General features: G+C 36.2%; 3 protein-coding genes across 6 annotated transcripts; 1 reads left to right on the forward strand and 2 right to left on the reverse strand.

Moving 5' to 3' along the window:
- Positions 1 to 12524: 12524 nt before the first annotated feature.
- Positions 12525 to 39824, reverse strand: LOC141562707 (von Willebrand factor A domain-containing protein 5A-like). Its single transcript, XM_074302735.1, is given in 18 exon segments — positions 12525 to 12887; positions 12889 to 12907; positions 13898 to 14024; positions 14382 to 14516; positions 27688 to 27689; positions 30216 to 30353; positions 30878 to 31128; positions 31829 to 31864; positions 31866 to 31909; positions 32359 to 32523; positions 33212 to 33326; positions 33614 to 33693; positions 34759 to 34847; positions 34850 to 34933; positions 35107 to 35329; positions 35707 to 35909; positions 36036 to 36084; positions 39724 to 39824. Coding segments are annotated over 18 exon segments (1878 nt in total). The 5' UTR covers positions 39778 to 39824; the 3' UTR covers positions 12525 to 12823.
- Positions 39825 to 53446: 13622 nt separating this feature from the next.
- On the reverse strand, positions 53447 to 73905 carry LOC141562708 (von Willebrand factor A domain-containing protein 5A-like). 4 transcript variants are annotated; one of them, XM_074302736.1, is made up of 19 exons: positions 73810 to 73905; positions 70122 to 70170; positions 69793 to 69995; positions 69192 to 69414; positions 68843 to 69018; positions 68427 to 68541; positions 67535 to 67701; positions 67168 to 67256; positions 66799 to 66943; positions 65500 to 65579; positions 65098 to 65212; positions 64244 to 64408; positions 63697 to 63797; positions 62740 to 62990; positions 62149 to 62205; positions 61857 to 61988; positions 56102 to 56238; positions 55617 to 55743; positions 53447 to 54643 (listed from the first exon to the last, which is right to left on the reverse strand). In XM_074302736.1, the coding sequence occupies exons 1-19, from the start codon at positions 73861 to 73863 to the stop codon at positions 54564 to 54566; spliced, it is 2466 nt and encodes an 821-aa protein (XP_074158837.1). In that variant the 5' UTR covers positions 73864 to 73905; the 3' UTR covers positions 53447 to 54563. The 4 variants fall into 4 exon arrangements, with proteins under 4 accessions (XP_074158837.1, XP_074158839.1, XP_074158838.1 ...); XM_074302738.1 differs by having other exon boundaries at positions 73740 to 73892; XM_074302737.1 differs by having other exon boundaries at positions 73746 to 73877.
- Positions 73906 to 79760: 5855 nt separating this feature from the next.
- Positions 79761 to 83016, forward strand: LOC141559607 (olfactory receptor 10N1-like). The gene is made up of 2 exons (XM_074297396.1): positions 79761 to 80659; positions 82992 to 83016. The coding sequence occupies exons 1-2, from the start codon at positions 79761 to 79763 to the stop codon at positions 83014 to 83016; spliced, it is 924 nt and encodes a 307-aa protein (XP_074153497.1).
- The last annotated feature ends 40073 nt before the right edge of the window (positions 83017 to 123089 follow it).

Here is a 123089-nt window from a genome sequence, read left to right on the forward strand (position 1 = left end):
TCATACAAACCCAAAGCCTCAGTACATCTCATGTTTCCTGGCTAGTCTTTCTTCAGTTGCAAGCAGATGCCTGACTTAGCACCATTTGCCCACTTGTGACCAGCTGCCTCAGGGGTCATGAGATGCTTTCTCTGAGGTGATCAAGGTTTCTCTGAAAAACGGTCCCCCTTAGCCTCCGCCTGTTGGTGGCATCCAAGCACGGCATGCATTTTAACCCATGATGGGCACCTACAGGTTAACCCTTTTCTGAATCCATTATTTATCTGAGGCAACTCCTGGAACTTAGTGAACCACTCAAAGATATATTTAAAGAACTCTGCTTCCCTTGGGAATGGGGCAGAAGGGCAGAACAGTCAAAAAACCCCAGAAGGCCGAGTCCACTCAACAAGCATTTTTATATTCCATGGATGTACTTAGCACTCCCTTTTTTTGAAGGAAAAGGCAATGTGGATTAATGGCTAGTGTGTTAAATTTGCAGTCACAAACATCTGGGTTCAAATCTCACCTGCTACTTATCTGTTTGACCTCAGACAAGTCCCTGAAACCTCTCAAAAGTTGAGTTCGCTTGTTTTATAAATGATGTGACTGGATTCTTGGGCCCATTCCTTTTCTGAATCTGGGTGAGCATAAGTACTTGCATTCAAATTCTGCCCTATTTACTCAATTATCACTAGTATTTATAGCAGTTTAAGGTTTCCAAAGTACTTTAAAATATTCTCTTATTTTATCCTGACAGCAGCTACAGGAGGTAGGTATTCTTATAATACCCATGTTCCAGAAATTGAGACAGACAATTGTTAAGTGACTTGTCCAGGATACACAAAAACCAAGTGTTTGAGGTTCAATTTGAAGTTGTCTTCTTGACTCTAAACTCAGCACTTTACTGTGCCCTCTAGCTGCCTCTCAATCCCTATATTACATTAGACAAGTGGTTTAAACACTTTGAGCCTCAGTTTCCTTCTCTTTAAAAGAAGTGATTGTTCTCTATATTATCTCAAGTTGGGCTCAGCTCTAAAGCTGGTGAACATCTTACAAGGTAGATGAAAAGTTATATAACACATGGCCCCTCTATTCATGAAAGCTTACAGTATAGTCAGGGATAAGCTAGACACAGATAATTATAATCTGACATGATAAGTATATGAAAAAAGGAGCATATGTTATGCATAATCTGACATGAAAAGTGTATTAAAAAGAAGCATAATAAAGTCCTCTGGAAGGTTGAAGGAGAAAGTCACTCTAAGTAGCTTGGAGTCTAGGTGAAGAGACAGAAATCAACATTTATTAAGCTCCTATTGTGTGCCAGATATTGATTGGAGTGTTGGAGATACATAAAGAAGCTAAAGAAACTCCTTTCCTCTGGAAGCTTACAATTTATTGGAAATATTCTTCATGAATTAAAATGTTTCCCTCTTATTTGTCTTGGCATCCTTTTCAACTTTTAGTTGCCAGTATACTGCTCACCAGGAACATTCTTTTCTTTTTTTTCTAAATTGTTTATATATTATTTTTCTAAGTTCCCCATCATTGGGGTCATTCCAGCAGCATCTGGACAAAATATATAGAGAACTGACCCTAATTTATAAGAAATGAAGCCATTCTCCAATTGATAAATGGTAAAAAGATATGAACAGACAATTCTCAGAAGATGAAATTGAAACTATATCCACTCATATGAAAGAGTGTTCCAAATCACTACTGATCAGAGAAATGCAAATTAAGACAACTCTGAGATACCACTACACACCTGTCAGATTGGCTAAGATGACAGGAACAAATAATGATGAATGTTGGAGGGGATGTGGGAAAACTGGGACACTAATACATTGTTGGTGGAGTTGTGAAAGAATCCAGCCATTCTGGAGAGCAATTTGGAACTATGCCCAAAAAGTTATCAAACTGTGCATACCCTGTGACCCAGAATTGCTGCTATTGGGCTTATATCCCAAAGAAATACTAAAGAGCAGAAAGGGACCAGTATGTGCCAAAATGTTTGTAGCAGCCCTTTTTGTGGTGGCTAGAAACTGGAAGATGAATGGATGTCCATCAATTGGAGAATGGTTGGGTAAATTGTGGTATATGAAGGTTATGGAATATTATTGTTCTGTAAGAAATGACCAGCAGGAGGAATACAGAGAGGCTTGGAGAGACTTGCATCAACTGATGCTGAGAGAATTGAATAGAACCAGAAGATCGCTGTACACTTCAATGCTGTGTGAGGATATATTCTGATGGAAGTGGAAATCTTCAACATAAAGAAGATCCAACTCACTTCCAGTTGATCAATGATGGACAGAAATAACTACACCCAGAGAAGGAACACTGGGAAGTGAATGTAAATTGTTAGCACTACTGTCTATCTGCCCAGGTTACTTATACCTTCGGAATCTAATACTTAATGTGCAACAAGAAAATGGTATTCACACACATATATTGTATCTAGGCTATATTGTAACACATGTAAAATGTATGGGATTGCCGGTCATCGGGGGGAGGGGGTGAAGGGAGGGAGGATAATTTGGAAAAATGAATACAAGGGATAATATTTTTAAAAATTACTCATGCATATATACTGTGGAGAAAAAATTCTAAATAAAAAAAGAGAAACCCCTTTCCTCTGGAAGCTTACAATTTATTGGGAATATCCTCCACCAGCAAATAATACTAATGCAAACAAGATTAGAAGGGAAGTAACAAATTGGGAAAATATTTTTACAGTTAAAGGTTCTGATAAAGGTCTCATTTCCAAAATATATAGAGAACTGACCCTAATTCATAAGAAATCAAACCATTCTCCAATTGATAAATGGTCAAAGGTTATGAACAGGCAATTTTCAGATGATGAAATTGAAACTATATCCACTCATATGAAAGAGTGTTCCAAATCACTACTGATCAGAGAAATGCAAATTAAGACAACTCTGAGATACCACTACACACCTGTCAGATTGGCTAAGATGACAGGAACAAATAATGATGAATGTTGGAGGGGATGTGGGAAAACTGGGACACTAATACATTGTTGGTGGAGTTGTGAAAGAATCCAACCATTCTGGAGAGCAATTTGGAACTATGCCCAAAAAGTTATCAAACTGTACATACCCTTTGACCCAGCATTGCTGCTATTGGGCTTATATCCCAAAGAAATACCGAGGAGGGGAAAGGGACCAGTATGTGCCAAAATGTTTGTGGCAACTCTTTTAGTAGTGGCTAGAAACTGGAAGATGAATGGATGTCCATCAATTGGAGAATGGTTGGGTAAATTATGGTATATGAAGGTTATGGAATATTATTGTTCTGTAAGAAAGGACCAGCAGGATGAATTCAGAGAGGCTTGGAGAGACTTACATCAACTGATGCTGAGTGAAATGAATAGAACCAGAAGATCGCTGTACACTTCAATGTTGTATGAAGATGTATTCTGATGGAAGTGGATATCTTCAACATAAAGAAGATCCAACTCACTTCCACTTGACCTGCCAAAATTTACCCTCCTTTTGAACCATTTTGATAAAACCATGGTAATTTCCACACTGGGCAGCCAGGTGACAAAATGGTTAGAGCATCAAGCCTGGAGTCAAGAAACGAGTTTAAATCTGCCTCAGACACTTACTAGCTGCATGACCCTGGGCAAGTCACTTAAACCTGTTTGCCTCAGTTTTCTCATCTGTAAAATGAGCCGCAGAAGGAAATGGCCAATCACTCCAGTACCTTTGCCAAGAAAATTCTAAATGAGGTCACAGAGAGTTGGATGTGACAGAAAATTACTGAAAAGTAACAAATTTTACTACCATTAGGGCACAAGAATATGGGGTCATTATTATATATATTAATAAAAAATTGTTATTCTTACTTATAAAACTATTTTAATCTGGGTTAATACACATTTATATCCCCAAATTTGATTGGTAAATTGATCAAATAAAGTAAGCATAAAAGTATGGGGAGCAAATGCTGGAATTCCAGTGATTTCTCCATATACTAAACTGGACTTGTAGCTGCCAATTGTTTTCACTCTTGGCAACCAATTTAATTGCAATAGAAAATAATTGATCCTTAGGATTCTGCCATACTCATCTTATCAACCTGCCTGACTTTCAGATCCACCTGACTGAAAATTAGGCTGGCATAAATTATTTCATAGTAACTCATTGCCTTAAAAATGTGTAAATGTTTATTATATAGGCTTTTTCTTTCTTTGGCTTAGTCTCACTATGCATTAAGGATGGCATTTCTATTCAATCAATAGTCAATGATAGCAAAGATTTAGAGCAAACAAAGTTAATAATAAAGACACATTTTCTACAGTTCATTAAGACTTAATAATTTCATGAGGTAAGTAGTACATATATTACAAATGAAAAAATTAAGACTTAGGAAAGTTAAAGGTCTTGTTCAAGATTTTACAAATGGCAAGAATAAGAGTAGAGCTTGGAATAGAAGTTTGTCCTGAAATCAGAGTTAGTACTTTTCTCACTCTGCCACATTACTGAAATCTAACTGTGTGGGCTCTGAAGGTAGATCCACCCTCCTCCCACAAGGTATATAATCAAAACCTTCTCTGAATTGTGGATGACTGTTTGGATAAGGGGGAACAAATTGATAACACTCAGCTCTAAGGCTAATATCCATTCACTGATTGCAAATACACTCCTGGGTGTTCAACCCCAGAGAGTTTCAAGAAAAATTGAGAGATTTTGCTTTTTATCAATCATACCTCCTAATTTCTCTCGTTTTCTGCCCATTAAACCATTGATCAAGATTATTTCTATGTCTGTTGCAGCATTGATTTCCTGGTATAATGGGCTCCAATTCTAACTCAAAATATCTGTTACATAGCTCCATATAAGACGTTCTCAAACACCTACCATATGCCATAAAAACATACACAGTCTTGAAATACTATACAGATATGTTCTTTCTGTTGTCAGTATTACTTCAAGCCATTTTAAGCAGAGATGTATTACAAAACAGTATAGTTCATTGTATTCCCATATTTTGTAGTCCTACTACCCTCAGCACACTTAGAGGTCACAGCTTCTTGAAATTCCAGAAATACATTAAAGGGTGGCTTAAAAGCTACCTTCTTTAAGAAATCTTCCTGATTAATCTGTCCCAATTCCCTCCTATCTTTGTGTCCTTTCCAAATAGACATAAAACATGAAAGTTGAGTTGTCATTAATCTTATAACTGTAGCATAATATAATATTGTCTTGAGTTTGGAGGTAGGAAGTCAACAATTCAAATATTCCAGAAAAATGCCTATTGACATAGGCAAGTCGATTAACTGCTATGGACTTAGGAAATTCTGGGATTTATGTCCTCTCAAGGAAGCATGACAAAGTGAATTGTGTTGGTTTTGGAAACTTAATTTTGAATCTTGTCTCAAATCTTTATTAGTTTTATCAATCTGGGCAAATCATAGAATAGCTCTGTACTTTCCTCAGCTATAAAATGAAGATAACATATAAGAAGCAAATGTGTGAATTAAAAGATTCCAATGCTGAAATGTTGTAAAAATGCTTGATTTTATAATAATTAAGTTAAAAATTAGCTTGAGCTATATTAGAGTGGAGTAATTCCCATGTTATGAATTCAATTCCTTGAAAAAAATCACATTTTTGATCATATTTGTCATTATTCATGTGATAGAATCAATGTGGAGTAATAGAAAGGTCTTTGCAGTAGGAAATGAATTTGACTTGACTCCTAGCTCTGATATTTATTAAGTTTCAAGTTCCTTTCATTCTTTAAAATCAGTTTAGTGTTTGTAAAATGGCAATAATTAACTTAAAAATTGTTTAACTTGACACAGTTGTGAGGAAAGTATTTATAAACTTTACAATGCTGAACAAATGATAGATGTCATCATTAATTTTAAAGCTAAAAGGAACTTAACTCCTATAATGTTAAGATTCTATGTAAGGGTTTATATAGAATATATTCCTCATTATATTCAGTCAAGGGAACAGAGGAAATGAGATTCCATAGACCAGGATGTCTAAGATAAAATCCTTCTAAGAGGTAGGACAAGTAAGGACTAGATTTATTTCTCTTGCAATATTAAGTGACTTTTATAACGATTAAAGATTCAGTTGTAAGGAAGTCAATATTCTACTCCCTGCACTTAAGAACCAATCTAGTGCCCATTTTAATAGATCTGTGGCTTTGCTATATTGCAGTGGACTTCCCAGTAGGATGGAGTCCCTCCATAACCTTCAAATGATCATATGGTCCTGTTCATCTCTTTTTTTCAATAAGTTTGAAAGCAGGGAAGACAGATGGACAATTAGTCTAGGTACTTACACTGTTCATCTGTGATTGTGGCAGGTCTTGGTGGAAGATTGTTTCCCCCACCAAATGATATAATACTATCATCCATACCCTAACATTCATTTATTCCTGGCTACTGAAAGCAGGGAAGGTTGTGCTCTCACTAGAAGAGCCCCAATATTATTATTTATCAGTCAGGGAGTCTCTGAGGGATTGTATAACCAAGACATACCCTATGAATTGCTTCCTCAGGGGTTCCAGAAGCCAGGAAGCTCTTTGGATTCCCTGAAACAGCTCTTGAGACATGATGTATTCAATAAATTCTCTGAGGAAACAATTAGTTCAGAATTTCCCTCTTCTTATCAGTCACCCATCTCTTGGGCAACAGTAATAGTGAAATAGATAAAAAGGAACTTCAAAATAGAGCAGAGGGTCTAAAGAAATGGTTCAAGTAATTAGCAATAGGTATGAAAGCAAAAGAATATAGAAGGAGCTGAGCAAGAAACATGATTGAGAGTTTGTATTACTTCACTTAGACTTTCTAGCTATGTAACTATAGTCATTAAAAATTCCACTTCAAATTAACTACAAACTACCCACACTTAACACCACATACAAAGATAAGATCAAAATGGGTCCATGATTTAGGCATAAAGAACGAGATCATAAATAAATTAGAGGAACATAGCATAGTTTACCTCTCAGACTTGTGAAGGAAGAAGGAATTTGTAACCAAAAGAGAACTAGGGATCATTACTGATCACAAAATAGAAAAATTTTATTACATCAAATCAAAAAGCTTTTGTACAACAAAACTAATGCAAACAAGATTAGAAGGGAAGTAATAAACTGGGAAAACATTCTTACAGTTAAAAGTTCTGATAAAGGCCTCATTTCCAAAATATATAAAGAACTGACTCTAATTTATAAGAAATCAAACCATTCTCCAATTGATAAATTGTCAAAGGATATGAACAGACAATTTTCAGGTGATGAAATTGAAACTATTTCCACTCATATGAAAGAGTCTTCTAAAGCACTATTGATCAGAGAAATGCAAATTAAGACAACTCTGAGATACCACTACACACCTATCAGATTGGCTAAGATGACAGGAACAAATAATGATGAATGTTGGAGGGGATGTGGGAAAACTGGGACATTGATGCATTGTTAGTGGAGTTGTGAAAGAATCCAACCATTCTGGAGAGCAATCTGGAATTATGCCCAAAAAGTTATCAAATTGTGCATACCCTTTGATCCAGCAGTGTTACTACTGGCTTATATCCCAAAGAAATACTAAAGAGTGGAAAGGGACCTGTATGTGCCAAAATGTTTGTGGCAGCTCTTTTTGTTGTAGCTAGAAACTGGAAGTTGAATGGATGTCCATCAATTGGAGAATGGTTGGGTAAATTATGGAATATTATTGTTCTATAAGAAATGACCAGCAGGATGATTTCAGAAAGGCCCCAGAGAGACTTACAGGAACTGATGGCTGAGTGAAATGAGTAGAACCAGATCATTATACACTTTAACAACAATACTGTATGAGGATGTATTCTGATGGAAATGGATGTCTAAGAAAGAGAAGATCTAATTCAGATCCAATTGATCAATGATGGACAGAATCAGCTACACCCAGAGAAGGAACAAAGGGAAATGGCTGAGAGAACTGAAAAGCAATTTGATAGAAACTAGGTATGTAGACCACCAATTCAAACATCAGAATAATTAAATAAGTGTAAAATGAAAGACCCAGAACCTGTAAAGGAACATAACCTTGCTTTCTCAAAAATATATATAAGACTTTTTTTTTAACTTTTAAAAGTAAAAGGAAATTAGACACAAACAATAATTTAACCAAAAATGTTTAACTCCTAAAATCTATAAACAAGAGTAGAACCTTCATAAATCCTTGGGCAAACAAGTCTTAATTTTTTAGAAAATAAGGTCATTCAAGTTGTTTTCCCCATGCAAAAAAAGGACTGTTTTAAACTGGGAGTAAGTGTAATGTGATGATCAAGTCTTTCAAAGGACAGAGATAACAAGTGGTACATTATTCTAATAGCAGTCCATATCCAAGGAGCTTCTTCACTCACTTCAGAATCTACTAACAGCCTCCTTTTTTTCCTTTTTCTATGTATTTTACTTCTTGTCCCTTCATTTATCTGACAAGAAAACTGACTTTGGTTCAGATATATTCCTAAGGAGAAATAGAAAAAATAGAAAACTCTAAATATGAAAACTCTACAGATTAAGGAAAATCATAGCCCCTTTGTTAGCCTGATTCCACAAAAGGAGAGCATGAGCTTCACCTCGCCCTAGATGACGTAGCCCTACCATCCAACAAAGACACTTCAGGAACCAGGGTAGATCATGATGATTTCTTTCCCCAAGAAAAAATAGAGTCCATAATATCAATTTTTGCTGGATTGAATTAATTTGCACCTCAAATGTAGCTAGGACAATTCTCAAATACCAGTTTCAAGGCTAGAAATTTACAGAGAGAAATGTTTATTGAAAAAGCTGGGCTGACTCCACTGATATAGTGTTAGTTCCTCTCTTGATGCTTTGTCCTTCATATCATTTAACTCTAATCACTTCCCCTTTCAGCTCTTTCTGTGACTTCATTTGAGTCCTTCTCATCCAAACATAGTCGTCCAAGTGTTTAACAGTGTCCGACACATAGTAGGTATTTAATAAATACTAATTAGCACTTTTTATCTCCCTTTTCTCTTAATAGATATGCATATATAGAATGGAAATATACTTCTATAATGGTATTCAGTATACCTTAATATTTTTCTCCCATATAAAGTATCTTCTCAAAATCACAGAGACAGGGTAGGGTGAAAAACCTGTTTCCTTATTCTCAAGTTCAGAGTTGCTCCTCCTATTCTTGAATAGAATCTTATTTCCCAAATAATTTCTCAAAGTACCTCAGAAGCTGTTTTACACTTGCTCATTTCCTTAATGTCCTTTATATTAGGATTTGCTTGTAGCTTCTATATTAATATTACTTGATAGTTAGCTGGTCTCCATCTCTTAAGATTATTGTAGAAACTACTCTCTTAAAATTTTTAGACTATTTCATATTACTTAGTCTTAGGAAAGTTCTTAAAGTCAAGATCATTTTGAATCTTTGTTTAATTTAATCAGTACTCAGTTCATTGTGATTTAATGGGTATCAGTGATTGTTAGGGAAGAAAAATGGGATGAAGTGTTAGTTATGTTAGTTAATGCTATAAAATGAGATGATTAATCATATCTTGACTATATTAATTGTATTTGATTTATAAGATAGTTCTACTATTAGCTAGTACTGTTATAAGAATATATATTATTATGTATTTGAATCTGCAAAACCCACCAATCCCTAGGAATCACTACTGCCACTCCCTTAAGTGACCTTGCTTAAAAAATATAACCTGTTTGGTTCACTAAAGTGTGATGGCTTGTGGAAAGTCCTTGCTGTAATGAACTGTAGTTAATAACCTGTAAAAGACCTGTTGACAAAACTGGTTCTGGTTGACTTGGACATTGTCCTTAACAAGTTATAAGAAATCCCATCCTCCCTCTCCTCTCAACCTGTCAACCTTACCCCTTCATCCCCAACACATACTTATTAAGATTATTCTATTATTATATTAGGAGTCTCCACACTTCTGAAGAAACCTCACAGGGACTACTCTAGAATTTATAAGATCCTTCATCCTATGAGCATCAAGATCCTTCAATTAGTAAGACCTTAGTAAGAGACTAACACTTAACCAAGAAGATCTAATTCCTTAGGACCCCCAGTCACCCTAAAAATTTTTGAAAAGTAAAAAAAGGTTAGTACAGCTGAACTCAGGATTGTATATTTTCAAATAAATAGACAGAGAATGTTCTTCTAATATAAGATAACTAGAAAAATATTTTTAAGAATGTTAGGTCATTCCATTGCTCTTTCTCCTCTAGCAATGCCATGAATTGCAGGTTCATCTTGATATTCCTGGAAGTTCCTGCCAACCAAAGGTATCCCCAAACCAAGGGAACTGGGGCTGCAGGCTGCATTAGAGAGCGCTACCTAAAAGATTAGACAATTTAACATTCAGAGAGAAACAAGAGTGGAAGGAATGAGGTTTCTCCAGTGGGAAGATCAGGCAATCAGGACAGCAGATTACATGTGTAAGGACCAAAATACTGTTAACAGGTAAAAAAAAAAAAATACCAGATATTGCCAAGAGCAATAATAGGCAAATAATTTTATTCTTGTTACTAGAATATTTGCAGAAAATAACATGTACTAAAAACTCAAGTACTTATACAAGGCAAGTAGGGATATAAGGGCCAACATGCCCTTATGATATGCCTCTATGGAAGGAAAGGATTTTCCTTCATATCATAGAGGAAGCTGTTTATTTCTATCCCAGATTTACCTATATTGTTGTTCAGCAGAGAATAAGTCGAGGAAACAAAGGGGCAACAGTCTATAGTAGAGAAATCTCTGTGTCTCCAATAGCTTATATAGGTGACAAGGGGTGCTCATCAATGCTTGTTGATGCAGAGGATTTAAAGGCTACACAGAAAGAATCAGGCTGGTCCAGTGCAGTTTGGGTATTTCTTCCCAACCCCATCCCCAGGCACTGAGTTAGGAGAAACCTAATGCCTGTCTTCACCCTCAAGATGCCTATGTTTGGGGTCTTTACCTGCTCAACAGGACTTACCCAGGTAATGTGGAAGATAAAGTATTAGAAGAATTTTTAAAGTCATCTAATACAAATAATTGTAGTTCTGCTATATAATAACATATGTCATTGTAGACGCATGTCCTATCTTCACCTAAATTTTCACTCTCTCTTCAAAATTAAAATCTCTACCCACATATAGATTAAAATGGGGGGGAAACCCTCTTTATTTAATATGCTTTGGTGGACCCACATTTAACACCACATACTAAGATACGATCAAAATGGGTCCAAGATTTAGGCATAAAGAACGAAATCATAAATAAATTGGAGGAACATGGGATGGTTTACCTCTCAGACTTGTGGAGGAGGAAGGAGTTTGTGTCCAAGGGAGAACTAGAGACCATTATTGATCACAAAATAGAACATTTTGATTACACCAAATTAAAAAGTTTCTGCACAAACAAAACTAATGCAAACAAGATTAGAAGGGAAGTAACAAATTGGGAAAAAATTTTTACAGTTAAAGGTTCTGATAAAGGCTTCATCTCCAAAATATACAGAGAATTGACTTTATAAGAAATCAAGCCATTCTCCAATTGATAAATGGTCAAAGGATATGAACAGACAATTTTCAGATGATGAAATTAAAACTATTTCCACTCATATGAAAGAGTGTTCCAAATCACTATTGATCAGAGAAATGCAAATTAAGACAACTCTGAGGTATCATTACACACCTGTCAGATTGGCTAAGATGACAGGAACAAATAACGATGAATGTTGGAGGGGCTGTGGGAAAACTGGGACACTGATGCATTGTTGGTGGAGTTGTGAAAGAATCCAACCATTCTGGAGAGCAATCTGGAATTATGCCCAAAAAGTTATCAAAATGTGCATACCCTTTGACCCAGCCATACTACTACTGGGCTTATACCCCAAGGAACTACTAGAGAAGGGAAAGGGTCCTGTATGTGCCAAAATGTTTGTGGCAGCCCTTTTCATAGTGGCTAGAAGCTGGAAGATGAATGGATGTCCATCAATTGGAGAATGGTTGGGTAAACTATGGTATATGAATGTTATGGAATATTATTGTTCTATAAGATATGACCAACAGGAGAAATATAGAGAGGCTTGGAGAGACTTACATCAACTGATGCTGAGTGAAACGAGCAGAACCAGAAGATCATTATACACTTCAACAATGATACTGTACGAGGATGTATGCTGATGGAAGTGGATTTCTTCAACATAGAGAAGAGCTAATCCAATTCCAATTGATTAATGATGGAAAGAACCAGCTACATCCAGAAAAGGAACAATGGGAAATGAATGTAAACTGTTATTTTTACCTTCTGAATCCAATTCTTCCTGTGCAACAAAAATTCGGTTCTACACACATATATTGTATCTAAATTATACTGTAATATATTTAATATATATAAGACTGCTTGCCATCTGGGGGAGGGGGTTGGGGGAGGAAGGGAAAAAATCTGAATAGAAGTAAGTGCAAGGGATAATGTTGTAAAAAATTACCCATGCATATGTACTGTCAAAAAATGTTATAATTATAAAATAAAATTAAAAATTAAAAAAAATTTTATTTATTTCAAATATACTTTTGAATGTACTAATTTGTATACCTGCTGCTTTCCTCAGTAGAATGCACGCTGCTTGAATGAGAAGGTTATAATTTGTGACTTCACAGCATTAGCTCCTAGCACATGCCCAACTGACAACAGGGCCTTTAATAAATACTTGAATTGAACCAAATAGAATCTGATCTATGGGGAATGGGTCAGAACAGGGAAGAAAAGCACATACAGTGAAAGATTTAAGCAGCATAGAGGACAAGGATCAGCAGCCAAAGACAAACATTTTCATTTCTGCTTTCTTAGACCAAAGACAGCAGGATCCACAGATGATTTCAGAAGAGTATTGGCTGTATTCAGCCAGGGAAGAATCTATAAACACAAGAAGTTGGATAAGAAATTAGGAAAAACAGGAAAGTAGATTAATTCCACAAGTGTATCTCCTATTCCCTTTCATATCCCTTCATTTAATTCATTCTTTCTTTTCCTTCTAGTAAGTCAATATTAATCTATTATTCAATACTATTTAAAATTATAATTCAATAGTTTCAGTAATGTGTGACTGTCAACAAAAGCCCGTTGAAATCATAAAGACAGTCGAATAATTTGCCATTCCTTTCTCTAGCTCATTTTAAATAGGTAAACAGTTAAGTGACTTACCTAGTAAGCATCTTAGGCCAAATTTAACTTCTGATCCTACTGATTCTAGTGCTAGTGCTCTTATCTAATCTAGTTAGCAATATTCCCATTCTGCCCTGCCCCAACTATTTCTACTTCTATTTATTATGCATAACAGGAGACACTATATTACACATTCATTAAGCATTTATGTATAACAGGAGGGCTGTATTATACATTCAATAAGTATTTTTATGCTTAATAGAAGGCACTGTATTAGACACTGCTGTATTATCTCCAAGAGTCATGCTCTTCCTTGTTTCACATTCCTTAAATTCCCCTTTCATTTTTCCTGGCCCTAGAAATACTTCTAAGGTACAATATACTTGAAACCAGAGGAGCTGGTTAGATCAGTCTCAGGCTCACCCTTGTAGCATTGATGGGACTAATATAGGATTGATGCTAGCAGTCTGGCAAAAGGAAGGAGAAGAGAGCCAAGACTACTGTGTTTTGATATCTTACCACCCTTTCCCATAGGCATTTCCAACCTTCTTGTATCCCCTCTATGTCCCTCACTACTTGTGAGTCTTTCCTCTGTGTTAAAAGATCAAAAGGTGGGACAGAAAGGAATCAGGCAATCAATCCCTCCATCTCCAACCACAGAAGGGAACATGAGGTAATATATGAGGGAACAGTAAGTCTTGTGATATATGAGGAAAAAGGTTCTCCAGGCAGATTCCTTACCAGAGCGAGCCCAGATCCATGCCATAGCTTTCCTTTCCAGGAGTTCCCATTCTTCTCTCTGGTTCCAACTGAAGCTATGCATCCACAGCACAGCCAAGATGGTGGCCTAGGTTGGAACATCTTTACTCTAGAGAACACACAGAACACAGGCCACAGTGTAAGGGTACCCCAGAAGTGGGAAGACAAACCTTTGGGTGGCTCCTAATCCACTCAGGACCACAGAAATAAGAATTCCAGATAGAATCACTACTTTTCCTTCCATTTTCCTGCCCTTACTGCTTTTTTCAATGTTTACAGAGCATCCATACATGAGGAACTATTAAGTGTGCTTTAAGGCCTAAAAAGCATTTCCATCAACCTCTCAGTCACAGGCCACACTAAGGGATAATGACACCATCACTCTACCCAAAGGCAGATGGCTCTCCCTTGTTCTTTCCTCTGGTACAAACCACTATCCTCTGCCCTCTCCTCTCTAGGTTCTTACCTGGTCAGGCAAAACAGCCAGTGCACTCTCAACACTCACATCCAGGACTGAGGCCAGAGCTTCATCCAGTTCCCAGGAGCCATCTGCCTTTTGCAAGGAAATCAGCTGCAGAAGTGGAGACTCTGTAGGGGATGCCTTTGGGGAAATAAATTGTAAACTTCAGCATCAATCACACCCCAAAGGCAGCTGAGTGAAATGTCATTCTGTAAGGACTAGTAGACACAAAGGAGGATACATTAGTAGGTGGAAATGGAGATATCTCCTTACATTAACCCCAGTCTGAGAGCCTTTAGGTTTCATACCCAAGGGGCCTCAGACAGCCACAGTCCTCAACAATTCCTCGGAGGCCCTGCTGAATCCCAGAGCAATCTACCAGGTAGACCCCACAGCAGTGCAAACTAAGAGTACCAGAGCAGAAAGATAGGAAGTCCCTGAGCCCAATGCAGGCTCATATCCCCACTGCTGACCAGTGTCAATGATCCCCAAGCTAGCAGTAAGACCCTGCCCAAAGAACAAGCCAGCAGGAAGACATCTCCATCCAGTGCAAGACAAGCAGTTTGGTCCTGAGATCTAGTAAAAGCCAGTAGCAAGGACCCAGAAACAAAGCAACAAGAGAGTGCAGGAACAGAGTCCAATACTCTATAGAAACATGTTTTGTCCTCCAAATATTTTAGTAACAAAAATAAAGTGACTTGCCTATTCCTGCTCTTTGTTTTACCTAATTTTTTCTGCCTACTCACAGTTTAGTCCTTACACCTTTAATTTGCTGACATGATTGCCCACTTTATCAGGCCATGAAATGGGTAGAAAATTTGAGCAAAAGAAGAACCTGACTATATAGTTACTATGCTAAGAGAGAGAATTAAGTATAAATTTAGATGAGAACAACTGTATCAAAACAATTACATATGAAAGGATATTCCAAATCACTATTGATCAGAGAAATACAAATTAAGACAAGTCTGAGATACCACTACACATCTGTCACATTGGCTAAGATTACAGAAAAATATAATGACATGTTAGAGGGAATACGGGGAAAACTGGGACACTGACGCATTGTAGGTGGATCCAACCATTATGGAGAGCAATTTGGAACTATATTCAAAAAGTTATCAAACTGCATATCCTTTGATCCAGCAGTATTACTACTGGGCTTATATCCCAAACAGACATTAAAGAAGGGAAAGGGACCTATATGTGTCAAAATATTTGTGGCAGTCTTTTTGTAGTGGCTAGAAACTGGAAACTGAGTAGATGCCCATCAATTGGAGAATGATTGGATAAATTGTGGTATATGAATGTTATGGAATATTATTTTTCTGTAAGAAATGACCAGCAGGATGATTTCAGAAAGGCCCAGAGAGACTTATAACTGATTCTGAGTGAAATGAGCAGAACCAGGAGATCATTATACACTTCAACAACAATACTGTATGAGGATGTATTCAGATGGGCGTCGATATCTTTGACAATGAGAAGATCCAATTTAGCTCCAATTGATCACCTAGAGAAGGCATACTGGGAAATGAATGTGGACTATTTGCATTTTTGTTTTTCTTCCCGGGTTATTTTTACCTTTCTGAATCCGATTTTTCTTGTGCAACAAGAGAACTGTACAAATATATTGTATTTAAGATATACTTCACCATGTTTAACATGTATGAGACTGTCTGCCATCTAGGGTAGGGGGTGGAGGGAGGGAAGGGAAAAGTTGGAACAGAAATGAGTGCAAGGGACAATGTTGAAAAATTACCCATGCATCTTTTTTGTCAATTAAAAAGCTATAATAAAAATTTTTAAAAATTAAAAAATAATAATTACATATGAAACATCAAAGAAAAATGAAAACTAACTGAAGTAGAATAGAAGAATTTGCAGGGATAAGAAATAAGAAATACTCACGAACATAATAGCAATAATGATCAGGAATAATATTTATTAGGGGGGGAAGTAGGAGTATTAATTATTGATCTCAAAGTCAAACAAACAATTCAATCGAGAGAAAATCTGTATTATCTGTGAGTCAAGTTAATATTGTTTTAAATGTATGAATGTATACATATGTATAATAAGTGTCTGAGGATATGTGTGTATGTATGTATTTATGTTTGGGTTTGTGTATATATATATACAGAATACATCCATGTTTAACTGCAGTCTGGGGGAGAGGGTTGGAGAAAAGGGGAAAAAACAATAAAATAGACACTACACAGCAGAGAACAAAAGAAAACCTACAAGGAAGTAACAACAACAACAACAGCAACAACAAAAAGACAGTTATGCTTCCTTGAAGTGGAAATTTATTGTCTCATATTTTGAATTCATCCCCTGAAGTTCTTCTAGGCACATAATTATTTCTTTAAAGAGGTTAAGTTCTTTCTTTTTCTAATTTTTAAACTACTTTTGCATTGAAGTTTTAAATAAATACATAAAATGGGAGTTGGGGAAGGGAAATAAAAATATAAACTAGTATCAAGCTAAAAATGAATCAATGGAAGAACTCAAAATGGATTTTTTTGCCTAATGATTATTTTAATACTAGTTTTAAATTATGTGTTGACATTTTTTAGTATTTATTTTAATAAGATTTAAAATGGATTCTTAAATGCAAATTAGAGATAAAGAAGCAAAATTGGGAAAAGAAATAAATAATGCAAAAGAATGATTAAAAAGAAGAATCAACATCTTGGTAAAATAAATTTTAAAAATGGAAAATTATATATAAAAATTCTGCAAAGAAAATAGCTCCTTTCAAAAAACAAAACAAAACAAAACAAAAATTTGAATTGACCAAATGGAAAAAAAGTGGTACAAAAGTTGACTTAAGAAAATAAGTGCTTACAAATAAGAACTGGGCATGTGAAAGCTAATGACTCCATGAAATATCAAGATATGAGAAAACATAGTTAAAAGAATAAAAATTTAAAATGTGAAATTTCTCATTGGAAAAAAAAATTAATCTGAGAGAGATAATTTAAGAATTACAGGATTACCAGAAAGTTATGATTTTAAAAATCCCCTGGACATCATATCTTTTTTTTTAATTTTTTAATTAATTTTTATAATTATAACTTTTTTTTGACAGTACATATACATACGTAATTTTTTTTACAACATTATCCCTTGTACTCCCTTCTGTTCCAAATTTTTCCCCTCCTTCCCTCCACCCCCTCCCCTAGATGGCAGGCATTCCCATACATATTAAATATCTTATAGTATATCGTAGGTACAATATATATGTGCAGAACCGAATTTTGTTGTTGTTGTTGCAAGGGAAGAATTGTATTTGGAAGGTAAAAATAATCTGGGAAGAAAAACAAAAAAACAAACAAAAATATGCTCACAGTTTACACTCATTTCTCAGTGTTCCTTTTCTAGATGAAGCTGATTCTGTCCATCATTGATCAATTGGAATTGGATTAGCTCTTCTCTATGTTGAAGATATCCATTTCCATCAGAATACATCATCCTACAGTATCATTGTTGAAGTGTATAATGATCTCCTAGTTCTGCTCGTTTCACTCAGCATCAGTTGATGTAAGTCTCTCCAAGCCTCTCTGTATTCCTCCTGTTGGTCATTTCTTACAGATCAATAATATTCCATAACATTCATATACCATAATTTACTTAACCATTCTCCAATTGATGGACATCTATTCATTTCCCTGGACATCATATTTCAAGAAATTATTAGACAGGATAAAATAGAATTGGAAAGAATCCACCAATCACTATCTGAAAATGATCCCAAAATGAAAACACCAAGGAATGTTGTTATGGACAGAACTCTGAAGTTAAAACAAAGCATTCTTACAAGGTATTAAATCTTATTAAAATGAATACAAAAGAATGCCTTGACATATAATTTTAAAATAGTATTAAAAATCATTAAAAATAATAAGTCAGTGGAATTGATAGAGACAATAGTTATCTAATTTAGCATGGTTCAGTATTATTGATCTGATCCTACAAGGAGATGTTATGGACCAGAACTTGAAACAAGGTACTAAGTGGAATTGAGGAGACAATGATTAAATCTAACATTAATTTAATCCTACAACAAATAATCGTTTCCTAGTGATATAATGATTGGTGTATACTCAGTGTGGGTCATATAAGCAAGAAGCTCTCAGGGCCAGAAAGGATAAGTGCACTAGAAGCTCTCAGAGGCTAACAGATTCATTCCATCTTCCACCTTTGTGGTGGCTGCAGACTGAAGCACAAATTCTTGGAAGTAGGGGTGATTCAGAAGCAGAGAAGGCAAAGGACTAGCAGCAGGAGCTTAAGCTCTCAGAACCAAGGGGAGAGATAGGCCTCTACAAAAGCTAACCGGGCCCCAGGAAAGAAGACAAGAATTTAGAAAGAGACAATAAAGAATTTAGACTTTAACCCGTGTGGTGATTACTGAACTGAAACAAAGGCTGCCTCCAGAGACCCCAAGTAAACCCCAACAAGAGAATATTACATTTTATGGTATTTACACACATATATTGTATCTGGGTTATATTATAACACATGTAAAATATATGGGATTACCTGTCATCAGGGGGAGGGAGTGGAGGGAGGGAGGGAATAATTTGGAAAAATGAATACAAGGGATAATATTATTAAATAAATAAATAAATAAATAGAAAGAGAATATTACATTTTAGAGAAGAATATTATAGAATGTCATAGCCAAATTCCAAATGTCCTAGAACAAAGAGAAAATACTACAAGTAGACAAAAAGAGATAATTAAAATATTGTGGTGACACAGTAAGAATTAAACAGATTTTAGCAGCTTCTGCACAAAGGCTTGGAATATGCTATTCTGGAAAGCAAAACAGTTAGGATTACAATCAAGAACCATCTACCCAACAAAAATGAGTATAAACCTTCAAGGAGAAAAATGGATATTAAATGTTATAGAGGACTTTCAAGACTTCCTAATTAATAGACCAAAAATTTTTTAAATTTGTTTCTCTACAATACTCAAGAGAAACAGAAAAGTGGAATTAGGAAAGGCAAATAAGGGATTTAATAAAGCTAAACTGTTTATATTTATACATGGGAAAATAATACTTAAAACTCATATAAACTTTCTCATTACTAGAGCATTTAAAAGAATATATAGACAAAGGTTACAGGTGTTAGGTGAATGTGAAATCAAAATAACTAAAAAATTCAAATTAATAGGTGAGAGAGGAATGTACTGGGGGAAAAGGAAAGAAAGAGCTAGAGTGGGGCAAATTAGCATACATAAAGCAGGCAAGAAAAACCTTTTACATTGGAGAGGAAAAGGACAGAGGTGAGTGAAGCTCAGAATTGGCTCAAAGAGGAAATAAGATACACACTAACTTGGTATAGAAATTGGGTGTTAGGATTATTAGGTGAGAACTCAGGTTGTCTGGATAGTGACAAGGTGAGAATTCAGGTTGTCTGGACAATTACAAGGTGAGAATTCAGGTTGACTTGATAGAAGGAGCAAGCTCATTGGCTGAAATGGTTCTTCCCAGAAGCCCTTGCATTATCCCACGCCCATTCTCTGGGAGGATAAAAGAGGACAGCACTCCAGGAAGAGGAGAATACTCTGCACTACTTCTAGCTTGATGCAGCTCTCTGCAGGAAGGGAAGTCGGCTCTCTGCAGGAAGGGAAGTCACTTCTCTGGACAAGAGTTAACAGCAACTGCCTGGAGACAACGGTTCACTACAAGAAGAAGAATCTGTCTGAAAGATTTGAGTAGACACAGCAGATCTCTTCCCAGAGAGCGATCCAGCAGCTTCTGGAGACGACAGCGCGCTACAATTGGCGCCCAACGTGGGGCAAGGACTTTTGCTTATTCTGACAAGAGGAGCTAGACTGGACCATAGCAATTTGGCGCCCGAACAGGGTTCTCGAACAGGCTGCTCGAGCTTTACGTTTACAATTTGGAATCACAAGAGAGGAAGCTAGGAGCATAGTAAAAAGCTGTACAGCTTGTCTTCCTTTCCATGCTCCTACACTCCCTCCAGGGAAGAATCCTTGTGGTTTGAGACCCAATGAAATCTGGCAAATGGATGTGACCCACTATAAATCTTTTGGTCGTCTATCTTTTATTCATGTCGTGGTAGACACCTTTTCAGGATTCACATTTGCAATGCCAGCAGCAAAAGAGACAGCCCGAGTGGTCACTGAATTCCTTATACAAGCATTTGCAATTATGGGTGTGCCACAAGCAATAAAAACAGACAATGGACCTGCATATACGTCCAAACATTTTACACACTTTTGTGCACAGTATAAGATTTTACATACCACGGGCATACCCTTTAATCCTCAAGGGCAGGCAATAGTAGAGAGAAGAAACAGAGATATTAAGACACTCCTCCAAAAACAAAAGAAAGGGGGAGCCACAGGTAACCCTAGAGAACTTCTAAATTTAGTTCTCTATACCATTAATTTTCTAATTTTTGACCAAGATGCACTGGCTCCGGCAGACAGGTTTTATAACCCACCAGAAGGGCAGTGTCCAGTGCGAGCATCTCCACTGTCTTTAGATAATCGCCAGATGATGTGGAGAGATCCAGAAAGTGGTGAATGGAAGGGACCAGATAAGTTAACTGCCTGGGGGAGAGGGTTTGCTTGTATTTCTTCAGCAGGAGAAGGAATCAGATGGGTGCCAACGAGTCATATTCGCCTTGTCCATCAGAAAGAGACAGAAAAAGAGAAAGACCTCAAAATAAAGGAGAAGATCTAAGAAACATCTTACACTGAAAGAGCATGGCTAATAAAAAGACTGTTAAAGAACTTTAAAACCATCAGGAATCATTGGACTTCCTCACACAAGATGAGACTAATGGACAATGGACTTATGGACATTTATAAATTTTCAATTTATGATTATTTGATTATGTTATTTGTCATATACTTCTAGCATGTGTTATGTTACTATGTTACTATGTGCTTATGTAATTTATGTAATTATGTGTAATACTTCCCATATTGATGGATTTATGTTTCAAGGTCATGACTGTCCTATGTTCTAAATCAAAAGAAAGGGGTAGATGTTAGGATTATTAGGTGAGAACTCAGGTTGTCTGGATAGTGACAAGGTGAGAATTCAGGTTGTCTGGACAATTACAAGGTGAGAACTCAGGTTGACTTGATAGAAGGAGCAAGCTCATTGGCTGAAGTGGTTCTTCCCAGAAGCCCTTGCATTATCCCACGCCCATTCTCTGGGAGGATAAAAGAAGACAGCACTCCAGGAAGAGGAGAATACTCTGCACTACTTCTAGCTTGACGCAGCTCTCTGCAGGAAGGGAAGTCGGCTCTCTGCAGGAAGGGAAGTCACTTCTCTGGACAAGAGTTAACAGCAACTGCCTGGAGACAACGGTTCACTACAAGAAGAAGAATCTGTCTGAAAGATTTGAGTAGACACAGCAGATCTCTTCCCAGAGAGCGATCCAGCAGCTTCTGGAGACGACAGCGCGCTACAATTGGGTATAGAGATCTACCTTCCCTACGGAAGAGAAAAAAAGAGGGGTTGAAAAAATGGAGAGCAAATTGAGGGAAATGGTAGTCAGAAGCAAAACTTTTGAGGAGGGACAAAATGAAAGGAAAGAGAAGAAATGGTAAATATAGTTAGAAAAATAATTGTGAAAAACAATTTATATAAGTTTCTCTGATAAAGATCTCATTTCTCAAACAGAGAACTGAATCAAATTTATAAAAATAAGAAGTTTCAGAGACAATAATCATAGCCATCTATTGCCTTATTTTAAAAAATTCTTTAACACACGATTAATTTTAGAAGTGAAATTAAAACAATTCTGAAGTACTACTACATATCTATTAGATTGACTGCTAGAATAGAAAAGGAAAATGTCAAATATTGGAAGGGATGTGAGAAAAACAAGACATTAATACATGAGCGGTAGAATTATGAATTATTTCAATCATTTTGTAGAGCAATTTGGAACTATGCTAAAAAGTCATGCATACCCTTTGACCTAGAATCACTACTAGGTCTATATCCCAAAAGTGCTGAAAAACAGAAAGGAAAAGGAATTACATGTATAATGGGGCAAAAAAGTTAGAAATAGAGGGTATGGTATGCCCATCAGTTGGAGAATATCTGAATGAAGTGTGGACAATGTTGATGATGAAATCTTATTGTGCTATAAGAAATGAGCAGCATGGTCTCAAAAAAAATCTGTAGAGACTTCCATGAGCTGATACAAAGTGAAATGTACTGTATACAAAGTAACAACAATACTGTAAGATGATCAGCTGTGAATGTCATAATTATTCTCAACAATACCCTTGCATCCAAGACAACTCCAAAGGAGTTATGATGAAAAAATGCTATACCTACCCTGAGAAAAAACGTATAGTGTCTGGATGTAATTTAATGTAATTACATGTAATTAATGTAATACTTTTTTATTTTCTTTATTTTTTTCTTCAGAGGTTGTGAAGGGATGTTTATGTTTTTCTTCACAACATGACTATTATAGAAAACATTTTGCTTGACTACGTATGTATAATGTATATTGAAATACTGAATTGCTTGCATTGTAAAGAAAAGATGAAAGTGGAGAATCTGGAACTGAAAGTTTTTAAAATGAATATGAAAAACTAAGGATACTGATTGCGAATCAACACACTTCTTTTACTTTTTTTTTTTTAAATCTCTCCCATGGTTTTTTCCCTTTTGCTCTGATTTTTCACTCCCAACATGATTCATAAAGCAATGGGTATTAAAAATAAACTTACTATAATAAAAAAAATCAAAAACTGAATGTGAAAAATTGTTTTTATATGGATAGGAAAAATAAAATACTAATTAGAAAAAGATTTTTTTTTACAACATGTTGTTTACATAAAACACATTTGAAACAGAGACATACAAAGGAAAAGTAAGAGGGTGGAGCAAAATCTATTATACTTCAGTGGAAATAAAAAAAATAGGTATAGTAATCATAATCTCAAACAAAACAAAAGCAAAAATAAACCTAATTTAAATAGAAAAGGATCTAATTTTTTAATCAGAGATAAGGAGGAAACCAGAGTACAGAAAGATACCATAGATCAGGGCTTCTTAAACTTTTTTCCACTCACAATCCTTTTTCACCCAGATAATTTTTAAACAACCCCAGGCATCCAAAATAGGCACACAAATAAAAAAAATTTCTTATAATAAATCATAATTTTGTGACTTACCCATTCAGTTAAATGACCCCATTCAGTCACAACCCACAGTTCATAAAGCTTTGACAATGAAGTAATATCAATACTAAACATGTATGCACCAAATAGTAAAGCATCTAAATTTTTGAAAAAGAACTTGAACAGGTTATAAGAAGAAATAGACAGCAAACTTATAGTAGTGGGGGAATCTCAATTTCTTTCTCTCAGAACTAGATTAATCTAACCACAAAATAAACAGAAAAAAAGTAAAGGCGGTGAACAGAATTCTGAAAAAGTTAGATGTGATAGCTCTCTGGAGAAAACAGAATAGAAAGGATTATACCTTTTACACAGCAGTACATGCTGCTTACACACACACAAAAAAAAATGACCATATATGAGAACATAAAAACAAATACAGAAAAAAATAAATAGAAAATACATGTTTTTCAGACACCAATGCAATAAAATTACATTCAATAAAGGACAGTGGAAAAAGATTAAAAAATAATTGGCAACTAAGTAATTAACTCTAAAGGATAAGTGGTTCAAAACATAAATCATAGAAACAAACAATAATTTAATTAAAGGAGCAACAATGAGATAACATACTAAAATGGGATACATACTTAGGAGAAATTTTATAGAACACATCAATGAATTGGGCATGAATATTTAAAAAAAAAACTAGAATAAATTCAAAATCCTCAAACTCCAAATTGGAAATCCTGAAAGTTGTGAAATTAATAAAATTGAAAGTAAGAACGCTACTGAATTAACAGATACAATTAGAAGAACAGATACAATATGAAGAAAATAATGAAGTATATAAACCATAGGTTATTTTAATTAAAAAAAAAAGAAACAAACAAAAAAAATCACCAGTATCAAAAATGAAAGGGGAAAATGTGAATGTAAAAGAAATTAAAACAATTAGATGGAGTTATTTTGCCCAATTGTATCCTAATAAATCTGAAGATCTCAATGAAATGGATGAATATTAAGAAAAAAGAAGTGGTATGTGAATGTTATGGAATATTATAGTTCTATAAGAAATGACCACCAGGATGAATACAGAGAGGCTTGGAGAGACTTACATGAATTGATGATAAGTGAAATGAGCAGAACTAGGAGATCATTATACACTTCAACAACAATACTATATGATGATCAATCCTGATGGTCATAGCTCTCTTCAACAGTGAGAGGATCCAAATCAGTTCCAATTGATTAGTAATGAACAGAACCAGCTACACCCACTGAAATAACACTGGGAAATGAGTGTGGACCACAACATAGCATTTACACTTTGTTATTGTTTGCTTATATTTTTGTTTTTCTTCCCAGGTTATTTTAACCTTCTTTCTAAATCCAATTTTTCTTGTGTAGCAAGACAATTGTATAAATGTGAATACAAATATTGTATTTAGCATATATGGGACTACCTGCCATGTAGGGGAGGGGATGGAAGGAAGGAGGGGAAAAGTTGGAACAGAAGTTTTTGCAAGTGTCAATGTTGAAAAATTACCCATGCATATGATTTGTCAATAGAAAGCTATAATAAAAATAAATAAATAAAATGAAAATTAAAAAAAAAAAAATCCACAACTTAAGCAAAGTTGCAGGATATAAAATAATTCCACACAAATCATCAGCATCTTTATATATCACTAATAAAATCCAACAGCAAGAGATACAAAGGGAAATTCTATTCAAAATAACAGTCGATAGTATAAAATATTTGGGAATATATCTACCAAAGGAGAGTCAGGAATTATATGAGCAAAATTGCAAAACACTTGCCACAAAAATAAAGTCAGATTTAAATAATTGGAAAGACATTCAGTGTTCTTGGATAGGCCGAGAGAATATAATAAAGATGACAATACTCCCCAAACTAATCTATTTATTTAGTGCTATACCAATCAGACTCCCAAGAAACTATTTTAATGACCTAGAAAAAATAACAACAAAATTCATATGGAAGAATAAAAGGTCGAGAATTGCAAGGGAACTAATGAAAAAAAAGTCAGAGGAAGGTGGTCTAAGTGTACCTGATTTAAAGCTATATTATAAAGCAACAGTCACCAAAACCATTTGGTATTGGCTAAGAAATAGACTAGTTGATCAGTGGCATAGGTTAGGTTCACAGGGCAAGATAGTGAATAAAAATAACAATCTAATCTTTGACAAACCCAAAGATCCCAAATTTTGGGATAAGAATTCATTATTTGACAAAAACTGCTGGGAAAACTGGAAATTAGTATGGCAGAAACTAGGCATGGACCCACATTTAACACCACATACTAAGATTAGATCAAAATGGGTCCAAGATTTAGGCATAAAGAACGAAATCATAAATAAATTGGAGGAACATGGGATGGTTTACCTCTCAGACTTGTGGAGGAGGAAGGAGTTTGTGTCCAAGGGAGAACTAGAGACCATTATTGATCACAAAATAGAAAATTTTGATTACACCAAATTAAAAAGTTTCTGCACAAACAAAACTAATGCAAACAAGATTAGAAAGGAAGTAACAAATTGGGAAAACATTTTTGCAGTTAAAGGTTCTGATAAAGGCCTCATCTCCAAAATATATAGAGAATTGACTTTAATTTATAAGAAATCAAGCCATTCTCCAATTGATAAATGGTCAAAGGATATGAACAGACAATTTTCAGATGATGAAATTAAAACTATTTCCACTCATATGAAAGAGTGTTCCAAATCACTATTGATCAGAAAAATGCAAATTAAGACAACTTTGAGGTATCATTACACACCTGTCAGATTGGCTAAGATGACAGGAACAAATAACGATGAATGTTGGAGGGGCTGTGGGAAAACTGGGACACTGATGCATTGTTGGTGGAGTTGTGAAAGAATCCAACCATTCTGGAGAGCAATCTGGAATTATGCCGAAAAAGTTATCAAAATGTGCATACCTTTTGACCCAGCCATACTACTACTGGGCTTATATCCCAAGGAAATACTAAAGAAGGGAAAGGGACCTGTATGTGCCAAAATGTTTGTGGCAGCCCTTTTCATAGTGGCTAGAAGCTGGAAGATAAATGGATGTCCATCAATTGGAGAATGGTTGGGTAAATTATGGTATATGAATGTTATGGAATATTATTGTTCTATAAGAAATGACCAACAGGAGAAATACAGAGAGGATTGGAGAGACTTACATCAACTGATGCTGAGTGAAACAAGCAGAACCAGAAGATCATTATATACTTCAACAATGATACTGTACGAGGATGTATGCTGATGGAAGTGGATATCTTCAACATAGAGAAGAGCTAATCCAATTCCAACTGATTAATGATGGACAGAATCAGCTACATCCAGAAAAGGAACACTGGAAAATGAGTGTAAACTGCTATTTTTACCTTCTGAATCCAATTCTTCCTGTGCAACAAAAAATTCGGTTCTACACACATATATTGTATCTAGAATATACTGTAATATATTTAACATATATAAGACTGCTTGCCATCTGGGGGAGGGGGTTGGGGGAGGAAGGGAAAAAATCTGAATAGAAGTAAGTGCAAGGAATAATGTTGTAAAAAATTACCCATGCATATGTACTGTCAAAAAAAAAAGTTATAATTATAAAATAAAATAAAAATTAAAAAAATAATAATAATAATACATCAACTAATCTATTTATTTAATGTAATACCAAACTCTCAAAAAACTATTTTACTGACCTAGAAAAAAATAACAACAGAATTCATCTGGAAGAACAAAAGGTCAAGAATTTCAAGGGAATTAAAGAAAAAAACCTGCAAATGAAGATGGCCAACCTATATCAGATTTAAAACTATATTATAAAGCAGTAATCATCAAAACCATTTAGTCCTGGCTAAGAAACGGAACAGTTGATCAGTGGAATAGGTTTAGGTTCACAGGACAAAGCAGTTAATACTATAATAATCTTGTGTTTGACAAACCCAAAGACCCCAACTTTTGGGATAAGAATTCACTATTTGACAAAAATTGCTGGGAAAATTGAAAACTAGGATGGCAGAAACTAGGCACTGACACACACCTAACACTTTATAGCAAGATAAGATTGAAATAGGTTCATGATCTAGACATTAAGAATGACATTATAAATAAATTAGAAGAACATAAAGTAGTTTACCTCTCAGATTTGTGGAGGAGGAATTTATGATCAAAGAGGAACTAGATATCATTGTTGATCACAAAACAGAAAATGTTGATTATATTAAGTTTAAAAGTTTTTGTACCAAAAAAACTAATGCAGATAAGATTGGAAGGGAAGCAATAAACTGGGAAAACATGTTTACATTCAAAGGTTCTGATAAAGGCCCCATTTCTAAAATATATAGAGAATTAACTCAAATTTACAAGAATTCAAGCCATTCTCCAGTTGACAAATGGTCAAAGAATATCAACTGACAATTTTCAGATGAAGAAATTGAAACTATTTCTAGTTATATGAAAAGGTGTTCTAAATAATTATTGATCAGAAAATACAAATTAAGACAACTCTGAGATACCACTATACATCTCTCAGATTCGCTAAGATGACAGGAAAAGATAATGATGAATGCTGGAGGGGATGTGGGGAAAATGGGACATTAATATATTGTTGGTGGAACTGTCAATGTAGCCAACCACTCTGGAGAGCAATTTGGAACTATACTTAAAAAGTTATCAAATTGTGCATACCCTTTGATTCAACAGTGTTTATACTGGGCTTATATCCCAAAGAAATCTTAAAGGAGACAAAGGGGCCTACATGTGAAAAAAATGTTTGTGCCAGCCCTCTTTGTAGTGGTAAAAAAACTGAAAACTGAATGGATGCCCATCAGTTGGAGAATGGATGAATAAGTTATGGTATATGAATGTTATAGATTATTATTGTTCTATAAGAAATGATCAGGAGGATGATTTTAGAGAGGCCTGGAGAGAGTTACATGAACTGATGCTAAGTAAAATGAGCAGAACCGAACCAGATCATTATACATGGCAACAAAAAGATTATAAGATGATCAATTCTGATGGATGTGGCTCTCTTCAAGAATAAGATAATTCAAACCAATTAAAATTGTTTTCCTTTTTTTGTTTGTTTTTCTTGAGGCAATTGGGGTTAAGTGACTTGCCCAGGGTCACACAGTTAAGAAATTCTCCTGACTTCAGGGCTGGTGCTCTATCTACTGTGCCACCTGGCTGCCCTGTTAAAATTGTTCAGGGATGAAGAGAGCCATCTGCACCAGAGAGAGGACTGTGGGAAGTAAGTGTCGTTCTCAACATAGTACTTTCACACTTTCTGTTTGTTGTTGTTTCTTGCATTTTATTTTGCTTCTTTTTTTTTTTTTTTAAACTGGTCTGATTTGGTTTTTCTTTTGCAACACAATAATTGTATAAATGTATATGCACATATTAGATTTAACATAATATTTCTATTATGTTTAACATATATTGGACTACTTGTCATGTAGGGGAAGACATAGGGGAAGAGGGGGGGAATTGGAACACAAGGTTTTGCAAGGATTAATGTTTAAGAATTGTCCATGCATATGTTTTGAAAAATAACAAGCTTTAATTAAAAACAAAACAAAACAAACAAACAAACAAAAAAAACTGGGGATGCTCATCACTTGGAAAATAGCTGAAAATGCTGTGGTCAAATGGATGTAATGGAATATTATTATGTTAATATAAATTAATATAATATATAACTTTATATGAAATGATACTAAGTAAAAGAAGTAGAAAGCAACATTATGTGATGATCAACTATAACATTAGCTCTTCTCAGCCATAGAGTAATTTAAGAAAATTCCAAAAGATTTGTGATAAAAAATGCCATCCGTATCTAGAAAAACAATTATGGGGTCTGAATACAGATTGAAGCACAATATTATCACTTTTTAAAAGTTTTTTCTTTCTTATTTTTCTTTTCATTCTGATTCTACTTTCACAACATGACTAAGATAGAAAGATGTTTAACATGATTAGACATGTATAGTCTGTATAGAATTGTTTCTTGTCTTAAGGAGCAGGGACTGAAGGGAGACAAGGAGAAAAATTTAGAAGTCAAAATCTTAATATAATGTTGAAAACCATCTACACATGTAATTAAAATATATATACATTATTATTATTAAAAGCAAAAAAAAAAAAGAAAAAAGAAAAGAAAGAAAGAAAGAAAAGGATGGGCTTTAAAGGATTCATAAACAAGATTATTCTCCTTTTACTGGGAGTCAAATTTTTGGTGAAGACTGGAGCAGAGAAGAGAAAACAAAGAAATGATGCTTAGCTATCAGGAAGAGTATATCTTTGTGAATAAATTACATAAGTAACTAAAAAAAAAACAAGGCAGACAAGAAAGGTCCACAGGAACAATTTGCAAACAAATCAACTCCTTCCACTTACCTAATACTTTTCAGAGGTAAAGCTTCAAAGACGCTCAAAGGTATAATGACTCAAAGTAGAGTCCCGAGTCCCTCTTTCCTCTAGTGATGGACTCCTCTGTAACCATGAAATATGACCTACTTTGGGGTGAAGCCATTTTAAAAGAAAGCCCCTCTGATTCTACAATCATGGTAGTTTTCTGTTTTTGAAAAGAGAGCAGCCATCTAGAAACTCCTATAGGTAGAATAGACCAAAATTCAAAAGCAAAGAAGTAAAATGGAATCTTACCTGTGGAAGCCATAACTGTGGAAGAGTCAACTTCACAGAGACTGTCATGTTCCCAATCATCAAACCCAATTCCACTAGAACAGAATTGTAAGGAAGATGTACGACATAAAGGTAAAGCACAAGGAGATGCCATAATTCCTGAAACCAGAAGAACAGGAGTTAAGATCAGAACAGCTTCAGTATTCTTGGGTCAGGCAGGAAATCCAGAAGAAGGATAACTATTCTTCAAAACTATGTATGGTCCCTGACATACTCTCTCTTTAGCAATAAGACTCTTTCTCAGGAGTCTCAGTCACTAGGTGTGAAAAGTAGTCCCCATACTAGCTGTTCAGTGTATTTCCAAGATTTTCTTGGTAGCTAATACCTATTTTTGGCACCCATCTATATAACTTTAAGTGATTCAGGAATAAAATGGCTATAATTTTAGTAAGCATGTCTTTCTTAACCTATAGTATTTCTGTTTCTTTAATATTTATTCCTTCTCCCCCTCTTTATTTCTTTCTTCTCTATGATTTTCTATCCCTCTTCTACCCAAGAGATGATTTCCCTTCCCCCTCTCATATGGTAGCAGAAAAGCTATCCAAATTTCACCCAGGATTTCCACATAGGATCTAAGCTCTGTCTTATAAAACTGTGAGACTAGGAGTTCACATTCACCTTACCTAGCCCAGATGCACATTGGAAGAGTGAACCTCCACTATAAGGAGCACTCAGTGGAATGTCCCTCCGAATCAGGGGCCCTTGAATGGGCTGATTGAGCTCCTTATTGATAGCAATATAGGCAGTGTGAGAGGAGACAACTCCTGACTGAAGACTGATATCCACTACTTTTTTCTTGTCTTTTGCAGCATCTTCTAAGTTTCCATCAAAGGTCTGGATCATGGACTTGGCAGCCAAATGGTGAATGGTAAGTCTGGAAAAAGACAATCTTCTGTGCTACCCCTGGGGACCTGGGAAGACAGTCCTAACCCTCAAATCCAAGGCTTCCCAATTCAGATAGGGAATAAGAGGAAAATAAGGATGTGTCAATGAGAGGGAAATTAATGAGAAATTAAAGAGATTCTGAGGAAAAGAAGTCTCAGGAATAGGCAGATCAGAAATGCTTTGAAAGACTTGTACGAACCAGAACCAGGAACACTCTGTACTAGAGAAAGATTGTGTAACGATCAACTATGATAGACTTAGTTCTTCTCAGCAACATAATGCTCTAAGAAAATTGGAACTTGGGATAGGAAATGCTATCTGTATATAAAAGAGAACTATGAAGAATAAAAGCAGACTGAGGCATACTATGTTCACCTTTTTTTTTGTTTGTTTTTTCTCTTGGTTTTCCCCTTTTGTCCTAATTTTTCTTTTACAACATGACTGTTATGGAAATATGTTTAGAATGATTATACATATATAACCTATGACAGATTGCTTGTTGTCTAAGGGAAGGGGAAATGAAGGAAAAGAAAAAGAAAAAAAATTGCAACTCAATGCCACACAAAAATGAATGTTGAAAGCTATCTTTACATGTAATTAGAAAAATAAAATACTATTGAAATTTTTTTTAAAAAGAAGAAGAATAGGTAGATTTAAAAAAAGAGGCAGAAATCACCAAGGATTCTTACTTGTCATCTGCTTTGGGATTCAGGGAGAATGGCACTTTGGATCTTGTATTGAAGACATACCTCACCTGCTGCCTCTTTGGACTAAAATAGTATTAAGTAGGGAGGTCAGGTAGTAGACAGTCCATTAAAGAAAGTGTCTAGGTCTAAAACACTAGCATAAGATATTAGTTCTAGAACTTGCAATGATCTAAGAAGCCCAAAGGAGATTTAGTTCGAGATCATGTCATAATCATCTGAAATGAGATTTGAACCCAGGCTCATAGCCATTACTCTTTCCCATGTACCATGCCAAATCAGAATGGAGTAATGTTCAGGCAAAAAAAAAAAAAAAAAAAAAAAATTAAGATCCAGAATCCCAACAACAGAAAGGAAATTAAAACATTTGTTCATCCTTTATACATGCTGATCTCAAGATAAACCAAAAGCCCACCCACTGACAAAAAATAAATAAATAAATAAAAGAGTCTACAACTGTGTTTGAACATTGGCTGCTACACCCATGGAATCCAAAAGTAGAACTGGAGACTTACTGCATTTGTCACTTTCAACTGGGCATAAACAATTAACCTCTGACCCTGGAAGATGACAGCAGGAGCTGGAGAGATTAACGTAGTCTCCAGTCCAGGGGGGAGAGTCCAGGTCAGGCAGACATCCTGGACCACTGGCTGCAGGGCCCGCTTTAGAGACCGGAGGGCCTGAGGGAACAGAGTGAAAGCTGCAGAGCTGGAAATGGAAGGGACTTCTAGAAAAGCACAGTTTAGAAGAAGGGATGGGTCTTGAAGGGAGAAAATAATTAAGGCTTGAAAAGATATTTCCTCCTCCTTAGTCAGGTGAGAAACCAGGCTTCAATCTTCCAAACTCCTGAACGTGTCATAGTTTTTTCTTTGTTTTCCACAGTTCTTTTTTGTCATTTCAAGGGAAACTGGGATAGTGAGATTTTTACAATTGAAAACAATGGTAAATCTAAGTGGCAGAGGCAGAATCTCCAGGAAAGCAAGGAAAGGTCCTGGTCTCTGAGGTCTTTATACCAGTCTTTACCCATTTCAATCCCTTCATGTTTATTTCCCTTAAGCATCCATCTGTCATGACCAGAGATTTTTCCAGGGAATATCTTTGATCCCTTTCAACACACAAAGTGAAGTCACCCCTGCTCTACACTCCACAGCTCTCAGATCTACAGATCTACACCTATAAAGTCCCAAGGCCCAGAAAGGGAAAAGTTCCATTTCACCCACCCAAGGCACATTTCCCAAGCACTTAAACACACAAAAAGAGCTAGAGCCCAGAACATGGAGACAAAGACATATCCCTGCTCTGATAGCTATTGTGGTGCCTCAGTGTGAAATAAATGCTTTTGTAAAAAAAGTAAGATAACCATGGTACCTTGGGCTGCATTCTGTCCTTGCCTGTGATGAATTCTGCAGTACCTCCAGCTGCCCGAGCAATGCCTTTAATAAGGCTGGTGGAAGCCCCTTCTCCAATTCCAAAAGAGAAACATCTGTAATGAGAAGACAGCAGGTGGCCAAGGGAAGTCTTGGGGAAAAGTTCCTGACTCCTACTTAGTGGAGAATTAAAGGATGTTTTAGGGGGTGCAGTTCTCATTAGGCGTCAGAGTCCTTCTTTAAGTATCCATATATCTATATAGTTCATCATCACAGAATCATAGATGAGAAACAAGAAAAAAACCTCAGAGGCTTTTTGGCCCCAATCCTTCATTTTATAGAAGAAACTGAGGTCCACAGAAATGATAAGTATTTGTCAGAGGCTAAATCCCAAAAATCAAACCTGTGATTCTGATTGTTTCGTTGAACTTCAGCAATGACCTGCCATGTATCACATACTTCTCCATCTGTGAAGACAAAGAGCTGCAGAGGGAGACAAGAAGTTAGACTCTGCTAAAGCCACTGCAGGTTGCTTGGCTGAAAATCTCTAGTCCAAACTAGAACAGCCATCCTAGTGTACAGCAGGCTATCTCAGTATTCATTCCATGTTACTGGGAGTATATAATGTGAGGCACTATGGCTGGTTACCAGCAGAGTTGGAAATATAATTTCAGTTGAGACATGGGGCTGTGGCAGAGAGAATATAATAAGTATTTATGAAACACCTACTATATAGTGTGTCAAATACTGAACTAAGCACTTAAAAAAATATCTCAACATCTGTGAGGTAGGTGGTTCATTCAGGGAACACTGCTTAATCTGATTTTTCTGTGAATAAGACCTTTCACTGGAACCCAACAAAAAGAACAGTGAACTCACATGTAAGTAAAGAACTGGTTTCTTTACTATCTCTGTCACTTAATTCGTTCTGTGGCCATGCAGAGGCTATTCAATCCAAACCTTAGTCTGTCCACATGTAAAGTGGAAATAAGAACATCTCTAGTACCAAACTAATAATTTTGGCATAACAATCAAATAACATAAACCAGGCTTTTTTTTTTAAATTTTTTTCTACTAGCAACCTTTTAGCAACCTTTTTTCACCTGAGAAATTTTATATGACACTGGATATATAGCTATATAGGATATAGGTATATACAATAGGTATAACAAAAAAAACATATATTCACAATAAATCAAAATTTCATGACCTCCACATTGTTACATGCTGCCATGTGTGGTTATAACCTGAATGAGGATGGGCCAGAGAAGAGCAATCATGAGAAAAGAAGGAAATTCCAGGAGTTTTTTCTGGGTTCCCAGATAGGAGCAAGGGGCTAGAGAGTTACCTTCCCATTGGTGAATGATACTCTGAGGTGGAGTTAGTATAAAACAAAAGATTTATACCTAACAGGAAGGGAGAGAGAAAAATATATCTATCTTATGGGTAAAGTTCAAGACATTGTACAGTAACTAGAAACAAAAGGGAAGGATTCAGATTTGGAAGTGGGCAGAGGCACCAATGCAACGGTGTTCCCTATCCAGTTACCTGGGCAATTGTCTTGTCATCTTCCAGGTACCGCAGAGGACTGAGAGGACAGTTGGACTGGACTTTCTCAATGCCATGGGGAAAGCAACATTGACACTCACACTAAATGTGTAGGGCAGCTCCTTGCCAGGAAGCCGGGGAATGTGAGAGGTGATACTGTCTGCCTCAGCTGACACTGCAATGAGTCATCAAATACTATAGTACAGTGGTGATTCTAGGAGGAACTAAGGTCCCTTTTCTTACCTAGGTGATCCCTTACCAGGATCCAGGTAAAATCAGATGCCCCCAGTGTTCTTCCATCCCCAGTCTCCCAGCCCCTTGCTAGCAGAGGAGGCTAGGATTCTTCACCTTGTAAGAGATAGCGTGGATTCAAGACAGCTGGCAAGACAAAGCGAACAGCCCCATCTGCCTCCAAGGATAGTTCTTGAACATAGCTCAAAGTAACAGCAGCCTTCTGACCAGGAGGCAAATTTCCTATACTGCAGCTAAAGATGTCACCAGAGCTACTATCCTGCTCCAGAAGGAAGGCTTCCTGGCCTTGGGAGATGGCATTCTCATAATTCTCCTGGGCCTGAGGGGCAAGAGAAAAAACAGGAATGAGGAAGTCCTAGGAACAAATAAAAGAGGAAAAAATAGTTTTGGAGAGAAAGCCAAAAGGAGAAATAATAAAAGGGGTAAGGCAGTCAGAAAGAAAAAGATCATAAAGTTGAAGGTAGAAGCAACTCAGGTTGACTTTTCTCCAAATAGCTTCAGTGAAGATACAGAGACTTAGGGTCAGAAAATGATGACTTCCTTGTTCAACTCCTCCATTTTTCAGAAGAGACCACTGAGAAAAACAGCAGTTCAAATGAGGACAAAAGCAACTCAATATTTCCAGAGGAGACTACAATAAAACATACTGAATTAATATGATGAATGCAAGAGGGATGCCCTGTTGGCCTCTAATACCTGCTGCTTCTCTTGTATTTCTGCCACTATCTTCTTCTCATCCACCTGTGCCTGGAAGCTATAAACAGCAGAGTCTTCATCCATGGGAAAGACAAAGACTGCTTCTACAGGTTTTATTTCCTCATTCTTGTAGTCCAAGGTCGCAGAAACATCTGCCACGAACTCATGGACAGACACATCCACAGAGATGCTCTTAAGTGGCACTGGAGAAAGGAAATGAATATCAATCCTCAATTCTCTGCACCAAAGACTCCACAAAAGGACTATAGATTTCAGAAGTCCTCTCTCCTTTCTTTTGTCCTTGTTTGACTCATAGTAGATTTACTTACCTGGCTGTTTGGAGTTGGTGAGAAGACCACAAGGGATCATGATGAAACTCTATTTAAAAAGAAAGAAAAAGAAAAGTAAAATTCCAAAGAAATCAATCCATAGATGCTATTGAATGCTGTTCAATACCACTGTCAGTTTAACTTTTTAAACAATCCACAAATTTAAAGGTAAGCAAAAATGAAAGGAAAGGGGAATAACAGGATCAAAGGTAATAGGAATGCCTCCATTCAATCTGAGAGCCCAGTGTGCAAGTTCCTCTAGCCTCAGGTCCAGTGACTCCCATACTTTCTTACCTACAGTGAACCTTAATTAGTGGTAGAATTGTATGAACCACTACACATAGGAGATCTAAAGAGGCTAGAAGAAAAGTTGTGACTTTAGCCTCCAAACAGAAATTAAAAGAAAAGATGATGATTAATGACATGTGAACATTCCTTCCTTTATTCAGGGAGGAACTATTAAGTGAACATAAGGGTCTGTAGGTAGAGGCTGTATGTGTTTCCAAGGAGGGAATTATTGCTACTGTTGAGCTACTCTCTCTAAGTCTTATCAAGTTGTGATCTAAACCCTAAAGAAAGCTCCAGATTATTATTATTATTATTATTATTTTTGGTTGCTTTCCTTTCAACTTAATCCATGTTTCAGCATACTTGCATATTATTCTTATAGGACAAAGGCAAGCTTTTGAATTCATCCTTCATTATCTGATCTTGGTTTCACTTTCTTTAGAACTACTTAAAAGTCTAAGTTGAAGAGTTCTTCAAGCATTCATAGAGGTTTTTCTTTACTTTAATTCCTCTTTCTCTTTTCAGATGGGAATCATTTTTGAAAGCAGTTTTAGACTGAGGTCAACAATAATGATCAGTTGAATGAATAAGAAAAAAATTTCTTAAGTATTTAGGAAGTATAAAACACCATGATACAAGTATAAAAAGAAAAATAGTTCCAGTTTTCTAGGATTTCACAGATAAATATGAATTTCCAACAGATTTAAGAGGTTTCCTACAGCTCTGGAAAACTTGTAGAAATCTGGCCTATAAAATTCAACCTTTTCTGTCTCTTTAAGACTTGAAGTCTACTCTTAAAATCTAAAGCATGTGTCAAACTCTGCCTGGCCTTCCACTTCTCTATCAAAAATTCTAAGCTAGCATGATCACTTCTCCGTCAAAGTTCCTGTTCCCACCAAACTTACAAGCAGTTCTTCCTTATTAGTGAGCATCTGATTAAAAATATAATTTCCCCTGTTGATTTTCCCAGGATGAAACTGTCATTAAAGTTTAAAAAGGATTAGCTGTTTTGATTGGAGAAGGGGAGGGAGACAGAAAAGATTCCAGCAGATTTTTATATAACTGAAATGTCTGACTCAAATTTATGACGTGACTCTCTCTCCCCATTTATGTCTTCTTTTAGGGTGGTTTGTAATATACTTGGAAGATAATATTTCCAGCACCTTTTTTCTGTTGCCACTAGATACAGTCCTGCTCTAGAGATATTTATTCTAGGTAAGATTGAGTTGAACTATTCTTTAAATCCCCAACCAACCAAACTGAGACCTGTTGAAGACCTTAGTTTAAAAAAGCAAAGGTCTCCCATTTCAGCCAGGGCCACCTCTAGTGTTCCGATCTATATCTTGCCAATGGACCCAGATGGCTTTGGAAGGCAAAGTGAAACAGGTGTTCTTGAATAGCCCTCCTTCACTCAATTCCAATTCACTTGCATTTCATGACATCACCTCCCTGATGTCATGATTCTCTTCAAGAATTATGGACAAATGTTAGGATTACCAGGTGAGAACTCAGGTTGACTTGACAGTTCTCTGGCTCAGACCTTTGGTGCAGGCCTTTAAAGGGAGTTTACACCTTAGGAATTCTAAGAGGAGCAAGTTCATTGGTGGAAGTATTTCCCCACTCCCCATTGAGTTCTCACCTGCCTGTTCTCTGGGAGGATAAAAGAGGGGCAGCATTGGGTCTGAGAGAATCGACTCTGGGATAGAGTTTTGATGCCAGGCAGGCTGAAAGGAGACCAGTCTGGTTTGAGAAAGGACAAGAGCTGGAGGAGATTCAGAGCTCCCAAGATTTTACAGATCTCCTCCCAGAGAAGGATTATAATTGAGCAGACAGACCCTCACAATTCAAGAACTTTACAAACAATGGCAATTTAATATTTAATAATACTTTAATTAATAAATTCTAGCTAGTTGCCTGTTTTCTTTCCCCCTAGATTACGAGTTTATAGAGAGAGGAACTGTTTTTGCTTTTTGTTATAAACTCAACAGTCAGTATAATGTTTGGTGCATTTCTTATTGTTATTCAGATTCCTGTCCCACTCTTCCTGACCCTTGGGAGAGTTTTCTTGGCAAAGAAAGTGGAGTTGTTTCCATTTCCCTCAAGTCATGTGACTTGCCTAGGATTACATGGCTAGCAAATGTCTGAGGATAAATTCGAATTTGAGAAGTCTTCCAGATTCCAAGCTTAGCTCTCTATCCACTATATCACCTAGTTGCCTTGGTACACAGTATTTAATAAGAGTTAGCTAATTTTTGCTGTTAAAACCCAGGCTCACTCTGAGAACTCAGACCAAGAAATCCACATTTACTCCACATTACACTCCCAGTCAGCTCCATTAAAGAAGCCTAGTCAAGTTTCCATAAGAATGTGGAAGAATCAGGCAAATAATCCTAAGGACGTCGGGTCCAGCACAATGTTATCAGAACTGGGCGAGGCCAAGCAGAACATCCACGTGAGTAGATTTGGTGGGAACCACAACCCTCTGCCCCCAGGGCAGCTCTAAGCCCAGAATCAGAAGAGGAAGGCCTGGGCTAAAAAAGGCAAAGTTTTCTTAACGACAGAAGGTTGGAACTGGAACGCTCCATAACAAATCCACCCTTTTCATTTTAAGAGAGGAACCGGGTCCGGAGTTGGAAAGTAATGATTCCTGGGTCACACAAAAATAACGACAGAAAGAGGATTCAGATTCAGATCTTCTGAATCTTGATGACAGGTCTGGAGTTCTTTCCAACACTCAACTCTTCCACTCAAGCAATGGAAAAGGATGTGGAGGGAAAATAAACCTTTTCCAAGAACAGTCCATACCAGAGTCTAAACCCTTAAAAACGCAGTCCAGATTCAGAGACTTTTTACTTCCAGGCAGCTGCCACACCCTCCCTACTTTGCATAAGAGATCCCAGCTGGCCAGAAGCAGCGTTAGTACACGGGCCGGTTTGTAAGGGAGACTCCACAGCCAGAGACAAGGGTGAACGCAGGGTCCAGGAGACCTCGCATTCGGGACTAGGACGGGGCCAGGTCCCATGTGAATGGCTCGGGCCGGGGAGCCTCCAGGAACACCGAGTTCAGCAGCAGCAAGACACTGAGCGGGAAATGAGACTGCACCCCTTTAGTCCTAGCGCAGATGGGGGGTAAAGGGAACGGATACAGAAGGGAGTGAGCCATCAGAAAGAGAAAGAAACATACTGCCCTGAGCCCTGCTTCTGGGATTTCCATAAAGGGGCAGAGACAAATCTGAACCCCAGAACCTGGACTGGGAGCACTGCTAGACTCACTCGGGGGGTTCGGGTCGGGGTGACAGTAGGGGAGAGGGCTGGAGGGAAACTCACGCACCGTTACCTGGGGCACCAAATCCTGGGGGAGAGCGTAAAATCCCAAATTGTGGAGAAGGAATGTCAATTACCGGCCAGTTCCACAGTGCTTTCCAGCAGCTAGCTTTGCAGAAAAGTGAAAGCATCAGTTAGGTCTTCCGAGAAAGCCCCGCCCTCCTCCAGGCTCCTCCCGTAAACTAAGAGCAACATTAAGACATATCTGCCCCGCCCTCCTCTAGGCACTGACTGCAAACTACGTGCTACATTCAAGGGACGGTCTGCAAATTCATTACACCACATTTAAACGTTTACCATAAATGGCTCCTATCTTCGGCCAGAAGCCTACCTAACAGGTCAGGGATTCTCAAAGTGTGCCCTACCCCTGGGGCTCTCTAAAAATCTTTTCCGGGGTCCTCAGAGATGCTGTTTTCATGATACTAACAGTACTTCTTCCTTGTCCAATTACATGGCTATGGGAAGCTAGATGTTCTTCATAAACTTCAACTGAAACAAATGAGAATAGATTGAATGCAGAAGCTGATAGAATCTAGCTGACAGACATTAGAGATTGGCACCCCTGCCCCCAACAAAAAAGCAAAACAATTCCGCTTTTCTCTTTGTTTTTGTTTTGGAAAAGGATTATTTCTGTAAAATCATGTCACTTGTTAAACTTATGGGTTTGTTATTGTTATTTTATGAATTTTTATATATGTAAATGTGCGTATATATATGTGTGTGTGCATGTATATATATATATATATATATATATATATATATATATATATATATATATATATATATATATATATGTAAATTTACGATAAATTACATAAATTTCAAGTCCCACATTCTACAGGAAGTCTTAACAAACCCCACTTAAGAGGCAGTACTAGCCTTTCTAATTATTTCCTATTCATTCAATATATAACTAGTTTTATTTGTTTGCTTGTGGTAAACCCCTTAAGAGCAGGGACTATCTTTTGCCTCTTTTTAATTTGATAATGGCTTAGCAAAGTGCTTTGAACTTAAGCAGGAGCTTAATAAATGAATTTATAATAGTCCATAAACATTTATTGTATTGACCACTTCTCTAAGAGTAAACACACAAAAAAAGACACAGTCCCTGTGCTCAAGGCGTTTACAATCTTAAGGGGGGAAAGGGAGTTTAAAAATGAGGAAGCTGTAAGGCAAGGAGGAGAGGAGAGGAGAAACTATGGCAGAGAGATGGAGAAGTCCATCTTGGGCAAATTAGGAGTTGGATGGCCTGGGAGGATTGGGTAGGAAACCTTTGCTCTCTAATTAGAGGGGCTGATGTTGTCTTTCAAGATCATGAAGTTCCTGGAAGTGTGATGGAAAACTCCAAAGGAGAGTAGCAACTATAAGCTATGAACAAAGTATTTTGGAAAGCCTCAATCTTTTTTATATTTTAAATGTAGAAGAGTGCTGAGATCATAAAGTTTGAAAAATATTGCCTTAAGCCAACCCTGAAGCAAGGAGGAATATGAGTAGCAAGACAGCAAATTAGGAAGTTGGGCAGGGGAACAAAATCTATAAAAGTAATAGTCCTGATTTGTTTGTCATTTCTCAAGTCTCTCTTCCCCTGTGATTCACATTCTCTGGTTTCAGGGGAGAAGGGAGAGAAAGGGAGGGCACTAGGACACTTAGCCAGAATTTTCATTAACAGGAAAGTTCCAATTGCACAGCATAACCGAGTTTATCCCATGACTCTAGCACGGGTTTCCTTGGTATAAAATTATAAGGTGTGTTTCCTCTTACAACTGATAAAGTGTCACAAGTCTCATGACTAAGAACATTTCTGCTCTGGGGTTTCCTTGATACAGAGACATCTAAGGCACTATCAGAAATTGCTTATAATGCTTTCAATCAGGCCTTTTGGATCAGAGAGGCAGTCAATAAACATTTATTACATTCCTACTGTATGCCAGACACTAGGCTAAGTGCTGGATCATAATCATTTTGGAAGATGTATATCTTGTGTACTATGGTTTTTCCGTTTCTTAATGCCCATCATAGTTGAAATCTAATTAATTGGTCCCTCTGCTCAGTGGGCTCCCAGTGTCTGGGGATGGAAACCCAGAGGGAGACGAAGACCATTTAAGCTTTTGGCAGTATGGAAAGCGTTGCAGCAACTCCTGTGTGTTGGGAATTTGCTATTGTAGATGAGGGGAAAATTTCAACCTTTTTGTCACTCTATGTCTGAAGGATGATGAGAAAAAAAGGAATATTTGGTGTTTCAGCTAGGTCTCAGGCCTTGACACATGGAACCTAAATAGGTTCAAGGATTGAATTGAAGAGGTGCATCTACCTTTGAAGAGAAAAACATTTTTCAGCTTGTTCAATCATCCTTCTTGGCCAAGTGAGTATTCTGAACTTCCCTTAATCCTTTTGGTCCTAGCTTCTTAGGCCCATTATGGAATAAGAAATTGTGTTCAGATGATGGAGGAGAGGAGAAAGCATGCCTTCAGGATCACCCCAAGGCCATTACTGAAACATCAAAGACAAGAATGGAACACAGTGGGTACTGTGAGCTTCTTTTTATCCAGGGCTTTCAATATTTTGATCCTGTTGGCCAAACTTTTTAAAACTTTGAATAGACTATAAGTGCTTTGCTCTGCTTTTTCAAAACAGTCCCTACTTTCCCATTTCTACTACCACCACTTTTACTTCTTTCCAGGAATCTGGAAAGATAATCTAAAAGTTCTCCCTGACTCCTTATCTTCCCACTCCACACTACCCCCATCCTACAGAGATTAACCTTTCAGAAGTATTTTGTTGTTGTAAATTCATGTCCACCTCTTTTTGATGACCTTCTTTGAGGTTTTCTTGGCAAACATACCAGAGTGGTTTGCCATTTCCTTCTCCAGCTCATTTTACAGTTGAGGAACTGAGGCAAACATGGTCAAATGGCTTACCTAGGATCACATTATTAGTAAGTACCTAAGGCAGATTTGAACTCAAGAGGACTCAACTTCCTTATTCTAAGCCCAGTGCTTTATTCACTGACTCACCTACTTGAACCTCCTTAGGTATAGCTCCAATCAAAGTATTTTCAAAGCATTTTAATTTCTCTGAATGAAAACCTCAGTCTTACTTAAAAGTCCTGATGTAATTTAGCCCTAATTTTGTTACCTAACCTTATCTACTATTTCCCTTCACAGATCCTACATTTCAGCCAAAAGGAATTATTCAACATTCCCTAAATAAATGGAGACAGAAAGGAGTATACTTTTTTCTCAGCAGTTCATGGAACCTATACAAAAATTGACCATATATTGGGACATAAAAACCTCAAATTCAAATACAATAAGGCAGAAATAGAAAATGCATCCTTTACAGACAATGTTGCAATGAAAATTACATTCAACAAAAAGCCAGGGAAAATAGACCAAAAAACAATTGGAAAGTAAATAATCTCATCTTAAAGAATGATTGGGTGAAACAGCAAATCATAAACATGAATGAGATGAGGTGAGATCTTTCAAGACAGTTGTGAAAATCGAGTAAGGCTTCATCTACTTCAGAGTTCGAGTAGGCCTGAAGGACTCTGAAGGGCATTGCCTTCCCCTCCTATGACATCTCCCTATTTCATCCAAATATGGGCAACTATGTACTTATTGGTCAAGTTCAATTTCATGGGTAGATCTCGCGTTTAGAATGTAAGACTCTCAGCCAATGAGGATGAGGGTCAGTGGTGGGAGGGGGCGTTTTGCGTTAGGGATTAAAGGTGCTGTCCTGCCCACAGGAGGCGCTTCCTCTCTTCGATAGTCTACTCGAGGAGTGGGACGCCCTCCCTTCTCGCGAGAATGTACAATAAACTTTGCTTTTCTCTAGAGCTCTCTCCAGCTTTTTTATTAAATGGTGACCCTTCACCATTTCCGTACCACACAGTTTGGGGGCTCGTCCGGGATCCTTTACTCGGTGAGTAAGTGAACTCCTGCGTGCTAGTGGGATGGCGCCCTGCCTTGATTTAGGCAGCCTGCCAGCATCCAGGGGCTTCTCCTTGCTCCCTGACGTAGAGTGGACCCGAAGTGGAGAAACTCAGAGAAAAGCAACGGAAACTCCGCGGTGAAAATCCCAACCGGTTGGTGGAGGACAGATCAGTCAAGAAATTTGCTGCGCAGCAACCCAGTGGAGGTAAGCGTCCTGTGAAGCCCCTTGAGTCTAGTTATAGATTCTGGAGGGGGCTGTAGACGGTAGACAGGAAGAGAGCTAGGCCTTCCTGGGTGACTGAGTTAACAGGCGACTGTTAGCGTGTTTGGGCGTTTAGGAGTCTGTTAAACTCCTTCCAAATTCAATGGGTGTGGCCTAGTCCCAGCCAGCCCTCGCGGAGAGAAATGAGAAAAATATCAGAAAATACCGGTAGATAGTCCCTTGGGAGATAAATTAAGTAATTGGAACAAACTGCCAAAATATGAGGAAAAATAAAAAGCAAGAAAAAGATGATAAGGTATTGTTGTTTTGTTACAGACTGGTGGTACCAAAAGGATTAAATGGTACCTGAAAGGAAGGACCTGAGAGGATTTAATTCCATTAGCCCTTCCAGGGGCCTTCGGGCGGGGAGGAGAACTAGGTCTTTTGAAGCAGGGGTCGTTTCAGCTGACCAGAAATAGCTGTTAGTAAATCCCATTTGGGATCAGAAACCCTGTACATGGGGAAGTTTGTGGGATTGAGCCAGTGAAGATGGTGGCTTCCTTCCTCTTCCTCCCACGTGTCCTGACTGCAGCAGGGCCACATGGGCCGGGGGAAAGAAACCTTTAAGTTTTATGAAATTTGGGTCAGTTACGGGCAAACATTGAAGTGTAAAGTTTAAAAATATATACATATATATTTACTTAAAGGCGGGACAGGAAAGATTGATTTGTAAAAGTAATTAATAGTTTAAATGGAGCTATGATATATTGGGTCGGGAAGCATGGTGGTGTGGGGGAAGGGTGACCACGAGGAGAGGTCCCTCCCATTAAGTATAGTGGGGTTTTTTGTTTTTAATAACTGCACCTCCTTGCTGATTTAGATATTAATTATTTCTACTGTTTAAAGGAAAAGCCTACATTTATATGGTGTTGATAACTGAATGTTTTATTTTTATTTTTCAAGTCTATAACTGTTCTAAGGAGTTGGAACTGAAGTTTTCTGAAAACAAGTTATTCAATATTTACTTACATGCGTGATAGTCTCCTTGTTTAAAGATTATTTTAATCTGATCTGATAATTTGATAGGGTTATTTGCAAAAATTTTAATCCTGCTTCCTTTTTGTCCCCTGGAGAACAGAACTATTGCTATGTTTTGGGAAATTTACTAGTCTGTTGTGTATAATGTGATAATTTCTGTAAACAGGGGGGGGAAGGGAAACTGAGATTTCAACTGGTCAGAAAATTGGGAAAAACTGATGTCTTATTTCAGTTCAGGCCTAATTGGAAACTACTTACTCTTTGCTTACCTCATCATTTTGGTTCCTTGATGAAGGACCTCGAAAATAGACATAATTTGGGTACTGAATGGAACTCTGGAAAAGGTAAAAGATTTTTTTTCTTTTTTTGCACCGGACATCCAGGCTGCTTCTGGCCTGGATCGTTGTTAGAGCTCTATGCTCGGCACAATTCTTTTAAGAATTGCTGCGATTGACAAAAGGTCTCCTTTTGTCTCGCTCTCTTGTCTCTACAGATAAGGGAGAGGCTGCAAAAAGTTGAAAAAGCTCTTTACCTGTCCACTAGCTAGACACACCTGATTTTAGCAGATGTTGGGTTTGGAGAAGGCTGCAGAGACAAAAGGCCTTTACAGGGGACTCTAGCTGAAAATTTGCTAGACTATGATTGGCTAGCTTATGTTTTAACTTTGAATTATTGTCCTGACTCAGTCCTGCCTCAGTTTCCTTGCCTCTTAGTTCTGCAAAAACCCCCCCCTGCCTCTATCAGAATACTTGATAAGACCTTATGTTTCAGAATAGCAGAATGTCTCTCCCATTACAAGTTAATGGGAATCTATTATCAAAACTTCTTGAATTCTCTTGTGTGGAATTAGACATTCTGTATATGATTGTATTTGCATTGGATGTTTTTAAAAACAAACTGATTTGTATGAATAATGTTCACTTATGAAAGATCTACTTGGATATAAACTCATTGGGACAAATTCCTTATTGTTATCAACACAAGGTTATGATAAATATTTGTTTAGAATTTATGTATGGTTCTTCTAGTATGGTAAATGGGAAAAGAAATGGGTTTGTTAGAACTTCCACTGTTACCAAGGGCAGTCTACCTGCCCATTGGTCTGCTCAAACTTGTGAATTGCTGTGAATTGTATGCTTTAAATCAAGCGTTAAAATTATTGCGTGACCAAGATGGGAATATATATACTGATTCTAAATATGCCTGGGGTGTGGTGCATGTATTTGGGAGGATTTGGGAGGAAAGAGGATATGTAAACAGTAAAGGTAAAGAACTGGTTCATCATACACTAGTCAGAGAGATACTAGAAAATATTCTGACTCCTAGGAATATAGCAGTAATACATGTAAAGGGACATCAGATGGGAAATTCTTTTGAGACAAGGGGAAATAGATTAGCAGACCGGGAGGCCAAGGGAGCCGGAGATCAGGAAATCTCTCATATAATGGCTTTGATACCTGTACTTCCCCCTAGTCTACCCTCTCCTAGTTTTACTCAAGAGGAAAAAGAGAAAGCCTCAACTCTCGGAGCAGTTGAGAACTCGGAAGGACGATGGCTCTTACCTGATGGCAGAGAGGTACTGACCAAAGCAAGTATGAGGCAAGTCCTTCAGCAACTGCACCAGGGCAGTCATTGGGATGTCCAAAACCTGTGTGATGCTATACTGACAAGGTATGTTTCCCCCGGCCTATATACTATGGCTCGACAACTGGTGGACGGTTGTCTTGTTTGTCGAAGGACTAACAGGGCTGCCCAATGCCAGCTTCTAAAAGGGGGACGACCTCCTGGAATCAGACTATTCCAAAGCATCCAGGTGGACTTTACTGAGCTGCCACCAGTGGGTCGAGTTCTTGCTGGTCATAGTGGACCATCTGACCTCATGGGTGGAGGCATTCCCGTCAGGCCGAGCAACTGCCTCGACAGTAAGTAAGGTCTTATTAGAACAAATTATTCCTAGATATGGAATGGTGGAGAGGATAGACTCGGGTCAGGGAACACATTTTTCTGCCCAGGTATTGCAGAATCTGATTAGGGCCTTAGAAATCACTTGGGATCTCCATACCCCTTGGCATCCTCCCTCTTCTGGGAAAGTAGAAAGGATGAACCAAGAAATAAAACGGCAGTTGACTAAGTTTTCTTTAGAGACCCAACTACCTTGGACGAAATGCCTTCCTCTCGCTCTGGTTAGAATCAGGACCAAGCCACGTAGAGATATTGGGCTTTCACCTTATGAATTATTGTATGGTCATGCTTTCCAGGCTTATCCTAAGGGAGACTGGGACCCTATTTTAGAAACTAAGGATTTGTTTGTTAAGAGATATGTTAAATCATTGCTGGAACATTTGCAAGGACTTCAACAAAAAGGGCTAATAGCTCAGATTCCTCCTCTAGGTTTCCCTGTTCATAGAATTCAGGTTGGTGATTGGGTGCTGATCCGTTCCTGGAAGGACGAAGCTGACTCCGTGCTGGGACGGACCCTACCAAGTGATACTGACTTCAGATACTGTGATACACTCAGATACACTCAGGAACGAGGCTGGACACACCACACCAGGACAAAAGGACCTGTGGCGCCACCTTTATCAGAGTGGACAGTTGAAGACAGGGGAGACCTCCAATTACATAAGAGGAGGGGACCTCCACTGAATGGGAATTGTAACTGTATGACTTTTCTTACTTTGGGTCTCTTTGCCTGTTTGTGATTTGATATATTTTCCTTTGGGAAGTTCACCTTAACTTTACGGTGTTATAATAGTTGAACATTATGAGGCTCTCCCTAAGCTTTGGGTTTATCTATTTCCTTATGACATTCTAGAGATGAGAACCAATTTCTCCTGCTCATGCAGAATATAGGGAGAACATTTAACTTATCAAATTGTTGGATCTGTGGTGGATCCCAACAATTGAACCAATGGCCATGGGTACCTGTCCCCCTAAGCCCAGCCTGGATCCTTAGCAACAGATCCCAAATTCATAATGGGACCGGTTTCTGGAATTTAGAAGAGAAACATCAGTGGTCATTGACCAAAGATAGGAAAGGGAAATACTGCTTAAATCAGACAGGACGAGGTTCGAAGCTGGGAAATAGTGTTTGTGAGTAGACCTATTCGAGAACAGACCTGAGGCCAAAGACAATTGACTGTACAAAAATGTCTAAATATTGGCGGGATACGGGGAGGAATCCTCAATTGAAGTGTGGGAAGGACTAGAAAGACTGTACCTTGGATGTTCTCCCAGAAATAGGAGAGCAGGGATATTGCTATCAACAAGTCACTACTGCTGAGTGTAGTGAAGTAGAATGGGATGTATTGAGATGTATAAAAGAGAATAAGAGGAAAGGGAACATATACATTGGGTACAGTTACCAATGGGGTTGGTATAATGTCACCCCAGGGACACCCGGGCAACATGGGACTCTGTTTTCCACATTTTGGAGTACCTCTAATCTAACAGGCCAGTGGCCAGTTGCCAATTGTAGTTGGAGAAAAGAGCAAGGTTTATGAAAATGCCAGTATGACCCCTTTGTGGGGGAAGCCCCCTAGGGACGAGAGACCAACAATATTACCCTTTTACAAGGAATAGCTCAGACATATTTCCAAGGGAACAACCTGCTCTAAAGGGTCATTATTGGATCTGTGGTTTAACTGCCTATACTCATCTGCCTCTTAATTGGACAGGGAATTGTTATATTGGACTAATAAGGCCAAAAGTTTTCTTTCTTCCCGAACAGGCAAACCAATATTTAGGGATTCAGTTGTATGATGATTTGGGAAGGGAGAAACGGAGTTTAGATACCTCCATCACTTGGACTGGAGATGCAAATGGTTGGGGGGAGGCCTGGCCTCCAGAAAGAATAGTCAAAGAGTATGGGCCAGCGACCTGGGCTCAAGATGGAAGTTGGGGATATAGAACTCCAATATACATGTTGAACAGGATAATTAGGCTTCAGGCAGTTGTAGAGATTATCACCAATCAGACAGCTGAGGCATATTACATCTTTTGGCTGATGAAGCTACTCAAACCAGAGAGGCTATTTTACAACATAGACTTGTGCTGGATTACTTGTTGGCTGAGGAAGGGAGAGTTTGTGCTAAACTAAATTTATCCACACGTTGTATAAAGATTGGTAACAATGGTAATCTAGTGAAGGAAATCACTAAGAACATTAGGAAACTTGCTCATGTTCCTGTACAGACTTGGACCTCACTGTTCAATACTTCTAGATGGTCCTGGTTTGGGAAGCTGGTGGAAGCAGCTCCTTTGGTTTGGCCTTATAGCTCTTAGTGGTGTTATATTATTCCCTATCTACATCCCTTGTTTGATCAGATTAATAACCAGAATTGTCCAAAACTCATCATCTGGAATGATCAGGTTGGAAGAGAAAGCTGAAGGGTCTGTTAAATAGATGCTGTTAAAAGGGTAAGGGTGGAGCCGGTGGCCCAAGGCCAACAGAAACCAGAAGGAAGTGAGGAATTCATAGGGAATGTGAAATTATGTTACAAAAATTTGAAGAGATCTCAGTGTACAAAATAAGAGGAGGGACTGAATGAGATGAGGTGAGATCTTTCAAGACAGTTGTGAAAATCGAGTAAGGCTTCATCTACTTCAGAGTTCGAGTAGGCCTGAAGGACTCTGAAGGGCATTGCCTTCCCCTCCTATGACATCTCCCTATTTCATCCAAATATGGGCAACTATGTACTTATTGGTCAAGTTCAATTTCATGGGTAGATCTCGCGTTTAGAATGTAAGACTCTCAGCCAATGAGGATGAGGGTCAGTGGTGGGAGGGGGCGTTTTGCGTTAGGGATTAAAGGTGCTGTCCTGCCCACAGGAGGCGCTTCCTCTCTTCGATAGTCTACTCGAGGAGTGGGACGCCCTCCCTTCTCGCGAGAATGTACAATAAACTTTGCTTTTCTCTAGAGCTCTCTCCAGCTTTTTTATTAAATGGTGACCCTTCACCATTTCCGTACCACACAAACATAATTAATAACTTCACCCAAGAAAATGACACTAATGAGACATCATACCAGAATGTGTGGGATACAGCCAAAGTGGTAATAAGAGGAAATTTCATATCTCTAGAGGCACACTTGCATAAGATAGAGAAAAAGAAGATTAATGAATTGGGCTTTGCAACTAAAATGCTAGAAAAAGAACAATTTAAAATTCATCTGGAAGAACAACAGGTCAAGACTTTCAAGGGAATTAATGAAAAAAAAAAATCAAATGAAAATGACCTAGATACACCAGATCTAAAACTATATTATAAAGCAGTGGTCACCAAAACTATTTGGTATGGGCTAACAAATAGACTAATTGATCAGTGGAATAGGTTAGGTTCACAGGACAAAATAGGCAATAACTATAATAATCTAGTGTTTGACAAACCCAAAGACCCCAGCTTTTGGTATAAGAATTCACTGTTTGACAAAAACTGCTCGGAAAATTGAAAATTAGTATGGCAGAAACTAGGCATTGACCCACACTTAATACCATACATCAAGATAAGGTCAAAATGGGTTCATGATCTACGCATAAAGAATGAGATTATAAATAAATTAGAAGAACATAGGATAGTTTACCTCTCAGACCTGTAGAGGAGGAAGAATTTGTGACCAAAGAAGAACTAGAGATCATTATGGATCATAAAATGGAAAATTTTGATTATGTTAAATTAAAAAGTTTTGTATGAACAAAACTAATGCAGACAAGATTAGAAGGGAAGCAATAAACTGGGAAAATATTTTTACAGTCAAAAGTTCTGATAAAGGCTTCATTTCCAAAATATATAGAGAACTGACTCTAATTTATAAGGAATCAAGCCATTCTCCAATTGATAAATGGTGAAAGGATATGAACAGACAATTTTCAGATTAAGAAGTGGAAACTATTTCTAGCCATATGAAAAAATGCTCCAAATCATTTTAATCAGAAATGCAAATTAAGACAACTCTGAGATACACTACACACCTGTCACATTGGCTAGGATGACAGGAAAAGATAATGCTGAATGTTGAAGGAGATGCAGGAAAACTGAGACACTGATACATTGTTGGTGGAATTGTGAATGCATCCAACCATTCAGGAGAACAATTTGGAACTATGCTCAAAAAGTTATCTTTTAAAAAGTTAACTGTGCATAACCTTTGATCCAGTAGTGTTACTACTAGGATTATATCCCAAAGAGATCTTAAAGAAAGGAAAGGAACCTGTATGTGCAAAAATGTTTGTGGCAGCTGTTTTTATAGTGGTTAGAAACTAGAAATTGAATGGATGCCCATCAATTGGAGAAGGGCTGAATAAATTGTGTTATATGAATGTTATGGAATATTATTGTTCTCTAAGAAATGACCAGCAGGATGAATACAGAGAAGCCTGGAGATACTTAACATGATCTGATGCTGAGTGAAATGAGCAGAACCAGGAGATTATTATACACTTCCACAACAATACTATATGATGATTAATTCTGATGGATGTGGCCCTCTTCAACAATGAGATGAACCAAATTAATTGCAATTTTTCAGTATTGAAGAGAACCAGCAACACCAAGTGAAAGAACTATGGGAAATGAGTGTGAACCACAACATAGCATTTCTACTCTTTCAGTTTTTGTTTGCTTGCATTTTTTATTTCCTTCTCATGTTATTTTTACCTTATTTCTAAGTCCGATTTTTCTTGTGCAGCAAAATAACTGTGTGTTTAACATATACTTTAACATATTTAGCATCTATTGATCTACCTGACAATAAGTAGGGGAGAGGGTGGGGGGAAGGAGGGGAAAAGTTGGAACAGAAGGTTTTGCAAGGGTCAATGCTGAAAAATTACCCATGCCTATATCTTATAAATAAAGCCATATATTTTAAAAACATATATTGCAATAAAGCCATATATTTTAAAAACATATATTGCAATAAAAAATAAATAAGCTTACTAAAAATTAAAAAAAAAAAAAAAAAAGAAAGAAAGAAAAGAAAAAGCTGGGCTGACCCCACTGAGATAGTGTTAATTTCTGCCTGGATATTGTGTCCTTTATTTCTTTTTACTTTAACCAACTACCCTTTCAGCTGTTCCTGTGAGGTTCTCATCCAACCATAGCCATCCAAGTGTTTAATAGTGCCTGACACATAGTAGGAATTTAATAATTGCTAATTAGCACTTTTCCCCTCCCTTCTTCCTTAATAGATATATATAGAATGGAAATATATTTCTATAATGGCATTTAGAATCACCCTCATAATTTTCTCCCATATGAAGTAGCTTATCAAAATCACAAAGGGAGGGTAAGATGAAAAACCTGTTTCCTGATCTCAAGCTCAGTTTTTCCTTACTCTTGCATATAATCTTATTTCCCAGATATTTTCTCAAAGCACCCCTGTAGCCAATATTCTGTTTTATACTTGCTCATTCCTTTATTGTCCTCAATATTGGAATTTGTTTGTATCTAATATATTAATATTACTTGATAGCTGGTCTACATCTCTTAAGATTATCATAGAAACTACTTGCTTAAAATTTTAAGACTATTTCATATTGCTTAGTCTTGGGAAAGTTCTTAAAGTGAAGATCATTTTGACACCCCTGTTTGACTTAATCATTACTCAGTTCATTGTGATTTAATGGGTATCAGTGATTGTTAGGGAATTAAGAAAAATGGGATGAAGTATTAGTTATGTTAGTTAATGCTATAAAAATGAATTATGATTAATCATAATTTGACTATATTAATTGTATTTGATTTATAAGATAGTTCCATGCAGTATTAGCTAGAACTGTCCTGAGAATATCTTTTAACTTGTGTTAAGTATTTGAATCTGCAAAACCCACTCATCCCTAGGAATCACTACTGCCACTCCTAAGTGATTTTGCTTAAAACTATAACCTATTTGGTTCACTAAAGTGTGATGACCTATGGAAAATCCTTGCTGTAATGGCCTGTAATGACCTGTGAAAGATCTGGTAAAAATGATTCTGGTTGACTTGGATATTGCCCTTAGCAAGTTATGAGAAATCCCATCCTCCCTCTTCTCTCAATCCCTGCCAGCCCTACCCCATTGCCCCCAACACATATTTATTAAGATTATTCTATTATTATATTTGGAGTCTCCACACTTCTGAAGAAACTTCCCATGGACTCCTCTAGGACTTATAAAATCCTTCATCTTGTGAGCATCAAGGTCTTTAGCCAAGAGGAAGGTTTTAAATCTAATTGCTTAGACTCCCAGTCAACCTAAAAAAAACCTGAAAAACAAATGAGAAAGCTTAGAACAGCTGGAGTCAGGATTGTGTATCTTCCACTAAACAGAGAATGTTCTCCCATTACAAGATAACTAGACAAATATTTTTAAGAATCTTAGGTCATTCCATTGTTCTTTCTCCTTCACTCATGCCATGAATTACAGGCTCATCTTGACATTACTGCCAAAGGTATCCTGAAGCTAAGGGAACTGGAGCCTCAGACTGAATTAGAGAACACTACCTAAAAAATTATAGAGAGGAACAAGAGTGGAAGGAATGAGGTTTCCCCAGTGGGAAATGCAGGCAATCAGGACAGCAGATTAGGTGTGTGTAAGGACCAAAATACTGTTACCAGGTAGAAAAAAATACCAGATATCACCAAGAACAATAATAGGTAAATCATTTTATTCTTGTTACTAGAATATTTGCAGAAAATAATATGTACTAAAAAACTCAAGTACTTATAGCAAGGCAAGTAGGGATATAAGGGACAACATGCAAATACATTTTCCTTCATATTATAGAGGAAGCTGTTTATTTCTATCCCAGATTTACCTTTATTGCTGTTCAGCAAAGAACAAGGCATGGAAACAAAGGGGTAGCAGTCCATAGTCATGCACATACATACACAGAGAAATCTCTATGTCTCCATAGGTGACATGGGGTGCTCATCAGGGCTTCTAGATGTAGAAGATTTAAAGACTACTTGGACAGAATCAGGCTGGTCCAGTGCAGTTTGGGTATTTCTTCCCAACCCCATCCCCAGGCACTGAGTTAGGAGAAACCTAATGCCTGTCTTCACCCTCAAGATGCCTATGTTTTGGGTCTTTACCTGCTCACCAAGATTTACCCAGGTAATGTGGAAGATAAAGTACTCGAAGAATTTTTAAAGTCATCTAATACAAATAATTGTAGTTTTGCTATACAATAACACACGTCATTGTAGATGCATGGCCTATCTTCACCTAAATTTTCACTCACTCTTCAAAATTAAAATCTCTACCCACACATAGATTAAAATGGGGGGGGGAACCCTCTATATTTAATATGCTTTGAGATAATCTAAAAAGGTCAAGGGGAAAAGCTAGAATAATTGTCAGTTAACAACAAAGAATAATTTGGTTTAAAGTGTTAGTGGAACTGAAAGAGGCCTTTCTTGATTGCTTTAGTTGTTGCTTCTTCTTAGTTCTTCTCCCCCCCCAAAAAAAAAAAATAGTATTGTATTTATTTCACAAATACTTTTTAAAGTACTAATTTGTATATTTGCTGCTTTCCCCAGTAGAATGTATGCTGCTTGTATGAGAAGGTTGTGACTTCACAGCATTAGCTCCTAGCACATGCCCAACTCACAACAGGGCCTTTAATAAGTACTTGAATTGAACCAAATAGAATCTGATCTACAGGGAATGGGTCAGAACAGGGAAGAAAGGCACATATAGTGAAAGATTTTAGCAGCATAGAGGATAAGGATCAGCAGACAAAGACAAACATTTTCATTTCTGCTCTCATAGACCAAAGACAGCAGGATCCACAGATGATTTCAGAAGAGTATTGGCAGTTTTGATGTATTCAGCCAGGGAAGAATCTATAAACACAGAAGATGGATAAGAAATTAGGAAAAGCAGGAAAGTAGATTAATTCCACAAGTGTATCTCCTATTCCCTTTCATATCCCTTAATTTATTCATTCTTTCTTTTCCTTCTAGTAATTCAATACAATACTCTTCAAAACTATAATTCAATAGTTTCAGTCTGCCAACAAAAGCCCTAGGGATCACAAAGACACTAGAATGATTTGCCATATCTTTCTCCAGCTCATTTTAATAGGCAAACAGTTAAGTGACTTGCCTAGTAAGCATCTGAGGCCAAATTTGAATTCTGATCCTACTTATTCTAGAATCTAGAATGCTAGTGCTCTTACTAGCTAGCCATATTCCCATTCTGCCCTGCCCCAACTATTTCTACTTCCAGCCATTAAGTATTTATTATGCATAACAGGAGACACTATATTACACATTCATTAAGCATTTATGTATAACAGGAGGGCTGTCTTATACATTCAATAAGTATTTTTATGCTTAAAAATAAGTATTAGACACTGCTGTATTATCTCCAAGAGTCATGCTCTTTCTTGTTTCACATTCCTTAAATTCCCCTTTCATTTTTCCTGGCCCTAGAAATACTTCTAAGGTACAATATACTTGAAACCAGAGGAGATGGTTAGATCTGTCTCAGGCTCACCCTTGGAGCATTGATGGGACATATATAGGATTGATGCTAGCAGTCTGGCAAAAGGAAGGAGAAGAGAGCCAAGACTACTGTGTTTTGATATCTTACCACCCTTTCCCATAGGCATTTCCAACCTTCTTGTATCTCCTCTATGTCCCTCACTACTTGTGAGTCTTTCCTCTGTGTTAAAAGATCAAAAGGTGGAACAGAAAGGAATCAGGCAATCAATCCCTCCATCTCCAACCACAGAAGGGAAAATGAGGTAATATCTGAGGGAACAGTAAGTCTTGTGATGTATGAGGGAAAGGGTTCTCTAGGCAGATTCCTTACCAGATCGCGCCCAGATCCATGCCACAGCTTTCCTTGCCAGGAGTTCCCATTCTTCTCTCTGGTCCCAACTGAAGCTATGCATCCACAGCACAGCCAAGATAGTGGCCCAGGTTGGAACATCTTTACTCTAGAGAACACACAGAACACAGGCCACAGTGTAAGGGTACCCCAGAAGTGGGAAGACAAACCTTTGGGTGGCTCCTAATCCACTCAGGACCACAGAAATAAGAATTCCAGATAGAATCACTACTTTTCCTTCCATTTTCCTGCCCTTACTGCTTTTTTCAATGGTTACAGAGCATCCATACATGAGGAACTATTAAGTGTGCTTTAAGGCCTAAAAAGCATTTCCATCAACCTCTCAGTCACAGGCCACACTAAGGGGTAATGACACCCATCACTCTACCCAAAGGCAGATGGCTCTCCCTTGTCCTTTCCTCTGGTACAAACCACTACCCTCTGCCCTCTCTTCTCTAGGTTCTTACCTGGTCAGGCAAAGCAGCCAGTGCACTCTCAACACTCACATCCAGGACTGAGGCCAGAGCTTCATCCAGTTCCCAGGAGCCATCTGCCTTTTGCAAGGAAATCAGCTGCAGAAGTGGAGACTCTGTAGGGGATGCCTCTGGGGAAATAAATTGTAAACTTCAGCATCAATCACACCCCAAAGGCAGCTGAGTGAAATGTCATTCTGTAAGGACTAGTAGACACAAAGGAGGATACATTAGTAGGTGGAAATGGAGACATCTCCTTACATTAACCCCAATCTGAGAGTCCCTAGGTTTCATAACCAAGGGGCCTCAGACAGCCACACAGTCCCCAACATTCCCTGAAGCCCTGCTGAATCCCAAAGCGATTGCAGAATCAAGAAAGAGCTATCAATCTGTCAATCCTTTCTGTGTCCGGGCCGGGTGAGGTTTCCCGTGTTGGGGTTTACCTGGTAGATTCCATAGCAGTGCAAACTAGGAGTACCAGAGCAGCAAGATAGAAAGTCCCTGAGCCCAATGAAGGCTACTATTAGGCCATACCCCTACTACTGACCAGTGGCAATGATCCCCAAGCTAGCAGTAAGGCCCTGCCCAAAGAACAAGCCAGCAGGAAGACATCCCCATCCATTGCAAGACAGCAGTTTGGTCCTGAGATATAGTTAAAGCCAGTAGCAGGGTTCCTGAGCTAAAGTACCAAGAGTATAGGAGAGTGCAAGAACAGAGTTCGATACTTTATAAAACCATTTTTTATCCTGCAAATATTTTAGTAACAAGAAGAAAATAATTTGTCTATTGCTGCTCTTTGTTTTATCTAATTTTTTTTTCTCCCTACTCACAATTTTAATCTTTATGTCCCTAATCTGGCGTCCTGATTGCCTACTTTACTAGTCATAATCTAGATAGAAAAAATGAGCAAAAGAAGAACTTGACTATATAGTTACTATAATAATAGAGAGGCTCATGATGTAAAATTAGATAAGAACAATAGTGTCAAAATGATCACACATGAAAAGAAACAAAGTAAGAAAAAAAAGAAAAATGTAAACTAGTTGAAATAGATTAGAAGAATTAAGATAAGAAATAAACACACATAAACATGATAACAATGATTAGGAATAGAATTTATTAGGAAAAAAAGTAGGAGTAGTAATCATTGATCTTAAAGTCAAACTTCAAAAAACTTCAATCAAGAGAGTAATCTACATTATTTATAAGCCATATTAATATTGTTTTAGATGTATGTGTATGGCTATATATGAATTTGTATATATAAGTATATATAAATACATGTATGCAGTCTGTTTAGGAAAGTGAGTTGAAGGAAAGGGGGGAAAAAGAATAAAATAGAAAATACACAGCAGAGAACAGCAACAACAACAACAACCAAAAAAACCCTCCCTGTAAGAAATGATCAACAGGATGATTTCAGAAAGGCCTGGAGAGACTTACATGAACTGATGCTGAGTGAAATGAGCAGAACCCAGAGATCATTATACACTTCAACAATGATACTATATGACGATCAATTCTGATGGATATGGCCCTCTTCAACAATGAGATGAACCAAATCAGTTACAATAGAGCAGTAATGAACTGAACCAGCTATGCCCAACAAAAAAATCTGGGAGATGACTATGAACCACTACATAGAATTCCCAATACCCCTATTTTTGTCTGCCTGCAGTTTTGATTTCCTTCACAAGCTACTGGTACACTATTTCAAAGTCCGATTCTTTTTGTATAGCAGGATATATATATTGTATTTAATTTATTCTTTAACATATATAACATGTATTGGTCAACCTGCCATCTGGGGTTGGAGAGTAGGGGGAAGGAGGGGAAAAACTGGAACAAAAGGCTTGGCAGTTGTCAGTGTTGTAAAACTGTCCATGCATATATCTGTAAGTAAAAAGCTATTAAAAAAAAAAAAAAAAAAAAAAAAAAAACCTCCAAGAAAGGGAAAAAAAAGATGGTCAGTTATAAATATAATGTATTTTATTATTATCTATGCTTTCCTGAAATGTAAATTGTGAAAAGGAAATTATATCATGGAAAAGGGTAAAGTGGTGGTACTACATCTCATGAAGAGGCAAAGGTAACCTATTATATCTGAGAGAAAGAATGGAGGGGGATGAACATAGTGCGTATCATATTCTTATTAAAATTGGCTTAAAGAGAAAAATATAGACATATTAGATTTATAGTGAAACACTTTCCACATCATTGAAAAGTGAGAGGGGAAAAGTGAAAAGGGAAGGAGTAAGCTAAGGGGAAGGGAATACAGAAATTGTCAGGAAAAGGGGTAAAATAAGGGAGGAACTCTAAGGTGGGGGAGGGATACTAAAAAGGGAGGACTGTGAAAAGCAAGTGGTGCTCACAAGTTTAATACTGGGGAGTGGGGGAAGGGGGAAGGAAAGGAGAAAACCATTAAGCAGGGGTTAACAGGATGGTAAGCAATATAGAATTAGTCATTCTAACCATAAATGTGAATGGAGTAAACTCCCATAAAGAGGAAGTAGTTAGCAGACTGGATTAAAAGCCAGAATCCTACAATATGTTGTTTACAGGAAACACACCTGAAACAGGATAGTACATACAGAATTACATACAGTAAAAGGTTGGAGCAGAATCTACTATGGTTCAGGTGAAGCCAAAAAAGCAGGGATAGCCATCCTCATCTCAGATCAAACAAAAGCAAAACTTGATCTAATTAAAAGAGATAAAGAAGGGCACTATATCTTGCTAAAGGGTAGCAAAGATAATGAAGCAGTATTAATTTTAAACATATACGCACCAAGTAGTGCAGCATCTAAATTCTTAAAAGAGAAATTAAGAGAGCTGCAAAAGAAATAGACAGCAAAACTATAATAGTGGGAGATCTCAACCTTGCACTCTCAGAATTAGATAAATCAAACCACAAAATAAATAAGAAAGAAGCCAAAGAGGTAAATAGAATACTAGAAAAGTTTGATATGATAGATCTTTGGAGAAAACTAAATGGAGACAGAAAGGAGTATACTTTCTTCTTAGCAGTTCATGGAACCTATACAAAAATTGACCATATATTAGGACATAAAAACCTCAAACTCAAATACAATAAGGCAAAAATAGAAAATGCATCCTTTTCAGACAATGATGCAATGAAAATTACATTCAATAAAAAGCCAGGGAAAATAGACCAAAAAATAATTGGAAACTAAATAATCTCATCTTAAAGAATGATTGGGTGAAACAGCAAATTATATACATAATTAATAACTTCACCCAAGAAAATGACACTAATGAGACATCATACCAAAATGTGTGGGATACAGCCAAAGCAGTAATAAGGGGAAATTTTATATCTCTAGAGATATACTTGCATAAAATAGAGAAAGAGAAGGTCAATGAATTGGGCTTACAACTAAAAATGCTAGAAAAGGAACAAATTAAAAACTCCCAGACAAAAACAAAACTTAAAATTCTAAAAATAAAAGGAGAGATTAATAAAATTGAAAGTAAACTGTATCAAGCCCAAAATGAATTCATGGAAGAACTCAAAATGGATTTTTTTTAGCCTAATAATTATTTTTAATATTATTTTATTTTTTCCCAATTATATGTCAAGACATTTTTAGTATTCATTTTTACAAGATTTAAAATGGATTCTTAAAAGTAAATAAGAGAAGGAAAAGAAAAATTGACATAAGAAATGAGTAATTCAAAAGAATGATTTAAAAGATGAGGCAACATCTTGGTAAAGGAAACATTTTAAAAAATGGAAAAAGTATATACAAAAATTCCAACTCTTTAAAAAAAATTGAATTGATCACATGGGAAAAAATGATACAAAAAAATTCATGAAGAATATTAAGTCTTTAAAAATAAGAACTGGGCATATGAAAGCTAATGACTCCACAAAACATCAAGATATGAGAAAACATAGTTAAAAGAATAAAAATTTAAAATGTGAAATTTCTCATTGGGAAAAAAATTAATTTGGGAGACATAACTTAAGAATTACAGGACTACCAGAAAGTTATAATTAAAATCCCCTGGACATCATATTTCAAGAAATTATCAAGGAAAGATCTGATATATTAGAAACAGGATAAAACAGAATTGGAAAGAATCAACCAATCATCATCTGAAAATGATCCCAAAATGAATGTCATAGCCAAATTCCAAATCTCCTAGGTCAAGGAAAAAAATACTAGAAGTAGACAAAAAGAAACAATTAAAATACTGTAGTGACACTGTAAGAATTAAATAGATTTTAACAGCTTCTGTATAAAAAAACCTGAAGGCTTGGAATATGTTATTTTGGAAGGCAAAAGAGTCAGTATTACAACCAAGCACCATCTACCCAACAAAACTGAGTATAAATCTTTGGGGAGAAAAGTGGATATTAAATGCTATAGAGGACTTCCTAATTAAAAAACCAAGAATTTTCAAACACAAGCCTCTAGAGAAACAGAAAAAGGGAAATAGGAAAGGAAAATAATAAGAGACTTAATAAAGCAAAACTGTTTATATTTATACATGGGAAAATGATACTTGAAACTCATACAAACTTTCTCATTATTAGAGCATTTAGAAGAAGTATATCTAGACAAAAGGCACAGGTGTTAGGTGAATGTGAAGGCATAATAGCTAAAAAATTCAAATTAAGAGAGGAATGTACTGAGGAAAAGGGCAGGGAAGAGCTAGAATGGAACAAATTAACATATATAAAACAAGCAAGAAAAACCTTTTACACTGGAGAGGAAAAGGACAGAGATGAGGAAGATCGAGTGAAGCTCAGAATTGGCTTAAAGAGGGAATAAGGTACACACTCACTTATTATAGGAATTGGGTATAGAAATCTGTTTTCCCTACAGGATAGGAGGAGGGGGGTTGAGAAAAAGGAGAGCAGATTGGGGGAGATGGTAGTCAGAAGCAAAATACTTTTGAGGAGGGACAAAATGAAAGAGAAGAAACAGGGAAAATATAGTTAGCAAAAGTAATTGTGAAAAAACAATTTAATGCAAGTTTCTCTGATAAAGATCTCATTTCTTCCTGAGAACTGAATCAAATTTATAAAAATAAAAAGTTTTCAAAGACAATAATCACAGCCATTTATAGTCATCTTTTAAAAATTCTTTAACAAACTATTTATTTTAGAAGTGAAATTAAAACAATTCTGAAGTACTACTACATATCTATTAGATTGATAGAACAGAAAAGGAAAATCACAAATGTTGGAAGGGAAATGAGAAAAGAAAGACATTAATATATGAGTTCTGGAGTTGTGAAATAATTCAACCATTTTATAAAACAATTTGGAACTACGCCCACAGGGCTGAAAAAATCATGCATATCCTCTGACCTAGAGTCACTACTAACTATATATATATTCCAAAGGAGCTGAAAAACAAAGGAAAATGAACTACATGTAGAACGGGGGGCAAAAAACTAGAAATTGAGGAACGCTCATTTGTTGGGGAATAACTGAATGAACTGTGCTCTGTGATTATGATGGACTCTTACTGTGCCATAAGAAATGAGCAGCATGCTCTCAGAAAAATCTGTAGAGACTTTCATGAGCTGATACAAAGTGACCAGGGAATAGGGTAGGCAAGAAAGGCCCACAAGAGTAATCTGAAATCAAATCAACTTCCTTCACTTGCCTAATACTTTTCAGAGGTAAAGCTTCAAAGACATATTCATTTGGAACAAAAGAATTGCCGCACCCAAAATTGTAACTACACAAAACAAAGTCCAAAGTCCTTCTTACCTTTAGCAATGGACTTCTCTGCAACCATGCAATATGGACTAAATTGGGGTGCTGACATACTCAAATCAGCATCTGCTGTAAACAAAGCAGTCTTCTTTTTCTTGAAGAGAGAGCCGGCACTTTTTAAAAATCCTAGAGGTGAAATAGGCCAAAATTCAACAGTAAAGAAATAAAATGGAATTTTGCCTCTGGAAGATATCATTGTGGAAGATTCATCTTCACAGAGATAGTCAATCTCCCGCTCATCAAGCTCATCTGCACTAGAACACAATTTTGGTTGTAAGGATCTTACCTTTCTGTGGTGAAGATGTACGACATAAAGGTAAAGCACAAGGAGATGCCATAATTCCTGAAACCAGAAGAACAGGAGTTAAGATCAGAACAGCTTGAGTATCCTTGGGTCAGACAGGAAATCCAGAGGAAGGATAACTATTCTTCAAGACTAAGTATGTTCCGTGACATACTCTCTCTAGCAATAAGAATCTATCTCAGGAGTTTCAATCACTAGGTGTCAAAAGTAGGCCCCATACTAGCAGTTCAGTGTGTCTCCAACATCTTTTTGGCAGCTAATACCCATTTTTAGCACCCATTGATATAACTTTAAGGGATACAGGAAAAAAATGGCCATTATTTTAGTAAGCATGTCTTTCTTAACCTATAAGATTTCTGCTTCTTTAAAATTTCTTCCCTTTCTCCCTCTTTCTTTCTTCTCTATGATTTTTTTTCCAAGAGATGACTCCCCTTCCATGGCAGCAGGAAAGCTTCTCCAATAACAAAACTGGAATTCTAGCCAGGATTTTCATATTTTATGAAAAAGATAGAAGACATTAATTCAACCTCTTTTTTCCTAAACTGTGAGACAAGGAGTTCACATCCACCTTACCTGACCCAAATGCACATTTCAAGAGTGAACGCCCACTATAAGGAGCACTCAGTGGAATGTCCCTCCGAATCAGGGGCCCTTGAATGGGCTGATTGAGCTCCTTATTGATAGCAATATAGGCAGTGTGAGAGGAGACAACTCCTGACTGAAGACTGATATCCACCACTTTTTTCTTGTCTTTTGCAGCATCTTCTAAGTTTCCATCAAAGGTCTGGATCATGGATTTGGCAGCCAAACGGTGAATGGTAAGTCTGGAAAAAGACAATCTTCTGTGCTACCCCTGGGGACCTGGGAAGACAGTCCTAACCCTCAAATCCAAGGCTTCCCAATACAGATAGGGAATTAGAAGAAAAGAAGAATGTCAATACGAGGGAAATTAATGAGAAATTAGAGATTACTGAGGAAAAGAAGCCTCAGGAATAGGCAGGTGATCAGAAATGCTTGAAAAGACTTGTATGAATTGATACTGAGGGAAGTGAGCAGAACCAGGAACACTCTGTACTAGAGAAAGATTGTGTAATGATTAGCTCTTCTCAGCAACATAATGATCTAAGGCAATTGGAACTTGGGATAGGAAATGCTATCTGCACATAAAGGAGAACTATGAAGAATAAAAGCAGATTGAGGCATACTATTTTCATCTTTTTTTTGTTTGCATTTTTTTCTCATGGTTTTTCCCTTTTGTTCTGACTTTTTTTTTACAACATGACTGATATGGAAATATGTTTAGAATGATTATACATGTATAACCTATACCAGATTGCTTGCTGTCTAAGGGAAGGGGAAATGAAGGAAAAGAAAAAGAAAAAAAATTTGGAACTCAATACCATACAAAAATGAATATTGAAAGTTATCTTTACATGTAATTAAAAAAATAAAAAACTATTGAAATTAAAAAAAAAAAAAAAAAAGAATAGGCAAGTAAAAAAGGAGGGAGAAATCACCAAGGATTCTTACTTGTCATCTGCTTTGGGATTCAGGGAGAATGGCACTGTGTTCCTGAAGCCATCATTTTGGATCTTGTATTGAAGACATACCTCACCTGCTGCCTCTTTGGACTAAAATAGTATAAGTAGAGAAGTCAGGTAGTAAAGGAAGTGTCTAGGTCTAAAACACAAGCATAAGATATTAGTTCTAGAACTTGCAATGATCTAAGAAGCCCAAAGGAGATTTAGTTCGAGATCATAAGTCATAAGCATCTGAAATGAGATTTGAACCCAGGCCCATAGCCATTACTCTTTCCCATGTACCATGCCAAATCAGAATGGAGTAATGTTCAGGCAAAAAAAAAAAAAAAAAAAAAAAAAAAAAAAATTAAGATCCAGAATCCCAACAACAGAAAGGAAATTAAAACATTTGTTCATCCTTTATACATGCTGATCTCAAGATAAACCAAAAGCCCACCCACTGACAAAAAATAAATAAATAAATAAAAGAGTCTACAACTGTGTTTGAACATTGGCTGCTACACCCATGGAATCCAAAAGTAGAACTGGAGACTTACTGCATTTGTCCCTTTCAACTGGGCATAAACAATTAACCTCTGACCCTGGAAGATGACAGCAGGAGCTGGAGAGAGTAATGTAGTCTTCAGTCCAGGGGGGAGAGTCCAGATCAGGCAGACATCCTGGACCACTGGCTGTAGAGCCCGCTTTAGAGACCGGAGGGCCTGAGGGAACAGAGTGAAAGCTGCAGAGCTGGAAATGGAAGGGACTTCTAGAAAAGCACAGTTTAGAAGAAGGGATGGGTCTTGAAGGGAGAAAATAATTAAGGCTTGAAAAGATATTTCCTCCTCCTTAGTCAGGTGAGAAACCAGGCTTCAATCTTCCAAACTCCTGAACGTGTCATAGTTTTTTCTTTGTTTTCCACAGTTCTTTTTTGTCATTTCAAGGGAAACTGGGATAGTGAGATTTTTACAATTGAAAACAATGGTAAATCTAAGTGGCAGAGGCAGAATCTCCAGGAAAGCAAGGAAAGGTCTTGGTCTCTGAGGTCTTTATACCAGTCTTTACCCATTTCAATCCCTTCATGTTTATTTCCCTTAAGCATCTATCTGTCATGACCAGAGATTTTTCCAGGGAATATCTTTGATCCCTTTCAACACACAAAGTGAAGTCACCCCTGCTCTACACTCCACAGCTCTCAGATCTACAGATCTACACCTATAAAGTCCCAAGGCCCAGAAAGGGAAAAGTTCCATTTCACCCACCCAAGGCACATTTCCCAAGCACTTAAACACACAAAAAGAGCTAGAGCCCAGAACATGGAGACAAAGACATATCCCTGCTCTGATAGCTATTGTGGTGCCTCAGTGTGAAATAAATGCTTTTGTAAAAAAAAGTAAGATAACCATGGTACCTTGGGCTGCATTCTGTCCTTGCCTGTGATGAATTCTGCAGTACCTCCAGCTGCCCGAGCAATGCCTTTAATAAGGCTGGTGGAAGCCCCTTCTCCAATTCCAAAAGAGAAACATCTGTAATGAAAAGACAGCAGGTGGCCAAGGGAAGTCTTGGGGAAAAGTTCCTGACTCCTACTTAGTGGGGAATTAAAGGATGTTTTAGGGGGTGCAGTTCTCATTAGGCGTCAGAGTCCTTCTTTAAGTATCCATATATCTATATAGTTCATCATCACAGAATCATAGATGAGAAACAAGAAAAAAACCTCAGAGGCTTTTTGGCCCCAATCCTTCATTTTATAGAAGAAACTGAGGTCCACAGAAATGATAAGTATTTGTCAGAGGCTAAATCCCAAAAATCAAACCTGTGATTCTGGTTGTTTCGTTGAACTTCAGCAATGACCTGCCATGTATCACATACTTCTCCATCTGTGAAGACAAAGAGCTGCAGAGGGAGACAAGAAGTTAGACTCTGCTAAAGCCACTGCAGGTTGCTTGGCTGAAAATCTCTAGTCCAAACTAGAACAGCCATCCTAGTGTACAGCAGGCTATCTCAGTATTCATTCCATGTTACTGGGAGTATATAATGTGAGGCACTATGGCTGGTTACCAGCAGAGTTGGAAATATAATTTCAGTTGAGACATGGGGCTGTGGCAGAGAGAATATAATAAGTATTTATGAAACACCTACTATATAGTGTGTCCAATACTGAACTAAGCACTTAAAAAAATATCTCAACATCTGTGAGGTAGGTGGTTCATTCAGGGAACACTGCTTAATCTGATTTTTCTGTGAATAAGACCTTTCACTGGAACCCAACAAAAAGAACAGTGATCTCACATGTAAGTAAAGAACTGGTTTCTTTACTATCTCTGTCACTTAATTCGTTCTGTGGCCATGCAGAGGCTATTCAATCCAAACCTTAGTCTGTCCACATGTAAAGTGGAAATAAGAACATCTCTAGTACCAAACTAATAATTTTGGCATAACAATCAAATAACATAAACCAGGCTTTTTTTTTTTTTAATTTTTCTACTAGCAACCTTTTAGCAACCTTTTTTCACCTGAGAAATTTTATATGACACTGGATATATAGCTATATAGGATATAGGTATATACAATAGGTATAACAAATAAAACATATATTCATAATAAATCAAAATTTCATGACCACCACATTGTTACATGCTGCCATGTGTGGTTATAACCCAATTTCAGAAGCTTTGATATATAAAATATCATCATTTATATATTGTGAATGTAATTTCTCATTTATATCATAACATATAATTTTTCATTTACATCACAATATCATAAATCATAATTAGATCATAACAAAGTTTCAACTATTATTGTAGAGACAAGTGCAAAGGATGAGACTCCCCTTCTGGGAAGGGAAACTCTATTAAATCTCTCCAGTGTGTTCTTACTATTGATTTAAAATGAGGCAGCTAGGTAGTACAAGAGAGAACAACAGTCCTGGAGACTTTTGAACTTAAGGTCAAATCTAGCATCAGGTACTTATTAGTATGTGATTCGGGGCAAATCATGTAACTCCAACTGCCCTAGAAAACCAGATCACTACTGACTTCAGACAGAATTAAGTGCTAAGGACATATCAACAAAATTTGTGTCTTCCTTGCTCCCAGTTTAAGTTCCTTACCTGCCGAGGGTGCCCTGGCCTGCAGGATTTTCTATAAATGTCCTTCAGTGGCTCTAAGATTTCAGTTCCTCCCAGGTCAGCATCAAGAGCTTTTACTCTCTGCACGGCTTCCTCCATAGATTGTTGTGTGTATACCACACTCTCTCTGAGATACATACACATACATGAGACTTCCATAAGAGACATTTTCTAACAATGTTAGGAACTTAAATCTATTGGCCACTTCTTATAATCCCCAAAGCTCCAAAGACAGATTTTATACTACCTCTTCACAAATTCTGAGATTATATTGTTTATAATATCTCCCTTAAAACTTTCCCATTTAATCTCCATCCTCCTCCTGATCTCTGTGATTCCAGCTAGACTCACGGAAAGAATGAGTCAAAGGATGATCCAAATCCATAGATATTGAAAAAACAGCCAAGGGGTAAACTCTTCAGCAGCAAGACCAGAGTTTCCTGAATGAGAAAAAAGGTAGAGAAGATATTTTTTTCAAAAAGTTTGACAATTTTCACTTTTATGATATTTCAGTTTCACCTGTTCTGTCTCCCTTTCAGGATTCCTGTCCCAGTGAATTGACCCTTAGTCACATTCAGATTTAGCCTACCATAAAGAAATAGTAGTAATTTAATTAAGTAATTTAAGATTAGTTTAATCATATAAATTCCATTTTTACTCTTGAGAAAAGGTATATAGGTATATGTAAAATGAGTATAAAAAAAAAAGAATCTAATACCTTTGCACTATCTATGCGTGACTGGGCATCTCCTTGGCTATGCATTGGGCAGGACATGCTCCCTGAGCGGTCCATGAGGAAGATAAATTCACCAGTGCTCTCTCCCTGAGATTCAGGGATGCTAGGATAGAAACTCACCATCACAGCTGGATCTCCCATCAGGGAACCTACCAAGTGGTAAAAATAAATAATTAAATAAATGAAAGGTTGTCATTTGGAATTGAAATTTACAACTCTGCTTGACTGCAGAAGACAGTCTTAAACTTTTTCTATTAGTGAGTCATTTTCACCTGAGAAATTTTTATGTGACCCTGGGTACAAAGCTATATAAAATAGGTATACAATCAAATATATAATAATCACAGTTTTGCAATCCCCACATTCAGTTTTGCAATCCCATAAGGGGTCACAATCTACAATTTAAGACTCAATGAATGGATGATAGTTTCTGAGCAGATTTCAGGTCAATATAAAGAAATAAAATTCCTTTTAAAACTGTCAAAAAATTAGAACAGGATGTCCTAGGAAATAATGTGATTATCCCTTCTGTGGATAACTATTTGTTGGGGTTGTTTGTTGTCAAGGGATCATGAATAACTTCTTATAATATTCAACAATAAAAACAGTCTCTCTTTTTTAAGCCTTAGCATTTCTACATTTAGCATAATTTTTATTATACTAAATTTTCTCTTTTACTAAGCTAATGAATCTCCTTCATTGCATTCCTAAGAGCACCACTACATTACATAGTTACAACCATCCTATTTCAATATTTCTCTGAAATCTTCATTTCACAAGAAGAGGAGTAAAAGAAAGTAAGACACAGGACAAATGTCAGCATGCCTGGGAGGCATATCCTCAGCAAGTTAACAACCTCCTGACATTGGCTCACCTGGTTTAGCATCAGCCTGGCCCAGCTCCACAGAGACACTGGGTGTGTTCACCTCTCTGTAGTAAACCAGAATCTCAACATCTCGATCAAACTTATGTCCTTCAGCCAAGGAAACCTGAATGAGGATGAGCCAGAGAAGAGCAATCATGGGAAAAGAAGGAAATTCCAGGAGTTTTTTCTGGGTTCCCAGATAGGAGCAAGGGGCTAGAGAATTACCTTCCCATTGGTGAATGATACTCTGAGATGGAGTTAGTATAAAACAAAAGATTTATACCTAACAGGAAGGGAGAGAGAAAAATATATCTATCTTATGGGTAAAGTTCAAGACATTGTACAGTAACTAGAAACAAAAGGGAAGGATTCAGATTTGGAAGTGGGCAGAGGCACCAATGCAACGGTGTTCCCTATCCAGTTACCTGGGCAATTGTCTTGTCATCTTCCAGGTACCGCAGAGGACTGAGAGGACAGTTGGACTGGACTTTCTCAATGCCATGGGGAAAGCAAACATTGACACTCACACTAAATGTGTAGGGCAGCTCCTTGCCAGGAAGCCGGGGAATGTGAGAGGTGATACTGTCTGCCTCAGCTGACACTGCAATGAGTCATCAAATACTATAGTACAGTGGTGATTCTAGGAGGAACTAAGGTCCCTTTTCTTACCTAGGTGATCCCTTATCAGGATCCAGGTAAAATCAGATGCCCCCAGTGTTCTTCCATCCCCAGTCTCCCAGCCCCTTGCTAGCAGAGGAGGCTAGGATTCTTCACCTTGTAAGAGATAGCGTGGATTCAAGACAGCTGGCAAGACAAAGCGAACAGCCCCATCTGCCTCCAAGGATAGTTCTTGAACATAGCTCAAAGTAACAGCAGCCTTCTGACCAGGAGGCAAATTTCCTATACTGCAGCTAAAGATGTCACCAGAGCTACTATCCTGCTCCAGAAGGAAGGCTTCCTGGCCTTGGGAGATGGCATTCTCATAATTCTCCTGGGCCTGAGGGGCAAGAGAAAAAAACAGGAATGAGGAAGTCCTAGGAACAAATAAAAGAGGAAAAAATGGTTTTGGAGAGAAAGCCAAAAGGAGAAATAATAAAAGGGGTAAGGCAGTCAGAAAGAAAAAGATCATAAAGTTGAAGGTAGAAGCAACTCAGGTTGACTTTTCTCCAAATAGCTTCAGTGAAGATACAGAGACTTAGGGTCAGAAAATGATGACTTCCTTGTTCAACTCCTCCATTTTTCAGAAGAGACCACTGAGAAAAACAGCAGTTCAAATGAGGACAAAAGCAACTCAATATTTCCAGAGGAGACTACAATAAAACATACTGAATTAATATGATGAATGCAAGAGGGATGCCCTGTTGGCCTCTAATACCTGCTGCTTCTCTTGTATTTCTGCCACTATCTTCTTCTCATCCACTTGTGCCTGGAAGCTATAAACAGCAGAGTCTTCATCCATGGGAAAGACAAAGACTGCTTCTACAGGTTTTATTTCCTCATTCTTGTAGTCCAAGGTCGCAGAAACATCTGCCACGAACTCATGGACAGACACATCCACAGAGATGCTCTTAAGTGGCACTGGAGAAAGGAAATGAATATCAATCCTCAATTCTCTGCACCAAAGACTCCACAAAAGGACTATAGATTTCAGAAGTCCTCTCTCCTTTCTTTTGTCCTTGTTTGACTCATAGTAGATTTACTTACCTGGCTGTTTGGAGTTGGTGAGAAGACCACAAGGGATCATGATGAAACTCTATTTAAAAAGAAAGAAAAAGAAAAGTAAAATTCCAAAGAAATCAATCCATAGATGCTATTGAATGCTGTTCAATACCACTGTCAGTTTAACTTTTTAAACAATCCACAAATTTAAAGGTAAGCAAAAATGAAAGGAAAGGGGAATAACAGGATCAAAGGTAATAGGAATGCCTCCATTCAATCTGAGAGCCCAGTGTGCAAGTTCCTCTAGCCTCAGGTCCAGTGACTCCCATACTTTCTTACCTACAGTGAACCTTAATTAGTGGTAGAATTGTATGAACCACTACACATAGGAGATCTAAAGAGGCTAGAAGAAAAGTTGTGACTTTAGCCTCCAAACAGAAATTAAAAGAAAAGATGATGATTAATGACATGTGAACATTCCTTCCTTTATTCAGGGAGGAACTATTAAGTGAACATAAGGGTCTGTAGGTAGAGGCTGTATGTGTTTCCAAGGAGGGAATTATTGCTACTGTTGAGCTACTCTCTCTAAGTCTTATCAAGTTGTGATCTAAACCCTAAAGAAAGCTCCAGATTATTATTATTATTATTATTATTTTTGGTTGCTTTCCTTTCAACTTAATCCATGTTTCAGCATACTTGCATATTATTCTTATAGGACAAAGGCAAGCTTTTGAATTCATCCTTCATTATCTGATCTTGGTTTCACTTTCTTTAGAACTACTTAAAAGTCTAAGTTGAAGAGTTCTTCAAGCATTCATAGAGGTTTTTCTTTACTTTAATCCCTCTTTCTCTTTTCAGATGGGAATCATTTTTGAAAGCAGTTTTAGACTGAGGTCAACAATAATGATCAGTTGAATGAATAAGAAAAAAATTTCTTAAGTATTTAGGAAGTATAAAACACCATGATATAAGTTTAAAAAGAAAAATAGTTCCAGTTTTCTAGGATTTCACAGATAAATATGAATTTCCAACAGATTTAAGAGGTTTCCTACAGCTCTGGAAAACTTGTAGAAATCTGGCCTATAAAATTCAACCTTTTCTGTCTCTTTAAGACTTGAAGTCTACTCTTAAAATCTAAAGCATGTGTCAAACTCTGCCTGGCCTTCCACTTCTCTATCAAAAATTCTAAGCTAGCATGATCACTTCTCCGTCAAAGTTCCTGTTCCCACCAAACTTACAAGCAGTTCTTCCTTATTAGTGAGCATCTGATTAAAAATATAATTTCCCCTGTTGATTTTCCCAGGATGAAACTGTCATTAAAGTTTAAAAAGGATTAGCTGTTTTGATTGGAGAAGGGGAGGGAGACAGAAAAGATTCCAGCAGATTTTTATATAACTGAAATGTCTGACTCAAATTTATGACGTGACTCTCTCTCCCCATTTATGTCTTCTTTTAGGGTGGTTTGTAATATACTTGGAAGATAATATTTCCAGCACCTTTTTTCTGTTGCCACTAGATACAGTCCTGCTCTAGAGATATTTATTCTAGGTAAGATTGAGTTGAACTATTCTTTAAATCCCCAACCAACCAAACTGAGACCTGTTGAAGACCTTAGTTTAAAAAAGCAAAGGTCTCCCATTTCAGCCAGGGCCACCTCTAGTGTTCCGATCTATATCTTGCCAATGGACCCAGATGGCTTTGGAAGGCAAAGTGAAACAGGTGTTCTTGAATAGCCCTCCTTCACTCAATTCCAATTCACTTGCATTTCATGACATCACCTCCCTGATGTCATGATTCTCTTCAAGAATTATGGACAAATGTTAGGATTACCAGGTGAGAACTCAGGTTGACTTGACAGTTCTCTGGCTCAGACCTTTGGTGCAGGCCTTTAAAGGGAGTTTACACCTTAGGAATTCTAAGAGGAGCAAGTTCATTGGTGGAAGTATTTCCCCACTCCCCATTGAGTTCTCACCTGCCTGTTCTCTGGGAGGATAAAAGAGGGGCAGCATTGGGTCTGAGAGAATCGACTCTGGGATAGAGTTTTGATGCCAGGCAGGCTGAAAGGAGACCAGTCTGGTTTGAGAAAGGACAAGAGCTGGAGGAGATTCAGAGCTCCCAAGATTTTACAGATCTCCTCCCAGAGAAGGATTATAATTGAGCAGACAGACCCTCACAATTCAAGAACTTTACAAACAATGGCAATTTAATATTTAATAATACTTTAATTAATAAATTCTAGCTAGTTGCCTGTTTTCTTTCCCCCTAGATTACGAGTTTATAGAGAGAGGAACTGTTTTTGCTTTTTGTTATAAACTCAACAGTCAGTATAATGTTTGGTGCATTTCTTATTGTTATTCAGATTCCTGTCCCACTCTTCCTGACCCTTGGGAGAGTTTTCTTGGCAAAGAAAGTGGAGTTGTTTCCATTTCCCTCAAGTCATGTGACTTGCCTAGGATTACATGGCTAGCAAATGTCTGAGGATAAATTCGAATTTGAGAAGTCTTCCAGATTCCAAGCTTAGCTCTCTATCCACTATATCACCTAGTTGCCTTGGTACACAGTATTTAATAAGAGTTAGCTAATTTTTGCTGTTAAAACCCAGGCTCACTCTGAGAACTCAGACCAAGAAATCCACATTTACTCCACATTACACTCCCAGTCAGCTCCATTAAAGAAGCCTAGTCAAGTTTCCATAAGAATGTGGAAGAATCAGGCAAATAATCCTAAGGACGTCGGGTCCAGCACAATGTTATCAGAACTGGGCGAGGCCAAGCAGAACATCCACGTGAGTAGATTTGGTGGGAACCACAACCCTCTGCCCCCAGGGCAGCTCTAAGCCCAGAATCAGAAGAGGAAGGCCTGGGCTAAAAAAGGCAAAGTTTTCTTAACGACAGAAGGTTGGAACTGGAACGCTCCATAACAAATCCACCCTTTTCATTTTAAGAGAGGAACCGGGTCCGGAGTTGGAAAGTAATGATTCCTGGGTCACACAAAAATAACGACAGAAAGAGGATTCAGATTCAGATCTTCTGAATCTTGATGACAGGTCTGGAGTTCTTTCCAACACTCAACTCTTCCACTCAAGCAATGGAAAAGGATGTGGAGGGAAAATAAACCTTTTCCAAGAACAGTCCATACCAGAGTCTAAACCCTTAAAAACGCAGTCCAGATTCAGAGACTTTTTACTTCCAGGCAGCTGCCACACCCTCCCTACTTTGCATAAGAGATCCCAGCTGGCCAGAAGCAGCGTTAGTACACGGGCCGGTTTGTAAGGGAGACTCCACAGCCAGAGACAAGGGTGAACGCAGGGTCCAGGAGACCTCGCATTCGGGACTAGGACGGGGCCAGGTCCCATGTGAATGGCTCGGGCCGGGGAGCCTCCAGGAACACCGAGTTCAGCAGCAGCAAGACACTGAGCGGGAAATGAGACTGCACCCCTTTAGTCCTAGCGCAGATGGGGGGTAAAGGGAACGGATACAGAAGGGAGTGAGCCATCAGAAAGAGAAAGAAACATACTGCCCTGAGCCCTGCTTCTGGGATTTCCATAAAGGGGCAGAGACAAATCTGAACCCCAGAACCTGGACTGGGAGCACTGCTAGACTCACTCGGGGGGTTCGGGTCGGGGTGACAGTAGGGGAGAGGGCTGGAGGGAAACTCACGCACCGTTACCTGGGGCACCAAATCCTGGGGGAGAGCGTAAAATCCCAAATTGTGGAGAAGGAATGTCAATTACCGGCCAGTTCCACAGTGCTTTCCAGCAGCTAGCTTTGCAGAAAAGTGAAAGCATCAGTTAGGTCTTCCGAGAAAGCCCCGCCCTCCTCCAGGCTCCTCCCGTAAACTAAGAGCAACATTAAGACATATCTGCCCCGCCCTCCTCTAGGCACTGACTGCAAACTACGTGCTACATTCAAGGGACGGTCTGCAAATTCATTACACCACATTTAAACGTTTACCATAAATGGCTCCTATCTTCGGCCAGAAGCCTACCTAACAGGTCAGGGATTCTCAAAGTGTGCCCTACCCCTGGGGCTCTCTAAAAATCTTTTCCGGGGTCCTCAGAGATGCTGTTTTCATGATACTAACAGTACTTCTTCCTTGTCCAATTACATGGCTATGGGAAGCTAGATGTTCTTCATAAACTTCAACTGAAACAAATGAGAATAGATTGAATGCAGAAGCTGATAGAATCTAGCTGACAGACATTAGAGATTGGCACCCCTGCCCCCAACAAAAAAGCAAAACAATTCCGCTTTTCTCTTTGTTTTTGTTTTGGAAAAGGATTATTTCTGTAAAATCATGTCACTTGTTAAACTTATGGGTTTGTTATTGTTATTTTATGAATTTTTATATATGTAAATGTGCGTATATATATGTGTGTGTGCATGTATATATATATATATATATATATATATATATATGTAAATTTACGATAAATTACATAAATTTCAAGTCCCACATTCTACAGGAAGTCTTAACAAACCCCACTTAAGAGGCAGTACTAGCCTTTCTAATTATTTCCTATTCATTCAATATATAACTAGTTTTATTTGTTTGCTTGTGGTAAACCCCTTAAGAGCAGGGACTATCTTTTGCCTCTTTTTAATTTGATAATGGCTTAGCAAAGTGCTTTGAACTTAAGCAGGAGCTTAATAAATGAATTTATAATAGTCCATAAACATTTATTGTATTGACCACTTCTCTAAGAGTAAACACACAAAAAAAGACACAGTCCCTGTGCTCAAGGCGTTTACAATCTTAAGGGGGGAAAGGGAGTTTAAAAATGAGGAAGCTGTAAGGCAAGGAGGAGAGGAGAGGAGAAACTATGGCAGAGAGATGGAGAAGTCCATCTTGGGCAAATTAGGAGTTGGATGGCCTGGGAGGATTGGGTAGGAAACCTTTGCTCTCTAATTAGAGGGGCTGATGTTGTCTTTCAAGATCATGAAGTTCCTGGAAGTGTGATGGAAAACTCCAAAGGAGAGTAGCAACTATAAGCTATGAACAAAGTATTTTGGAAAGCCTCAATCTTTTTTATATTTTAAATGTAGAAGAGTGCTGAGATCATAAAGTTTGAAAAATATTGCCTTAAGCCAACCCTGAAGCAAGGAGGAATATGAGTAGCAAGACAGCAAATTAGGAAGTTGGGCAGGGGAACAAAATCTATAAAAGTAATAGTCCTGATTTGTTTGTCATTTCTCAAGTCTCTCTTCCCCTGTGATTCACATTCTCTGGTTTCAGGGGAGAAGGGAGAGAAAGGGAGGGCACTAGGACACTTAGCCAGAATTTTCATTAACAGGAAAGTTCCAATTGCACAGCATAACCGAGTTTATCCCATGACTCTAGCACGGGTTTCCTTGGTATAAAATTATAAGGTGTGTTTCCTCTTACAACTGATAAAGTGTCACAAGTCTCATGACTAAGAACATTTCTGCTCTGGGGTTTCCTTGATACAGAGACATCTAAGGCACTATCAGAAATTGCTTATAATGCTTTCAATCAGGCCTTTTGGATCAGAGAGGCAGTCAATAAACATTTATTACATTCCTACTGTATGCCAGACACTAGGCTAAGTGCTGGATCATAATCATTTTGGAAGATGTATATCTTGTGTACTATGGTTTTTCCGTTTCTTAATCCCCATCATAGTTGAAATCTAATTAATTGGTCCCTCTGCTCAGTGGGCTCCCAGTGTCTGGGGATGGAAACCCAGAGGGAGACGAAGACCATTTAAGCTTTTGGCAGTATGGAAAGCGTTGCAGCAACACCTGTGTGTTGGGAATTTGCTATTGTAGATGAGGGGAAAATTTCAACCTTTTTGTCACTCTATGTCTGAAGGATGATGAGAAAAAAAGGAATATTTGGTGTTTCAGCTAGGTCTCAGGCCTTGACACATGGAACCTAAATAGGTTCAAGGATTGAATTGAAGAGGTGCATCTACCTTTGAAGAGAAAAACATTTTTCAGCTTGTTCAATCATCCTTCTTGGCCAAGTGAGTATTCTGAACTTCCCTTAATCCTTTTGGTCCTAGCTTCTTAGGCCCATTATGGAATAAGAAATTGTGTTCAGATGATGGAGGAGAGGAGAAAGCATGCCTTCAGGATCACCCCAAGGCCATTACTGAAACATCAAAGACAAGAATGGAACACAGTGGGTACTGTGAGCTTCTTTTTATCCAGGGCTTTCAATATTTTGATCCTGTTGGCCAAACTTTTTAAAACTTTGAATAGACTATAAGTGCTTTGCTCTGCTTTTTCAAAACAGTCCCTACTTTCCCATTTCTACTACCACCACTTTTACTTCTTTCCAGGAATCTGGAAAGATAATCTAAAAGTTCTCCCTGACTCCTTATCTTCCCACTCCACACTACCCCCATCCTACAGAGATTAACCTTTCAGAAGTATTTTGTTGTTGTAAATTCATGTCCACCTCTTTTTGATGACCCTCTTTGAGGTTTTCTTGGCAAACATACCAGAGTGGTTTGCCATTTCCTTCTCCAGCTCATTTTACAGTTGAGGAACTGAGGCAAACATGGTCAAATGGCTTACCTAGGATCACATTATTAGTAAGTACCTAAGGCAGATTTGAACTCAAGAGGACTCAACTTCCTTATTCTAAGCCCAGTGCTTTATTCACTGACTCACCTACTTGAACCTCCTTAGGTATAGCTCCAATCAAAGTATTTTCAAAGCATTTTAATTTCTCTGAATGAAAACCTCAGTCTTACTTAAAAGTCCTGTTGTAATTTAGCCCTAATTTTGTTACCTAACCTTATCTACTATTTCCCTTCACAGATCCTACATTTCAGCCAAAAGGAATTATTCAACATTCCCTAAATATAGTCAATAAGAGAATGTTGAAAGAGATCTCATATCTTTCAATATGTAATCGAAGAAACTACAATTCTTGGTTTCATTATATTCACCTCAAAGAACTTCCTTACTCCTGTTAAAATTCCACTTATCCTTCAAGTCAGATCAGAAACCATCTCTTCCAAAAACCTTCTTAGCTTTCCTATGATCGATGTGCCTTAAAATGAGCTCTTATCAAGTTTGCTTTCTGTAACAGGTCAGAAATCTAGAGTTGAAAGGCATCTCAGTCGCTTTAGAAAGGCCCTCTAATTTTACAAATTAGAAAATTAAAACCCAGAAGAAAAGTGATTTGCCCAAAGTAAAAAATTAGTATCAGAAGTAGAATTTGAATCAAAATCCTTGGACTTCAGAGCCAAGTTCTTTCTGCTATTTATACTCTTATCTCCTGCTTTTTACTGTGGTTTTGTCACAGAGATTGGTGTTAGTATTGGTCCTTCTCTCTTGAAGAGGACCAAAACATCAGTAACGTGATGCCATGACATGCAAGTGAATTGGGAGGCTGTGCAAGATGACTTTCCTCACTTTCTCCCCAGAACCATTTGGATCCAGTAGCAAGATACAGATCAAGACCATGGAGATGGCCCTAGATGCAGTGGGAGACCTTAGCCTTTTTGCGCTAATATCTTTGACAGGTCTAAATTTGATTGAGACAAGGCCTAATCAATGATTAAAGGAAGGTAAGAAAAAAATGAAGCAAAGAACGGTCTTTTTTTACTTAGTAAAAAAAAAAAAATCAATTTGGGAAGGGAAGACTTTCAGGATTTCTGGCCAAAATAGAAATGATTGTTATTTATATTCACTATGAGGCAATCAGATCTATATTTGGCCATTGGACCCAGACGTGTCTGGAGAACAAGATAGTGACTTTGCACAGATCTTCACTTAAATTAATTCACTTGAAAATGTAGGCATTACCTCCCTGAAGTTATGATCCTCTTCTAGAACAAAGGAGAAACAATAATCTCTGTGAGTAGGAGGTGCCTCACTGAGGACCAGGCTTCTTTCTTTTCTTCGCTCTCTCTCTCTCTCTCTGTATATATATATCTTTTCCTCTCTTTTGTTCTTTTTTTCTTTTTCCTTTCATTTGTTTTTTTCTTTCTTTTTTCTTTTTTCCTTATTTCTTTCTCTCCCTTCCTTTCTTCCTTTCTCTTTACTCCTTTCTTTCTCTATTTCTTTCCTTCCTTCCTTTCTTTCCTCTTCTAGAACAAAGGAGAAATAACAATCTCTATGAGTAGGAGTTGTCTCCACTGAGGACCAGGCTCCCTCCCTCCTTCCTTCCCTTCTTCCCTTCCTCCCTCCCTCCCTCATTTCCTTCCTTCCTTCCTTCCTTCCATCTCAAAAAATATCTTGGGATTAACAGGCTAGATTTCTTTCTTAAAGACCTTGTCTTAAACCCAAATCACTCTGGTTTTCATTAACTGACCAACAAAAGTTTTCAGGTCAAGCCCTACTTGGCCTTTGCTTGTCTTGGTTGTTATCTTTGCCTATGTCCTATCTCCTCTATTGGATCAAAAGCACCATTAGGACAGATACTATTTCTTTTTTTTTTTAAATCTCTACTCAACACAATGTATTATACAAAGAATTAACCAATCAATAAACATTTATTAAATGACTAGTGTGTGCCAGGCATTGTGCTAAATCTGAGATACTTAATAGATAAAAAGAGATACAAAAAGAGAGTTTCTGTCCTCAAAGATCTTACAATCTAATAGAGGACACTACATGAAAACTAATATATGCGAAGCAAGCTATGTACAAGATGAATAGGAAACTATTTACATAGAGCTCTTCTTAATTAGACATCCTTTAAATCTTCACATCAGCTATTCATATTGAACCCCAAATTATTTTTTTATTTCTACAACAGATCATTCTTCTTTACTTTCTGAGTTGACAAAGCAGCCTTTAGCCTTTATCTCTGTCTCCGATTTTTCTTCTCCCTTTACAAATCTGTCCCTTAGTAATCACGTTCAATCCCCCTCCTTGAATTGTCAAACTTCATTTTACAGATGTTTAACACCTTTCAGAGGAGTGTTTAGGACTTATCTAAATGTTATATTCAGTACCTAGTACAATGTCTAGTACATAGTAGCTGATAAATGCTTGTCAGTTGAACAATTAACTATATAACCACTGGTTCCTAACATAAATAATTTTCTATTATAGCTGAGGCTACTACATGAATCTTTATTGTGCCCCATTATTTTTATTCCAAGAGGTTTAAGAAAACTGCCTCAGGTTTGCCCATTTGTCAAATGTAGCTCCATTGATTTTTGGGAGAAAATTATTATTGCCATATTTATTGTAGATATCCACTTGTTCATTTAGTTCCTTTTAAATATTTTTCTAAAATTTTCCCAGTTTTACCTTTACATTCTCTGAGTGAAGGGCATAAAGATAAAGACCCAAGACATGTCAACAAAGGCCCTGAGTTTGTGCCAGCTCTGCTTCCAATCATCTAGGTGAACTCAGCAAAATGACATTGACTCTCTAAGCCCTAATTTACTGTAAAACAGTAAGAATAATATACACACTATCTCTAAGTATTGTTGGGTGTTTTGTAAACTCTGATGTGCTAGATAAATGTCAGCTGTTGAAATAGCTGAAGATATTACTTCTTAATGGTATAGAGCAGATTTGCTTTCACAGCCTATTGGTATTTTTTTTTTATGATCATAAATTATAGATAAAACTGTTGTCTTTACCTAAAAACATATATTTGTATCTTGCTCATCAAATTCGTCTTCAGTTTCTGACACCTTCATTCACATTTTGTGGTTTGTTGCCTTTCTCCAGGACTAACTTTCCTGTGAAGATGAAAAATCACACAGAAGTGACTGAGTTTACCTTACTGGGAATCCCTCACACAGATGGTCTGGAGACTATATTCTTTGTCCTCTTCTTCTTCATCCACCTCTTTACCCTGATAGGGAACTCACTCATTCTCATGGCCATCTTATCTTCTTCTCGCCTTCATACTCCCATGTATTTTTTCTTGGGACTTTTATCTATTTTTGATGTATTTTTCCCTTCAGTGACCTCTCCAAAAATGCTATTGTACCTCTCAGGGAAAAGTCAAACTCTCTTTTATAGAGGCTGTGCCTCTCAGCTCTTCTTCTACCATTTTTTGGGGTGTACCGAGGGTGTTCGATATTCTGTAATGGCTTATGATCGTTTTGTTGCCATCTGTCACCCATTGAGATATACAGTCATTATGAACCCCAGAATTTGTGTGGTCCTGGTTATCATTGCCTGTTTGATGGGTTATATTGATGCCACAATCTTGACTACATTCACTTTTTCATTACTCTACTGTGGCCCAAATGAAGTGAGTTATTACTTCTGTGACATTCCTGCTGTCTTACCTCTTGCCTGTGCTGACAGTTCCCTAGCCCAGAGAGTAGGTTTCACTAATGTCGGTCTTCTGACATTAACATTATTTTTCACTATTTTTGTCTCCTATACCCGCATTGGGATAGTTATTTTGAGAATTCGTTCAACTGAAGGCAGGCGCAAGGCCTTCTCCACTTGCAGTGCCCATCTCACTGCAATTATGTGTGCCTATGGATCAGTTATCATTATCTATCTACAGTGTACACCAAATCCCTTGCTTGGTGCTGTGGTTAAAATATTGAATAACCTTGTTTCTCCTATGCTGAACTCTTTAATCTATTCTTCGAGGAATAAGGAAGTAAAGAGAGCCCTGAAAAAAGTGTTGGATAGGTCAGGAATCATTGTAAAGGTATAGCTAGTGGGCCAGGTCTGTTTCTCACAATTTTCTCTTCAAATATTGTTCTTTTTTGTCCTTTCTGTATTCTTTCTAGGGAATAAAGTGATAAGAGTATTTTTTTCTGTTATTTCCACTTTCTTCTATATTTAAAATCTGAGATATGGATATTTTAATAACATCATTTTCCTACAATGAACCTTAGATACAAACAATCCTCTGAATATAGAAACTATGTTACAGATGTGAAAGCTCTAGAAGTGCTAACTAGACATTCAAAAAACCCCACTAGTAATGTACTAAGGCATGAAAAGGGTTGCAGTTTGCCCTGTTGGAGGGGGTGTACTTCAAGTGATTTAAATTATTATTGAATAAGGCAGTTTTTAAAAGAAGAGGTATCAGGTTTATATATGTTTTATGTGTCTGGCTTTACCTGATGGCACTCCTATTTTAGAGAACATAAAACAAAAACAAATGACAGACAACGCCCTTGTAGTGATTTATTATAATCTAAAAATATTAATGGGATCAAAGAAGATGAAGTGGTCTCTAAGAGCTTGTTTTCTATTGCTATAAAAATTATATGGTTATTAGTAGAAGTATTTTTATCGGTTTTAATTTGTTTTTAACCAAGAAAAACTTTTCTCCAATTTTTAATAGAAAAAAATTGTAACTTTATTTTGAGATGAGTAATCAAATTATGAGCATCTTTTAACAATGACTCTTCATCCTTATTGTGATGGTTTTTGGATTTTAGTATAATTTTGATCTTTATTACAATAATTCCCTCCTTACCGCATAGTTTTTAGGTTGCACTCTGTACAGAAATAATGCAGCACTTTGTAACTTCTTTGTAACAAATATTATTTGTTTCAAGTTGTTAAAAAAGGAGACACACTATTAAAAATGTACAGACTATTGTTTCATCATATGCTATTCCCTGGATTTGTGATTCTTGTGTATTTCATGTCCTTTAAGAACACTTCTGTATAATGGTTTTTCATATTGAAAAGAATAAAATACACACACATAGAAAGAAAAAAAACCCCACTAGTTTTGCCTTATATATTTCAGCAATCTGAAGCAAGTGAAAGAAGTAAGGAATAGGAAACAAAGGTTCAATCTTCTAAGCATATCAATTTATTAATCATTGCATGCCAATTGTCCAACAAACTAGGAGAAAGCTCCTTCTTCAGCTTAGAGCTCGACCCTGAATACAAGGAATGAGAGATGTTTTTATACGTTAAATATATTTTATACATTAAAAACAATTAATCAAAATAAAATCATTACAATTGAGTTAAAGTTATAGTTGAATAAAGGAGAAAAGATCTAATCATAATTTAATATAAAAATGAAAGTAAATTAGGAGATGCAATATATTATCTGTTATATCAGAGCAAAAAGAGAACATTTACTTTGGGAGCAGCAAGGAAATTTCATGAGCTCCTCATTCCAAAACCATATTAGTCGTAATTTTCATATTATTGGTGTCAGGAAGAGAACAAGGTATGGAGCAACTCCATGTATGTGAAGTTATGCTATTCATGGATAATCATTTTAAAGAAGACAGCACAAAAACAAAATCTTCCTACACATTAGTGGCTGCCAGAGATGTTCCTTTACTTTAGGAGTACAAATATCAAATTAATCTGAATCTCTTTAATACTGAATAATTATTTTCCTAATCAATCCATCAACAAGTATTTATCAAATGTTTACTCTGGGCCAAGTGTTATGCTGAGTGCTAGGAATAGAAAGATAAGGCAAAATCCATCCTTGCTTTCAAGGAGCTTAAATTCAAAATACACAGTAATTATACATATACATATGTATATATAAGTACATAATGAGAAGATATAATGTGTAGTGAATACTCTCTGGACTCACTCTCCTAGATCCCAGGCAATTCTGGGAGATTGTGATTTTTCTTCTCTAAATGTTTATTGACTGGAACCCCCTCCCTTCACCCAGACCACTGAAGTTTTGTTTCACCAATTTATATCTTTTATCAATTCTTTTACCAAGTGATGTTTACTTCAAAGACATAGAAAGACTACAAGTACAAACACTCATATTTCCTATACCACCTCATTCTCTAGGGCTACTTTGTTTAGATTTAACACACTTCTTACAAAATGCTGTTCCCAACAAGGCTCAAGTTCAACTGGAGAATTAATATCAAAATGACTCATTGTTTCTGATGTTGTTGAATTGGTTTCAAAAGGTCACTTTTCGCTCCTCCAGGCTTTGAGGCAGGGCTAACTACAAAACATGGCTTAGACTCAATTCTAGGACACCTCATACCTGGTCATCTAGTCACCTGGAACGTTTGCTATCATGACTTCTAGAAATTCACAAGAATGTAATTTTCAATTCCTCCATTCAAAATGAAAGAACAAATGCCAATGAAAGGACCAAGATTTCTTTTCAAAGGGCCATATAGTTGACTCTGGAGAGAAAAAGCCTAAGTTTCTCTCTTTACATCATAGTCTCTTACTGGGAAATTTCAATAAAGGACTAAAATCAAAAACAGACTTCATGAGAGATAAGCAAGGTCTTTTGAAAAGCTACCCATACTTTCACTTCCACAACTATAGCCAGAATTTAATGTTTGCCACACAATTAGCAGACCCAAGTCAGTTACAGACTATTTTCTCCAAAGCACTTCCCACTACATGTTATCTTGTATCTATTAGAAATAGGACCCACAGCTTCTTCCACATGAAGAGATGCATTGGGGATATTCTCTGTAGGTACCAGTCCTTTACTACAAAGAATACTTTAGAGGAGAAGGCATTAGCAACTGAGAGAAATAATAATTTGAAAGTGAACAGTGCTTAGTTAATTTTAAAGCATTCATTTGATAAATTTTATTTTTAATAAAAATTCCCTTGGCTGCAACAGAGTTTACTCAGCTAAGCATTAAAAATTTTGGTTATTTCTGTTGCCCAAACTTGCTGAATATTTCAAATTAGTTATTATTACTGCTATTTGTATCTTTTTTTATGTGTACAACAAAATCTAGCAGCAATAACAACAAAAAAAAGAATTATGATTCCATGCAATTTTTAGTTTAATAATGTGAAAAATTGCATGGAAGTTATTAGATGTTATTAGAAGGCTTACCCTTCTAGATTTTTAGACATTTTGTGCTATGAGCCTGGCAATGCTTAATAAATGTTATTTGATCAATTGTTTAGTTTTACCTTTGAGAAAGGCTCAAAAATAATAAGAAGCAATAATAGATTTATTTTTAGTCATTTATTAATTTAATTACTGTATTGGGAAATTAATCTTTACAGTCTTGTTTGGATTTAGAAAATGTAAAAATGCCAGCAACGTTTCCTGACTCCTAGATGAAGATCACAAATGAAGGTACATTGCTAAGTAATATTCAATTTGGCTTTGATGCAGAGTAAGGTTAGTGAATGGGGGCAAGCATAACTGGGTACAAGTTCTCCCTCAGAAAAGCAATTATGTAATCTTGGACAAGTTACCTAACCTATGTAAGGCTTCAGCTCCCATATTTGTGCAATGAGGGAACTGAACTTGATAATTTTTGAGATGTGTTTGAGGTCAAACGTTATTATCCTATGATCATATTTCAAATGATGAACTAAAGTTATAGGAGTTAAAGCTGATCCTTTAAGATCATCCAGGCAAACTTTCTAATTTTACAGATGAGAAACTGAGGCACAGAGGCTTCTAAACCATGGTTTGGCTGGGGGCACATTGGTAGTAACAGAATTTGAAGACACAATTTGACTCCAAATCCAATTCTCTTATAAGGTCTTTGAGGAGAAGGACTATTTTCAATCTCTGTCATTGTCTCTCCAGAAACTAGAACACTTTCTTGAACATGATAAACATAAACATAAAAGTAAATACTTAAGAAATGTTTAATAAAAGAATGTATCAGACTAAGTATTAACTAAGATTTGCAGTTCAAAGATTATGATTAACATCACAAAATTTAAATGCCATCTTATTTAAACAATTGATTATGATGAAAAACAGAAAAATAAGCTGAGTTTTTATTACTTGTTCTTCCTTCCTAAGCATTAGGGGCTTCATTAAGCATTGCTCTCTCTGAGATCGGCATGGTCCTTAACATACAGGCTACATGGCATAAGTGTGAAGGAGCAGAAGCCCTCACAGCTGTGAATCATAACATACTTGAAGGAGTTGCAAACCAGCTTTTATTGATGCAGATGTTGATGAGGTAATAGGGGAACCTCAAAATGATGAGGTAACTTGGACCAAATCATGAGATAAATATCTAATAATGAGGTATATACCTCAATAGGATTAAGTGAGGTCTAGTGGCAGGATTTGGGGTACAGGGAGTCACATGGAGCTCCCCTGCAACCCCCTTAGGATTCGGTGCAAGGATACAAAGTTAAATCAGGTCTAGTGGCGGCGAGAGTCCCCTGTAAATGAATTTACAGGCCCGAAAACCTAGATGGGTAAAAGATGTTTATTGCAGGGTTTGGAAGCAAGGTTCAGGTCTGGTTAGTAAAAGGCATTAGATAGAGGAAGATATACACCGAAAGCTACGGGGACAGAGAATCTCTGATGCAAGCATCTTGGCTGGCATCTTTCAAATCTCTGAACCAAAGATGATTCTAGCTTTGCTCTTTTTATCTGCTTGAAGAAATAATGGGCGGAGCTCAGGTTAATTCCTAGAAGGCCAGATTTTTGGCGGGCTTTATCCAAGCCAGCTCAGATCCAGTGGGGGGCTGGGTACAAGCCCAGACTAGTCTGACTAGATCTTGTATCAAAGGTCCAAGTCCCAAAGGAAGTTGTAGATCAAACAAGGAATACCAAGGGGTTACCCCTCAACAATGTTGCTTGTGGATTGGGAATGAAATAATTGGAGGCAAGAGGGAAGAGGAAGGAAGTCAGAAAACTCAACTGCCTCTCAGGCTCTCATTATCAGTAGGAGTAGCAGGAAGCCAGAGAACCGCTCAAAGCTGTCTATGCTGCATCCCTTCCTGGATTACTCTGTGCCTAGCCCATTCAATATAGTATAGGTGGAGCCCCAGAAGGGAGACACCTAGAGTTAACAGGCATCCCAAGTGGAGATCTAGCAAGAGGACACACCTCTCGCTACCTCAAGGAACCTATTAACAATTCCTTTAACTTCTGCAAGATACAACCTCCTGCCTCAGAGGCCAAGCCCCTTTTTACCTCCTGGGTTTGCCCCACCAGCAGAAAGCATACAGGTGTTGAATCTTGTGAGATGTCATGGAGGCAAACTTTCTAACAAATGGAGAAGAGGATTGTAGTCAGAACAGACATTTTTTCTAAGTCTCTCATCAGTCTCCTGGCTTGGCTCTTTGATGTATTGGAGTATTTAATTACCCCAACTGAAAAAGTCTTACCAAGTTCTCACTTTCTTCCTCATGGGTTACTGAAGGAGCTCACCTGAGAGGATCCTACTCACAAGCTCTCAAGGGCTTCTGCTTCTTAATTTCTTGTGCTTTTTGTGTCCCTATTCAGGCGCCATTTGTTACAGGACCAACCAGCTAGTGGCTTCTGGGAATTTTGATGCTGATCAGCAAAAATGTATCCCTTCATGTGAGAGGATGATAACAACCCAAGAAGATTGGGAGGGAGTTGCATTCTCTGACTCTCTCCTCTTCCCTCTTGCCTCCAATTTATTTCATTCCCAATTCACAAGCAACATTTGCATCAGTAAAAGCTGGTTTGCAACTCCTTCAAGTATGTTATGATTCACAGCTGGGGGGGCTTCCAGAGAATCATCCTGCTCTTTCACATTTAGGTGTGGTCCTTAACATGCAGGCTCAGAGAGAGTGATGCCTCATTGTCCCTAACACCTAAGGACATATATCTGGGTTTTTGTTTGTTTTTAACTTTTATTTTATAATAAGACACACATATACACATATATATGTCTACTCATATGTATGTGCATGACTATGCATGTGTATAAATAAAGCAAAAATTAATTCTAATCATCTAATCTGGGCATTGGATCAAAAAGTTGGCAAGCAGAGTAGATGGAAGAATATGAGAGAAGCTAATTCCTTTCTTTTTTCTATATTTTCCAGACTAATCATCATAACTATACTGACAAAAAAGTTGGGAATAAGCCAAGAATTTAATTATAGAGAACCCTTCATATTATCTTATTTGATTGATTCTCCTCATAATACTCTTGAAAGGTAGATGCTTAGGCAGCAGTTATGAGTCTTAGAATAATACAGTGCCAAGATGTAGGCAATCAATCAAAGAGGGTCTACACTAAAATGTTTTTCTTTTTGTTGTGTATTTAACAAACATTGACAAGCATTAATATTTTCATATGTAATGAAGAATAGAAAATGAAGATTGTACATGAACAAATGAATGGAGGTCTTATTAAGTCATTACTATGTACCAAACCCTACCTTAAACATTGAGGATAGAAATAGAAAAACAATGACAGAAACTAAAATTCTAAATGTGAAGACAGCATACATAGTGGAGTGGTAACTGGAAAAGACTCATTTTGGTCTGGAAAATTATAGAAATGTTGAGTTGGATCATAGAAGAGTAGATAGAATAGCCACAACCCCATTGGTAAACAATAACTGAATTAATTTGATCATAGTTCATGAATCCAGAAATGAGAGAAAAGGGAAGCAGAAGTAATGTGTATGCTGACACCCACATTGGGGGTGAGAAAGCTATGGAGAAGGGGTTTGTAGAGAAGGGAAGAAATAAGAATATGAAATTGCACATGTACAAAATGTAGTTTTTAAAAATATATATATTAAATTTATAATTATAGAACCCATGCTGCCTTGTTTGTCTGTTTCCCATTCTGAACTTCCTTCTGCTATCTTCTATATATTTAAAAAATATTTAAGTTCTTGTTCTTTTTTTTTTTTTTTTTTTTTTGGTACTACCTCTGATTTCCCCCCACAATTTTCCAGAAATAAAACAGCAACAACAGCAGCAAACAAAAGCATTCCCTTATAATGACCAATTATAATCAAGCAAAACAAATTTACACATTGATCATGTCTGGAAATATGTATTTTATTTTGCATTAATAGTCCATCATTATCTGCTGAGAGTGAAGAAGAATTTTTAATTATAAGTTTTATGGAGTTATGAAAAGTTAAAGTTTTTATGTCATTCATTTTTTTCCTTTAAAATGTAGTTATTGTATAAATCATTTTCCTGGCTGTGCTTAAATTCCCTCTGGACCAATTCATAGAAGCCTTCCCAGATTACTCTAAATTCATCTTACATTATTTCTGTTTCTGTATTATTTTTTCTTTGCAAGGCAATTAGCCAGGGTCACACAGCTACTAAGTATTAAGTGTCACGTCCTCCTGACTCCATAGCTCAGGCTCTATCTACTGCACCATTTATCTGCCCTTTTCATTTTTCCTTATAACATGACAATATTCTATTACATTAAAATATCTCAGTTTTTTCAACCATTCTTCAACTGGTATCTCATTTTTTCCCCAGGTCTTTACTACAATAAAAAGGTCTGAAATAAATGTGTGTGTATGTGGGGGGTACAGGTGGAGAAGTTAAGGGAAAGTGCTTTCCCTCTGTATTTGATCTTTTGAAAATAATTGTCTAGTGTTGGTATTTTGGATCAAAAGTTATTCTCAATTTAGAGTATTTGGAGTAAAGTGTCAAAATGTTCTCAAAAAGATTTAACTCGTTCATAGCTTTACCAATAATACATTTACTTGTCCTCCTACATCACCTCTAACAATTGTCATTTTCCTTTTTTTTTTTTTTTTAAACCACTTTTAGTCAATGTGGCATGTAAGGTAAAACTTAGGAATTATTTTCATTTGAATTTCTCTTAGTAGTAGTATTCTGGAGTAATTTTTCATTTGGCTACTGATAGCTTACTTCTATGTTTTTGAGAATATTGGTAATATTAGACTATTTATGTACTGAAGAATCTCTATGCTCTTTTAAAGATCATTGATAGTAACTCAGAAATCTATCTCCTTAACTTTTGGTGACCAAAACTGGAAGATTTAAGTCTATAAAATTCTAGTTACCATCACTGGCTTGATAACTCAGAACTATGAAAAGCTTGATTATGTCTGAAAAATCAAATCAATCACATTCCATGCTTTTAGTGGAAGCCTGTTGCCAATTAAATTAAGGCTAAATTCCTTTTCCAGGCAGTTAAGGACTTCTTTTTGATTTTTACCAGACAGAATAGATGACTCACTCAGAATTGCTTAGTAAATACACAATGTCTTGTTTTTCCATTTATTGCTATTATGAAATTAGATAAGCATTCCAACAAAACCACCTTTGTCCTCAGGAATAATAAAATCACTTAGGATATTTAATTATATTTAAGAATTCAGGAAATCTTTTTAAGAATCACTTTTGTATTTATTCTCATATTTTCTCTTTATAACTATATCCCTACATAATATAGTTAATTTTCCAGCAAACTGGATTCAAATCAACCTTTGGTCCTTCTTAATTTTGTAAGCATGCAATAATTGTTAAGCTTTTTGAGCTTCAGTGTCCTTATTTGTAAAATGGAGTTAATAATCAGAAAGACCTGACTTCAAATATGGCCTCAAAGACTTGCTAGCAATATGACTTTTACCTTATCATACTTAACCTTCTTTACATCAGTTTCCTCATCTATAAAACAAATGGGAGAAGTAAATAGCAAATTACTCTAGTATCTTTGCCAAGAAAGAATTAAATGGAATCCCAAAGAGTCAGACACCAATTAAGTGACTACACAAGAAAAAGAATAACAGTAAGTTCACATGACTGTCATGAGTCTCAAATGATATATTGTATATAAAGTGCTTTGTAAACTTTAAAATGATATGAAAATCAATATTTTATCTTTCTATATGATATAGGGATGGGTAAAAATTCTTAACTAGAGTAATCATCAGAAATTTTTATTAAAATTTATTTTTCTTAGAAATTATTTGCTAGAAATTTTTATTAGAAATATTTGCTAAAAATAGAGGGGCAATCAATGGAACAGATCCAATGCATTTAGAAACAGTTGAACACTGTAACATACTATGTAGCATAGTATACAGTACCCCAGCTACTAGTGTAAGAACTCCTGTTTGACAAAAAGTGTTGGGAACATTGAACTGACAGAAATTAAATATGGACCAATACCTAATACCACATACCAAGATAAGTTCCAAAAGGGTATATGCTTTAGACATAAAAAGTGGTATTATAAAGCAAATAGAGGAGAAAGAAATAAATTATATTTTGAACCTATGGATCAGAGAATAGTTCATGACCAGACTAGATAGAGAGGATCACAAAAGATAAAAATTAAAATTTGGATTATACACAAATTTTTAAAATGTTTACAAAATCAAGAAGGAAAACAAAGAACTGTAGAAAAACAATCTTTGCAACAGTGTTTTCTTGGTAAAGATCCATATCTAAGACATAAGGAACAAATTCAAATCAATAAAAACAAAAGTTATTCCCCCATAGAAGATTGGTCAATGGATATGAGCAAATAGTATCTAAAGGAAGACATACAAATTATCAACAACTATATAAAATGCTCCAAATCACTAATAATTAGAAATATGCAAATTAAATCAACTCTGAGGTTCAACATTATATCCATGATGCTGGCAAAGTTGACAAAAAGAAAAAAAATATATCATTGTTTGAAGGAGAATGGATAATTGAAGTTAAACATTACTGGTAGAAAGTCATTCTTGAAAGCAATTTGGAATTCTGTCCCAAAAGTCACTAAATTGTGTATATCCCTTAGATAGCATGAGAGCTTTCTGCTTCTTTTTTTTGAAATTGAAGCCATTCAGTCATGGCCTATTATCCATGACCTCATTTGGAGTTTTCTTGGCAAAGATAATGGAGTGATTACCATTTCCTTTTCCAGCTCATTTTGCCTGATTCTTAGTGACTCAATCTCCCCTTAAATATTAATATCTTAAACTGCTACATCTGGAATTAGAATCAGATTAAGTGAATTTGCAGACTTCATTTTTGTCTCTTTCAAATCTAGAAGAACATGTTGATATTTGCTCTTCTCCAATACCACAGAGTTTCTCTAATTGTCCAAAGTCTTTCAAAGAGCATAGGCAGTTTGTCAGCCATCAGATTCTTTTAATTCCTTGGGATTCAGATTAGCAACTTTAAGGCTAATAACGCTAATCAACATTACTGATTCAGCTTACTTCTCTTACCTGAATCTCTTAAGAGATATAATTTATATTAGTCACATGTATAACTTTGAATGCAAGTCCATTAAATAAACTCTAAATTTTTTAGGTTGACATTTTTAGACAAGTAGATAAGAGGAATTTTCATGTGAGGCTAAATGATTCATATTTTCCCATCCACTTTTTAGAGAAGTTCTCCACTTATAAGAAATGAATGATGAACAAATGAGTGAAAAACTATTTATTCTATGTCAGGCATTAGGGATACAAATTAGAAAAGCAAGTCATACAAATAGATGAGAGTCAACAACAGGACAGATAGAAAAGCCCAAGGTGAATTTGCAGGAATTCTGGTAAGATCTGAAAGGCATAGCAGTAGGAACTTGTGAAGTTCTGGAGGACAGATGTCATTTTAGGACAGAATTATAATGTTTAACTCCTACTTCCTAGTATTGCAAGTGGTCCCTGTCAGGGACTAGGAGGAGTGGTGAAAGGGTCAAAGGCCCACAGACTTTGAAAAGAAGGAGAATGGAATTAAGAATTGGAAAAGGACTAGCATCATGTACTTCCTCCTGTGTCAGTAGGGATAATGACATTTGCATTCAATCTGCAAGGAAAACGCTAAAAGTTTTGGTAACAAAAAGTAAGAGGAGAAGAAATTCTAGTAAAGATTGGAGATGGTTTGGGAGGAGGGAAAAACTCCTACAGTCTCTTACCCAGCCCTCTTACATCCAATGATTTAAAAACCTTTTCTTTTGTACTTGCATCTTTAAAAAACAGGGTATTGGAGTGGAAGAGTAGAAAGAGGGAAGGAAAGGCACTGGTTACTATGAGAAGGTAGGAAGAAAAAGTTTCTGACACTTTAAAAGTTCTATTCCTTTTATTGAAAATTCCTTATATGAAAAGAAAATTCTGTCATTTTGTATTTTATTTTTGTATTGTATTTCATTTATCATTGAAGAAAGCCTCTAGTACCCTTCTGTCTTTACGCTAATTATTAAATTAGGTACTTTACAGAGTTGATAAGAGGAAAGCATTGCGAACATGCTGTGTGGTTTAAAAAATGCAAAATGAAAAAAATGCAAAAAAAAAATTTTCTAGCTGAGCCCTTTTCAGATTCACCTCTTTTTTTTTTTTACCTTGGAGATGTTGGAGCCCTTTAATTCCCTTGTGTTATATCTATAATTGATGATAATATTAAAGAGAAGAAGATGGGGGAACTAACAAAGTCAGAAGAAGATTTAAATCACCCAAGAACCTGATTTACAAGAGAAATATAATGGGATTCATCTCTACCAGTGTGCTGTTTCTTTTCTAAAGTCTCAAAACACCCAAAGTCTAATTGCTCCCCATGCTCAACATATTCCTTGAATTTTTGATATATCTGAATATAAGATACCAAAGGAACATTAAGGCCAATTATAATCCCACCACCATTCCTGTGTGAGTTGTGGTCCTCTGAAGTATAGAAGAAAGTCACTGCAGTAGATAAAGAGTTCTGTGAGGTCAAAAGTGAGTGATTTGTCCTGATAATAAAGTCAGGGAAGAGAAAGAAGAGGAGAAAAAGAACAGTGAACACAGCCAAAATTGAATATGAAAATATTTGAGAAAGGGGACAGTCCAAATTATGTTGCAATCAGAAATAGAATTTTAAACAAACTGGACAGGAATAAGTGTTGCCATTTTCTTGGGCTATTTCATTAAATGCCACTTCTGTGAACTGATTCATTCCTCTTGATGTATAGTGAAAGTAAATACATGTCAGGATGTTTAAACTATGGACTGAATGGATGCAAAACCATTCTGAAATTGGGGCAAATTTTCTAGGGAATTCTGAGGGAAAATTCTGGGGAATGATGTCTCAGATGCTAAACTAAAAATCAGTCACATTCACTAGACTAAATTGACAAGATCTTGATTCAAGCATTCTGGAGAGCAATTTGAAACTATGTCCAAAGAGCTATTAAACTAATTGTGCATACCCTTTGATCCAGCAGTGTTTCTACTGGGTCTATATCCCAAAGAGATCATGAAGAAAAGAAGGGAACCCACATGTGCAAAAATGTTTGTGGCAGCCCTTTCTGTAATAGCTTGAAAGTGGAAGCTGAGTGGATGCCCATCAGTTGGGAAATGACTGAATACGTTATGGTATATGAATGTTATGAAATACTATTGTTCTAAAAGAACAATACCAAAGCAGGATGATTTCAGAGAGGCCTGGAGAAACTTACATGAACTGATGTTAAGTGAAGTGAGCAGAACCAGAAGATCATTATACACGGCAACAAGAAGATTATATGATGATCAATTCTAATGGACATGGCTCTTTTCTACAGTGAGATGTTTGAGGCTAGTTCCAATGGTCTTATGATAAGGAGAGCCATCTGCATCCAGAGAGAGTCCTGTGGGAATTGAGTGTAGATTACAACATAGTATTTTCATTCTTTTTGTTGTTGTTTGCTTGCATTTTGTTTTCTTTCTGATTTTTTTCCTTTTTGATCCCATTTTTCTTGTGCAGCATGATTGTGGAAATATATATATGTTTCAATATGTATATCTTGCTATCTGGGGTAGAAATCAAGGTTTTGCAAGGGTGAATGTTGAAAATTATCTATGTGTATGTTTTGAAAATAAAAAAGCTTTATTAATAAAAAATCAAATAGATCATTAAAAAATAAATTGGCAAGTTCCATTCTTATTATTAAAAACATAAAAACAAAACAAAAAAGAAGCTAAAATTTTTTCTCCAGTTTTGTATTGCTTCTTTCATTCTTCAGATTCTTTCAAAAATCATTGTTCAATCAAACAATAAAACATTTATTAAGTGTTAGAACTATGTGTCAGCACTGGAATATAAAGAAAGATAAAAATCTCTGCTCTCAAAGAGCTCACTATTTAAGGAAGGAAGAGGGGCAATGGAGAGAACTGTGCAAACAAATATAAGCAAGATATATTTTTGATACATTGGAAGTAATTTCAAAGGGAATGTGTTAAATTCAGAAAGACTGGGAAAAGCTTCTTTTAGGAGAGACTAGCTGAGACATGAAGGAAGGCAGAGAAACCAGGAAATAGAAAAGGAGAAAGACAATTCCAGGCATGGGTTCAATCTATGAAAACACTTGTAGATGGGAAATCAAGTGTCATGTATGAATAATGCCAATCAATGAACATTTATTAAGCAGTTACTATATATCAGTCACTATGCTAAGTACTGGGACAAAAAAAAAACAGAGGCAAAAAACCATTCTTACCTTACAAAGTAATGTGGGAGACAAAAAACAAACAAGTACATACAAAGTTAGCTTTATACAGGATGAATAATTAATGAAGAACTAGAATTAAGAGGTGTTAAGGAAGGTCCTGTAGAAGATGGGATAATAGTTGGGACTTAAAGGAAACCAAAGAGGTCAGTAGGAGTGGACATGAGAGAAGATTACAAGCATGTAGGATTATTCTGTGATGTCTCAAGACCTTTATGCTACCATCTGTCATCAATTCAGCTACATAGTCATTATGAGCACCAGATTTTGTATGATCATTATGCTCCTTCTAGCTTTGTCCTGATTCCAATGAAGTAGACTATTTTTTATGTGACATTCCTGTCATCCTATCTTTGGCTTGTGCTGACAGCTCACTGACCCAGAGGGTAAGTTTCACTTATTTGGCCTTCTGGCTCTAATATTATTTTTCACTATTATCTCCTATACCTGCACTGGGATAGCCATTTTGATAATTCATTCAACTGAAGGCAGGTGCTTCTTCACTTTCAGTACCATATCACTGCAATTATGTGTGTTTATGGACCACTTATAATTATCTGTTTGCAATCTATATCCAATCCCTTACTTGGTGCTATGGTTCAAATTTTGAATAATATTGTCTCACCTATGCTGACCTTCTTATTCCCTCAGGAATCTATTCCCTGGGGAATAAGGAAGTAAAAAGAGCCTTGAAAAGAGTTTTGTGTGGGTCAGGACTAAATGCAGAGGACTAAATAAGGAGGCCTTATTATTTCTGGTCAGTCTCTGTTACCATCTTACTTAGTATAGAAACTAGATCAGATTCCTCTCCCTCATCTCTACTCTCTTTGTGGGTCATCATTCCTTCTTTTCTGTGTGGTGTATGATATAAATTAGGCCAACATAAGAAAAAAAATAGCTAAATGTTTTCTTTCTTCTATAAAAAAGCATTAGACTAAGATTCATTTTCCTTTCAGAGTTTATGAAATGTTTATCATAACAAACATACATATCATGATAAATGCAGTGCTTTTCATTTGAAATAATTATCTTAAGAGAAACTCATTTTTGAATGTACATGTCTTTCTCTTGGGTAGTAGTTTTGAATAGTGTTACTTTGGGGGAAGTTAGGAACAATTTAGACCTATGATTTTATTGGCATAGAGTATACTGATGAGCTCTCTTTTTTCCACTGTTTTATGTCACCAATTTCTAGATATTATCTCCCATTCACACTCCCTTTAACTTGTCTCTGATGAAAAGGTGGCCATTCTTTTGCCAAGGTTTTCTACGATCTCATGTAATCTTTTCTTTCCTTCTTTCTTTCTTTCTTTCTTTCTTTCTTTCTTTCTTTCTTTCTTTCTTTCTTTCTTTCTTTCTTTCTTTCTTTCTTTCTTTCTTTCTTTCTTTCTTTCTTTTCTTTCTTTCTTTCTTTCTTTCTTTCTTTCTTTTTGAGGCTGGGGTTAAGTGACTTGCCCAGGGTCACACAGCTAGGAAGTGTTAAGTGTCTGAGATCAGATTTGAACTAGGGTCCTCCTGAATTCAAGGCTGGTGCTCTATCCACTGCACCACCTAGCTGCCCCCTCATGTAATCTTTTCTTGTGCCTTCTGACAAATTATCCTCCTTTCTTATTATTCAGTTTTTTTTAATCTGCTGGTTCAATCCCTGCTATTTTCCCCAAATGCCCTTTTCCCTTTTTTAAAAAACAACAGTTTGTTTATTCCACCCATTCTCTCAAGGTTTCATCCCTTTTGTGGCTAAATTCTTGTAAAAAGCTGTCTACATTTCTGCTCTCATTTTTTACAAACTGGCTTCTAAGTTTATTATTCAATTATAATCTCTCTATCTAATGTTATCTGGTGATTGTTTGTTAATTGCCCCATCCAATGTTCTTAGTCCTCATTTTTTTCTCCTTCATTTTTAAACTTTGCATTATCCTACACTGTTAAAGACTCTTTTTCCTTGGATACTTTCTCCTCCTTGACTTTCATGATACTTTTCTCTTCTGATTCTCCTCTTATCTGTCTCCACTCCCCCTCTTTGTTGGTCCCTCATCCCTATCTTACGTGTTAATTATGCATATATTTCAAGTCTGTTCTGGAAACTCTTCTCTCTTTATCCTCTCTCTTTGTAACTTTATTAGATCCTATGGGTTGAATTATCATCTCAACATTAATTAATTTCAGACTAATTCACAAATTCAGCCTCTGAATTAGCTCTGGACTGGCAGAATCCCCTGAATATTGGGAGTGCAACATATTACCAGCAGAAGATAATTTTGAAGATCACCAGAAAAAAGGTCTGTTTTCTGAGGCATGAGAGATAGCAGCTAAGCACAAACAGGCTGAGCGTAGATGCTACTGCAGCATTACAGACCCAGGGTGGTTGGAGTGCTGTGGGGCAGAGAATCTACAGGGAGGAATCTACCACAGTGTTGGTTATTCTGCCCTGGCTGCAAGCCAGTAGATCAGCAGAGAAGTTATAAAACAACACAGATACAAAACATAATTGCCAGAATCTCACAGGACTTGGCCACGCCCAACCAGCACCCAGAGTGAGTCAGCATTGACCCAGAGCAGGTGTCAACTGAACAACAGAAAAAGAGTAAGCAGTTTTCAGAAAACTGATGTACAGCACACTGGGTCAGAACACTGGTAAATATCAAGACTAGAAAACAAGTGCTAAATAAAAAACAAGAACTTCATAGGGCGTACCAGCAGTATAGTTCATCTAGATCTGAGAAGGCACTGCAGTTAATTCCATCAAAACTAAAGTACAAGCAAAGCTTAGAGAGATGCAAGATTCTTGGCTCAGTAAAAAGGTAGATGAATTTAATTTTATGCAGATAGTGACAATCCAAAGCACATTTATAATGATCCTCCCTAGTTGAAATTCCAACTTAAGAAGAAATTTTGAATGCTGTCCTTTGTGTGACAGAACACCTGGTGCTGATTCTATTTCAGCTAAGATTTATAAGGTAAGTGGTCCATTGCTCATACAAAAGCTGTTTGAAAATTTCCAGATAATATGGCAAGCCATTTCCCAGGAGCTCAAGGATGCCTTCATTATCTACTTCTATAAAGGGAAAAGGAAGAGATTACCCTGTAATAACCAAAGGGATTCTCTATCTTAGTAATTGATGGTAAGATTCTTGTCATTAATTAAAGACTGTCTTTTTACCTGGAAGATAATCATGTACCTGAAAGCCAGTATGGCTTCAGAAAGGGCCAAAAAAATGGTCAATATGATGTTTGCTGCCTGACTTCTCCAAAAGAAATTCCAGAAGCAAAACAAAGGTCTGTACATGACTTTTACAGACCTGACCAAGGCTTTTTTAATTTTTTCCTTTTCTGAGGCTGGGGTTAAGTGACTTGCCCAGGGTCACACAGCTAGGAATTGTTAAGTGTCTGAGACCAGGATTTGAACTCAGGTTCTCCTGAATTCAAGGCTGGTGCTCTATCCACTGTGCCACCTAGCTGCCCCCTGACCAAGGCTTTTGATATTGTTAGTTATAAAGATTTATAGAAAATTGTGTACAAATTTGGTTGCTTGAAAAAGTTTATCAGTATTATATGTCATTTTCATGATAGCATGCTTGCTCTGATACTGGATAATGGGTGATGCTCTTAAACAATTCCAAACACCTTGGCTCCCATGCTTTTTAGCATGATGTTTCAGTCAAGTTGTCAAATGCCTTCAATAAAAATGAAGACAGCATCAAGATCAGCTACCACACTGATGATAAACTCTTCAATCTGAAAAGGCTACAAGCCAAAACAAAAGAGGAGAGAGTGTTAGTGATTGGTTTTTTGGTTTGTAGATGATTATGCACTCAAGGCAGCCTCTGAAACTGAAATGCAACAAAGTATGAATCAATTCTCTGCTGCTTGAGCTAATTTTGATCTAACAATTAACACCAAGAAAACACAGATGCTCCATCAGCCAGCACCACACTGTCTGTATGTGGAACCATCAGTAATAGCAAATGGAACGTTTTTAATGCTGTGGACATATTCATATATCTTAGCAGTGCATTTTTCTAGGAATATCCACATTGATAATGAGGCTGCCATACATATACATATTGCCAGAACTAACTCAGTGTTTGAGAGGCTCTAAAGGAAAGTGTGGGAGAGAACAAATATTAGACTGACTACCAAATTGAATGTCTAAAGAGCCATTGTGCTGACCTCATTGCTGTATGCCTCTGAAACCTGCACAGTATACCAGCGCCATCCCAGGAAACTGAATTGCTTCCATTTGAATTGTCTCAGGAAGATTCTGAAGATCATCTGGCAGAATAAGATACCAGACTATGAGGTCCTTTCTCAAACTAAACTATGCAGCATTCCAACTCTATTGCAAAGAGTTTCATTAAGCTTCATTAAACTAGCTACAGTTTTTTTTTAATGCCAGTTTACAATTGCCAAAAAAATAACTACACAGGGTAAGTGCTAATATGGTGGTCAAAAAAATACAAGAATATTCTCAAAGCCTCTCTTAAGAACTTTGAAATTAATTGTGTGACATGGAAGTCATTGGCATGAAACCTCCCAGCTAGCATGTTCTTATCAGAGAAGGTTCTATACTCTGTAAGCAAGGCAGAATTGAAGTAGCTCAAAAGAAATTCACGATGCTCAAATTCAGAGAATCCTATCCAAATGTTCACATCCAAATGTGCACAATCTGTGGTAAATCATTGGAAGATCCTATTGATCTGATCAACTGTAGCTGGACACACTATCATAATTCAATTCTAACATAATGATGTCATTTTGGTTCTCTTCAAAAGTGGACAATGACCCCACAAGGTTTTACAAAAATTACATTATTTTATTCTTATAACAATTACAGGAGGAAATTGCTATTAATATTTTATTTTGTAGGTAATTTGCCCAAGGTCACATAACAAGAAACAAAAATTTAGTACTCTATTGTGTAACTTAGATGCTTTACAAATGAAGACGTATATGAAATTAGCTGTTATATAACAAACTACAGTTGTTTGAGATAAGCAATGCCAATCATTAGCATCTCCTTATGTTATATATATATCTGACTAAAGAGAAGATGATTACACAAATTTGGCTAATATATATGCAGTCTTCAATTGACAATATGAAATACAAGTCAAATTCCTATAATTATAAGCTATTTGAAGAGAAAGATATATATATATATATGTATATATATATATATATATATATAATATTTATGACAATATGTTAGAATTCAATATGTAGGGAATTCAAACAAAAGAATTATAATGTCCAACCAAATTCTGGCTTACAGATGCTATGTCAATGTTTTCCCACTTCTCAGGTCCCATAATACCAAGGTTTTAATTGGTCCCTCTGCTTCAGGCTTGCTGGGTGTCAAGGATAGGGACCCAAAGGACTGACAAGTAAATTTAAACTCTAATGTATATGAAAAATATTTCAGTTCCTGTAATCTGAGAGGTGCTCTATATGAAGAGGCAAGTGTACTATCATATGTGTACTATTCTCTTCCTGAGTAAATGACTGAAAAAGAGAGACTAAAATCACTGCAGAGTTAATTTTTACAAGAATTTTGCATTTTCCTGTTTTTGCTGCATGACAGGGAAAACCTTGAGAAAACAAATCATATCAGTCATATCTAAAGCTGTCAGTAATGTGAGTGCAAAAGTTTTACTCTCCTTATTCTCCTCCTTGCTCCTCTTCTTATTCAATACTCCATCATTATTTTCTTTTCTAGCTTTCTTACATTTACCTGGGACCCTGGGAAATGAGTCTGCTAGTATTCAGAAGCTTTGAAAACCTTGACTCAAATGTTTCTATGAATCCTCTGATTCTTGGAAGTGGCTAAAATTCTAAAGGTTCCCAAGAATCCACTGGCTCTTGAAAGTGGCTAGAACTCTGTATATTCAACTTGAATATGCAAGAACTAAAACCAAGGATGAATTCTTTCTTAGATTGTTAAACACTGAATCTTTGTTTTCCCACTCTGATATAGTGAAGAAGAAATTGGAATAATGCTATAGGTTTGGTTGTATGGAGTCTGTCAAATCATGGCAATTCTATTTCCACAATATCTTTGAATCTTATTTTTTTTTGTATGTACAGAAGTATTTCTATAGTTTTAAGCTGCAGTTCCTTGATTTCCTTGCTGCCTTTCTCTAATCTATCTACCACATAGCTGCCAAAATAGTCTTTCTAAAGCATGGTCTCATCATGTATCTTCCTAGATCAAAAACTTCTAATGACTGCCAGTGGAATTTACAATAAAATGAAGCTGGAACACTCTAGTATTTAAAGTGCCCCACAGTCTGGGTCCCTTTTTGCCTGAGAAATTTTTATATCACCTGGGTATATAGGTATATAGACATATAAATGAAATATTTATTGATAATAAATCATAATTCTGTGACCCCTACATTTAGTTGAGATTTCATAGGGATTGCAACCCACAATTTAAGAAGCTAGGCTTTGTAGATATTTGTTTCAAAGAGATCCAAGATTTCTTGGTTTTGAAAGCTTCATATGTGGTCACACTTCTAAATATTGCCTGAACTAAATTAAAATGTAATTGGAAATATTTTAAAAATAAATAAAATACAATAAAACATGTACAACATTTATATGGTTTTCTAAGACAATATGCTTCCACATAGATCATTATTATGATTTATTGACCCGCCCCCATTCTATTTCTTTGATTATGATCTAGTGTATACCCGATTTGAAAGTTACCTGGGATACGAGGAATGGAAAAAAATGAGTGAGGAAAATGAAAAAGCAAAGCTGTGATAGAATATTGAAATTTTTTCATGTTTCTTTCCCTTCTCAACCAGTGCAGAAGAATGAGAGTTGATTCCCTCAGTGGAAACTCAGACTATCATGGCAATTATTATCAGTATTATATATATATATAATATATGTATATTATATATATATATTATATATATAATATGCTATATATCACACATATATATTATATATAATATATCTCATATATATGATATATATATAATATATATATACACACACACATATATATATTTAAAAAGCATAGAGAAGAGGTAGTTCAAAAAGATTGCAATAGGTAAGACTCCCAGCAAGTCGAAAGAATTCTTTTTTTTTTTTTAACTTTACTTTAGTGCCACCAGAATGAATTAATTCCTTACAGTATTCCAAAGATAAAGCTGTTTTAAATAGAAAAAAGAAAACTGATCTCTTTCTCACAAGAAAGGAAAAAATCAGTCCAATGGAGCTCTTAGAATGAAGAAGACTCAGATAAAAAACTGTGTCCCCCCAAGGGAAGCTTCTTAGCAATTTGGAGATATTTTTATGGATGTGGGCTGCTTGTGAGCCTTATTTCTGCTTTGGTCTTCCTCTTCTACTAGCCAATATAGTCAATCCCTCTGCAACTCCACTCTCCTCTCATTCCACTAATATTTTGGGGGGAAGGAGAGAACAGGAGATATTTGAAAAAATCTCATGACATTTTTAGTTCATTTTCTTTCCTGGAGAGATCTTTGTGCAGGCAGTGTTGTATAGCCAAATGCAAGTTATAGATGGGATAAACTGGGAATAATCCAACAGAGGAAAGATTTTCTATAGAAGGCAAGATTTTGGCTGAGGATTTGAAGAAATTCAAGGATAACAGGAGGCAGAGATAAGGAGGGAGAACATTTTAGACAGCCTATGGATGTGCTTGAAGTTGAGAGAAAAATCATATTCATAAAATAGCAAGGAGAATAGTGTTACTGGTTTACAAAGTGTATGTGGGAAATATTGTAAGTTGTCTGGTCTGAAAGCTGGAGATCATAAGGTTGTCAAAGGATTTGAATGCCATATAGATGATTTTATATTTGATGTTGGAGTTAAGAGGAAGCCACCAGAGTGATATGGTAAGATCTGTACTTTAGGAAGGTAATTTTTTTTTTTTTGTTATTTAGATATGAGATATGTGTGTATGTATTTTAAATTTTTCAATATTTACTTTTATAAGATTTTCATTTCCATCTTTTTTTTTCTCCTCTCTTTCTTTCACCACTCTTAGGTTAGAAAGCAATCTGATATAGGTTAACAATCTACAATCATAGTGAACATACTTCCACATTAGTCATGTTGTGAAAGAAAAATCAGAGCAAAAGGGAAAACATATAAAAAAAAATACTATGCTTTGATTTGCATTCAGACTCTAAAATACTTTCTCTGGATAGGAATAGTATTTTCCACCATGAGTCCTTTGGAATTGTCTTAGATCACTGTATTACTGAAAAGAGCTAAGTCTATCAACATTGATCATTGCACAGTACTGTTCTTACCATGTACAATGTTCTTCTGGTTTTACTCACTTCATTCAGTATCAATTCATGAAAGTTTTTACAAGTTTGTCTTAAATCTGCTTGCTCATCAGGTTTTAAAATATTTTTCTCATCATTTATTATAGAACATGTTTGTTATTTGTTTGATCTTTATTCTCGAATAGGGCCATGACATTAGGAAGGTGATGCCATGACATGCAAGTGAATTGAATTTAAGTGAGGAAAGTCTGTGCAAAGTCACCTGTTCACTTTCTCTCCCAGAGCTATCTAGATTTAGTAGCCAGATATAGATCAGTATGCCTTGAGATAGCCCTGTATTATTACATTACATTCACATAACACAATTTGTTCAACCATTTCCCAATTGGTAGGTATCCCCTTAGTATTCAACTCTTTGCCACCATAAAGAGAGCTAATGTAAACATGGTTTTTATATGTGTGTCTTTTTCTTCTTTTTATGATCTTTTTGGGATACACATCCAATAGTGTAGTATTACTGAATAAAATGGTATATGCATAGTTTTATAGCCCTTTAGGCATAGTTCCAAATTGCTCTCCACTATGATTGGATCAATTCACAATAGCACAAATGTACCAATACATTAATATTCTAATTTTCCCACATTCTCTCAAACATTTATCATTTTTCTTTTTTGTCAAATTTTCTGTTTATTCTGATTTTTTTCCATGGAGTTTTATTATATCTAATTTTTATTGCATCATAATCTGAAAAGAATGTATTTAATATTTCTGACTTTCTGTACTTGATTGCAATGCTGTACTTGTTTTTGTTCTAAGATTTGATCAATTTTTGCATAGGTTCCATGTACTGTTGAAATAAAGATATATTTCTTTTTATCATCTTTCAATTTTCTCCAGAGGGTTATCATATCTAACTTTTCTAAAATTCTTCTCACCTCTTTAACTTCTTTCTAAGTGTTTTTGTTCGCGTGTTTGTTTGTTTTTGTGGCTAGCTTTATCCAGTTCTGAAAAGAGGAGAATGAGGTCCTCTACTAGTATAGTTTTGCTATGAATTTGTTATTGTAACTCATTTAACTTTTCTAAAAATTCAGATGCTAAACCATTTGGTATATATATATATATATATATATATATATATGTTTAGTACTGGTATTACTTCAATGTGTGTGGAACCTTTTAATAAGATGTAGTTTCCTTATCTCTTTTTGTTAGCTCTATTTTTGCTTTTGCTTTGTCTGAGATCAGGATGACTATCCCTGAACTTTTTTTTTTTTTTTTTTTTTACTTCAGCTAAAGTATAATATATTCTGTTCCATTCTTTTGCCTTCATTTTGTGTGTATCTCTTTGTTTCAAAAGTGCTCTTGTAAACAACATAGTATTCTGATTTTTAATTCACTCTGCTACCCATTTTCATTCTATGAAAGAGTTCATCCCAATCACATTCATAGTTAAAATTACCAGCTCTTTATTCCTCTCCATTCTTTTTTCTCTCATACATATATTTTTTCTTTTTTTCATCCTGTTCTTTTTTACCAGCAGTTTTTTTTTTTTGTTTTGTTTTGTTTTTTGTTTGTTTGTTTTTGACATCTCTCAATCTATTCCTGGTTCTATCACTCCTCCACAACTATTCTTTCCTATTTTCTCCTTTTCCCTATTTTCTCCTTTCTCCTATTCCCTACAGAGTAAAATAAATTTCTACATCCAACTGAATGTGCAGGTAGTTCTCTCTTTGAACCAAATGTGATGAGACTGAGATTCAAATAATGTTCACTCCCTTCTCTTCTTTCCCTCTATAGTAATAGGTTTTTTGGACTTCTTCACATGACGTAATTTACTCCAATTTGTTTTCTCTTTCCTCTTCTTTCAGTAAAATCCTTTTTCACTCTTTAATTCCTTTTTTATATTATCACATCAAAATCAACTTATTCCCACACCTTTTATTTACTTATACACCCTTCTGTATAATTGATTCTTGGTTGTAGTCCAAGCTTTTTTGCCTTCTGGAATATCATATCAAGCCCTCAAACTCTTTAATGTAAAAGCTGCTAAGTCCTATGTAATTCTGTCCTCTTTATTTCATTTTTTTTTTCTAGCTGCTTGCAGTATTATCTCCTTGACCTGATAATTCTGGAATTTGGTTATAATATTCCTTGTTTTCATTTTGGTATCTCTTTCAGGAAGTGATCAGTGGATTCTTTCAATGATTATTTTGCCCAATAGTTCTGAGATATAAGTACATTTTTTTTTCCTTTTGAAAGATGGTGTCCAGGCTCTTTTTTTGATCATGGCTTTCAAGTAGTCCAATAATTTTTAAACTGTCTCTCCTAGATCTATTTTCCAGGTCAGTTTTTTTTTTTTTAATGAGGTATTTTATATTTTTTTCCTTTTTCTTTCTTTTGATTTTGTTTCACCAATTGCTAATATCTCATAGACTTATTAACTTCCATTTGCTCAATTCCAGCTTTTAAGGAATGATTTTCTTTAGTTAGCTTGTGTATCTGCTTTTCCATTTGCTTAATTCTACTTTTTAAGGAGTTTTTTTTTCTAGTTGACTTGTTTTCCATTTGATCAAATGTATTTTTAAAATTTATTTATTTTTAATAAATTTTCATGTTGAGAGAGAAAAATCAGAGCAAAAGGGGGAAAACCATGGAAAAGAGAAAAACAAACAAACAAAAAAAGAAGTGAACCTAGTGTGTGTTGATTTATATTGTCTCTTTAGGTTTTTTTTTTTTTCTTTGGATGCAGATAGCATTTTCTGTCCAAAGTCTATTGGGATTGAGTTAGATCACTGACCCATTAAGAAGAACCAAATCTTTCATAGTTGATCATCACACCTTCTTGCTATTATTGTGTACAATATATTCTTGGTTCTGCTTGTTTTACTCAGCATCAATTCATGTAAATCTTTCTAGGCCTTTCTAAAGTCAGCTTGTTCATCATTTTTCATAGAACAATAATATTCCATTACTTTCATATACCACAACTTGTTCAGCCATTCCTCAATTGATGAGTACCTACTCATTTTCTAATTCTTTGCTACCACAAAAAGAGCTACTACAAACATTTTTGCATATCTGAGTGCTTTTCTCTTCTTCATGATTTCCTTGGGTTACATACCCAGTAGTGGCACTGCAGGTTCAAAGGGTATGCACAGTTTGATAGCCTTTGGATATAGATCCAGATTGCTCTCCAAAATAGTTGGATCATTTCACAACTTCACTAACAATGTATTAGTGTCTCACTTTTCCCACATCCCCTCCAACATTTATCACTATCTTTCCTGTTAACATATCCAGTTTGAGAGGAATTTTGCATTTCTCTAATCAATAGTGATTTATAGCATTTTTTTCATATGATTATAGATGGCTTTAATTTCTTCAGCGGAAAATTGTCTGTTCATATCCTTTGACCCATTTATCAACTGGGGAATATCTTGTGTTCTTATAAATTTGATATTTTTTAAAATATAGTTTAGAAATGAGACTTCTATCAAAAACACTGGTTGTAAAGATTTTTTTTTTCTAGGTTTGTACTTCCCTTTTAATCTTGTTTCTGTTAGTTTTGTTTGTGCAAAACTTTTGTTTTAAATTTAATGTAATCAAAGTTGTCCATTTTATCTTTCATAATGTTCTCTAGTTTTTCTTTGTTCATAAATTCCTCTCTTCTCCAAAGATCTGATAGGTAAATTACCCCCTTGCTCTCCTAACTTGTTTATGGTATCATTCTTTATGCCCAAATCATGTATCCATCTTGACCTTATTTTGGTAATGTGTGTGAAATGTATATCTATGCTGAGTTTCTGACACATTATTTTCCAGTTTTTCCAGCAATTTTTGTCAAATAATGAGTTCTTATTCCAGAAGATAGAGTTCAGGGATTTAACAAATACTAGATTGCTATAAGCCTTGATTATTGTGTCATGTGTATCTAATTTATTCCACTGATCCACCACTCTATTTCTTAGCCAGTATCAAATGGTTTTGATGACTGCTGCTTTATAATATAGTTTTGGATTTGATACTACTAAACCACCATCCTTTGTATTTTCTTGATATTGATCTTTTATTCTTTCAGATGAATGTTTTATTATTTTTTCTAGTGTTTTATTAGTTTGATTGGTATGGCACTGAACAAGTAGACCAATTTAGACAGAATTTTCATTTTTATTATATTAACTCAGCTCAGTCACGAACAATTGATATTTTTCCACTTGTTTAGATCTGCCTTTATTTATATGAGAAGTGTTTTGTAATTGTATTCATATACTTCTTGAGTTTGTCTTAGCAGGTAAACCCCCAAGTATTTTATTTTGTCTACAGAGATCAAACTTCAGACAATACTCATCCCATTCTCTTATTTCTCTAAATTGTAATACATCTTTTAAGCCTCTTCATGTAATCTAATTGGTCGCATTATACCTCTCTTTTCCTCTTTTTGCAGTGTAGACCTTTACCCTTTTTTTTGATGTGATCACATCAGAGTCCATTTACAACCATACCCTTCTACATATGATGCTTACCTCTATCTTCCCCAGTCACAGATATAGTTCTCAAGAGTTACAGATATCATTTTCCCATCTAGAGATGTAAACAGTTTAATCTTTAAATAATATATCTTTAAATATATGTATAAACATATATATATATGTATACATTTCCCCTTATTTACCTTTCTATGCTTCTCTTAAGTTCTGTGTTTATAGATTAAATTTTCTGTTTAGTTTTGATTTTTTTCAATAGAAATGATTGAATGTCTCTTACTTCATTGAAGATCTATTGTTTCTCCTGAAAGATGATGTTGAATTTCTCTGTGTAGTTAATTCTTGGTTATAACTCTAGGTCTTTTGCTTTCCAAAATATAGTATTCCAGGCCTTCTCATCCTTTATTGTAGAAACTGTCAAATCCTAGATAATCCTGACTGTTGCTCCTTGATATTTGAATTGTTTTTATCTGGCAGATTGCAGTATTTTTTCCTTGAGATTGTAGTTCTGAAGTCTTGCAACAATGTTTCTTAGGGTCCTTGTGGGATCTCTTTCTAATGATGATTAATGAATTCTTGCAATAAATATTTCCCCCTTTAGCTTCTAGAATATTGGGACAGTTTTCCTTAATGATCTTTTTAAAAATGCTATACAGGCTCTTTTTTGAGTCATGGCCTTCAGAGACCCCAATAAGTTTTAAATTGTCTTTTCTGGTTCTATTTTTCAAGTCAGCTGTTTTTCCAATGAGGTATTTCACATTTTCTTCCATTTTTTTTCATTTTTTTTAGTTTGTTTGACTGATTCTTCTTGTCTCATTAGTGTCCATTTGCCCCATTCTAATCTTTAATCTGTGATTTTCTTTAGTTAACTTTTGTATCTTTTTTTCTCATTTATTTAATTCTAATTCTAATTTTGAAGGTGGTGTTTTCATCAGTGGATTTGTTTTTTTCATTTGTCCAATTGTATTTTTTAAGCAATTGTTTTCTTCAGCTAATTTTTTTCCTTAATTTTTCAACCTATTGGCTCTTTCTTGCATACCTCTCATTTCTTTTTTCATTTTTTCTTCTACCCCTCTTATTTGCCTTTTAATATCTTTTATGAACACTTCTAAGAAGCTTCTTTGGGTTTAAGACCAATTTATAGCACTCTTTGAGATTTCCTCTGTGGACATTTTATCCCCATCTGAGTTGATGTTTTGGTCTTCCCTGTCACCATAGTAGCTTTCTATGGTCAAAATTCTTTTCTATTTTTTACTCATTTTCTTTCTTTTTGTTTTGTATTTTCTCTCTCTCTCTCTCTCTCTCTTTTTTTTTTTTTTTTTTACTTTTATGGTTGAACTCTGCTCCTGGGGTAAAGAGGGCACTGTCCCAAGCTTCCTGTTCAGCCCCAAGCCTTGGTTTTGAGGGTTTCAGGGACCCTTTGTATTTGCAGCAGGTAGCTTTGCCTGCTCTTTTCAGGAAACATCCTGCTTTCTTTGAGTTTGCCTTCTGAGCAATGACTGGAGGCTCTCACACTGATCTGCTCCTTACTGAACCAAATCTTAGTTGCTGATTTGCTGTGATTAAGACTTCTCATCAGCTTTCCAAGAATTTGTCACTGAGCTGAACACCCTTTTCACCCCAGTGAGAATGACCTTTGTTGAAGTTTTTCTAGTCTATATTGAGCTAAAGAGTGGTTTCATTCCATCAGTCTATGTTCAGAAGCTTGGTTTCATGTGGCTTTTGAGGAAAACTGGGAGAGTTCAAACAGCTTCCTGCCTTTACTCCATCATCTTAGTTTGATCTCTGGAAATCTCTGACCAAGTGTATTTTTGAAGAAATTATTTTCTTCAGCCAATTTTTTTTTTCCTTCCTTTTCCAAGCTGTTGACTTTCACTTGTATACCTCTCATTATTTTTTCCAATTTTTTTTAAACTTATGTTATTTGATTTTTAAAATTCTTTTTGACATCTTTCAAGAAGACTTTTTGGACTTGAGACCAATTTATATCTCCCTTTGAGGTTTTATATGTATGCATTTTGTTCTCCTCTGAGTTTGTGTTTTGATATTCCCTGTCATCATAGAAGTGGTCTATGGTTATAGTTTCTTTTTGTTTCTTGCTTATTATTATTTTTTTTTTTTTTGCCTATTTCATGTATTTTAAAGTTGAGCTCTGCTCTTGGAGTATAGAAGGCACTGTTCCAAGTTTCTTTTGCTGGGGGCTACAGGTGGGGTAACTCTCTTTGAACATTGGGGCCTCAGGTGCTTGATGGCTTACTCGTTGCACTGAATAGCCCAACCCAGTCATGCCTATTATTGCCTGATTTTCAGGACTGGCAAGTTGCTTTTAGTTCTGAGAATGGAGGCTCTACAACTAGCCTATGGTGCCACTGCTAGGGTCTCAGTTGCTTATCTGTGATGAGATTAAGAGCCTCCCACTGGTTTCCTCCCAGATTCTGTTTGCCTTGGACTGTGCTCTTCTTTTATGCAAGTGAGACAGATCTTTCCTAAAATACTTCCAAGCTATCTTAAGCTGAAAATTTGTTTCATTCCATCTCTTTGTAGGTTCTATTGCTCCAGAATCTGCTCAGAGGCTTGATTTAATGTTGTTTTCAAGGCAAATTGGGAAATATCAGACAACTTCCTGGCTTCTCTCTACCAGAAAGAGAAAGTTTTGAAAATTACTGCTTTATAATGTAGTTTAAAATAATGTAGATATTGCTAAACTTCTTTACATCGTTTTTCATTAATTCCTTTGATAGTCTTGACTTTTTGTTCTTCCAAATGCATTTTGTTTTCTAATTCAGTAATTTTTTTGTAATTTAATTGGGTGGCATTAAGTATATTTATTAGTTTAGATAAAATTGTCATTTTTATTATAAAAACTGTCTACCTCTTAAAATGAATATATCTCTAATTATTTAAATCTGATTTTATTTGACAAAAGTTTATTACAATTTTGTTCTTCTAGTTCCTAGGTTTGTTTTAGCAAATGTAGCTCCTAGATATTTTAATCTGCCTAGAATATCTCCTACCATCTTCATACTTTCTTGCTGGATTGTGATATAGAAATGCCAATGATTAATGTGTTTTTTTACTTTAATAAAATTATTATTTGTTTTAAATTTGGCACTTTTATCTTTATTAGTTGTGTGACCCTTAGCCAATCACTCAACCTCAATCTGACTTAATTTTTCCTTTGGAAAAGTGGGGATAAATGATAATATTTGCCTTCTGGGTTTGTTGTGAGGATAAAATGATAAAATATTTGTAAATATTTTGCAAACTACTAAGTATTATGTAAATGCAAATTGTTATTGTTATGTCCATGCTACTTGTAATTTTTTTTTTTTTTTGCTAAATGTTATATGGCCTATGAATATATCTTTTTTATTTTAATCCTGAACCTAAATTACCAAATTAAGCTGAATTAGACCTACCCCAAAATATGTAGACCATTCTAAAAATCTATGGTGAAGTCAAAAATTTCTGTATTTACTAACTCCCTTTCAACATAGTGGCTTGCTTAGATGATTTGAAGTCTTAGTGGGCATAAAACATGTATTGGTGGGTAGACTAGCATAATTGATGTATTATTTTTTATATTAGCATTTTGTTTTCAAAATACATACAAAGACAGTTTTCATCATTCATTTTTGCAAAACCATGTGTTCCAAATTTTTCTCCCTCCTTTCTTCCTACTCCCCTCCCCTAGACAGCAAGTAATCCAATATCGGTTAGACATATATAATTCTTCTAAACATGTTTCCACATATATCATGCTACACAAGAAAAATCAGATCAAAAAGGGAAAAGATGAGAAAAAAAATCAAATAAACAACAACAAAAAAGGTAAAAACACTATATTGTGATCCACATTCAGTCCCTATATTCTTCTTTATGGATGTAGATGGTTCTCTCCAACACAAGTCCATTGGAATTGGTCAGAATCATCTCATTGTTGAAAAGAGCTAAGAGTATCAGAGTTGAGCATCATAAAATTTTGTTGTTGCTGTGTACAATGTTCTACTCACTTCACTTAGCATTAGTTCATGAAAGTCTCTCCAGGCTTATTTTAAATAATCCTGCTGATTGTTTCTTATAGAACAATAATATTCTATTATATTCATATACCATAACTTATTCAGTCATTTCCCATCTGATGGGCATCCTCTCAGTGGGAATAATTGATTATAAAAAAGTATGTGTTTAGATAAGCTCTTATATCCATGGAGGCTAATAAGTATAAGTTTTCTCTAATCACTTAAGTTCAGAAACTTCATTGGAATAGCTCTATATGCTCCTAGGGAAGAATCATTTGGGTCTTATCTGGACCATACAACTGAATTATTACAACCCTTCCAAGTAATAAATATAGAAGAAAGTACAGTTAGAAAGCTTTCTTTTTTCTTTATCTATTTATCTGTTTTTGTTGTATTTATGTTTTATTTTTATAGAACATATATTTACAGATGATTTCTGTCTCATGAGAAGCCACTTGTAACAAAGTAAAACAGTTAGTTGAATTAATAATCAATAGAAATCTCATCTGAAAGAGCAGGCTATATATAGTTCAGATCTGTAGCACCAGCCCATTCTCATATACATATGCTTAATGCTTCTTTTAGCTTGCCAGGTTCTGGATATTGGGTGATATTTATGATCTTTCCCAGTTATCAGTGGAGTGATATAGACCTATGTGCTTGCTCCCATACTCTTTAGCATGATTTTCTCAGTCATATTGTCCAGTGCCTTCAATGAGGATAAACATGATATCAAGTTCAGCTACTATACTGATGGTAAACTCTTTAATTTGAAAAGGTTACAAGGGGGCAACTAGGTGGCACAGTGGATAGAGTATCAGCCCTGAAATCAGGAGGACCTGAATTCAAATCTGGTCTCAGACACTTAACACTTTTTAGCTGTGTGACCCTGGGCAAGTCACTTAACCCCAATTGCCTGGGGGGGGGGGGGAGAAAAAAGAAAAAAGGCTATAAGCCAAAATTAAAGTAGAAGGAGTATTGACACATGATATTTTTTTGTTTGTTTGTTTTGTTTGCAGATGACTGTGCACTCAATGCAGTCACTAAAGTGGAAATGCTACAAAGTAGGAACTGGTTCTTTCCTGCTTGTGCTAATTTTTGGCCTAATTATTAACAGCAAGAAAAAACACGTACTCCATTTGTCAGCACTACATCATCAATATGTGGAACCATCAGTTACAGCAAATAGAGAATTTTTAAATGCTATAGATGTTTATTTGTCTTGTCATTGTATTTTCCAGGAATGTCCACATCAATAATGATGTTGACACACTCGTTGCTAGTACTAGCTTATTATTTGGGAGGCTCTAAAGGAAAGTATGAAAGAGGAAAATCTTAGAACCCAACTTAACCAAACTGAAGGTCTGCAGAATTGTTGTTCTGGCTTCATTGTTGTATGCCTATGAAATCTGCACAATATACCAGTGCCACGCTAGGAAAATGAATTGCTTCCATTTAAATTGTCTTAGGAAGATTCTGAAGATCATCTGACAGGATAAGATACTAGACTCATGCAGAGAAAACATGTTGCTTGTCAAAAAGACTGTTTTATGGAGAAATCATATGAGCAAGTGCTCACATGGTGGTCAGAAAAAGTGATACAAGAATACTCTTAAAGTCACTGTTAAGAATTTAGAATATAGATTATATGACATAGGAGACACTGCCACAGGACTTTCTGGCCATTGTCGGAGAAGATGCTATGCTCTATGAGTAAAGCAGAATTGAAGTAACTCAGAAGAAATGCTACACAAAGTTAAAGAATCTATTCCAAAGATTCATATGGATTATTCCTGCCCTACTTATGGCAGAACATTCTGAGCTCATATTGGTCTCATCAGTCACAATTGGACACACTATAACATTCTAAAATAGTAAATTCATTTTGGTCCTCTTTGAAAATGAAGAATAACAACCAACTTCTGTTAAAAAAGAAAGAAAAAAAAAATCCATTTTTTTCTCCCTTCTGTCTTTTCCCCATGAGTGAAGGAGGAAGAGAAAAAGAAAAAGAAAATTTCTTGTAATATGCATTGTCTAAGAAAACAAATTCCTCAATGGCTGCATATATATATGCATATATATATATGCATATATATATATATATATATATATACACACATATATATATATATATATATATATATATATATATATTTGATACTAGGTTTATCACTGCTTTGAAATTAATGACATATTTTGTCTTTGGTGTCCTGGAATCAGAACATTGATATTTACAGCTTTCAAAGTCATTCTGTTCTAAAGTATTGTTACTGCATGAATTGTTCTAACATCTAGAATAGATTATTCTTCATCAATTTATAAAAATTCTCTTAATTTTTAATTTTTCAGAAAACTAATGTTATAGTATAAATTGTCCTGGTTTTGCTCATTTCACTCACTCTTCATGAATTTATTTAAATGTTTTTGTAATCATCTCTTTCCTCATTTCTTATGGCACAGTAGGACCCCATTGATGTAATATAGCTTTTAAGGGAGACAGTGATGACTTTGAGGTCCCTTGACCTAAGGGGTCTTCTGTTCTAACAATAAAAGAGTAATCAAAAATCTTCTGGCATTGGAGTCTGCCTCAGGGACTTCCCACATTCCCAATCTAAGAACAACAATCTGTCTGATTCTGAATAGATCACTCCTCAATTCATTGCTGACTGTCAGTTTCCGGCCATATAATAGTCCCCTCGGACCAAACTCCTGAGACAATCATGATAATATGTTAGTGAGAACCAAATTCTGGAGACTACTCCCTAGTCCTTATACTGGACCATAGAATTAGCATGTCAATGATAGAAAACTGGATGAAACTGTTTCCTCTTGCTTAGCACTTTGTTCATTTCTTTTGCAACCTAGCCCACTATAATTGGCATTACAATTACAATAAAAATTTGCCCCTTGACTGGTAAATGGTTCAAGCCTGCAAATTCTTTTGAGACAGTTCATGATATCAGTCTGTGACCCCAAACTTTTGGGGTCCCCTTTCCAACCTCAACACCATCACATCAATGAACTCTAGTTTATTCATCCATTTTTTCAATTGTTTGAATAACCTCTTCCTTTTCAGTTGTCACTGCAAATATTTTTATACATAAATGACATTTTGATCTTTTTTAATTTCTTTTTGGTTTAGACCTAACAGTGGAAATTTTCAAAGGAACATCTTTTGAATTTATGCAGAATCCAAAAGCTCTGTACTCTGAAGTCCTGAAACAGGAATGTTAGTGAAATTAGAAGCCATATAGCAATAGTAAGATGGTGTGGTGGCCAGTATATGATACATTTCTTACTACTACATTTCAGCATATAGGGGAGAAACTGCCTGGGCAAAAATTATAGACTGAGAGACGATATATTATGAGTGGAAAATAAACTGGGAACTTTTATTTCTTTTACTTTTTTTAATGGCTTGGGAGAGGAGAGAAGCTGGCTGGACATTTCATAAAACTATTACATTCATGGTTATAACTATGAACCTGCCTAAGTCTAGGCAAGGTTCAAGGCATGTACTTGATACAGTACTGTATGTAATTGTGTTTTTTTTTTTTAAATTGAGTCATTTATTAAGGAAAACATAACAGAGGGTCAAGCTTGTTTGCTTGTGGTTTAGAGGATATAATGAATTGATCCCAACAACATCACTGTGGTTCATTGAAATACAGATGACTAAGGGAGGAGGTAGACTTTTCTCTGTGGAATAGGTTCTTCATTCACCACACCCAGGAGATTAACAAAGTGAATACTGTGAGTCAGAGAGAGAGAGAGGGCTTAATGACAGAAGAATTCTTACTCCCCAAGAACCACAGAAAGCCCAGAACTTGCTTTGGTATTGAGTAGAGCACAAACATGAACTTGGAATTGAGGATCAGAGATGATTAGTGATTTAAAATTGGATTTTTAGAAATTATCTGGTCACTGTCTTGCAGATGAGGAAACTGAGTCCTGCAGAGGTTACATAAGTCACACAGGTGACTTATGTCATGGTAATTAGCGATTTAGAATATAACTTAGGACCTCTAAACCTAGGGGAAAAAATAGAATAGAATTTGGCTCCTGTAATTCTAAATGCAGTTCTTCTTTCCACTGTATTGAACAGGCTGCAATGCCAGAAAGTGCAAGACACAATTGGTAAAGAGAATATTATTGTCTTTCTAGCATCACCTGGTGGTCAAATTGAAAACTAGATTTCTCTTTTAAAACGTAATACTAATAATTTATGTAATATTCTTACTACTTAGGCCTATCTGCCTGGTCTGAAGGGGCAGCTAGATAGATCAGTGGATAGAGCACCAGGTAGGAAAAATACAGCTTTCTGAGTTCAAATCTGGCCTCAGTAATTTACCAGTGAATCACTTCCCTTTGTTTACCTCATTTGTAAAATGAGTAGGAGAAGGAAATGTCAACATACTCCAATGTTTTTGGCAAGAAATCACAATAAATTTAGACCTGACTGAGCAACAAAGTTATACTGAGGCTCAATATTATTTATGTATATTATTATATTTCTATTAAAGTTTTCCTAGAATGGTTCATTGTCCAAAGAGATGACCCTGAGTTCTTGAAAGGCATAGCAGAAAACTTTGTCAGGTCCCACCAAAGTGAACAAATGAACAAAATTAACAAATTAAGCCATATTTGGTGATAAACTGCTTTTTTTTTTTTTTTTTGAGGATTGTCCTGCCTAGATTGAGAAGGGCTCAACATGAAGGTGGCTGTAAAATGATGAAATGGTCCATTGTAAAAAACTATCTTAATAATATCTCTTAGATTATATTGAGGTTGTGATCCCTTTTGGTAGAAGTATATATATATATATATGTATATATATATATATATATAGATAATATATGGTATCATACATGATAATAAATAGTACAAAAGTTACTTTATCATGATATTTTATCTTATAAATTTTATTATTTAGACTAGCAAAACCTCTAGGCATATCCTGCAAGTCTTCATTAAACACTTATTATTATTCAAAGTACTATAGGAGATGGAATATTTAGATAAGGCAGTCCCTGCCCTATGGAGCTCACATGTTAGCTTGGACACACAAGGTGCCCCAAAAGTCTTAGTAACAGTTTTCTTTTATAAAAAGATTAAAACTGCACTAAGACTTTTTTGGGATTCCCTGTAAACACTAGTATAAGATATTACAAAAGTGCATTTGAAAAGTTCAGAACTAAGTACTTTGTGAAATATGGGGCAAAGAAAGATCTGAGATCAGGGAAGATATTCTCTCTGAGATGACATTTAAATTGAGCTTTATGGGATGATAAACTGGACTTGAACTCTAAGGGTCTAGCTCAAATTTCCCACATATCTAAGGATGGATAGAAACTGAGCAAGCAAAACATAGAAGTATAAACAATCCAGCCATAGATTACAAAAAAAAAAAAAAAAAAAAAAAAGGTGAAGAAATGGATGGAGTCTGTTGAGGAAAAGATAATAAACATGGAGAGTAATAAGTGACACAATAGTTAAAGTGTCTGTGCTTAAAGTCAGAAAGATTCTTCTGGAATTTAAATCTGGTCTCAGACATTTATTAATTGTGTGACTCTGGGCAAGTCACTTAATCCTGTTTGCCTCAGTTTCTCATCTGTAAAATGAGTGATGAAGGAAATGGCAACTCATTCCAGTCAAGAATATCCCAAAAAGGATGATGAGAAGTCAAATAAATTTAGATCTGGAAAGAATTTGAGAGAAGCATAACTTTTTTAAGATGAATTAACCAAGAGGAAGTAAAATGACTTGCAAAAAAAGTTATGACTTCATTTTTATTAAATACAGGGGCGTCTCCTTTTGCAGTTAGACCCCAGCCCATGGCATGACAGGAATATTTATGTATCCATTATCACCACTAATAATCTTCCTCAAACTTTTGTTTTCTACCAGATAAAATCAAATGGTCATGAATCAAAAGTAAAGAACCTAAATTGAACACACTAATCAGGCAAAACAGTCAAGTGAAACAGATATGAAACATTCTCATAGCCATCCCCAAATGCCTACCTCCTCTATAATTGTATGCTGGAAATATTCTGCTTAGTTCCAAATTAGCCATTCTTCCTCTCCAAGGAAATGAGAGAAGAATACAGCATTTACTATCAGCTGGCCGCTGGGGAAACTTTGCCACAACACTAAAGAATACTGGGCATCTCAGCTCTTGAAATATAGTCAGTGATCTCCCACATAGGTCTTTGTAGTCTTAGACCAAAAACATGATTACATGCTAGAGGTCAGCACACAATTGCCATTTTCTTCCCCACTTTAGGCAACTAACTGTTACAGTACTATCATTATGTGAGGGGTATGTGTGTGTGTGTGTGTGTGTGTGTGTGTGTGTGTGTGTGTGTGTGTGTTGTGTGTTTAATATAATGGTACTTTCTCTTTTCCCCAGATACAAGAAAGATTTTAACATTCATTTTCATAATATCTTGAGTTCCAAATTTTCCTTCCTCCTTCCCTTCTACCCCTCCTCTTTTCTGAAGAAAGTAGACAGTTTTATTTAATTTATACATATGCTATCATATAAATCATATTTACATATTACCCACAATTATGAAAGAAGAAAAAGATCAAAAGAAAGAAAAAAATGAGAAAATTAAAGTGGAAAAAAATGCTTGATCTGCAAAATCCATCATTTCTTTATCTAGGAATGCATAACATTTGAAAAGTTCAGAACAAAGTACTTTGTGAAATATGGGGCAAGGTCCCTTTCTCTCTTCTTCCTTCCTTCCTTCCTTCCTTCCTTCCTTCCTTCCTTCCTTCCTTCCTTCCTTCCTTCCTTCCTTCCTTCCTTCCTTCCTTCCTTCCTTCCTTCCTTCCTTCTTCCTTCCTCCTTCCTTCCTCCCTCCCTCCCTCCCTCCCTCCCTCCTCCCTCCCTCCCTCCTCCCTCCCTCCCTCCTCCCTCTCTCTCTCTCTCTCTCTCTCTCTCTCTCTCTCTCTCTCTCTCTCTTCTCTCTCTCTCTCTCTCTCTCTCTCTCTCTCTCTCTCCCTTCTCCTTCCTTCTTCCTCCTTCCTTCCTTCCTTCCTTCCTTCCTTCCTTCCTTCCTTCCTTCCTTCCTTCCTTCCTTCTTCTTTCTTTTTTCTTTCTTTCTTTCTTTCTTTCTTTCTTTCTTTCTTTCTTCTTTCTTTCTTCTTTCTTTCTTTCTTCTTTCTTTTCTTTCTCTTTCTTTCTCTTCTTTCTTTCTTTCTTTCTTCTTTCTTTCTCTCTTTCTTTCTTTCTTTCTTTCTTTTCTTTCTTTCTTCTTTCTTTCTTTCTTTCTTTCTTCTTTCTTCTTCCTTCCTTCCCTTCCTTCTTTTTCTTCTTTCTTTCTTTCTTTCTTTCTTTCTTTCTTTCTTTCTTTCTTTCTTTCTTTCTTTCTTTCTTTCTTTCTTTCTTTCTTTCTTTCTTTTCTTTCTTCTTTCTTCTTTCTTTCTTTCTTTCTTCCTTCCTTCCTTCCTTCCTTCCTTCCTTCCTTCCTTCCTTCTTTTCTTCTTTCTTTCTTTTCTTTCTTTCTTTCTTTCTTTCTTTCTTTCTCTTCTTTCTTTCTTCTTTCTTTCTTTTCTTTCTTTCTTCTTTCTTTCTTCTTTCTTTCTCTTTTCTTTCTTTCTTTCTTTCTTTCTTTCTTTCTTTTCTTTCTTTCTTTCTTTCTTTCTTTCTTTCTTTCTTTCTTTCTTTCTTTCTTTCTCTCTTTTCTTTCTCTCTTTCTCTCTCTCTTTCTCTTTCTTTCTTTCTTTCTTTCTTTCTTTCTTTCTTTCTTTCTTTCCTTCCTTCCTTCCTTCCTTCCTTCCTTCCTTCCTTCCTTCTTTCTTTTTCTTTCTTTTTCCTCTTTCTTTCTTTCTTTCTTTCTTTCTCTTCTCTTTCTTTCTTTCTTTCTTTCTTTCTTTCTTTCTTTCTTTCTTTCTTTCTTTCTTTCTTTCTTTCTTTCTTCTTTCTTTCTTTCTTTCTTTCTTTCTTTCTTTCTTTCTTTCTTTCTTTCTTCTCTTTCTTTCTTTCTTTCTTTCTTTCTTTCTTTCTTTCTTTCTTTTCTTTCTTTCTTTCTTTCTTTCTTTCTTTCTTTCTTTCTTTCTTTCTTTTCTTTCTTTCTTTCTTTCTTCTTTCTTCTTTCTTTCTTTCTTTCTTCTTTCTTTCTCTTCCTCCCTCCCTCCCTCCCTCCCTCCCCTCCTCCTCCCCTCCCTCCCTCCCTCCCTCCCTCCCTCCCTCCCTCTCTCTCTCTCTCTCTCTCTCTCTCTCTCTCTCTCTCTCTCTCTCTTTCCTTCTTTCTTCTTTCTTTCTTTCTTTCTTTCTTTCTTTCTTTTCTTTCTTTCTTTCTTTCTTTCTTTCTTCTTTCTTTCTTCTTTCTTTCTTTCTTTCTTTCTTTCTTTCTGTTTGTTTTTAATTAATTTTATAATTATAACATTTTTCAATACATATGCATAGGTATTTTTTTTTACAACATTATCCCTTGTATTCTCTTCTGTTCCGAATTTTTCCCCTCCTTCCCTCCACCCCCTCCCCTAGATGGCAGGCATTCCCATACATATCAAATATCTTATAGTATATCCTAGGTACAATATATATGTGCAGAACCGAATTTTGTTGTTGTTGTTGGAAAGGAAGAATTGTTTTTGTAAGGTTAAAAATAATCTGGGGAGAAAAACAAAAAATGCTCACAATTTACACTCATTTCCCAGTGTTCCTTTTATGGATGTAGCTGATTCTGACCGTCATTGAGCAATTGGAATTGGATTAGCTCTTCTCTATGTTGAAGATATCCACTTCCATCAGAAGACATCCTCATACAGTATCATTGTTGAAGTGTATAATGATCCCCTAGATCTGCTCATTTCACTCAACATCAGTTGATGTAAGTCTCTCCAAGCCTCTCTGTATTCATCCTGTTGGTCATTTCTTTTTTTTTTTTTTTTTTTTTTTTAATTTTTTATTATATATATATATATTTTTATAATATTATCCCTTGTATTCATTTTTCCAAATTATCCCCCCCTCCCTCTATTCCCTCCCCCCGATGACAGGCAATCCCATACATTTTACATGTGTTACAATATAGTCTAGGTACAATACATGTGTGTGAATATCATTTTCTTGTTGCACAATAAACATTAGAATCCGAAGGTACATGCAACCTGGGCAGACAGATATTAGTGTTAACAATTTACATTCACTTCCCAGTGTTTCTTCTCTGGGTGTAGCTACCTCTGTCCATCATTGATCAACTGGAAGTGAGTTGGATCTTCTTTATGTTGAAGATTTCCACTTCCATCAGAATACATCTTCATTCAGTATTGTTGTTGAAGTGTACAGTGATCTTCTGGTTCTGCTCATTTCATTCAGCATCAGTTGATGTAAGTCTCTCCAGGCCTCTCTGTATTCCTCCTGCTGGTCATTTCTTACAGAGCAATAATATTCCATAACCTTCATATACCACAATTTACCCAACCATTCTCCAACTGATGGACATCCATTCATCTTCCAGTTTCTAGCTACAACAAAAAGAGCTGCCACAAACATTTTGGCACATACAGGTCCCTTTCCCTTCTTTAGTATTTCTTTGGGATATAAGCCCAGTAGTAGCACTGCTGGGTCAAAGGATATGCACAGTTTGATAACTTTTGGTGCATAGTTCCAAATTGCTCTCCAGAATGGTTGGATTCTTTCACAACTCCACCAACAATGCATCACTGTCCCAGTTTTCCCACATCCCCTCCAACATTCATCATTATTTGTTCCTGTCATCTTAGCCAATCTGACAGGTGTGTAGTGGTACCTCAGAGTTGTCTTAATTTGCATTTCTCTGATCAATAGTGATTTGGAACACTTTCATATGAGTGGAAATAGTTTCAATTTCATCATCTGAAAATTGTCTGTTCATTTACTTTGACCATTTATCAATTGGAGAATGGCTCGATTTCTTATAAATTAGTCAGTTCTGTATATATTTTGGAAATGAGGTCTTTATCAGAACCTTTAGCTGTAAAAGTGTTTTCCCAGATTATTGTTTCCCTTCTAATCTTGTTTGCATTAGTTTTGTTTGTACAAAGGCTTTTCAATTTGATGTAATTAAAATTTTCTGTTTTGTGATCAATAATGATCTCTAGTTCTCCTTTGGTCACAAATTCCTTCCTCCTCTACAAGACTGAGAGGTAAACTATCCTATGTTCCTCCAATTTATTTATGATCTCGTTCTTCATGCCTATAGCATGGATCCATTTTGATCTTATCTTGGTATGTGTGTTAAGTGAGGGTCCATGCCATACATCATTTCTTATAGCACAATAATATTCCCTCATGATTATATACCACAGTTTATTGCCATTCCTCAATTTATGGGTATTTCCTCAATTTTCAATTCTTTTTCCCCAAAAAAAAGCTGCTATAATTTTTTGTGCATATAGTTACTTTCTTCTTTTGTTTTTTAATCTCTTTTTAGATACAGACCCGATAGTGACATTGCTAGGTCAAAGGATGTACAACTCTTTTTTTTGCATAGTTCCAAATTTCTCTTTAGAATAGCTGAAGCAGTTTACAGCTTCATAAGTTATGTATTAATGTCTCAGTTTTCCCACATCTTTGCCAACATTTGTTATTTTCCTTTTCTGTCCTATTAGCCAATCTAATAATTATGTGGCAACACTTCAGAATTACTTTAATTTGCATCTCTCCAGTCAACAGTGAGTTAGAACCTTTTTGTTCATATAGCTATGATTTCTTCATATGAAAACTTTTTTATCATTTGATCATTTATCAATTGGGATATGGCTCTTATTTTTAATAAAAAATATATGCAAAATTCAATAAGTATGTAGTTAAGTTCAATATTTTTGTCTTGTCTTTTGCATAACTGTGTGCTCTTATTTCATAATGTGCCCCCCCTGATTGTGTGAAAATATAGAAAATTATATTCTGTACTAATGGCTGTGTTTTCATTTTGCTGTTGGATAAAAAAATTATTTTACTGAGTCACTCTTTTGCCAATTATTGTTAGTAAAATATTGTAATGGCTTAGGATGGTAATTTTTTTTCATTTACATGTTTCCATTATGTAAGCTTACTGAAACCTTAATAAAATATTGAATTCATCTACCAAAAAAATGTAAAGAAATGAGGCTTTTATCAGGGAAATTTGCCTCAATTTTTTTTTGACAATTATTCTTGATAATCATATTTTCTCCTTGTTTATTCTGTTCTCTGTCTCTTTTCATCCCTTCCTTCCCCAAAAGTGTTTGCTCCAATAGATCCTCCTTTCTTTCACCCACCCATCCCCTTCCCTTTTTACTTTCCTATAGAGTAAGATAAATTTCTCTCTATATATTGAGTATATATATTATTCCCTCTTTTAGCCAGTTCTGATTAGAGTAAGGTACACACACTCCCCTTTAAATCTCTTTCCCTCCATTGTAAAAGCTTTTTTTTTTAAACCTCTTTTATGTATGACAATTTACCCCATTCCACCTCTCCCTTCCCCTTTCTCCCAATATATTCCTCTCTTACCCCTTCATTTTAATATATCATCCCTTCATATTGAACTAGCAAACTAGCACTTTTACCTACTTTCTCTCTCTCTCTCTCTCTCTCTCTCTCTCTCTCTCTCTCTCTCTCTCTCTGTATATATATATATATATATATATATATATATATATATATGTATATATATATATATATGTATATATACATACACACATATATATGTGTGTGTGTGTATTCCTTTTAACTGCCCTAGAAATGAGAAAGTTCTTATGCGTTACAAGTATCATCTTTCTATCTATGAATATAAGCAGTTTAACTTTATTATTTCCATTTCCTTCTTATCTTTTTCTATTTCTCTAGAGTTTTGTATTTGAAAGTCAAATTTTTATTCAGCTCTGGTCTTTTCATCCTGAATTTTTGAAAATATTTTGTTTCATTGACTATCCTTTTTTTCCCCTGAAGTATTATATTTAGTTTTTCTGGGTAGATGAATCTTGGTTGTAATCCTGGCTCCTTTGCCCTTCAGAATATCATATTGCAAGTCCTATAATTCATTAATATAAATGCTGCTAAATCTTATTTTATCTCAACTGTGGCTTCACAATACCCCTATCAAACTGGCTAAGATGATAGGAACAAATAATGATGAATGTTGGAGGGGATGTGAAACACTACTGAATTGTTGGTGGAGTTGTGAACTGATTCAACTATTTTGGAGAACAATTTA

Source organism: Sminthopsis crassicaudata, chromosome 3 (assembly GCF_048593235.1).
Source record: "Sminthopsis crassicaudata isolate SCR6 chromosome 3, ASM4859323v1, whole genome shotgun sequence".
Lineage (NCBI taxonomy): Eukaryota > Metazoa > Chordata > Mammalia > Dasyuromorphia > Dasyuridae > Sminthopsis > Sminthopsis crassicaudata.

What these genes read in the sequence shown, in the direction of transcription:
- LOC141562708 (XM_074302736.1), bottom strand. Translation starts at nt 73,863, where the DNA reads ATGCTTTCACTTTTCTGCAAAGCTAGCTGCTGGAAAGCACTGTGGAAC. An exon ending in ATGACAAGACAATTGCCCAG is followed by an intron (nt 68,542 to 68,842) that starts GTAACTGGATAG and finishes ATCCTCATTCAG; the next exon opens with GTTTCCTTGGCTGAAGGACA. An exon ending in CCAGGCTGATGCTAAACCAG is followed by an intron (nt 67,702 to 68,426) that starts GTGAGCCAATGT and finishes ACCACTTGGTAG; the next exon opens with GTTCCCTGATGGGAGATCCA.
- LOC141559607 (XM_074297396.1), top strand. Translation starts at nt 79,761, where the DNA reads ATGAAAAATCACACAGAAGTGACTGAGTTTACCTTACTGGGAATCCCT. An exon ending in AAGAGAGCCCTGAAAAAAGT is followed by an intron (nt 80,660 to 82,991) that starts GTTGGATAGGTC and finishes CTGGTCATCTAG; the next exon opens with TCACCTGGAACGTTTGCTAT.